Source organism: Delphinus delphis, chromosome 9 (genome assembly GCF_949987515.2).
Source record: "Delphinus delphis chromosome 9, mDelDel1.2, whole genome shotgun sequence".
Lineage (NCBI taxonomy): Eukaryota > Metazoa > Chordata > Mammalia > Artiodactyla > Delphinidae > Delphinus > Delphinus delphis.
Genome location: NC_082691.1, coordinates 100,168,466 through 100,297,261, shown reverse-complemented (window position 1 = coordinate 100,297,261; position 128,796 = coordinate 100,168,466). Strand labels below are relative to the sequence as shown.

The 128,796-nt window shown below is 48.5% G+C and overlaps 3 protein-coding genes, 1 long non-coding RNA gene and 3 other non-coding genes across 11 annotated transcripts; 3 read left to right on the top strand and 4 right to left on the bottom strand.

Moving 5' to 3' along the window:
* The first annotated feature begins 7,249 nt into the window (after nt 1-7,249).
* Nucleotides 7,250-16,125, top strand: LOC132430808 (uncharacterized). The gene is made up of 3 exons (XR_009520570.1): nt 7,250-7,519; nt 12,119-12,575; nt 15,655-16,125. It is a non-coding gene; the product is annotated as an uncharacterized lncRNA (long non-coding RNA).
* Nucleotides 12,605-12,676, top strand: TRNAC-GCA (transfer RNA cysteine (anticodon GCA)). The gene has a single exon. It is a non-coding gene; the product is annotated as a tRNA-Cys (tRNA).
* An 11,748-nt stretch (nt 16,126-27,873) lies between the features above and the next one.
* On the top strand, nt 27,874-27,945 carry TRNAC-GCA (transfer RNA cysteine (anticodon GCA)). Its single transcript has one exon. It is a non-coding gene; the product is annotated as a tRNA-Cys (tRNA).
* Nucleotides 27,946-40,228: 12,283 nt separating this feature from the next.
* Nucleotides 40,229-40,300, bottom strand: TRNAC-GCA (transfer RNA cysteine (anticodon GCA)). Its single transcript has one exon. It is a non-coding gene; the product is annotated as a tRNA-Cys (tRNA).
* Nucleotides 40,301-53,395: 13,095 nt separating this feature from the next.
* Nucleotides 53,396-68,632, bottom strand: ZNF783 (zinc finger protein 783). Its single transcript, XM_069541036.1, has 7 exons — nt 68,441-68,632; nt 65,383-65,784; nt 65,178-65,304; nt 64,886-65,014; nt 59,514-59,642; nt 58,324-58,434; nt 53,396-56,574 (listed from the first exon to the last, which is right to left on the bottom strand). Exons 1-7 carry the CDS (start codon nt 68,462-68,464, stop codon nt 55,736-55,738), a joined length of 1,761 nt encoding a protein of 586 aa, XP_069397137.1. The 5' UTR covers nt 68,465-68,632; the 3' UTR covers nt 53,396-55,735.
* Nucleotides 68,633-72,075: 3,443 nt separating this feature from the next.
* On the bottom strand, nt 72,076-90,574 carry ZNF212 (zinc finger protein 212). Of its 3 annotated transcripts, XR_009520697.1 has the most exons (7): nt 90,466-90,574; nt 78,779-79,168; nt 78,520-78,646; nt 77,220-77,309; nt 74,145-76,417; nt 72,881-73,119; nt 72,076-72,795 (listed from the first exon to the last, which is right to left on the bottom strand). XR_009520697.1 is itself a non-coding variant. In XM_060021068.1 (5 exons), the coding sequence occupies exons 1-5, from the start codon at nt 90,487-90,489 to the stop codon at nt 75,549-75,551; spliced, it is 1,500 nt and encodes a 499-aa protein (XP_059877051.1). In that variant the 5' UTR covers nt 90,490-90,574; the 3' UTR covers nt 72,076-75,548. The 3 variants fall into 3 exon arrangements, 1 of the variants encoding a protein (XP_059877051.1); XR_009520695.1 differs by having other exon boundaries at nt 72,881-76,417; XM_060021068.1 differs by having other exon boundaries at nt 72,076-76,417.
* Nucleotides 90,575-95,921: 5,347 nt separating this feature from the next.
* On the bottom strand, nt 95,922-121,186 carry ZNF282 (zinc finger protein 282). 3 transcript variants are annotated; one of them, XM_060021064.1, is made up of 8 exons: nt 120,615-121,186; nt 117,037-117,456; nt 110,416-110,542; nt 109,792-109,911; nt 107,844-107,963; nt 105,999-106,115; nt 104,757-104,870; nt 95,922-99,110 (listed from the first exon to the last, which is right to left on the bottom strand). In XM_060021064.1, the coding sequence occupies exons 1-8, from the start codon at nt 121,131-121,133 to the stop codon at nt 98,317-98,319; spliced, it is 2,331 nt and encodes a 776-aa protein (XP_059877047.1). In that variant the 5' UTR covers nt 121,134-121,186; the 3' UTR covers nt 95,922-98,316. The 3 variants fall into 3 exon arrangements, with proteins under 3 accessions (XP_059877047.1, XP_059877048.1, XP_059877049.1); XM_060021065.1 differs by having other exon boundaries at nt 105,999-106,112; XM_060021066.1 differs by having other exon boundaries at nt 107,844-107,957.
* Nucleotides 121,187-128,796: the final 7,610 nt, after the last annotated feature.

Genomic DNA, 128,796 nt, shown 5'->3' with positions numbered 1-128,796 from the left:
GGCTGTTGAGGTAGGTCATCAACGCCCTCCTTTATAAAGATGCATGAAGTCAGGCACAGAGGGGAAGCGATAGCCCAAGATCTCCTATTGGAAAGGATGTGATTTGTTGGTTTACACTGAAATTTTCTAAAAGGAAAATTTTCTAAAAGGTTTACACTGAAATTTTCTAAAAGGCCTCAGGGCCGGCAGCCAGAGGGAGGGTTAGAGGGCCGGGCTGATGTGAAGGGCTGGAGAGGAGGCCATTCTGGGTCCTGACCTGCGGAACCGGCTGGAGAGTAGATTCGGATCTAGGAGCAAGTCGGTAGGTTTGCCTATAGGAAACACCTAAGTGCCAAGCGCGTGATAAATGCACTGCCGACCGCGGGAGGACACGGCATAGACACAGCGTAGCTTCTGTGCAGAGGTGGGATCCGAGCTGGAGGATTTCACAGATGAGAGGAATGGGGAAGGCCTTCCAGCTGCGGGTATTCTCGAAGGCGGAAGTGTGGAAAGTGGGCCCAACTGAATCAGGGATCGGTGACTGATGAAACCCACTGAGCTGGAGAAAGGGCTTGTGGAGAGAAAACAAGCTGGCTGGGAGTAGACGTGGGTGCAGGGGAGTCTCGGATCTGAGACTGGAGAGTGTGGAGTTTGAATCTGATCATGTAGGAGATGCCATTGCCGATCGCTGAGCAGGAGAGAGACGGGTGCAAGTGGGTATCAGGAGGCTGCAGCCAATGGGGATGGGGACAGTCTATAGTCAGACGTATGGGGGGAACTAGCCGTGGTCGGTGGACAGGTCCGAGGACGATGCATCTGGTGCTGGAGGTTGGACGCGTGACAGAGGAAATGGCTCTTTTGAACGCCAGGATGTGTGAAGCCTCGAAGAGATGTGAGCAGAGGTATTTTGGAGATACTTGGTGGAAGGCCACAGCTGCTCAAACTCTTTACTAGTCCTGGAATTTGAGAACCAGAGAGTGCTGGGGGCGATCAGACCTGAGTGGGAGACTGTGGCAGTTTCTGGTGAAATCCAAGGCGGAAACTCAGAGAGTAACTTCCTTTGGTACCAGGGCGTCCTCAGAGAACTGTGGAGTCTGTGGGAACCGTGCCCGTGAGCCTTTCTTTTCCTAGGAAATCTGGTTTATAAAGGATTCAATATAGTCAAAGACTGGTACGTCTTATGGGCTGTCAGGGGTCCTCTGTGCCCCGACCTCCCTTGGCTTGAACCCCCTTCATGCCCTTTCCTTTCGCGGCCCAGCTCCCTGGGCTCCAAGTCATCTCTCCCTTTTCCCGACTCCCGAACACCATCGTGATTCTCGCTCTCCATCTGCCGTAATCTCTGCCAGTGGTCACGGACCAACATCAAACGGGGGCTCACTACAGTATAGACGGACCCTGGAGTCGAACAGATGTGGATTTAAACATGATGGTCGTGTGGCCTCGAACAAGCTAATTAACAGACCGTGTCCTCATTCGTTAACTGGGGACAATAAGCCATTGTTCTGAGGCTTAATAACAATGCAGTAAATATGTAGCAAAGACTTGGGCACATCCTAAGGTCTGAGTAAAAGTTTGCTAGTTTCAGGTTAGCTTATGGCTAATGACAGCTTAATTTGGTAAAAGCAGAAGTTCGGGCAGGTCGTGGGGCCAGTGTTGTGTCCCCAAAGAATGATGCTCTGAGAAGGCAACTTCCCCACCAGCCAGAGGCAGATTACTTTGGTGTGAGGACATTCAAGTCAAATCACGCAGACAACTACCCCTTGGTCTTGAAGTCGGAGCAGACAGGGGTTAAAACTCACATCTCAGCCACATGCCAGCATCTGCAGTGGGTAGTACCCGCCTTCCTGGTCATCCCGTACCCTCACGGCGCTTTCCCCGGGGGCCCTTAATTAGAAAGCCAGACTTTCAAACTCCTGAACTGTCAGTTGCCATTGGCCCCACGGAGTCGTGCGCCAAAGAGAGTCACTGCCACTCATTGAAGGCTTCTTACTTTTGAAGGCTTTACGGACCTTCGCAGGCTTCACAGCTCAGATGTGTGCACCGCACGCTCATTTCATAGGTGAAGAACTTGAGGCCCAGAGGGGGTAAGTTGGCCCAGAGTCACACAGCAACCACACTGTGGAGCCAAGATCTGAAGTCGTCTTGACTCCAAAGCCCATGTGTTTGGCCACATAACCAAATAACCCAAATGGTTACTGACAAAAGAGAAGTCAGAGCCTCTTTCAAATTATTCCATTTTACCCTCCGATTTTAAAAATTAAGACACAATTAGGGGAACCAATATACCGAGCAGAACATGCTCTGTGCCATACATTTGCCAAAATCGTGAACATAGTAAAACAGAATTTTAGAGGCCTTGGCCGTAGCGTCGTGGAGCCCGTGTTTGCAGCTGGAGAAAAGAAGACGGGGAGGAGCGCGTGGTCGGTGCCGGGCTCGCTCACCCGGGCAGGGGCAGCGAAGGGAGTGAGCCGTGGGGCTGGCATCTCAGCCAGCCGTGGGGCTGGCCTACAGACGCCCGTATCTATTAGGCATCCCTCGTGGGCAAAGCGTTGTACTGGGCTCCATGGAGAAACACAAAAGGATTAGGAAACCCTCCACTGCCTTGACAGCACTTAAAATTTGGTGGAGACTGCGGCCTAATTCTCCAGACTGAACCTTTGGGGTCTGGAAAGCGACGGAGACCTTCAGGCCACTGTCTGGGCAGGAAGAGCCATCACGCCACCATCTCTTCTCTGACCCTCCTTTCAGACAGGGTAGCTTTAGCCAGGTGTCTGTGGGGACCTTTCCTGAGGCCATGTTGTGGCAGCTTCTCAGATTAAGGGATCAGGGACGGAGGCCTCCAGGCCCTACTGTTGCCAGGGCAACAGTGAGTCAGGCCAAGGCCTCTCCTCCAGCTTTCTGGAAAGCACTGCAGCTGCTGAAGCCTCTTACTGCTTCCCAGGCATAGTGGGGACTTCTAGATTTAAATTTTTGATAAATCGGTTCTGCACTGACCACTTCTAGTTGGGTTCTTTGAAACGGATATTTTTAGTTAAAGCATACTAGAATCTAACCCTTCTATTTCTATTTTCTACCAAAGGTAATTCCAGGCTAAAATAAGTTTTCTAAGCAAGAAAAGAAAGGAAGGGAGAGAGGGAGGGAAGAAGGAAAGAAGGAAGGAAGGGAGGAAGGAAGGGAAAAAGAAAGAAAAAACTAAGTTAAACCGAGTACTACTGATAGTGAGTGGCCTTACGTGAAAACTTCCGGTCAGAAATCAGACCTAGCCCTGAGTTTATTAGGGATAATAATAATTACCGCTATAATTCATTGGGTCTTACCATGTTCCAGGCACTGTGCTAAGGAAATGCTTTCATTTCATTTTCTCTTTTGACAACCTGTGAAATCGGTATTATATACCCTTTTACAATGAAGTTTGGAGAGGTTAAGCGATTAGCCCAAGGTCACACGGCCAGAATTTAAACGTCACGTGTGTGCTGTTAACTGCTGTTGGAGACTGCCTCCCAATTTCTTCTACGTGGATCCTTAATAAAGAAGGCAAAACAGTACTTTTTCTCAAATTGCAGCTCTGACTCTCCCATGGACACAGCGTGTAAGTTCTGGACCTGGCAGACAGACCAGCTCAGCCCGGCAACCCTGGGACAGCATCCGGCTCTCCTAACCGGGGAGAATAGATGCTGCGCGCCCCGGTGGCTGGGCATCAAGCCAGCCCCCATTTTAGACCGAGCCCCTCTCTTCCGTGGGGACTTTGGGAAGAGGCTTATGTGTTAAGGCGAGGGGCTCCCTTTCTGTGTTTGTTTCTATGTTGGGACCTAAGAAGCCATTTGTTTAACAGTCAGAGAAGGAACGGGGTGAAGATTTTCATACGGACGATGCACCTGCTCTCCAATAAAACAGTGCTCACGCCGTGACTCAAATCCTTTAGGCTTGTGCTACCTCTTGGGTTCTCACCATTCCTTCCACCGCAACCAATGAATGAAACTCACTGCTCCTCTTTATGAAATAACAAACAAGTTCTCAAAATAACTCGAGTATGTTAGGATAGGAGCATCACTACTGACCATTAACTAGGGTAATGAAAAGTTGAATTTTAGTGACAAAATGTACCAATGAAAATTTCTATCCTCACTAGCAATTTTATTTAAATACTGAATATCGGGACAACAAATTGTTTCCTTTTAGAATCAGTATAGTCTAATAAGCATAAAAGCTTTTTAAGAACTACATTCAATCAGTTCTTTGTTTACAGATACACAAATACTAAAGATACGCCCTCAAAGGATTGAAATTGATTGGATTTAAGTTTGATTCAATTAAGAAAATTAAACAGGTTATGAAGCATGACATTTGCCATTCTTCCACTGAAGGTATGATCCAAGAACCATAGTTCCATGACCAAATTTTCTGCAGGTCAATTATACAGATTCTAAAATCTAAGATAAAAATTTTAGGTGTGTATAATCTTATGTGGGTTGATCGTCATCACTGAAACTGGCCCCATTAATTTTGTCCAAAAGTAAAGGCAGTAAGTTGGTTTGCAAAGCTACCCCCTAAACAATTTAATAATAACAAATGTCCAACTAAAATTATTATTCATTTCCCACTTTAGCTTATCCTGAATTAACCAATGCCTTACCAAGCCAAAGGTTTGTGATACATCTCGAAATAAGTTTGGAAAAAAAAACCCTCAAATGTTTCAGAGTACTACTGAAAGAGCAAGTCAGTATCCAAATAACGCCAGCCCCTAGTATATTTATTCAAATGGTAGACATACTGAGAAGAAATAGACACATTTTTCTTGCCCAAATCTGTGCCAGCTCTGCAGAGTCTTGGAACAAGCATAAACTAAACTGCGTACAAACATGCTTGGGTGTTCATTTTACCAAAAGGATTAACTCGCATTAGTATGTTATTGTCATATAACTGAATTTCAGAATTTAATTTAAAACCCTTTTCCCCCAAATGAAAGTAGCACTGTTGTTTTTTTCTTACTGTAAAGGGAACTTCTGAGTTCCAAAGAATAAGAACTTATCTCAGAATTGAATGAGCCTGTTATTTCTCCAAGAGGAAGTATTAAGTCTCATCTGTAAATGTACCAGAAGAAATTCATCTGCCACCCAGTATGAGGACTTTTAACCATCTCCATACCTGTGAGATTAACTGGGTTGTCTGGAAGAGTTCATCACCTCTCTGTAGAAACTAAATCTATAGTCCTATATTTTAGAATCTCTTTCAGAGTCAGGACACAAAATCTTCATCAAATTTATAATGATCCGCCAAACTTTCTGCCCTTCATCTGTCAGGGTTTTCAAGATTTTGTTTTTAACCCCAGAATCCCTTGTTTAAATAAAACCATTTTCAGAATCTAAATATGTAAAATAATCAGAGGCAGAGGGGCTGGGGTTGGGGTGGGAGGGGAAGCGGCTAAACCCACCTGCTCAGCCCTCCCGGCCCCGGGGGCTGCCCAGAGGGGTTTCTGAAGAGGAAGCTGCTTCAAACCCCACCCCCTGCCCTGGGCAAGTCCTGCCCACCCTTCTCCCTTGCGTCAATGTTTCCCAGTCTCAATCCAAACTCTGTGGGTTTAATTTATCCATTGACACATTCCATGCTTACACCTTTGACAGGGCACAGGGTTTAAGTTTATTTCTTCCTTTTAGGGTGTACGTGCATCTCTATTCTCTATAACCTCTACATTACCAGGCAGATGTTCATAGCAGGTTATATGGCGAGTCCCAGTGAAGTCTAGAGAAATGACACCCACCAAGAATCCCTGGAAGGCAGAAGGAAGTAGCAGCACAGATGTCCAGAAAGGCCCTGGCAGAAGCTGCCAGGATTACAGAAGTTATTTTTACAGCAAACACTTACACTGTGGAGACGAGGGATCATCACGCCAAGTTACAGCCCCCAGGACCCTTGGCCACACATCATGGCTGTGAGATGCTTTGAGGGTCTCCCTCCTCCAGGCTGTCCTGGGCTCCGTGCGTGCCTGGCGTGGGCCCTTGACGGCATGTGTGCTTGACATTCTCAAGGGCAGGCTTCAGGTCATCTCTGTGCTTGCTCCAGCATCTGGTACCCGGGTCTGGCCCAGGTGAGGCACTCACCTTAAATGAACAGGGAAATCAGACACAGATGAAAATGTGCAGGAAAGAGAAACAAGCAAAACCCCAAATCTCTGTCCATTTGGGCTGCAGATGATTTTCCTCATTAAAGCTAATCCAAACCTTTAAAAGATGGCATAGAAAACATACTTTATCATTCCCTCCGATATCTCAGCCCAAATAATAGGTAGAGTCCCCAGGTCACTGCCAGATCCTCTTAACCACATTTGCTGGGTGGCTGGGGTGATGACAGAAATCCTTCTGGGCTGCCCTGCCCTTTGAAGGACGGCCACCCAGCTCCCAGCTATGGAGTCCAAGGGTAGGCAGGCAGCAGAGCTAGACTGCAAGGGAATGGAGCAGTTGGCATCTCCCCTGCATCCAGCGAGCCCTCCCACCCTTGCTGGCTGTCAGAGCTGTCAGATCGTCACTCCTCTGTTTGCACAGGACAGCAGCGACTCTTGGCTTCCTCTCATTTTAGATGGCCTTGGCCCCCTGTGCCCTCCTGCCCTCTACAGCGGCGGTGGCACATGGACCCCCTGGGTAGAGTCCTCTCCCAACCCCAGGCCCCCAAACCCTTGAAGACTTCCTTGGGGATCCTTAGAGTCCTTCCCGGCTCCCAGGGAACTGCCATGCCCGTCCTCAGCCTCCCTCGCTGAACCCCAGCTCCGTCTCTTCTTGAGACTTCATGACTCCCTCAAAGATCGGGGCCCCAAGTCAGCACCTGTGAAATGGGGACGGACAGCGTCTGTCTCCCAGGCGCTCTGTAAGCGGTGCTGCAGGATGATGGAGCTAGGCCTTAATAAAAAATCTTTTTTTAAATTAAAACTTGGATTTCTATAGATTTATATATTTACGTTTTAAATAAATGTATGTCATCTTGTAAATTTAATTTATAGCGAGCTGAATTTTTTCAATTTCCTCAGCCGAGCCTCCCCTCACCTACCGGCCGAACCAGCTGAGGCGCGCGCTGGCCGGACGCCGGGTCCTGGGCCTCGCTCGAGCGCCCGCGCCACGTGGGGCCGCGGCCGTGCCGTGCTGCCCCCTGGCGGCCGGAGCCGGGAGGCCCGGAGGCCGCCGCGCCGCACCTGGCCGCCCGCGGCCGCTCTAGGAACGCGGGGCCTCTCGGTGGTGGCGGGGGCCCGTCGTCGCGCGCCCAGGAAGGGCCTGTGCCCGAAGCCGGGGTTCTGCGGCGCGGGCGCTTCTGCAAGGCGCGCCAGGCCTCTCTGCCGAGCGGGCGGCCCGGCGCCGTCCTTGCACGCCCCGAGACCATCCCTCTGGGGCCGAAGCCGCTCTGGTTTTCTTGTTTTATCGCACGCCTGGCCGGCCCCGTCCCCCGACCCGTCGCGGGCGCGTTCTTTGTGCGGATCCTGTTGCTGGGAACCCGTGGGTGCAGAGCGGACCTCGGGGCTCTGCGGAGAGCGGGAGCGCCGAGACGTGCCCCACCCGTAAGGCCCAAAGCCGCTCCGAGGAGAAGACTTAAAGGGAAATCCCAACGAGCCGCGGGGACCGAGAAGGAAGGGGTGGCCCCTGGAATTGACCCGAGCTTTAGGGATGCAAACCCTTTCCCGCGTGGCACTGCTCGAGTCGGTTAAGCTCTACACCACGCGGAGGCGGACCTTGAGAAGCGTCCTGACGATGGGCTCGACCTGTTGTTTCTTGATACATTTTCAAATATGTCTATAGTTATTTCAAGAGTTGGAATTGCCCTGTCAAAGGGTATAGGCCTTTTTTTTTTTTTTTAAGGCCTTTTGATGCCTGTTGCCAAACCGTTTTCCAGAAGGGCCACGGGCTTACCTTGTTCTCTGTGGGACGTAGGTAGGGTACCCGCAGGCAGAGCTGCCAACTGGGAAGGTGGTCTCTTGTGGGGAGGGGGAGGGGTTGAGAATCGCCTGGCATTTAAGGGGCAACATGGGGTTCCGTGTGAGTGATGACCAGGCAGGCAGTGGCTTTGCGACAGTGCCCTGGGTCATACTATGGGACTGACTCTCAGTGGATGTCAACGCTTCCGGAACATTAGGCAGCCAGAGGGATCCTTTGAAAATGCGGGTCCTCTTTTGCTCTTCGGGTAAAATCCAAAATCGCATCAGGGCCCACCGGGGCCCTGCCTGCCTCTCCAGCCCTATCTTGGGCAGTGTATTGGTTTCCTAGGGCTGCGTCACGAAATACCAGAAACTGGGTGGCTTCACATAACAGAAGTTTATTGGCTAAAAAAGTCCACAATCAAGGCGGCGTTAGGGTTGGCTCTTACTGGAGACCCTGTTGCACGCCTCGCTCTGTTGCCGGCAACCCTCTGTGTCCCTTCACTTGTGGACGCATCACTCCAGTGTCTGCCTCCATCCTCACGTGGTGTTTCCCTTGTGTCTCTATCTCTATGTCTCTTCTCTTCCTCTAAGGACAATAGTCATATTAGATGAAGGACGCACCCTAATTCTGAACCACCTCATCCTAACTTAACTATCTGCAATGACCCTACTTCCAGATCATGCCACATCGGAGGTTCCTGAAAGGACGTGGATTTGAGCGGACGCTGTCCAACCCACAAGAGGCTGTCTCCCTTGACTCGGGGGCCCTGGCCTTCTCTCCACTCTCCTGGCTCAGACTCTGCCCCCCACCCTGTCCTCCTGGGCCACCCATCTCCACCTCCCGTCCCCTCCTCCTGCAAGGTGTTGTGGAAATGTCACTGCCTCCGAGAAGCCCTCCCAAACCCCGCAGATGAGGGTCACCCTGCCTTGTTTAACGGGCTCATGACACCCATCCCAATGGTATCTGAGGAAGTGCCTGAGTCACAGTGTGTCAGTCTCACGTGTGCCTCCCCTGGAAGGTCACCCCCGTGAGGGCCGGAACCAGGCCGCCTGGGTGAGCAATAACAAACCTAAACACGTGGGCACAGAGACTGACTGCGGAAGCCTGTCTCAGTAGGACAGGCCAGAGGGGACAGGCTCTGTACCAAGCCCACTGCAGGGCCCTCCAGGAAGGCCTCCGAAGTGGTGGCCCCGGACACGGGGGAGACAGACCTGCGGTCAGGGCAGGCTCCACCCCTCCCCCGACCAAGACTTTCAAGGCCCTCTCTAAGCTGCCCCTGCCCCACCTCACTGACCTCTGCGCACATCTCTGTCTTGTTCTGTCCCTTTGCACTGTTCACGCTCCTGCATCCATCCTGCCAAGCCAGCTCCCTTTTAGGGCCTTGGCGGTCTCTACCCACAGCCCGGAATGCTCTGCATCCAGGTTTTTACACACTGGCTTCTTACCATTCAGACTTCAGCTCCTATTGTCACTTCCCTGACGACCCCATCTCACCCGCGTCGTCCTCCATCACATCAACCTGCTTTATTTTCAGTGTCTGTGATGATCTTGTTCATTTGTTTGTTTTCCTGTCTGTCCCCCTAACCTCTCAGAATATAAGCTCCGTGAAAGCAAGGACCTCGTTTGCCTGTTCACTGCTGAGCCCTCAGTGCCAGGCTAGAACCTGGAACACAGTGGGTGCTTCCTGTTTGTTGAATGACTGAATGAAAGTTAACCCTTCCAAGCTCTGTTTCTTCATCTACAAAATGGGGATAATCTGAGCTACTTCATAAGAGATAATAATTGTACCTACCTCAAAGGGAAGATTAAATGAGAGGAGGTACATGAAATGCCTCCAGAGTAGTAAACACTCAGCATATTGGAACCATTATCAGTATCTTAGATTGACACCCAGCCTAACATGGAGGGGATGTGGCAGATGTGGTGGTAACTCTTACAGATCCCCAGAGGGATTACAGAGGGTGATTCAACCTTCACATTCTTTCGGTTACCCAACCTTTACCACAAAAGAATGGAAGAGGTGTGGTATTGTAACAGCCCTGAACTTGGACCAAGTGGTCTTGAAACTGAGTGTCTTAGAAACTTTCTGAAGCTGCATCCTCACCTGCAAAATGGAAATAATTATTCCTTATAAAAGCTTAAGTGGCTTATATGTAAATTATAATGCATATTTCCCAAATGACTCTTCCACTGGTTCTTTTTGTCTTAAAGCAATTATTTATTAATTATATCATAGTAAATGGTATTGCTTGCAATTACTAGAAGGGAATATGCTTAAATTTGTAATATTGTTTTTTCTGATTTTGAAAGTAATATATTACAGAAAATTTGGAGGATATAGAAAGTTTGAAGAAGAAAGTTTTAAAATCATCCCTAATCCCCCCATTTTTAGTCCTCCTCTTTATGCCATGGAGCAAACAATACAAATTTAAATGCATTGGCGAGAGGAACAGTGATGTCAGCAGGTCCAGCGACTTGGGCTTCCTAGCAGGTAGGTCTGCTTCCTGAAAGGCCAGGGCAAGTGGAGTCCTGGCTTGATGGAGTCTTGGGAGTGGCTCGGAGGGGAAGGAGGCCCACGAGAAGGGACTGGTCTTTTGAGGGTGTGGCCCGAGGAGAGCGTCTGACTATAAGTTAAGAGGTCCCGATTTGGATTCAGAGGTGCTTTTACCAGGTCCTTAATTTTTTTTTTTTTTTACATTTCTAAGTAGTTTATGAAAATAATACATTACTGGAACTTTTTACATTTGAAATAATGCTCTCTGTCATTTAACACAGAATCACCTGGTTTTAAAAGACACCAGTGTCCTTGTCTCTCAACTAGCTGCCCCCCTCCTCCCTGCATTAGGGTTTTTTAAACCTTTTTAAACCTCCCTAGAAGGTTCTAATAAGATCAGGATTAAGAACCATGACTTAGCATGTAATTCACATTTTCTTGTGAATTATACGAAACATTTAAATAGCTTGCAGGACCTTATTTCCCCCACCAGGGATCGAACCCACACCCCCTGCAGTGGAAGCCAAGGAGTCCTAATCACTACCCTGCCAGGGAAGTCCCAGTAGTTTTTGATCACTGGAGATCTAGCATACTTCCCTTAACTACCTCTCTAGTATTAGGCATGTTTAAATATTTTAAATAACACTTAAGAGGGCTTACATATCTTTGAGCCAACATTTGTTCATATTTCAGACATTTTCTAAGGATGGATTCCAAGAAATGGAATTACTACCAAGTCAAAGGGAATTAATTATTTAAAATAATCTCTGGTTTTACACTGCCCTTCCCCTCAAGAAAGATTGTACCAATTTACAGTCCCAATTTACAGTACTAATATGATAATTACTGTTTTAATTGTTTTCCTAATTTGATAGGTGAAAAATGTTATGTTTTAATTTGCATTTCTTTGGTCTTCCTAAAATTTACCCTGATTTACTGAGATTGAGCACATCCTTGATGGCCTAAGTGGAGCCTTTACATATTAAGGATATTTATTTGCAGCATTTTGTCTGTCGTAAATGATGGAAATTTGCTATAATCCCAACTTGCTATTAACCTTTCAATTTTGTTCATATTCCTAAACTCTTAATGTTTAAATAACTACTGACATTTTCTGTTCGGATTTCTTCCATGCCTTCCCTGCTGTTCAGAAATTAGTTAGATATTCATTTATATTCTCTCATACTTTATGTTCGGTTTTGTTATACACAGTGCTTTAATCCACTTGGACTGTATTTTGATATACAAAAAGAAGTTTAGTTGCTACTTTAATTATTTTTCCCAAATGGCCAATTAAACTCTCCTAGCTTGATTTATGTAAATAACCTTTCCTTTCCCGTCTGAATTCGTGACTGCTCTACGTCGGGGCAGTAAAACGCCGTGGTTAAGTGTGTGGTTAAGTAAGCCCCGACAGCTTATTTCGCATCCTGCCCCCCTCGGGTTCCTCCGCTGTGCCCCTGGGGTAGCAATCACAGCCCGCTCCCAGAGGGCTGTGGACGTCCTCAGCGCTCGGGAGGCACTCGCGATGATCTTTTATTACGTGGGTACATATACTGTGGTGTTCTCCCAGGTCTGGCTGCCTTGCGCTGTTTTAGTAGATGTTCTAATATTTACAGTGGAAAAGTCCTCCAGTGTCGCTTCTGTTATTACTTTCGCAGTTTTCTTAGCTACCGTCACCTATTTCATTTTTGGAAATAAACGGTTCCCCTTTTATTTACTAGGCCTGGCCTTCCGTTTACCTCTCAAGGAAGGAGTTCGAAAAGGACACTGCTTGGTGCAGCTGGCAGACTAGCTAAGGTCTGCGCGGTTAGGGGAGCAGAGCCGCGAGGGGCATCAGAGCGGTGGGAAGAGGAGAGAGAGGCGGCGAAGACGAGGAGGAGGACGACGAGACCAAAAGCCGGAAAAGGGCAGATGGAGCAGAAGCAACGAGGCGGCCCGGGCTCAGGCGGGAGCTTGGCGCGCTGAGAAGTCTCCCTCCGGGCGGCCTGGGTCTTCTCCAGGCAACAAGAGGGGCCCTGAACCTCTACCACCTCCGGCTGTGGGCAGAGGACTGTGACCAAATCAATCGTCCCACCGAACCTGGGGAGGAAAACCGGTTGGAGTTCTGAGCAGGAAGGCCCGCCTGGAGCGACCATAGGCAGCAAAACCCAAGGCAGAGGCTACGACGGTCGGCAGGGCCTGGGTGTGGCTGCACGGCTATAAAGGTGTGAGTTGAGACGATTTAGCTGTGTCAGGGGGTATAGCTCAGGGGTAGAGCATTTGACTGCAGATCAAGAGGTCTCCGGTTCGAATCCGGGTGCCCCCTGCCCACGTAGCATTTTGGAATTTCCAGGCTTCAGCAAGCCTGAGGCCCATGGCCTTCCTTCCTTGGGTCCCTGTAGTTCCAGCACCCCTCCACACTGAGAACAACACCCGCTGACTCTTTCCCATCTGGAGATGTTCCACCCGGAACAGCCACCTATGGATTGTGGAGAGGTCCACAGTGTGGGAAGCCTCATTGGCTTCTTGCACTTTTCAAGGAAATGGGGGGAGCAGGATGCTGTCAGGGCCCCAGGAGGGTCCTGCTGCTCGCCAGAGTGTGGTAGATGGAAGGAGCCCCAGGGAGGAGTAAGAAGTTGGGGTTCTGGTCCCAGCACCACCATCACCCCACCTTTTCTCATCAGCACAAGGGGTGTCAGCCAGAAGCAATGAGGGCTGCTCGGCACAGGACAGAAGCAAGACTGGGGTCTGCGGACGGCTCTGGGGAGGCGTAGGAGACCCACAGATTTCCAGGTCCCTGGACAGCCACTTTCAAGTGACTTTTTTCTGTAGACCAAAATATGTTTAATGAAAATACCTCTGATCCAGGTGCTAAAGTAACTGGTAAGCTTAAAGTATGCTAATTGAAAGGCACCCTGTGGGACCTCCCTGGTGGCCTAGTGGTTGGGATACTGTAGTTTCCCTGTAAGGGGCATGGGTTTGATCCCTGATGAAGGGACTGAGATCCTGCATGTTGTGTGGTGTGGCCATGAAACAAAAGAAAAAGTTTTAAACAACCAAAAAGCATTTTTAAAAAGTATTCTCAGTTGTAATTTTTTTGTATTGCAATATGTAAACATTTTAGCCACAAAATTTTCACATTCTCTTTTTGCTTCCATTCAAAGTACGTTTCTTCCACAAAAATATTTATAAGACAAAGCTCTTGAAATGAGTATGATTCTTTGGAATATTTCACCAAATTTAGATGCTGCAAAATCATAAGCTTTGAAAATTTCATTCCCTTCAGGTACAGAATGTAAATTACCCAATTTAAATGAGGAGCTTCAGCCAAAGACTCCTTAGAGATATCGCAAATGCAATTTTAGAAATTCAGAATTAAATCCTGTACAGCACGTGAAATTTTATTGTTTAACTTGTTCAGTTTCTCTCTTGCTTTTGCAAGAATACATTTCAATATCTTCCTGTTTGCAAATTTTGTTTTCATTTATTGCAACTCTCTAAAGTTTTCAAAAGCTGAAGTTTTGGGGCACACCGTTTGTTGAAAACTTTGATTAAAGATTTCCAACAGGTTTGTGCAAAACACAACAACAATTTTTGGTGCACATTTTTACAAAAAGAAAAGTTTAATACCAATGCCATTGCAGGACACTTAGGTTAATTCACAAAGTAGTTCTTCAAAGGTTTAAACATTTCTAAAATCTTAGTGGTATTGGGGACAGATGTGTTTTAAGAGACTGATTATATTGGTGGACCTACAAAATAATTCTATTCAGTAGCTATTTGTACTTTCTTATACATACTGCCATCATGAAATATTTTCTTGTATTAAATCAGCTGTGTCACAAAAGTAATTTAGTTTTTTAAAAACTTAAACAATGGCTTCCCTGGTGGCGCAATGGTTGAGAGTCCGCCTGCCGATGCAGGGGACACGGGTTCGTGCCCCGGTTTGGGAGGATCCCACATGCCATAGAGCGGCTGGGCCCGTGAGCCATGGCCCCTGAGCCTGCGCGTCTGGAGCCTGTGCTCCGCAACGGGAGAAGCCACAACAGTGAGAGGCCCGCGTAATGCAAAAAAAAAAAAAAAAAAACTTAAACAAAAAACCAATTCAGCTTTTTTTTTTTTTTTTTTTCGGTACACGGGCCTCTCACTGTTGTGGCCCCTCCCGTTGCGGAGCACAGGCTCCGGACGCGCAGGCTCAGCGGCCATGGCTCACGGGCCTACCCACTCCGCGGCATGTGGGATCTTCCCGGACCGGGGCACGAACCCGTGTCCCCTGCATCGGCAGGCGGACTCTCAACCACTGCGCCACCAGGGAAGCCCCCAATTCAGCTTTTATATGAGTTGGTAGAAAACCACAGCTTGTTCGGATGCACTTGTGAATTATGTGTGTGCCACAGTGCCAGCGACATTTCTGCTTAATTTGCTTAGAACTTACTGATGGCTTCCTTGCTAAGAACATGGTTTATATTACAATGCTGTGCTCCGAAAATTTCATTCTTGTATTATTACTGCAAAAACAAAGAGTTCTATCTTCTATTGAAGTCTTAAATGGAGTTTATAACAGCCTTTGCAATAAGTCAGGTGTTTCACCTTGGACAAAATGAACTTCCAAAGCTTCACTTTGATTCCATGAACTGGATGCTGGGACTACAGACCTGAAAGCAGAACCATCCCCAGGGACAGACTTATGTGACCCTACCTAACAAGACTTTGTAGCTACTCAGCTTACCAACAACATGTGTTCCCCGGGATGGGGGTGCTCCTCAGAAAGGAGCTGGTGGAGAGGTTGGACAGAGGGGAGGAGAAAATGAAGGGAGGGCGGCTGTGCTCCTGGGGAGGCCTGAGGTTTAGATTCTGATTTAGAAATCAAAACCTTTGAGGCCTGGTCCCGACCCTTGTGGGCAGCCCAAATGTGCCCAGGCATGAAAGGGACAGCGGTCAGTGCTTCTCAGTGGTTCTTGAGTTTGCCTAGGAATCTATTCATACTTTAATCACAATCTTAACCGTTTAACTGTGGCCGGTTTGCAGGGCCATCTTTTAATCTAGAGCCCAGTGCTGGCGTGTGCCCGGGTTTATGACCACATTGTCACCACACCGTGCTGTAACACTGTGATGACAGAAGAACAGAGGCAGACTTTGAAAGCAGCTCTTTTGCCCCTTAACTGTTTGTCCATTTCTGTGCCCCTCCAACCTTAAAGAACCTAATTATAGGAACGAGATGACTAGGCAATTTAACCTAACTCCCGACTTGAGCTCTCCTGAGTGCACACCATGCCTTGTGTAACCTGTTGAGTCTTTTCCTAGATTAAAAGAAGGAAGAAGGAAGAATTAAGTAGTTAAGGAATGACCAGCTCTCTACCCGCAACAGCCCCCTTCGCAATCCTGCAGGCAGATCACACAAGCAAGATAACGTCTGCAGAGAGAGGCAGCCAGCCAGCAAGCAATGGAGAAGGATGCAGAGCCTGACCTCCTGCCTCGATGGTTCACTGAAATTCTTCCCCATTTTTCCCTTTAAAAACTGTCATGGCTGAGCAGAATCTTTGCAGTTGGTCTTGGGACATGAGTTCACCTTCTCCCCAGATAGCGGGCTTTTCTGATTAAAGCGTTTTTCGTTTCTACTGACACTTGCCTCTTGATTATTGGCTTTTGAGCAGCGAGCAGCCAACGCTGAGTTTGGTGACAACTTCAGCCTATGAGAGATGGATCTGGGCCGAGAGAGGCTGTCACTGGGTGTGTTAGCAGAGACAGCAGAGGAGTTGGGGGACAGCTGGGTCTCCAGGCACGAGCAGCTTCACGAGCACATTGCAAAGAGCCTCTTCCAGCAAAATGATTTCATCTGAATTGCTATGAAGTTGAATGTTATTGGGTATGTGATTTTGTTTGTATTGATTTCTAAAATTGTTTTGTCTTAATAGTGTATACAACTGTGAGTAGGAAGCATTTACATCCAGTTTTGTGTACACATTTGTATACAGATACAAGCAGTACAATAAACTAAAATTAAGTTAGCCCTGGGGCACTAAGAAAAAAATGTTCCCTTTCAAAGGTGTACACACAACAAGAAACCAGTAAACTCGTTGTGTAGTGGCTGAGAGACAGAGATGGGATGGAGTCGGTTTTTCTCTGGTTGCTGTTTCGTACATTTTCAATTCTGTGCCATATGAAAGCGCTACTCGTAAAAAACCTAATTCATTCATAAATTTAGGAAACTTCAGTTCAAGCCATCTGACTCCCAGAAGCCTCTGGTGGGTCCTCTCAAGGCGCTGGGTTAGGTCCCCTCCCTAACACACCCATTAGAAAAGGGGGAGCGTTTGCAGGGAGGTGGGGGAGAGGGACTGCTGGGGTCACAGGGCGGGGTGAAGGCTTGGCCCTGAGGCAGCAAGGCCCTGAGACCCACCCTCAAGGGCAGCTGAGTCGAGGCGAGATACAGTGGTGGTCCTTTAACTCTTGTTCTGTCACTTTGGCTTTGTGATTTAGGGCAATTTGCTTCAATCCCCTGTGTCATTGTCACCCATGATGAGGGTGGCGGTGGACATAGCACTAACACAATAATTTTTAAAATCAGATACAGTATATGAAAGTCTTAGAACAGTTTATCTAGCACATTATAAGTGCTCGATAAACATCAGGTCTTAAAGTTATCACAGGTGTCTGTGGTGTGACTACCAAAGTGAGAAGTTCTGAGGAGAAATGATATTCCAGCAGGGGGTGTAGCTCAGGGCTAGAGCATTTGACTGCAGTTCAAGAGGTTGCTGGTTCAAATCTGGGTGCCCCCTTTAACTATCCCAAGCTTCCCTTTACTGGGAATTATCCCAAATTTCCCTTTGCTGGGCCTCCTGGTATTGCACCCCTTCTGTGTAACCAGCAAGAATGAGGATGTGGAAACTTTCCCTCGTTATTGCCAGGGAATTATCTAACCGCCTTACTTTTGGGGCTGCATTATAGGATTTAAACCAGCCCCCAGACCAGTTAGGAAGCTGGGTCTTAACACAGCTGGTAACCAAGGTTTCCTGCCCTCGAAAGATGCTCTCCCCCATCCCCCATCCAGCCGGGGAGGTTTTGTGCCTTTAACAACACAGAGAAGGGATGACCCTGTAGAATGCATGTTGTCAGTACTCAGCTTTCCGATTCCAACAGTGTGGGTGCTGGGGGATTCGGGGAATAAAGATCGGCACCCACTCTGTGCCAGCAGGGGGGCGTGGCATGGGCGTGGCCGGGAGAGCCAGGGAACCTGGGAGGAGACACAGCGGGGACCAGCGTGGGATCGGAAGGTCACAATGTGGTCAAGACGACATGGAGGACCAGATGCCCACCGCACCCCCCAGCACTGTGGTACTCGGAAAGTCCTTTCAGGACTTAGGTGTGACACAGGGTGCGGGGGCGTTGGGGGAGTCCTGAGGTTGACTCATTAAATTTCTGCCACTCAGTAGGATGGGACACAAAATAGAGATCCAGTTGTTTTGTAGAGTTATCTTCTATCCCTCAATCTGTGGATTAAGATCTATCCACACTGAGCAGATCGCAGGGCTGAGAGGCTAGATGGAGGAGAGGGACGGGCACGTTCCGGAAGCGGGATGACAGAGTGCAGTGATCTAGGAAGGATGCCTGAGGACACACTGCGCTTCCCAGTTCGGTGACTGTGAGTATTCTGGTCTCTAAAGAAGGAACGGGACTTTGGAACAGGAATAATGCATAATAATTTTCCGTGGCCTGAGAAACCCTCAAGAGCATTCAGTTCCCCTTTGCTCTGATTGCAGCCTCTGGAAGCAACTTTCTGATAGCTAATTTGGTTTCCCAGGTAACCTCGAGGGCATTCTGGCTTATTATGCATCCATCTCTCAGAGCCTGATTAGGGAGGTCCTGAAAGCCGGGCTGCATCACAAAGTCAGGGGTCTGGTGCTGCAGGGCTGGGAGCCAGGCTCCATACCTGATGGCCTCACTGAGGTGCTGCCAGGTAAGGACTCCAGTGAAGGGCAGGACCATGGGGGTTGGGAAGTGAAGGGCAGAGCGCAGGACCCCGGGGGGGCTGGTGACTGCTGATGGAGGCTGTGAGTCGCAGCACCCAGCCAGCCCCTCGGAGCCTTCCATCTTCACTCTTGGGAATCAGTCCTAGGGAAATCATCAGAGAAGTGGGCCAAGAAGTATGTTCGTGTTCATCCAGTGTTGTTTTATAATCCTGGAAAAAAATCATCCACTTGCCAACACTCTTAACTCTTTTTTTCCCAAGAAAGGCAGACTGTCGCGTTCAGCGCCTCACTGGATGTGTCTGGAGTCTTGGAAGCTTGATGGGCCTACGTTCTCCTACAAATGGAGAGCTTGTTTGGAGGCTCTAGCAGGGACACAGCTACTCCCATACCCTTGACCAAAGAACCACCCTCCTCTATCGGGGAAGGGCAATCTCACTTCAGAATAATCTGAATGAAATAGTAGAAATCGTATCCAATTGTATGGTACAACATAACCAAGAAAGACTCAGACAGAAATGCAACGATGGCTCAGTACTACAAAATGTAGGACTGTACAGCAGGGGCTGTTTGAGTTCCAGAAGAAGTAAGCCCAAGCCCCATGCCAGGCCCTGTGGCTATGCCAACTTCTGGGCTCACCCCTGCCCACTCTTCCCCTGGAAAGCTGGGGCTGTAGCTTTCTTGGCCAGGCGCCTCTCCTGGGGTAAAGCCAAGATGCTGACAGCCTCCCATAGGTCCCAGGCCTTGGTTCCCTGGAAAGGAAACCAAAACAGAGAGTGGGAGATGAAGAAAAAGAAAGAAGAAATGAAGCATCTTAGATATTAAGGGGCTGGGTAGAGTTCCTCCTGTATTCAGTAATAATAATAATAATGAGGGAAGGGGGCGAGACGTGCTCTGGGAAGAGGGGTGTTTGGGTGGGCATAGGTACGCAGGCTCTGAGGAAGGGGAGCAGTTCTGACAGGTGTGCAGGTGGGTGCCCAGAGAAGCAGCTCAGGAAGCTCCCCAGGGAGACACAGGATGGTGAGAGCACAGCTTAGGAAAGACTGCAACTATGGAAGTGTCTTGTGAAAAAGATATAGGCAGCTGGGGCTATAGCTCAGGGTTTAAGCATCTGACTGCAGATTAAGAGGTCCCTGGTTCAAATCCAGGTGCCCCCTCTGTCATGATTGTTTTTCACTCCAGTGGAAGTTATACCTCCTTCTTCTGTGGAGGCCCAGCCTCATGGAATCTAAATTTCCAACAAGGGGTAAAGACTTCAGTATTCCTCCTGTGACATTTCTCATGAGCTACATTTTCACCTCCTCAGCCATACTCATTTCCTGGAGGGGCAGAGGAAGTCTGCCCTAAGCTTTCTCTGTGTTTCCCTTGTGCCTAATTATTACCATCCTGATTTTATTTGTTTATACCAAGCTAGCTTCAAAAAAATAGGATCTGAGGCAGCTTGCAGTAAAAGATGCAATAAAAGTCCACCAATGGAGCAAGCATTAAAAGGTAAGGGCTGGGCTTCCCTTGTAGTACAGAGGTTCAGAATCTGCCTGCCAAAGCAGGGGACATGGGTTCAAGCCCCGGCCCGGGAATATCCCACATGTCGTGGAGCAACTAAGCCTGTGCGCCACAACTACTGAGCCTGCACTCTAGAGCCTGTGAGCCATAACTACTGAAGCCCACACACCTAGAGCCTGCTCGCTGCAACTGGAGAGAGCCTGCGTGCAGCAACAAAGACCCAACGCAGCCAAAAATAAATTTAAAAAAAATAAATTTATTTTTTTAAAAAAAGGCAAGGGCTGACTTACATGAGGTAGTCAAAGTCATAGAGACAGGGCTTCCCTGGTGGCATAGTGGTTGAGAGTCCGCCTGCCGATGGAGGGGACACGGGTTCTATGCCCCGGTCCGGGAAGATCCCACATGCCGCGGAGCGGCTGGGCCTGTGAGCCATGGCCGCTGAGCCTGCGCGTCTGGAGCCTGTGCTCCGCGGCGGGAGAGGCCACAACAGTGAGAGGCCCCAAAATACTTATCATCTTACCCATGTTTAAGTATATGGTTCAGTGGTATTAAGCACATTCATAATGTTGTACAACGATCCATCTCCAGAACTTTTTCATTTGCCAAACTGAAACTCTGTCCCCACTAATCAATAACTCCCCATTCCCCCCTCCGCCAGCCCCTGATACCCACCAGCCTTCTTTCTGTCTCTATGATTTTTTTTTTTTTTTTTTTTGCGGTACTCGGGCCTCTCACTGTTGTGGCCTCTCCCATTGCAGAGCACAGGCTGCAGACGCGCAGGTTCAGCGGCCATGGCTCATGGGCCCAGCCGCTCTGCGGCATGTGGGATCTTCCCGGACTGGGGCACGAACCCGCGTCCCCTGCATCGGCAGGCGGACTCTCAACCACTGCGCCACCAGGGAAGCCCAGATGATAAGTTTTATGCTATGTGTATTTCACCACAATTTTAAAAATTCAAGGGAAAAATAAGGCAAGAACTGAACATTTGAGAGAGAATGTAAATTTATTATTCCCGAGAGCCCAGGTTAGGAGAAGCTACTGCTGCTGAATACAAAACGTATCTCTGAGTTTCCTGGTAATCAAACAGAAGTGAAAACATACCAATTCATCAACTGAGCAAAATATTGTATTGGCTCTGAAAAACAGCAGGCATTCATATGATAGGTCTTTACAGATGGAAGGTTGGGAAGATGATGGTTATTGCCAGGGCAGCCAAGTACAGTCACAGAGGTTGTATATTACACAACTCCACCAATCACATTGTCCCTGGAGTTATGTAACATACAGACCCTAGATATTGTCCATATTTTATCCCCTTTACAAAAATAAGCATAAACTGTGCTCCACACACATATGTGTATAAATACATGTGTGTGTGTGTGTGTAGGGGGCACAGCTCACTAGTTAACTACCCAAAATACATTCTTCCCTCTTGCTTAGTAATAGAACCCTGATTTTATACTGAGCATTTATGTTCCCAACTAAAAGACCACATTTCCTGACTTCTCGTTGGCTAGGGGAGGTAAATGAGTGATAAGAAGCAGTCATCAGACAAAAGTTCTGGGAAAACTTAAAAGAAGGACAAACATGACATATCCCCTTTTTGACCTAATTCATGCTTCCTACTTGGAGCATAGATGTGATGGCTGGAGTGCCAGCTGCCAACTTGGACCATGAGTCAACCTTGAGAATGGGACCCACATTTAAGGGAAGGCTGATCAGAGAGATAAAAAGAGCCCGTGTCCCTAAAGACACCCTGGAGTGCCCATGCCAGCCCTGGTCTGCTCACCTCCACATACTCTTTTTCAAAAGAAATATAGACATTTCTAGCGTGTTTATACCTAGAGAAGACACAAATCCAGATGATTCTGAGACTCATGCCCTTTCCCCATCAACAACTTTTCAAGCACCTAGCTCAGTAGATCTTAGTTATTCATTTAAAAAAGGCTCCTCTAACAAGGCCATTTCCTACACCAGGAACCTCCCATTGTTACAGTCAATGGGAGGCCCTCTCAGCTCCCCTGTAACAAGGTAAAGCAGTGCAGGAGAAAAGTCTACGGATGCAAGTTCCATGGTGCGCCCAGCTCTGCCTGGTTCAAGCCCACCTCTCTTCAGGTTAAAGAGAGCCCAGGAGAGCCCATGTGCATTTGGATTCTTCCTTGCCTGAAGTTCCCCCAAGAACTTCCTTTCTTTCACATCAGAAATGCATGGTACAATACAACATATAGACTGGGAGAAAATATTTGCAAGTGATGCAACCAACAAGGGCTTAATTCCCAAAATATACAAACAGCTCATACAATTCAATTAAAAAAAAAACAGTCCAATCGAAAAATGAGCAGAAGATCTAAATAGACATTTCTCCAAAGAAAATATACAGATGGCCAATAGGCACACAGAAAGATGCTCACCCTTGCCAATTATTAGAGAAATGCAAATCAACACTGCAATGAGGTACCACCTCACACCATCATTAAAAAGTCTACAAATAATGAATGCTGAGAGGGTGTGGGGAAAAGGGAACCCTCTACACTGTTGGTGGGAATGTAAATTGGTGCAGCCACTATGGAAAACAGTATGGCCCTTTCTCAAAAAACTAAAAATAAAGTTGCCATTTGATCCAGCAATCCCACTCCTGGGCATATACCCAGACAAAACTATAATTCGAAAAGATACATGCACCCCTATGTTCATAGCAGCACTGTTCACAATAACCAAGACATGGAAACAACTTAAATGTCCATCGACAGGTGAATGGATAAAGAAGATGTGGTATATATATATATATATATATATATATATATATATATAGAATGGAATATTACTCAGCCATTAAAAAGAATGAAATAATGCCATTTGCAGCAACGTGGATGGACCTAGAGATTATCATACTAAGCAAAGTAAGTCAGAAAGAGAAAGACAAATACCGTATGATATCACTTATATGTGGAATCTAAAATACGACACAAATGAACATATCTATGAAACAGGACAGACTCACAGACATAGAGAACAGACTTGTGGTTGCCCGGGGGTGGGGGGAGGGAGGTAGGGAATGATTGAGAGTTTGGGATTAGCAGATGCAAACTATTACATACAGGATGGATAAACAACGAGATCTTACTGCATAGCACAAGGAACTATATTCAATATCCTCTGATAAACCATAATGGAAAAGAATATATATATGTATAACTGAGTCACTTTTCTGTACAGCAGAAATTAACACAACATTGCAAATCAACTATGCTTCAATAAAATTAAAAAAAAATTTAAAAAAAAGAAATGCATGGTACTATGGTGAATGAGTCTGTACTGAGGAGCACAATAGCCACTCTCATTTCTAATTGGTTACCAGCAGCTGAACGCAGTTCCTAACTGGTGGAGTATGATTCTTCTAGCAGCTGGAGAAGGCAGTTCTACAGAGGTCTTGCGTAACTAACTTAGCAGAGTGATAAAGTCATCCCTAGATTTCAGAGGAATTCGTGGTCTGCTCAAAGTGTGGTCCAGGAACCAGCCCAAGACCTGTTTGTTGATGGTTAGAAATTCTACAATCTGACACTGGCCAGATCTGGCTGTAGTGGGTCTCAAAGTCCGCAAGTCTGAGGTACTAGTATTGAGCTGTGACAGCTTTTTAAGAAACTAAAAATAAAGCTAGTCTTTGACCAAAGATAGTTGGAAACTCACTGCTTGAATTCATGCCCTTGGAGGTATGTTTCTCAGCATCCTTGGGCTGGAACAGTAAAGAACTTTAGGATTTAGTCTGCTGTGGCCATCAGGGCCCTTGGGTGCCTGCCACAGAAGGTAGACTAAGCTGTAAACATTTATTAAAAATATATATCTCAAAAATATATATATATATATATATCTCAAAAAAATATATATATATATCTCACTAGGTAGGAGTGGTGGAAAAAGAGTCTGCAGACCAGCCTTCCAGGAACAATGACCCAAGCTAAGCTGCAGAACTGGTCTGATGAAAAACCACCACCACTGCATTGGTGCCGCCCAGCTGGAGGTGCCAGTTTCCTTCCCAGAAACCAGCACGTGCACTACATCTGTACCAAACAAGCCCTGAACACTGGACAATGACACCATCCTTGCAAGCAAAACAGACTCTACACCTCCCTCTTCTCTCTTCAAACCTTACACGAGTACCTCTCATTATTGGAGCCTGGACCTATTCCAGAAACTCAAAGGAGCCTGGAGAACAGAGTTTTCTAGCTTCTCTTTTGAGGGTTTTTCAAGGAAAGAAATTCCCCATACACAACAAGGGCATTTGAAATGCTCTGCACAGTCAGAAAACATGAACGTATCTTTTGCAATCACAGCAGATTTTTGAATACTTAGTACCAAAAGTAAGAATGCAAGTAATTTCATTATTAATTTTGTGTGTTAATTACATGTTGCAGTGATAATATTTTAGATATTTTGGGTTAAATAAATAGATTTTTAAAATTAACTTTAATAATTACTTTTGCTTTTTAATGTGGCTACTAGAAAATATATAATTACATTTGGGGCTTACATTATATTTATATTGGACAGTGTTGCTCTGGATGAAGCATGGCCTCAGAATATAAGACCTAAATAATGTTACCAATGTGGAAAGGGTGGATATATAATAAATGGTGCTGGGATAATTGGCTCCTAAAAAAATCACATAAGATCCCTACTTCACTCCATTACAAACAAATTCCAGATGGATTAAAGACCTAAATATAAACTCAAACTTTTGGAAGAATATACAAAATAAAATTGTCTTAGTCCATTGGGGTGCTATAACCAAATACCATAGACCCAGAAATTAGCACCCAGGGCACTAATCCCATTCATGAGGGCTCCACCCTCATGACCTGACCACCCCCCAAAGGCCCCACCTCCAAATATCATGACATTAGGGATTAGGTTTCAATGTATGAATTTGGGTGGGGGCACAAACATTGTTTATAAAATATGTATAACTCAGGGAAGGCTTTCTTAAACACAACCCCAAAAATCACAAACTATAAAAGAAAATGGGCACAAAATATGAACAGACATTTCACAGAAAAGGATATACAGATGGTAATAAGCACTTGAAAAGGTGTCAACATCTTTAACCATTAGGGAAGTGCACATGAAAACCACAATGGAATATCACTACACACCTATCAGCACGACTGAAATGAAAAAGGTGATAACACCAGATGCTGGTGAGGATACAGGAAAAATGGATCACTTGTATATTGCAGCTAGGAATGTAAAATGGTACAACCACTCTGCAAAACAGTTTGGTAAGATCTTATAAAACTAATTATACGCATATATATATGTGGTGGTTAATTTTGTGTGTCAACTCGACTGGGCCATGGGGTGCCCAGATACTTGGTCAAACAATACTCTGGGTAGGTCTGTGAGGGTGCTTTGGAATGAGACTGACACTGGGGGAAGCCAGTTGCCATGTCATAAGGATACATCAAGCAGGGGATAGAGGCCTCCTGCCAACATCTGTGTGAGTGAGCCAGCTTGGAGTGGCTCCTCCCACCCCAGTGAAACCTTCAGATGATGCAGCCCCCGCTGACATCTTATCCACAACCTCATGAGAGATCCTGAACCAGAGCCACCCAGCTAAGCCACCCCCAGATTCCAGAATCTCTGGAACTGCACGATATGATAAAGACTTACTGTTCTAAGCTGCTGAGTTTGGGGGTATGTTGTATGCAGCAACATCTAACTAATGCCGAGTCCTTCTGCCATCAACCCGACACCTGCCCTAGAATCAACCAAGCCTCTGGAACACTTTGGGGAATGACACAAAAGACAGTGATTGCGCGATGAGAGAGAAATCCAAAGAAACAAAAAATTTAGAAAATTGATGTCGTCGCAGATGGCAGGGGATGGCTAAAGGAAAGACAGGAAGAAGTGAGCAGTGTGGGGAAGGATACACATGAGGCAGAAGGCTAAAGTAACAATGTGAAAGTTCAAGTGCCTTAAACAGATGGGGAATTTGGAGGTGAGCTGGGAGAGATGCTTATCTCCGTCCCACTTTATAGGTTATTTGAAAGTGGGCTCAACTGAAAAGCTGCCGATGAGTCTCTGATCTTCATCTTCTGCCTGTATATCAGGCCAGGTACAGACTTTGTTGTCCCAAACAGAACCTTCAGTTACCTTCCAAGCTGGTGCCAAGAAATGATGGTGTTTTTTGGAAAAGGAGGATAGTTATGGCATAAAGGGGTCCAGGTACAATTGAGTGGGACTAACAGCTCTCTGCTGAGTCAGAATGGCCAGGCTGTGTGTGAGTGGAAGTGTAAAGCTTGTTAATTACAGGATCCCTCCGCCAGCTAGGGGTATAGCTTAGTGGTAGAGCATCTGACTGTAGCTCAAGAGGTCCCTGGTTCAAGTCTGGATTCCCCCTTTAAAAGTTCCCTTTTCCTCCTTGAGCTGAATTGACAATATTGTGTCCCATAGAGACCACTCTCAAAACGAGAACCTGGCTGGAGCTTACAGTACCTTAGATGGCCACCCCTTATGATTCAGGGTCCTGTCAGACACTCGGCCCTGTCTTGAAGATGAAGAACTAGACCAAGTGCATCCCCAGTACCCTCTTTGAGGGTCTGTTTCATGGGATCCCAATGGTACCAATTTCTGTATTATTCAGGGTCCAGTCTGGAGACAAAAATTGCACTGGTCATTTTAACAGAAAGCACTTAATATAAAGAATTGTTAATCTGTGTGTCAGTTTCTCAGGGCTGCTGTGATAAAGTGCCACAAAATAGATGGCTTAAAGCAACAGACATTTATTGTCTCACAGTTCTGGAGGCTAGAAGTCTGTAATCCAGGTATGGGCAGGGCAGGCTCCCTCTGAAGGCTCTTGGGGAGGGTCCTTCCTGGCCCCTCCCTAGCTTCTGGGGGTTGCTGGCAATCCTCAGCCTCCCTTGGCTTGTAATGCATCACTCCAATCTCTGCCTCCAAGTTCACACGGCTGCGTTCTCCCTGTGTGTCTCTCCTCTTCTTATAAGGACTCCATCATATTGGATTAAGGGTCCACCTGACTCCATTGTGATCTCATCTTAACTAATTACATCTTTCATGCCCCTCTCCAAGGAAGGTCACATTCTGAGGTACTGGGGGCCAGGATTCAACACATCTTTTTTGGGGGGTGGGGACACAATTTAACCCACAACAATTGGAAATCACAGGACTGAAAGGGTGAAAGGGAAGATTAAGTATCATGGAGGGAGTACCTGCAAGAAACCACTCTGACTCCCGGTCTGTGGACACAACTGGAGGAGGATGAACTTACTCAATCTTACAAACCTGGGGAGGGTCTCTGTGGATCCGGGACCCCAACCCCTAAGGCGGGACCCCAACCCCTAAGGTGGTGCTAGTGTCCCTGAGGTGACATGACAAAGCTGGCCCTATGAGCACTAAACTGCAGGCGGCAATCCCCTGGGATGGACTGTCATGGCCGGGGACACGGACAGGAACCCAGTAGGCAGGAAGGACAGAGCCCTGCTGGCAGGACCAACCAGGAATCCACCTGGCAAAGGACAAGAGAGGTTTACAGAGTCCCAGACCCAGCAGCACAGAGCAGAGCACAGAAAGGCGAACTGGGAGCTTAGAGACAATCATTTCTTCAGACGTTTCATCTCACCCAACAGTGAAAGGGTTGACTACATGGAGATCTGGGGCAACGGGAGAGAGGCCAGCCTGCATCCTAGGGTGTGGCATTGTATGCTCTGACCCATATCCGGTCCATGTGTGTCCTGTCTTCGAGGTGTTGCATGCTTGGCCAGGCCAGTGGGGACTTTGAGTCTCAGATGCTCAGCACAAAAACCACCATGGAGATGTCACTATAGACCCTTCCAGCTTTCGGGGAATGCTCCCCAGGTTATACCTCCTCCAGCACTGACAGTAGAGGCTGTGAGCTGTGGGAGAAAAGAGCCCGTTGCTTCTACTAAGGCAGGGGGATGAGTTAGCAGTAAAGCAGGTCTGGCAACTCAGCCAACCCATTCTGAAGGGGCAACTGGGGCAGCACATGGAATGGTGTTAATTGGACCTTGCTGACATGGCAGGGGGTATAGCTCAGGGGTAGAGCATTTGACTGCAGATCAAGAGGTCCCCAGTTCAAATCTGGGTGCCCCCTACCCTTTTAGTCACTAAAGGTGGTAAGGGAGTTCCAATTTCCTCTCCGCTTGCTGAATCTGGCTTTGCAGCAGGTAAAGAGTCAGAGAAGACCCTTCGGACCCAAGCAAGGCAGCTCTGCTCAGACCATGTGTTTGTCCCACTCCTCTGATCTTCCCACTCTCCCCTCCCCTGGTCTACCATGCAATCCTGCTTGTACGTTGATCTCCTGGCTGAGGATGAGGACTTTGTCCTTCGAAGGCAGCCAGAGAGAAATCTGAGATCACCTACAGAGGAAGAATAGTTGAACTGCTGGCTGACTTCTCAACAGTTGCAAAGGAAGCCAGAAGCTAGCGCAGTAACACAAGCAATATGTTGAGAGGAGATATCAGCCAACTCAGAATTCTACTCCCAGCCAAACCATTCTTCGAGAACAGACACAAGCTGTCGGAGAGTTTATGGCCAACAGATGCTCACTAAAGAAAAATCTAAAATATATACTTTAGAGAAAAGTAAAATGATTCCATATAGGAGGTCTGAGATGCAAGAAGGAATGTTGAACAAAGAAATTGGTAGATATGCAAGTAGATCTAAGAGTCGTCCATATAACACAGTGTTAATGTCTAATTTATAAGGGTTTTTTTTTTTAAAGATAGAACTAAAATACTAGCTAACAATAATATTTTAGGAAAGGGCTCATAAGAATTAAAATGTCTTTATGTAGTTAGGAAAGAGGATGAAGATATCGATTAACTTTAGAGTTTTAAAATTTGCATGCAGAAATTTCTAGTGTATCATTTTAGAAGTTGTAGTTTTGCTGAGAAAAAGGAGGTACGGGAATGAAGGGTATATGCTGATAGTCTTGCTAAACACTCATTAATTCTAATAATTTATTTGTTGATTCTTTTAGATTTCCTACATAGATGACCATGTCATCTAAGAAATTTTTACTTCTTCTTTCCAATCCTTATTTTATCTCTTTTTCTTACCTTATCATAATGGCTAGAACCAGCAGGATCATGTTGAAAAAAGGTGTTGATGGTAGATATCTTGTTTTATTCTGATTTCAAATGAAAAGCTTTCAACATTTCACCATTAAGAACATGCTGTGTGGACTTCCCTGGTGGCGCAGTGGTTAGGAATCTGCCTGCCAATGCTAGGGGACATGGGTTCGAGCCCTGGTCCAGGAAGATCCCACATGCTGCGAAGAAACTAAGCCTGTGCATGACAACTGAGCCTGCGCTCCAGAGCTCGTGGGCCACAACTACTGAGCCTGCATGCTATAACTACTGAAGCGCACGTGCCTAGAACCTGTGCTCCACAAGAGAAGCCACCGCAGTGAGAAGCCCACACACTGCAACAAAGAATAGCCCCTGCTGGCTGCAACTAGAGAAAGCCCGCGCATGCAGTAAGGAAGACCCAACGCAGCCAAAAATAAATAAATAAAATAAATTTATTTAAAAAAAACTGTTGTGGGCTACACTTTTTGTAAATGGTCTTTATCAGATTAAGGAATTTTCCTTCTATTTCTAGTTTGCAAAAAATTTTTTTTATCATGGATCAATGTAGAATGTTCTCAAAACCACCCCTTTTTTGCATCTATTGAGATAATAATATAATTTTTCTCCTTTAGTCTATTAACATGGTGAATTACACTTAATTGCTTTTTGTAAAATTAAACACACTTTGCATTCCAGATATAAAACTAGCTTGGTCATGAAGCGCTCTCATTTTCATATATTTGTGGATTCAGTTATATAATAACTTATTTAATTTTTTGTACCTATATTTATGAGTGAGATTGGCCTATACATTTTTATATACTATCCTTGTTGGGTTTTGGTATCAAGGTTGTGCTAGCTTCACAAACGAAGTCGTACAATGTATACATCTTTTCTATTCTTAGAAAGGTTTTTATGCAAAAATAGAGTTATTTTGCATTAAGTAAGTGATAAAACTCACCAGTGAAACCACCTTATCTGAATTTTGGGGGGGGGAAACTTTCAAATAACTGTTTTAATAAAATTACTATTTAAAACTAGAGGACTATTCATCTTTTCTGTTTCTTCTTGTGTCAGCTTTGGTAAGTTGTAGTGTTTTTAAAGTTCTTGCTAAATTTCCACATAACATAGTCATAAAGTCCCTGGACTCTTAAAACATGATGCATGGATTCAGATTCATAACTGAGTGACCTTGGCAAAGTTGCTTAACTCTCTCAGCCTTAGTTTTGCCATATATAAAATGGGCATGATAATAGAAATGAGCGAAATAAGTACCTAGTTTGTGGAGTTGTTGTGAGGATAAATAAATTAGTATTTTAAAAGTATATAGAATAGAGCCTGCCACATGGTAAGTTCTTTGCACAGGTTTGTTAAATAGATTTAAATTTTTCTACATTATTTTTCGTAATGTTCTATGATTATTATTTTAAAGCCTAAAGACTGAAGCTTTTCATTTTCTTTTAATTTTTTAATTAAAAAAAAAAGTTTTCTGGCCACGCCACGCAGCATGTGGGACCTTAGTTCCCCGACCAGTGATTGAACCCGCACCCTTTGCATTGGAAGCGTGTAATCTTAACCACTGGACTACCAGGAAAGTCCCAATGCAGCATTTTTTTTTGAATTTTATTTTATTTTATTTTTTATACAGCAGGTTCTTATTAGTTTTCTATTTTATACATATTAGTGTATATATGTCAATCTCAATCTCCCAAGCAGCTTTTCTTCTTAATTCATGCTTTTGATTATTTTTGTCTGCTTTCTTATTTTTCTTATCATTTTCACCAAAAGTTAATCAAACTTATTTTGATTTTCAAAGGCCAACTTTTGGCTTTGTTAGTCACCTCTGTTGCATGTTTGTTTTCCATTTCATTGATTTCTGCTCTTCCTTGTATTTCCTTTCTCGTAGTGTTCTTTTTTTTTTTTAATAAATTTATTTATTTATTTATTTTTGTCTGCATTGGGTCTTTGATGCTGCATGTGGGTTTTCTCTAGTTGCAGTGAGCGGGGGCTACTCTTCGTTGCAGCGTGAGGGCTTCTCATTGTGGTGGCTTCTCTTGTTCTGGAGCACGGGCTCTAGGCACGCAGGCTTCAGTGGTTGTGGCGCCGGGGCTTAGTTGCTCTGCGGCATGTGGGATCTTCCTGGACCAGGGCTCAAACCCATGGCCCCTGCACTGGCAGGCGGATTCTTAACCACTGCGCCACCAGGGAAGCCCTCGTAGTGTTCTTTTATCCAGTTTTTTTCCCTAACTTTTGAGATGGATCCTTCATTTATTTATATTTATTCTTCTTTTCTAGTATATTGCTCAAAGCTATAAGTATTCCTTTAAATGCTGATTTAGTATCTGTCAATGGATGAGTGGATAAAGAAAATGTGGTATATATACATATACATATACATATACATATATATATATATATTAAATGGAATACTATTCAGCCAGAAAGAAGAAAATCCTGCCATCTGTGACAACATGGATGGAACTGGAAAAAAAAAAATCAAACTCATAGAAACAGAGAGAGTAGATTGGTGGTTGCCAGGGGCTGGAGGGAGGGGGAAACGGGGAGATATTGGTCAAAGGATGCAAACTTTCAGTTATAATGAAGAAGTTCTGAGAATCTGCTGCACAGCATTCTGACTACAGTTAATAATATTGTATTGTATACTTGAAAGCTGCTATGACAGTATATCTTAAGCACTCTCACCCGTCCCTGAAAAGAAAAGGTAACTATGTGAGGTGATTGCTGTGTTAATTAACTTGATCGCAGTAATCATTTCACAATGTATTTATATCATATCATCACACTGTACACTTCAAATACATTACAGTTTTATTTGTCAATTATGCTTCAAAAAAGCTGAGAGGAAAAAGAAACTAAACAAAAAATTCTAAATTATTCATGATGCTTTTGTCTGATTCTATTAGTTAGTGAGAAAAGTATGTAAAAATTTCCCACTCTAATTCTAGATTTGTTTTCTTTGCTATTCTGTCAAGTTTTTGCCTGACATATTTTTTTTTTTTTTTTTTTTTTGCATTACGTGGGCCTCTCACTGTTGTGGCTTCTCCCACTGCGGGGCACAGGCTCCGGACGCGCAGGCTCAGCGGCCATGGCCCACGGGCCCAGCCGCTCCGCGGCATGTGGGATCCTCCCGGACGGGGGAACGAACCTGCGTCCCCTGCATCGGCAGGCGGACTCTCAACCACTGCGCCACCAGGGAAGCCCTGCCTGACATATTTTGAAGCTATATTATTAGAAACATAAAAGTTAGGAATTCTTATATCTACCTGGTAAATTCAGCCTTTTAGCTTAAATTCGTGATCTTCTCATCTCTAATAATATCTCAGGTCTTCAAGTCTATTTTGTCTGATAATAATATACACCCACTTTCTTTTTGTTAATGTTCTACAAGTTATATATTTTTTCATTCCTTTACTTTCAATCTTTCTGTATGCCTAAGTTTTAGACGTGTCTTTTGTAAATAAAACATAGTTGGTTGTTTTAACTCAATGTGATAATCATTGTCTTTTAATCTGGGGCATTTAATTTCTTTACTTTTAATGTACTTGCTGATGTTTTTGTATTCAAATCTACCACCTTATTTTGTGCTTCAATATGTGTCACTTATGTTTTTCTCTCCTTCTTCCTTTTTTTGTTTGATTGATTGAGATTTTTGTAATGCCATTATTTCCCCGTTAGTTTGAAAAATATAAATGCTATTTGTTCTATTTTAGTGATTATGCTAGAAACTCAACATGCATAGTTATTTTTCAAAGTCTCAAAGTCTGTGGCTAACCAATAGCATATCCTCCTCTTAGGTAATACAAACATCTTAGAACACTTTAACTCCACTTATTTTCCTCCCATCTTACGTTATTCCACATGTTGTCTTAACCTCATTATTGTTACTGTTTTATACAGTCAATGTTCGCTTAGATTTATTCATATACTTATTATTTCTTTGCCTCTTTCTTCCTTCCTACATCTCTATCCTTCCATCCAGATCAGTTCCAAGCTGCTTAGAATATCCCCTTACGAATTTCCTTTAGTGCAGGCCTGGTGTTGATGAATTCTTTCAGTTTTGGTTTGTCTGAAATTGTCTTTATTTTACCTTCACTCATGAAGGATACTTTACCTGAGTATAGAATTTTATGTTAACAGTTACAGTGTTTCAGTACAGTCCCTCAGTATCCATAGGGGACTGGTTCCAGGATCTCCCACCCCAGATACTAAAGTCCACGGATGTTCAAGTCCCTTATATAAAATGTCATAGTATTTGCATGTAACATATGTACATCCTCCCATATATTTTAAATCATCTCTAGATTACTTATAACACCTAATACAATGTAAATGCTATATAAATAGTTGTCAGTGTGAGGCAAATTCAAGTTTTGCTGTGTGGAACTATTTGGAATTTTTTTCCAGATATTTTAATTCTGCACTTGGTTAAATCTGTAGATGCAGAACCCATGGATACTGAAGGCCAACTGTACACACAATTCCACTGCCTTCTGGCTTTCATCGTTGCTCTTGAGAACTCAGTTGTTAATTTAACTTGCACTCCACTGAAAGTAATGTCTTCTTTTTTATTATATTTTTAAGAGTTTCTTGTTATCTCCGATTTTCTGCAATTTTACTACAGTAACTCTAGGTATGGATTTCATCTTGCTTATTATGTTTGAGATTCATTAGGGTTCTTGAATGTAAGAACTGATGTCTTTCATTAGTTGTGAAATAATCTCAATGGCTGTCTCCTCAAATACTGCATCCACTTCATTCTCACCCATTTCTTCCAGGACTCCATTTAAGTGGACATTAGACCACCTCATTGTAGCCTCTGTATTTACTACTCTCTATTCTGTGTTTGTCATACTTTTGTTTCTCCATGCTTTATTATGGATAGTTTTTCCTCCCAATGTTCCAATTCATTGATTTTCTCTTTAGCTGAATCTATTCACTGGGTAGAACATAGACATATTCATTGAGTGTTTAATTTTAGTTATTGATTTTTAGATATAAAATTTCTAAAAACTCAAAAAAAATTTTCTAGGTTGTTCTCTTTTCAAATCTTCTTAGTCACTTTTTATGCTTTCCAGTTTCCTACTGAAATATTGAAGCTTGGCTTTTCTCTCCTTGAACACAGCAAGCACTGTCATTTTACAGTGCGTTTCTGACAGTTCTAATTAAAAAGTCCCCGTGTTTAGTTATGTGATCTGTTGTTTCTGTTGATTTTCACTGAAGGCATTTTGCTTCCCCGTGCACATAGTTATCCTTGACTGTGTGTTGAGCATTGTATTCAAAATTTTATTTGTAGAACTAACTCGAGGCTGGGGATAATAATATCTTCCTTCATTTGCTTTTTCCAGGGACCTGAGCAGCTCTAGCAGTCAAAGGACCTCAGCATAATGTCAAGGCTTGAGTTTTCTGGGCCTTTCGGATGTCACAAAGACCAGTCACAAATTCTTGCAGTGGCTGTTTTCTTTCAGTTCACCCTTACTCCTCAGGATTCAAGCCCAAAGCCAGAGATAGTTTTACCAGTGTCCCTGTTCAGGGGGCCCCAGAATTCTGATTTTTACCCCCCTAATCCTGGGAGGCTTCCAAAAGTTCCACTTAGCCTCTCGGCTGCCTCTTTTGGACTGAAAAACACACTCAGGGCCAAAACAGCCTGTAGTATGGAGCATTAACTTTCTGTTTCCCATCCTTTTCAAATCTCCACCTAGTATTTTCTGTCTAAGGTTAGTTCTTTGATTCTTTTAATGAGATGTTTTTAATAGTTTTCCAGCTTTTTAATTTGTCTTCATAGGAAAGAGTGTTTCAAATCACCTTATCCATTAAGGAATGTGGAGATTCTTTTGCAGGTTTCTTTTTGCCATTTATATCTCTTAACTATTTTATCTGGATTTTTAGATCTTATTATATAAAGTAGGGTCTACTTTTAGGCGTTCTCACTAAGGAAATACTGACTGAGGTTCAAAAAAGAAAAAGTGGTAGGAGAGAATGGAGAAGGGAGAATCAAGTGGTCCAAATCTGTGGTAGAGGCAACACCCTGAGAAATTCCCAGGGGGAGGAAAGAGGGTTTACTTTTGACGTGGTTTTCAAATCTTTACAGTCACTTATGGAAATTAGGAAGGAAGATGCATATACACCCTCTATACTTCTCAAGTGGTAGCAGCAAGAGCAAAGAGATAGCCTTCTTTCTGGAGATTACTGTAAGGTTGAGGAAATGAGAAACTGGTCTCCACACCAGCCATGAAGGACGAGTCCCCAGGGGGAGTGGGGCGGAAACTGGGTTAACTTCAGCAGCCTCTTCAGAGAAATGTGACCTCAGTACCTCTTGTCTGTGTGATAGTCAAGGGAGGATACTTGGAGCTGGTCCTAGTCCGGACCCTAAATTTGTATAACAAGACATAGCACATTAATTTAAATTTCAAATGTGGAAGGAAGGGCCTGAAATCACAGTCTCTGTTTCAGTAACTGAAAATGTGAGCAAAGCAGGGGGCATGTGGATTTGAACCAGGCACCTCTTGATATGCAGTCAAATGCTCTACCCCTAAGCCATACCCCCCACTTATGTTGAGCTTTTCATTAGCACCTTTTCACCCACGGTGCTGCTTTCTCCCTGCCTATTCTTCCTTGCTCTTTCCACATGTCCCAGGAGGTGGCAGGTCTTCTCCACTGTAGTCCGCTCTCCTGTCTTCCCCTCTCCAGCCCTCCTCTTCCTCAGGTCGTGGTAATGGCACCATCCCTTACACCTGGTCATTTGAGTCTATACTACTGGTTCTACTTCAGCCGGCACATAGTTAACAGGAAAAGGCCGTTGGTTCCGGGTCTTTAGTGAACCTCAGACTCAGCGCAGGGAGAGCCTCCTCCACACTCTGAGGCCTCAAGGAGGGTGCTCACTGTTTCACTCATTCATTCATTCACTCAACAAACACTCATGGAACATGTTAGGTGCCAGGCCCTATCATCCATGTTGAGGACACAGAGACAAACAAAACATTGTCCCTGTTCTTCAGAGTCTTAGTCCAAATAGGAGACGAGCCCATGAACTAAAGGATTTCCAAAGGGTGGCAGAAGCCCAAGCAGAGAGCTCTGGGAGCAGGGAGTCGGAGCTACCCGGCCTGCGAAGTCAGGAGGGGCTTCTGGAGGTGATGGGCAAGGGGTTTGCTGGAAGAAGCAGCTGGAGGGGTTTTCCAGCCAAGGCAGGAATAAAATCACAGATAAATAAGTGGGTCAGGTGTATCTGGAACTCAGTGAGGCTTGAGACTGATGTCACATATAAAGTGTGCTCATCAACCCAGGAGACACTTTGGAAGTCTGGTGATGAGTAGGACTCACCCACCACGACTGTCATTGGAGGAAGGCTTGTGACGCACGGCACAACTAGCCATAACTTCAATTAATTAAAACCCCAGCTGTCTAAGTGTAGACACGAGGAGGTACACAGGTTTGCCCAGGTACCATCAAGAACACCGCGTATACTAGAACATGGTAATGGAGTGCCCCAGGGCTGTGGGTGACAACTGCCTCTTTCCTATTTGATTTCCTATTTATTTATATTTACTTCTTATCACAGTTAAAAGTGACCTTAGCAAGGGGGCACCCAGATTTGAACCAGGGACCTCTTGATCTGCAGTCAAATGCTCTACCCCTGAGCTACAGCCACAAGCCTGCCTCTGCTGTGAACTGCACCTCTTGATCTGGGCACCTGACTGCCGTTTCTGGCCTCTTACAGCCCAGCTCCGGGAGCAGGCAGCCTGCCCCGCGACAGCCTGCTCTCACTACCATCACTCACTCACTCGCCCACCTCCAAACACCTACTGAACAGTTTCTATGTGCCAGACACATCCTTCCTTCTCCTTCCATTTTCTCTGGCTCCGCCTACCTCTGCCACCCCAGTTCCGTCTGCCCTGCAGTGGGCCATCATTGGCTTTCCCCACCTCACAGGACCGTGGTCCCCGCCTCCCCTCCTGCACTAAGGCGCTGGGGAGCAGAGAGGGCCCTGCACAGGTTGGGGAGCGGGGACGAGGGCCTGGCCAGGACACCACCCCCTGAGACACAGATGACCCCCCCTTCTCCCCTCCCCACGCCCTTCCTTCACTCAACCCCCTTCATCCACTCAACCTGCAAATATTGTGGAGAAATAAGTTGAACCAGCTCCGAATTTCATCTCAAGGAGAAAACTGATTTGGGGAGGGGGTGGAACACCATGATGACTTGCTTGTGAGCCCCGGGGAATGGAAGGCGACGGGCGGCAAGCTCCACAGCCGTAGCCGAGGGTGGGCAGCCCTGCTTGGGCAGCGGGAAGGGCGAGGCAGGCAGGGAGGAGGCTGTCCTCTCACGAGAAAGGCTGGGCGCTGGTGTGGAACGGAGCCGGGGCGCCCCCTCCCGGCCACTGAGGGAGACGCTAAAGCAGGCTTCGACTCCCCCATCAACCCTTCCTCTCCCCACGGAAGCGGTCTCCAGCAACGTCTACGAGGCTCATGGGCTTTGGGAAGTAGCTATTTCGTCCACAAATACTGAGGGGAGACCTAGTCCCCATGGGCTGGCTGGTGGCCAGTTTTCCTGGCACCTGAAGTGACCGCACACTTACTGTGCCCTCCTCTGCTCTCGAGGCCGCTGTGACCTGCCTCCCTTCATTGACCCAAGGGGGTGACATTTTCAGTTTCAGCTACCGCGGGGGAAGAGGGTGGCAACCAGCGCCCCAGCACAGTTGATGGAGCTGGAACTGGTCCCCGACCAGGCAGGTGTCCTGGGGCACAACACCTGCCTATATGGACCCTCTCCCTCACCAGGCGAGCCCAGGTCGGCCCAGCCTGGTGGGCACCTTCCCTGGCAGAGACCCGGCAGGATTCCACCGGCGGGCTCCTGCTTCATATAGGACCCCCGGCCCGCAGTCTCCACCCCAATGACACCGGCTGCCACTCCAGGACCTCCTGGGAAGAGGACTTGTTTGAGCAGCTGTGCTAGGAAACAGGCCTGAGGGGCTGAAGTAGCCAAGGGCGTGCGCTCCGGGCTCGCAGGGACAGGCCCTTGGGCGGTGGGGCAGAAAGGAAGACCCCGAGAGAAGACACGCTGAGGACCGTCTGTGGGGGAGATCAACCCACGGAGACACTGGGGATGGGGAAGGCACAGCTCTTCCACGTTGTTTTAGTTAATTGTCGTTACCAAGAAAGAAGCCATAACTAAGCATAGTCAAATTTTTCAGTTACTCACGAAAGCAAGAGACTAAGGCTTTTCAGCCGGGTGAGGCGTGTTCTCGCTGAGCAGCGATCACAGGAACTGCTCCAGTGGTGGGAGAGGTAGGAGAGAGGACCAGCTGGAGCCTCCTCTACCCATTTGTTGCACAAAATGTTCAAAGGATGCTGTCAGTGCTGCTTTATGTTGAGGAAAAACTGGCAATTTTTACATCGTCATACCATAAAACAAATATTTGGACTTTTACGGCTTCCCTGGTGGCGCAGTGGTTGGGAGTCTGCCTGCCAATGCAGGGGACACGGGTTCGGGCCCCGGTCCGGGAAGATCCCACATGCCGCGGAGCAACTGGGCCCGTGTGCCACGTCTACTGAGCCTGCGCGTCTGGAGCCTGTGCTCTGCAACGAGAGAGGCCGTGACAGTGAGAGGCCCGCTCACCGCAACTAGAGAAAGCCCTTGCACAGAAACGAAGACCCAACACAGCCAAAAATAAATAAATAAATTTTTTTAAAAAAAAAAGAGCATAGAAGAGGTGAAGTAGCCGTCTCAGAAAGTGAGACAGCAAAGGTATACAAGACTGCCCAGCTACGTTCAATGCTGACTTGAGATTTTGGTCACAGGTGAACTTCGTCAGCACGGTTGTATGATTTTCCCCAGCAGTGTTAGGCTGCTCGGATGTGGGCATGGAATAAGCGAATACCTGCACTGTGATTTTGCCAGGTGGGTACAATACAGGGAGAGAGGGCCAAACAGGTAAGAGATTTGCAAGACAGTGGTTGATGCGCTGGGTCATGGAATCCAAGCTGTGTGGGCAGGAGGAGAGAACACGAGGGGGAGGTGGGTGATGAAAAGCCAAACAGGAACAGGAAAGAGGACCTGACAAGGTCAGAAGATACAGGTAATGGTCAGATACTGTGCTTGAAATCAAGACCTCAAAGGTGGAAGCATCACTGATGATCACAGGATGTGCATCTCAAATGCCTACTTTCTATACTACAGCGCTGAGCTTAGGGCCACCTACCACCCACTGGTCTATGTGTCCCTTGAGAACAGGGATCCTGCCTCACTTTTCTTAATGATGCTCAGCCCTGAGCCTGAATCTAGTACATAGTAAGTGTTTAATAGATATTTGTTGAATGAAAGAAAGGGAAATAAATCCTATATGAACGGCTGTGCTAAGTGTCCCTACCTCCTCAAAGAGGGAAATGAGTTCCTCTGAGTTTAGGGCAGAACAAAGGACAGAACTCAGGCCAAGTGGCTGAACCACAAGTAAAAAATTCCAGGTAGCTCCTTACAAGTTAAATGTTCTTCTACAAGCTTTTGTTCCTTAGAGCCTAGTGCTGACACTAGGACTGTCTCCATGTGCCCACCCTCTCCCTGAGCTGCTTCAATAAGGGCTTCCTTCTCACATCTGCACCTGGGGAAGGTTGGGGCAGGGGGCTGTAGAGAGAAGAGACAGGATGTGTAAGGGCCTGTAGAGGTCAGACACACAGGAGGGGAGAGTGGGGGAGGAGCCCAGGGCTAGTTCATGCCTTCAACAGACATTTCCTGAGCCCCTACCATGTTCCCACCAGTGCCAGGTGCTGGGGACCCCTAGCTGATTAAGACCTCAATCTTGGGACTTCCCTGGCGATATATCTGCCAAAGGACAACGTGGTCATCGTCCTGGTTTCAGGCCGCCAGGGTTAGTCTCTGCACCCAAGGCCAAGGGGCCTCTGTGGCTTGAGCTGCATGTGCAGACCAACAAAGAGAAATGATTGTCTTGTAAATGCCCTTGTGCACAGCAAGAGGGAGGGAAGGAGAAGGCAGCGAGGGCTGAGGGTCTAAGAGAGGGAGCGATGCTCAGCCCAGCTCATCACGCCATCAGGCAACAGTCTAGTGTCTCTCCTCCCCGTCTTGTCCTCCTCCAACCCAAAGAGTGCAGGGCCAGACAAGGTTTTGTTGTTTCAAGTTTCAATCTGATCACTGCCTCTAGCGATATCTGTTGAGTCTGTTTACCCAGCATCCATCTCTCCAGCTCTTTATTAATCCCCCATTTCTCACCTTTTCCCCCAAATACTCTCACCTGAGAGATGAGCTCTAAGGTTGGTCATGTGAGTGAAGAAAACAAGGGGGCACCCGGACTTGAACCAGGGACCTCTTGATCTGCAGTCAAATGCTCTACCCCTGAGCTATACCCCCAGTTACAACTGTCCTGCTAATATCATTTCATGTGCAGAATCATGTTGCGTTAACACTGACAGTCAGTGGCAGAGATTAAATTTCAACTGATAAAAAAAATTTTTAAGCAATTTAGATCAGAGAAGAAACTGACTTCCAGAAAATCAAAAGTTATCAGGACTCTCCCTTTTCTTTGCTTCCTTCTCAAATTAGCTTTAATCTCTCAAACCAATCTCTCCACGCAGCTGATACCCCACCTCCAGCACCTCTAGGCTCACATCTCCACACCGTGGTTGCCAGAGAGAAAAGGGCTTAACTCTGAAAAATCCTAGAGAAGGCCTGGCCTGGCTGGGTTGTAGTGCAACCAGGGGACAGGGTACTTAAGTGGTATAACCATTTCAGGAGTGATGTCACGTAAGAATGTATCTGCTCCCACTCAGAATACACATCTATAGTACAGGGAGGGAGGGTGAGCCCCCAAAAGAAGTCAGGGGCAGCCAAGACATGGCCCCAGGGGGCCACCTCTGCAGCTCTGGGCCTCGCCGGTGGAGTCTACCATACGAAGCAGGAGAGCAGTCTATTGCTTCTGCGGCCTGGAGTCCTCAGAAGCCCTCCACAGCCACAGATTCCTTGACGGTTTTCACTCGTTTATCCAACAAGTACTTCGTAGGTGTCTACTGTGTGCCTGACCCTAACATCTGCACAGTTCTGGCCTCAGGAGCGGACAGCCTAGAGGAGATGTCTGACACGGCAACAAGTGATACTGACATGGTGAGAACCGGACGCTATGGGAACACAGAGAGAGAGAGCATTCATTAGAAGCCTGACCAGAGGCGGGGGTCATGACATGCTCCCCATTTGAAATGGGCTGTGCACTCTGAGGGGCTCATTTAATAAACAGGGGAGGTAGGGAAGGAATTCTGGGTGAAAATGGCACTAAGGACTAAGGAATCAGGTGAAGCTCTTGACAAGGTTCAAGAACGGCTGGTGCACACGGCTGGTGTTGGGTGAGGTAGGAGGGGGTCCTGGAGAGGAGATGGCACAGTCTGTAGGCAGCAGGACCCCCACAGGAACTGATGAGCCACGTGGGCCCTGGGTGTAACTCCAGGGAGAGAGAAGGGATAGTCAGATCCACCAATGTGTTGAGGCTGGAGCACTGACGGCAGGTCAAGAAGTTGGGGTTCAAGTCCTGATGTCGTCTCCATGTTCTGAATGTCCTCTCTTATTCACATCATAGCCCATTTGGCAGACAAGATCTTTGACCTTTCTATGCCTCTGTTTCCTCATCTGTTAAGTGGGGATTATAAAAGGCCCTACAATTGTGCGGATTAAATGAGATCCTTTAGAGCAGGAGTCAGCAAACTATAGCCCACAGCCAGGGTACAGCCCCAGGAGCAAAGAATGGTTTTGATATTTTCAAATGGCTGGAGGGTGGAAATGGTACAGAGTACGTGCTTAATAAACATTAGCTGTTATTTCTAATAATAATAATATATTGTGACATGTGAAAATTATAAGAAATGCAAATTTCAGAGTCCATCAAGTTTTATCAGAGCACAGCTGCTCTCACCCATCTGCAGCTGCCTTCCTCTACTAGGGCAGAGTTGAGTGGTTGCAACAGGGACCAAATGCCCATAAAACTAAAAATATGTACTCTCTGGCCCTTTTCAGAATAAAATGTGCTGACTCCTGACTTCGAGTCTTTATAGAGTTCTGCCGGATACATAACAAATACTTAATAAAAAGTAGCTATTGCCGGTATTATTATAGCCATGGGCAAACACCGTTCACTGGGGAGTCCGGAGTCTCTGATTCTCTCACTTTGGGGCATCATCAGCTCCAGCTCCCTCCTCTTCCCAGCTCTTCTACTTAGAGCTGACCAACTGCTCCTCGCTGGGGCGGCATGAACGACGCGCAGGAACAGGGGTGGGCACGCGTCCTCGAGGAGCACGCACTGATTACACTGGTGGCAGGTATCTGGCCATGACTCTCGAAATGACGAAAGCACATAACTCTGACCCAGAAATGAGACTTCTAGAAACTTAAAGACATATGCACATATTTGTGGAATGATGTTTGTGCAAGGCTATTCCACTGCACCATTATTTGTAATTCCAAAACGCTGGAAACAACTCAATTGTCCCTCATCTGAGGACTGGTTAAATAAGTCATGGAACATCCTGGAGTCGAATACTAATAAACAGCCATAAAAACGGTGATGCTCTTCTCTTTATGCACCGATATGGAAAGACGGACAAAGAAGAAACAAAACAGCAAGCTGCAGAACAATGTATGTACACACCATATAGCGCCACCGTCAGTGAGGAACAAAGGAGGGGAGAAAATATATTTGCTTCCATATGCATAAAAATTCTCTAGAAAGATATATGGCCAACATTAGATGCCTGCAGGGAGGGGAAGTGGGGGGGGCAGAGGTTAGATGGAATATTCCTGCACACCCTTTCCTACTGTTTGAATGTTGAACCATGCAAATGCATTCTTTATTTCAGTATTTCATTACCCATCTAAAAAAGAAAGTGTAACAAGAACAGAAACACAATGTAGCCCAAGTGTCACCATTTCTGTGACGCTCTCCCTCACGTCCACCCCCTCCCACTGGGCATCTATCCTCCACATAAACATGTACATTTTTTCGTACAAAAAATAAAAGTTATTAAAACATTCACAATAAAGATACTATGAGTGATACAGTTCCCAAATCCAGCTGTTTTGTGTAAATTATAATAAAATGCAAATAAAAAAGGATGCATACTTGCAATTTCTAGCACCTTAACTTTACAGACCACTGGCTCTAGCACTAGTGTGATAATTTGTTTATTTACAGGTATCCCCAGTAGACTGAGCTGCTTGAGAACAACCACTGTTATATTTGCCTCTGAAGCCCCATCGTTGAACGCAGTACCTGGTACATAACTCAGGTTGAGAGAATCTTTCTGCGCTGACAAAGGCCAATCCTGACAGAGCGCCTTCTCCAGCTCAGCAGCAGGGGGAGGTGAGGCACCTCCGGCACTTGCAGCATATGCAGATCCTGGTGCCGCATCCACAGAGAGAGGAGGTCCGGGGCCCACGTCTGCAGCCTCAGCCTGCCAGCCTCAGCTCATTCCTCCATCCACTAAGCCGTCCACCCTCTGCACAGCCACCAGCAATTTACCAGCTGCCTTAGTCTGCTTGGGCTGCCATCACGAAGTACAACAGACTGGGGGCTTTAAACAACAGAAGTTGATTTTCACACAGTTCTGAAGGCTGCCAGTCCAAGATCTAGGTGTCAGCAGGGTTGGTTTCTTCTGAGACCCCTCTCCTCGGCTTACGGGTGACCACCTTCTCACTATGTCCGCACAGGTCGTTTCCTCTGTGCATGTGCCGCACTAGTGTCTCTTCCTCTTATAAGGACACCAGTCCTATTGGATCAGGACCCACCTTAATGGGCTCATTTAACCTAATCACCTCTTTAAAGGCTTTATCTCCAAACATGACTACATTCTGAGGTACTGGGGGTTGGGACTTGAACCTATGAATTTTGGTGGGGGACACAATTCAGCCCATAACATCTACAAAATTAACCTGGTCACATCATTGCCTTTCAAAAACGTCTCTTGATCGATAACTTTTGTTGTTGTTGTTGTTTTGTTTGCTAGCTTGTTATCTAGCACTGACATTCTAAGACAGCAAGGCTGGTGGAATGGGTGACCTTACCAATTGGCGCCAATTTCTAAAACCCATCTTAAGAATAAGGAATAATTACTGCTCCTTTTCCCTGCCTGGGTTTGACACAGGGTAGGCACTTTTTTTTTTTTTAACGTCTTTATTGGAGTATAATTGCTTTACAATGGTGTGTTAGTTTCTGCTTTATATCAAAGTGAATCAGCTATACATATACATACATCCCCATATCTCCTCCCTCTTGCGTCTCCCTCCCACCCTCCCTATCCCACCCCTCTAGGTGGTCACAAAGCACCGAGCCAATCTCCCTGAAGCACACTTTTTGTTAAATGAATGAATGTAGGACATTCCAGATCACCAATACCTAATGGCCGCCCACATCTCGCAACACCATGCCAGATTTTGTCCCCAGGACTACAGGGTACAGCTCTTCTGTTTCTGTGGTGCACGCAGGCAACTTTGACACCATCATGCTCGGGGACAGCCAGCCTAGCCACTTGCTCCTGGATGCCACAGTCTCTTTAAAATTGGAGTATAGTTGATTTACAATGTTGTGTTAGTTTCAGGTGTACAGCAAAGTGATTCAGTTATACACACACACACACACACACACACACACACACACACACACGTATATTCTTTTTCAGATTCTTTTCCGTTATAGGTTATTACATAATATTGAGTATAGTTCCCTGTGCTATACAGTAGATCCTTACTGGTTATCTATTTTATATATAGTAGTGTGTATATCCCAAACTCCTAATTTATCCCTCCCCACCCCTTCCCCACTTGGTAACCGTAAGTTTGTTTACTATGTCTGTGGGTCTATTTCTATTTTGTAAATAAGTTCATTTGCATCTTTTTAGAGTCCATATGTAAGTGATATCATATGATATTTGTCTTTGTCTGGCTTACTTCACTTAGTATGATAATCTCTAGGTCCATCCGTGTTGCTGCAAATGACATTATTTCATTCTTTTCTATGGCTAAGTAATATTCCATGGTGTGTGTATATAATATATACATGTATATATGTATGTGTGTGTGTGTGTGTGTATGTACCATTCATCTGTCAATGGACATTTAGGCTGCTTCCATGTCTTGCCTATTGTAAATAGTGCTGCAATGAACACTGGGTGCATGTATCTTTTTGAATTAGAGTTTTCTCAGGATAGATGCTCAGGAGTGGGATTGCAGGATCATATGGTAACTCTATTTTTAGTTTTTTAAGGAACCTCCATACCATTTTCTATAGTGGCTGCACCAATTTACATTCCCACCAGCAGTGTAGGAGGGCTCCTTTTTCTCCATTCCCTCTCCAGCATTGATTATTTGTAGACTTTTTGATGATGGCCATTCTGACCAGTGTGAGGTGATACCTCATTGTAGTTTTGATTTGCATTTCTCTAATAATTAGCAATGTTGAGCATCTTTTCATGTGCCAGTTGGCGATCTGTATGTCTTCTTTGGAGAAATGTCTATTTAGATCTTCTGCCTATTTTTTGATTGGGTTGTTTGTTTGTTTTTTGATATTGAGCTGTATGAGTTGTTTGTGTATTTTGGGAATTAATCCCTTGTTGGTTGCATCATTTGCAAATATTTTCTCCCATTCTGTAGGTTGTCTTTTTTGTTTTGTTTATGGTTTCCTTTGCTGTGAAAAAGCTTTTAAGTTTAATTAGGTTCCATTTATTCACTTTTGTTTTTATTTCCATTACTTCAGGAGACAGATCCAAAAAGATATTGCTGCGATTTATGTCAAGGAGTGTTCTATGTTTTCCTCTAGAAGTTTTATAGTATCCAGTCTTACATTTAGGTCTTTAATCCATTTTGAGTTTATTTTTGAATATGGTGTTAAAGAATGTTCTAATTTCATTCTTTTAGATATAGCTGTTGAGTTTTCCCAACACCACTTACTGAAGAGACTGTCTTTTCTCCATTGTATATTCTTGCATCCTTTGTCATAGATTAATTGACCATAGGTGCGTGGGTTTATTTCTGGGCTTTCTATCCTGTTCCATTGAGCTATATGTCTGTTTTTGTGCCAGTACCATACTGTTTTGATGACTGTTGCTTTGTAGTGTAGTCTCAAGTGAGGGAGCCTGATTCCTCCAGCTCCATTTTTCTTTCTCAAGATTGCTTTGGCTATTCAGGTTCTTTTGTTTCCATAAATTTTAAAATATTTTGTTCTAGTTCTGTGAAAAATGCCATTGGCAATATGACAGGGATTGCACTGAATCTGTAGATTGCCTTGGGTAGTACAGTCATTTTAACAATATTGATTCTTCCAATCCAAGAACATGGTATATCTCTCCATCTGTTCGTGTCGTCTTCAAATTCTTTCATCACTGTCTTATAGTTTCCAGAATACAGGTCTTTTGCCTTCTTAGGTAGGTATATTCCTAGGTATTTTATTCTTTTCAACGCGATGGTAAATGGGATTGTTTCCTTAATTTCTCTTTCTGATCTTTCATTGTTAAGTATATAGAAATCATCAGATTTCTGTGTATTAATTTTGTATCCTGCAACTTTACTGAATTCATTGATGAGCTCTAGTAGTTTTCTGTTACTGGCTGCCACACTTAATCAGGGCTCTGGAAACGAAGTTCCTATCATGCAGCCGAGTCCAGGCTCTCAGAGTGCAGCTGATCAAAATGTGCCAAGGGGAAAAGGTCCCTAAGACATATTCCTAAGTGAAAACAGCAAGTTGCAGAATGATACACACAGTATGGTATGCGTGGTTTTTAACCCCTTTTAAACCTTTTTCCGCACTACCTACATGTATGAAAATGCATAAGGAAGGAGGCTGAAAGGCTACACACCAGAATGACAATAGTGGAGACCCTGGAGAGAGGGCTGGGGATGGAGGGTGGCCAGCACAGAGAGCCCTTCAGCTTCACGTGCATACATTTTCTTGGTGAGAATGTATTCTTGTAAGAATACGTTTGCAGAGTCAAAAAGCAAACACTTCCAAAGGTTAGAGGCTGGTTAGTCTGTTCAGAGGGATCTCCAACCTTGGTCCTCCAATGTGGACCTGCCTCCGAATCCCCTGAGGAACATGTTGGAACTTCAACGCCCAGACCTCCTGACGGAGAACACAGGATACACCTGTCCTAGAATTCCAGTAAGAGAAGCCTGCCCCTGGAAACACAAGTAAATAAAGCAATCTGCACACATTCTGTCAGCCCGCAGGTTTGAGCCAGAGTGTGTGGAAACAGCTCCCAGGAGCAGGGCCTGTCCTGGGGGTTAGGCAGGAAGCACAGCTCTCTCCTAATGAATCTGGAAAAGCTTACAGAGAGGGTGGAATGCAAGGAAGTAACTTCTGAAACATCAGGAACCTCCCAGACCACAGGATGGTAGCCGAGTCCCCCGAAGACCTCATTCCTCTGCCTCCCAATGCTCACTCGAGCCCCACACAAGAGCAAAGCCCCGCTCCACGGCAGAGCTGAGCCAGGGCTGGGGGCTTCTGCAGCCGGGGCACCTCGACTAGGCCCTGCATGCTCTGCATCTCCCTAGGAGCTTGTGAACAGCCCAGTCCTGACACGTCTGCTGTAGGGGCCCAGCCCCGGTGGCTACAGGCTGACTGCGGGGCTGGCCCAGCTCACTCCCTGCACCACAGAGGAGGAAGCAACTCCCAGGTTCCTGCAGTAATGGCATTCACAGAGACAGGTCAGAAACCACAAGAGCAACCCTGCCTGCCAGCCTCTCACTCGTTGTTTCTTTTGTCCTGCTGTCGTGCCCCGTCCCGGCGGGAGTCTGAAAATGCCACTTTTAGCACCAGTCTTACATGCCAGCCACTCAATACCCTGGTCAATACCTACCTTCTTCCCAGCTCTGAGCTCATGGTAACTTAATTTACCTACTCGAAGGACCTGCTTCAAAGGCAAGGCTTTCTCCCCAAATAAAATGTCAGAGTCTAGAAAGCAAGGAACAGGTGTCTTGGCATGATCCCTTATGTCCTGAGAGAACAGGGCTCCTGGGTTCCTGTCCCCTGCTTCAACCAGGGTAGTCCCACTTTGCCCTGTGTTGTTTCTAGCTGTCATTTAAATAAAGGGTTCCTCGCCTTTAAAAAGCCTTGAAAACTGCATTTCAGATCCAGTGCTATTATTTGAAAGATAAAGAAAACTGAGCTCCTATTTGGTTCATCATTCATTTAATAATCACTCATTATTTGATATTTACACACGTGCCAGGCACTGTGTTAGGTGCTGGGGACATTCCAGAAAGACTCAGTGCCTTCCCACAAGGAGACTGAAGCCAAGGAGAAGACAGAAGGAAGAAGGAGCTGGAGTGCAGAGTGAGGGGCACCTGAGAGCAGGTGCTGAGAGACGCGGGGGCAGATATTGGTCAGAGAAGGTCTCAGAAGGAGGCCACCTTCCCGCCCATGTCTGCCCTCAGGACTCTGCCTGCTCTACGACAACCTTCTCAGTCTCAGGACTGGGTGTCTGGTCTGCCCTCTGCCACTCCTCCAAGCTCCCAGGGCCATCTCAGGCCACACTGATATGTGTGCAGCAAGTGGCACAGGCGCTCCCTGGGCACCAGAACACCTGGGCCTGCCCTAACTGTCAGCTGTGTGACATCGAGCAGCTTATCCCACTCTCCTCTCCCTCTGTTTCTCCAGAAACACGGACCCCTGACACCAGGCTGCCCTCAGCAGGCAAAGGTGGGAGGCCAGGCTCCGAGGGCCTCCCCTCCCACCTCCACAGCTCAGGCTCGGTGGCGGCACAGTCTATGAGGGAGGAAAACGGGCCCGTATGCCATAAGCGAGGTGACGGGGCTCAGCTCTGCAAGCCTGGAAGGGAGAGCGTGCCGCAGCCAGGGGTCTGGCGCAGGATCTGCCCCTCTTCCTGATGTGCGGGGGGAAAAGCGCCGTGTCTCAGGCGGAGCACAAGTGCTCCCAGGCTCCCCGGCCGGCAGTGCAGGTGACCAAAGCTGGGAGGCACATCCCGCTGCCCTCACAAGGGAAGAAGTGGAATCCAAGAGAGACAGGAGGAGCCCGAAGTCACAGCCCAGCCACCTCATTCGACAGACGGGGAAACAGGTCCGGGAGGGGGAGTCAGGCATGCCTGGAAGTCAGCTCTCAGCTGGGCGCACCGTCCACTCTGCAGGCCTCCCGCCGTCCTCCCTTCCACATAGTCCCCGCCTCCCCTGAGGCCACATCCTCCCTCTCCCCATGGCCTCACAGCATGCTGGACGCCCTTCCCGAAGAGGAACCTTGGCGGCCAGGTGAAGGCAAGTAAGTCATTTGTTCTGGGCCTCAGCCCCCTTAGGAGGGGAGAGTGGACACAAGCCAGCTGCTTACCTGCTCAAAGCAGTGGGAGAATCCGGGGGTGCAAGCTGGGACGGAATGGGGGCGGGGTAGCTTGAAAAACTTAGATCTAATTGTGTCTTACACAAGCACGCATGCTCATGCACACCTATTCTTAATCCACAGCCTGAAGAACTTAATATTCCAGGACTGAACCTCCTTTTTTGGGCCTGGGGCCCACAAAGAATCCTTCATTCAGTAGTTGTTCTGGAGTACTCACAGTGTGCAGAGTACAGCTCGGTGAGCCCGAGGTCTGCAAATACAGATAACGAGAGGCCCTAGCTCGCCACCAAGTGAGAAGATGCGTGTGTAAGAGCTGCCTCTGGTGCTACATGAAGCGCAGACAGTGCGGAGCAGAGGCCAGTTCATATTTAGTCTCCGTGAGACCTCGGGCAAGACAGCTAACCTCCATGCATTTCATTTCATAAAAACTAAAAACGAGAATCAAGGATACCTTCTACCTGCCTGAAGACAGAGGGCCAGTCAAATTATCTCAAAGTGCTTCCAGCTCTCAGATCCTAGAGGCTCATTTGATTCAATAAAGGATTTTATTCCAAGGACTTCAGGCTTGGAAGTCGCCCGGCTGGCCCCTTACCCGGGCTCACCTTCACGACATGCTCGCGGAGCTCCTCTGCCTGTCTCCCAGGCTGCCCCACCCCGACTCTAAGAAGCGCGTGGCCCCATCTTCTGCAGTCGCCCACACCTAGAAGTACAGGTCACCTGCGCCAACGTGAGTCACCAGCCATTTCAGAGAACAGATAAAACCAGCTCCAGTCTCCTCTTTTCTCGCCCCAAACCACAAGGCATCACTGGCCAAACCACTGGGCAACTGCAAAAGCATCTCCATCATGTTTACTTCAGATAAAGGGCAGAGGCCAGTGTCTAAAAGGACTCAAGACCAGGGCTCCTAGGTTCTCATCCCCTCTCCTAAGTGCACACACACGTCCTGTGAGTTCCCCTACTTGAGTTCATGCTCAGAGGTCTTCCTGGAGTAGCAGGCACACCACTGCTGCACAGCCACACCCTCCCCAACCAACTCCACGCCATCCGCCACAGCAGACATCTCTGCCGTGTCACACCTTCCTCCCGACGTTTTTCAAGCCCTTTAAAGTAAACTGGTGACTAGCATTAGGCACCTAGAGGTCAGGCCTTGGCAGCCACCGGGCTTCCCTCCACTATGAGTCTGAGGACCCCACTGAGTCCAAGCAGGCCCTCTCCACCCACACCCAATTCCTGTACCTTGCAGGGCTCCCCTTGCTGCCTGTTCCATGTTCTCCAGCCACCTCTGCAGCAGCCCGTGCTCCTGCAGCAGGATCCCAACTTGCCCTCCAGCGGACTCTTTATCTCCACAGCCATCTTCTCCTTGGCTGTCTCTGTTCACCTCTCCAGGCTCTGAAGTCGGATGGGCCACCGTTCCACCTTCCCCACAGCCTGAATGGCAGCCAAGATGGCCAGAAGGGAAATCTCTGCAGACTGGATCTGGGCCTCTCGTTGGAGGTCAGTCCCCATGTGCCATGCCTGCAACTAGACACGAGGAGGTGCGTCAGCCACCAGGAAAGGGGCCCAGAGCCATTCCCAGCTACGGAAAGGTCAGGATCCCCTGGAATAGGGGGAAACTTCTTCCAGGTGCTAGAAGGCCTCACTGGTCAGACTTCCAAACAGACCCCACCCGGCAGACTGTCAAAGACAGCAGACACTGACCCCATAGAGCTCCTGTGGGAAGAATCTTGAACCAAGACCCAGGGGTAATGGTAAATGGTATGACAAAGCATTACCATCATAAATGGACAGTCAGTATAAGGAATTTGAATCCCAGCCCTACCACATAATAGTGGTATAAACTTAGTCAATTATTTAACCAACCACTTCACCCAAGAACACAGCCCAGCAGGAGAAAGGAAGTGAGTGAGATCCAGAAGATTTCTCAGGGGACCAATGTACACACAGATTGCTATTTCAGTTCCTGGGTGTTCTAGAGCAAACCTACTGCCCGCATTCCTGGGCACAGAGGTGAGCGAGGCCCTGTTGTTCTGGCCTTGGTGATGTGATTTCTACGGCACTTCCACCCTGACATTTACTAGTACGTGACCTCCTAACCTGCCTGAGATATCAGGTCCCCGTGACCCAGGTGCCTTGTCAACCAGCTTCAGGGTTGTCTCCACACTAGGAGGCCAGGTCCTAGCTGCCAGGTGATGGAGCCAGAGAAAGTCAAAAGCCAGCATTTAAGAGTGGTCAGAAGAAAGAAATATTTCAAAGAATATCCTGCCACAGGAGGTGGAAAATGTACCGTGTATTACTAGGAGTAATAAGAAATTCATGAATGCCTCAGTGGGGACAACTGATATTTAATGGAAACGTTCCTGGAAATGGAATTCTGCTAGAACTTGACTCAACACCTATCCTGCCATTTGAAACCTGTGCATTTTGCGAGGCTGAAATGCACTGCAGGTACAGAAAAGCACTCAGGGAGCATTATATTGGCACGTATTACATCACTAAAACAAATATAAAGGCTGTGGACCAATGATCATAATGTTTATAAACCAAAGACTGTGATTAATCCAATTCTGTGCACCTGAGGTCCCCCCAACACCTTCTCCATAAAAGCACTTAGCCAAGTGTCCCACACGTGCTAGGGACTGGTCACCACACACTTGTCCCTTCCTTCCTTCACAGCATAACTGTTCCACCTCTGAGTCTGGTCTCTGACCGGTATAAGGTGTAGCCTAGAGGGGGCAGACCCCACTTCCACAGATTAGGGACAAAACAGCTTATCTCCCCACAGTGCACAGTCACAAATCTGGCATCCAGGAATGTACCTAAAACCATCTCAAAGTTATGTCCACCAGGAGATGACTCCTCCGCCTTCAGAGACATAGAAAAACCTCATCTTGATAGCTCTTGTCACACAGGCCAGGGATGGCCTCAAACTTGAGCCTGAGCCACTAACCAGAAGTCCTCTATGACGCAGACCCCTCCTAGCAGCAACAGGAGGGACACCCTGGGCAATTTCAGAAAAGAGTGAGCAGACACCCAAATACATCCTGATAGGAATCAGAGTTCATACGTAGAAGAGCTTTACACGACCCTCACAGCCAGAGGCAAGACTGCTGACGGGAGGAAGCCAAAGGCCTAGACTGGAGTGGAAATAAGGTCACCAGACAATAGCACTGATCTTAGCTTGGGAAAGGGATGAGAATGGGGTCACGGTCTCCCTGAGACGATTTTAGGGGATGGGGGCTGAAAGACAGGTCCAGGAGGGGGGCCCTGGAGTGTCTCTGGAATGAGGATGGTCACAGCCCATCCGCCTCACACACCCACCCTGAGCCCCTGAACCGGGTCACAGAACGTCAGGGCTGGCGGAAACCTCGGAAACATTGTGGTTAAGTCTATAGGCGAGCAAACCGGGGCCAAGAAAGGAGAAGGGATTTTATCGTGAGACCTCAGACAGCTCCCCTCAGGCCCTTCGGCCTCAAGCGTCTTTTTCCTAGACCCTCTACCCAGGCTGAGCCTCCCCAATTCCAGGAGGGGCGGGGTGGGGGTAGGACATCCTCTGTGAGTGCCGCCCTCACCGGAGCCGGGCCGCCTCGGCCATGGCCCTGCACTGTCCGGCCGGGCGGGGGAGTCGCCGCCGCCGCCGCCGCCGCCGCCGCCGCCGCCGGGCGGCCCACACAGGCCAGCGCCCGGCCTCCCTGCAAGCGCTCTCGTGTTCTCACGGCCGTCGGGCCGGGCTGCCCCGGACGCGCGGGAAAGAAAGGACCCGGACGAGCAGTAGCGCTGCCCCGGGCTACGAGCTGGGCCCCACCCCGCCGCCCGGAGGCGGCTCCCCATTGGCCAGACCGGGAAGCTCCGCCCCCGCCCCTTGCGCGGGCGACCCCTGCAGCCCGGAGCCTGCCCCACATTGGCCGGCCCAGAGGCCCCGCCCCCGCGGCGTGCGCCAAGGCTCTGTGGGCGCGGGGCAGGGTTGGGCGCCAGCTCCGTGGGAGAGCCCGGCGCGAGGGCCGCTCTCAAGCGTGAATGCGGACCCGAGCTCGGCCGAGCAGCCCACCCGCGTGGCGGGCGGGGACTTTCCGCACCGCCGCAGACTCCCAGAGAGCAGGAACCAGGTCACGTGCACGTACAGAGTCCAACATATTTATTGAGCACTGATGGGGCCAAGGTTTCACCACCGTCACAGTTCTTAACGGGCCTTTTAACACCAGAACCCCAACTTTGCTTTACAAATGAGGAACCCGAGACCCAGAGCTGGGAGTGAGACTGGGGTCAGACCAGGCTCCAGCCTCCCAGGTCACGCAGCCTCCGCTGACTCATTTCAGTGCAAAGAATGTCCTTTGAACACCTAGTGAGTGCCAGGCAAACTCACAGGGCCTAGCTGGGAGCCCGGCACATTGAATGCTTTGGAAGAAGAGGAGCACCACTGCACAGTGATTACTGCTTCTGTTAAGAGTTTGCGTATTTACACAGGGCATTAAGCATTAGAAAAGCCTGGAAACTCTGAGCCCTGAGGCCTTCCAAGGAAACACCTGAGACTAGCTCTTGCAGCTGAGGGCTAAGCTCTCAGCAGCTTCACTAGCACCACATCCTGTCTGAGCACTTGCTGACAGCCCAGCCCTGACTGCGGGGCCCTGGCAAGAGCTGGGGGATACCAGAGCAGACAAGCAGGATCTATGGCAGGGGAGGGGGGCGCCTCTCCCAAGCCCAGAGGAGCTTGGCTGAGCAGTCACTGACGCGTATACTCTCGCCCCAGAGATGACAGCAATGTTTCCATCTGCCCCCAACCCTGTTCAGGACTTTAGGAGAGGTATGAGGGTCAGAGGGGGGCAAGAGGAAGTGGCACAGCCAGGGACCCAGGCACCTGGAAGCAGGCCTGAACACTGGACACTTCACATAGTGCCAGATAAATAAGACAACAATCAGAAGAGCTGAGGACCCATCACTCCAGCTTCAAAGTCACCCAGACCAAGGGCTGGTTTATAGGGAGCGCCCAAAGTGGTGTGACTGAAGAGGCACAAGAAGCTAGGTGCCACCGAGACTTCTCCATAAGGCGCGACACTAGAGCCCGAACCTCCACAGTTTGAACCTCACTGCTTTGGTGAGAATTTGTTCCACTGAGGTACAAAAGGCTCCAGGCGGATATAGCCCAAAGGGAAAGTCTTACCTCACTTTGCACCCGTGGGACCTTCCACTCACTCCAGAAAATAAAGGTCCTTCTTGAGTGATTCTGACTGGGAAGAGGGCTGGAAGATCAACATGAAAGAGAAAGGGGGCCCTGAACCTGAAAGGAAGGTCGAAATCAGGCTTCCTATTTGTCCCGCTGCCTCTAAATCTATTATGACCCTGACAACTCTAAGGTGAGGTAGGATGCACTGGGGTCATTACCACCTTCGACAGACAAGTAACACGAGGATGGAGGTGGTTAAAAGATTCACCTAGATCTCCTGGCCTAACTCTGCCATGAGCCCCAAGTTCTAGAAGACAACCCCCTCCTTTAACGTGACACATCAGGCCTGGCAACCCCACAGTCCACGTGGGCTGACCAGCCTCCCTCAGACCAGGATCTTCCTCTTGGGAGGAACTTCCTGGGCCCGCTCTGCACCTGACCTCCCCCACCCCCCAGGTGTCAGGTGGGGTCCAGTCCATGGAGCGTGCACACCCGTGAACACTGAGACCTTGGGGGAAATGTCATCCACTCCAGGCTGCAGTTCCCCGCTCTCAGCTGATTACCAAAGTCAATCATGAATGTGAACACCCACTGGGGAAAGGACCAGGAATACTGGGAATCAGTCTAGACCAACGAACACACACCTGGGAAGACACCTGGTTTCCAGGGCAGCAGCCAAGGCACCCCCATCAACAGGCATTCCCAGGCTGGTCTGGACAGTCCCTCTGCCATCCCCACACACAAGGAGGTGGCAGAATCATCCCTGCCCCTCAGGAGTTCTCGGTCCCCTTTACAACCACACACAATACTTACAGAAGCACTTAGAAAATCTCCATAAAAAAAAGTTTCAAAATAACAGTAGAAAACTCAAATTTCCAGTGCCTATTCTTTAGGCTGTCTGTCCACTCTGCTGTTTCTCGTGTTGACAGAAGGCCAAGACCTCTGTGTATAAAATCAAACCCCAGGCTCTCCGTGTCTCGAACACCCCTACTAGAAAGGCCATGGCCTCTGGTCCTGTTGCCTGTCCACAGTACCGGTCAAAGGCCCCCACCAAAGCTTGGCATCCCCTAAGCCTTAGTGGCCCCTGTGTAAGTCAGGAATGTAGAAAAGGCAGCAGAGTGACAAACTTAGGAAACTGAGGCATCTGGCACGCATACACTCTGTCATCAAAAAGGCCACCGCTTCCCATGTAAAAAGATCTCTCCAAAGCCATCGCAGAAGGAGGAACCAGCATCAGGCACAAGTGGAAGGGCTCCGCCGGTGTTGAGGTGGTCCTGGAGCAGGGGGTGCCCCGCAGGCTCCTGCCCGGTCAGCCCTCCTCGGAGGGGCTGGGCCGTGCCAGCGGCGGGCTGCCCAGGCGGGCGGGGGGAGCCGGAACGTGCGGGCCGCCCTGGCCGCGCGCGTGCGTCTGCATGTGGACCGCCAGGTGGTGGTTGCGGTTGAAGGCACGGCCGCACTCGGGGCACGGGTAGGGCCGCTCGCCCGTGTGGATGCGCTGGTGCCGGAAGAGGTCCGAGGGCCGGCGGAAGGCCTTGCCGCAGTAGGGGCAGGCGGGCCAGCCCTGGCTGTCGCCGGTGTGCAGGCGCTGGTGGAGCAGCAGGCTCTTCCGCTGCTGGAAGAAGCGCAGGCACTCGCTGCAGTGGTACACCTTGGCGGCCGCCGGCCTCCGCCCCACGAAGCAGCGGCGGCCCTCGGGCCCCTCTGGGAGCCAGCGGATGACGGGGCCGGCCACCACCACCTCCCCCGGCTCCAGCGCGGGCTGGGCACGTCCCCCGGCCCCGGAGGCCGAGCCGCCCCGGGCCTCCGCGCGCTGCTCCTCCTCCGCGTGGGTCCGTTGGTGAATGGTCAGGTTGATCTTCAAGCGGAAGCTCTGTCCGCAGTCAGGGCAGGGGAAGGCCCGCTCTCGCCGGCGGGGGAGGACGCGAGGCGGCTCGCCCCCCTTCCCCGGTGCCCCCGGTGGCAGAGGGTCCCCTGCCCGCACCCTGGGCGCTGCCCCCGAGTGAAGCCGGCCAGAACCCCCGGTCCTGCTCCTGGGCCCTTTGGGGAGTCTACACTCTGGCTGGTTCTGGGACTCCCCCAGGTAGAGCTGCTCAGGCATCATCTCGTCCTCAGATTGTGCTTCCGTCTTGATGACCATACCGCCACCACCTGGCAAATGGAGTCTGCGTTGATTTCAAGCGGACCACACCGCCGGCCCCCACCCGGGCCACAGACCCAGTCCTGGCCTCCCGGCGTGCTCCAGCCACACCAGCCCCGCCCCCACCCCCCAGCCTTCCCCGGGCCCCTCTTCCTCCCAGCGCTCCCGGCCACAGCAGGGAAACACTGCTGCAAACCCAGGAGCTGGGGTCAGGAGTCAGACCGGGGAGGCAGATGGGCGGGAAAATGAAAGGCAGACAAAGGGAGGCCTACGTCCTGTGCCCTGCGGCATGCTGACCATGCGGGACCCCCAAAGTTCTGACGACTTTAGTTCTGATCTGTGAATGACGATGAGCCCTGCGGGCCACCACTGCCCCCAGACTAGGTAAGAGGCTTCGGGCCTGGAGGTGGTGGGTGACTTAGCCCCCCTCAGAGCTACACAGCCAAGTAACAAGTCCACACCGAGCGTCCACCACCTGCCCTGACAGAAAGCAGGCACGAGTCCTGGGCTTCCCGGCTGGGCCTCAGTGTGGGTCACACTTGACTCTGAGGTGGGACTCAGGCAGCGACAGGTGGTCTCAGCAGCAGCTCCAGGGGTCCCTGTCGCTGAGGAGGCCGGTCCTGGCCGCAGAGCCCTGCCTGGAACCCGGCATTCTCCCACCTCCTCCAGCTGCTGGTCACCTCTGGTTTCCTCTGGAGCCAGCCAACCATCCCCCAGGATCCGGCAGCCTCAGCTGCTAGACCGCACAGTCTGCTCAACGGTGACAAGAGAACCCTGCCCGCTGCCTATTAGAATGAAAACTTACAGCCCTCATTAGGCAACTTCCAAGGTCCAAGACAAGAGTGATTTCTATTCTTGCTGAAGCCTGAGCTTAAACCGCAAGCCGGGAGGCCACTGAGGAAGAGACCCCTTAACTGGTGAACCTCCAGGGCAGCACCCGACAGCAAGACCTTGGGTTCTCTGCTCACCGCTCACCCAGTAATCCTCACAAATTAACTCAGGGCAGAACTTTATTTCTATGTCAGAAATGACCCACTGTTTTTAATTTAGTCCTCCAGCTACAGAATCGTTAAGCGTCTAAGAATCCTGTAAACTTTGAGGTAAAACCTTGTTGCATTGAAGAGGCCCCCATGGTGGTCTTGGGCTTAGAAATTAGTGAGGGTCTCAGGCCCTCTTCTCTGTGAAGGCCAAGGCTCCCAGATCTCTTCATCTGCAGCCCATCTGCAGCCACACCACAACCCCAAGGCAGGCCCAGATCTCATGCTTGCCTCCCACCGAAGGAGGTACCAGAATGGAATGGGAGGACAGCTGGATCCCTTTCTATTGGACCAAAATTGGCAATAATCGCTTTCTTTTTTCCTGCTTATCAGGAGGTAAGCCCGGTTTATAGAAAACACACAGACTCTAAGCAAGAAGAGCTAAATTTAAATCACAGGCCTCCAGACTCCAGCTGCAAGACGCGAGAGGCTGTGGGCTGGGCCACTTCACAGGGTGGCTGTGAGGAGGCCACACCTGGTGGCACACAGCTTGTTTTAAGCAGCACCTTTCCAGCCAGACCAGACCACGATGGGGGAGGAACAGGACCATAGGTGACCTGGGTCCCCAGAGCCCCAGGGAAGTAATACTTGGGGGGTGAGGGAGGGAGCCCTCAAGAGGAAACCCCTTACCAGGTCCATCATGCAACCCCTACCCACTCCCAAAGGGCCCCCGAGTTCCTCCGAGGCTCTGCTGTGGCCACGGGGCCTCTTCCCTTCACTCACCTGGCCCCATGCCGGGCAGGATGTCCCTGGGAGGGGAGGTGGGTGACTCCCCATCTGAAGATTCTTCCTCCCGTTTAACCGAGGACAAAACGCTAGTGCTGGCTAGTGGTCCTGTGAGAGAGAGTCCCATGAGGGCCTTTCCCAACAGCAGGCTCCCACAGGGAGACCCAGCCATTCCCTAGCAGGTCCAGGACATGCTCAAGTGCCTGAGGCCCAGGAAGAGGGAGCGCTGGGTTCTGTCCCAAGGGTGGCAGGTGCCCCACCCCACAGCCTCTGCTCAGAGGTGGGCGGAGACCGGGGAAGGCCACACCCCCAATTCCCATGCAGGTGGTGCTAACAACTGGCCCCTCTGCATCTGGGGGTCACCCTGATGGGCCTCAAAAGGACCGAGGGTTTGGGGAGGCCCCAGGGCACAGCACCAGGTTTGCAACAGAGCAAAAGGACAATGAGAAGGTCCCAGTCCTCTTACATACTGGCTGGGAAGGATGGACACAGGGAAGCGGGGATGGGGTGTCACCTCCAACTGCAGGGGCCCATATTCAGTGGGGAAGATGCACAGAAGTAACTGGATAGAAAGCAACCCAGAGACTGAACGGTCGGGCCGGCAGGAGGGGGACGCCAAGCCAGCACAGAGCAGTCTGGAGACAGAAAACGAGGCTCTGGGTTACCTGCCAAGTGCTATGCTAAATGCCCCCTGAATATACTCTATTTTTGTGACAGGACGGGCAAGAATTTCCTTTAAACAAAAGCAGAGAACACTGGAAGTGGTGACTGGAGCTTCACCGGTCTTCAGAAGAGGACACTCACTGAGGAGCGCACGTGCTGGCACTCTGCTAGGCATACGGCACGTACTGCCCCATTAACGGGATTGTCTTAAGAACCCTGAAGAGACCCAATGTCCCCCTCCTGTGCCCTTCCCCTCACTCCAGCCCGATCAGTGTACCTGGCCCCCAACATACCTAAGTAACCCATACCTTTGCTTAGACTGTTTCCTCCCGCTGAAAATACCCTGTGTTCCCAGCAAAATCTACCTCTAAGGCCCGTCTCAGGGGCCCCTTTTCCAGGAAACCTGTCCAGCCTTGCCCGGCCTGGCCCAGCCCCCAGCCACCTCTCCCCGCCTCGAGCTGCAGCACTTATGCTCAGTACCGCTTGTCTGGTCCTGTTCACACGGCTGCCCAGCGCTCACTCACCGGTGTTCGTTTCGGGTGGGGTTACTCTTGTTTCTGAGTCTTGCTGGTGCTTGGAGGCCTGACCTTCTTTTGGCTCCTTCCGGACAGGGCTGACTGGGCTGGAGGTGTGCTCTGGGTATGGAGGAAGGCCTGGGGAATGCAAATCAGTGACACTACGGGCAACGCAGAGGTCTCCCAGGAGCCTCTGGGGAGTGGCTAAATGCAGTCACCTGGAGCATCAGGTCAAACACAGGGTATGATAATTCAGTGAACTTTACTGATCGTCTAGTAACTAGATTCTAGACTAAAACCTCCATATCTGAGAAAAGGAAATGGTATATATAGCATGTTAAGTTATCCGATAGTACCACACAGGTCATGACACAGCAGGACCAAAGGTCTGGCTTTTTAAGGACTCCTGGCTCAGAACATTTCAACGGTAGTTCCCAATCCCAGGTCCTCCACCAGGCTGGTGTATAAAGATCCCCTGGGGAGCACCCCCAAGATTCTTATCAGTTAGTTCTGGGTGGGCCTAGGAAGTATGCATTTTTAAAAAGCTTCCTAGGGGAGGGGGCTTCCCTGGTGGTGCAGTGGTTGAGAGTCCGCCTACCAATGCAGGGGACACGGATTCGAGGATTCGAGCCCTGGTCCGGGAGGATCCCACATGCCGCGGAGCAACTGGGCCTGTGCGCCACAACTACTGAACCTGCATTCCAGAGCCCACATGCCAACAGCCCGTGCTTGGCAACGAGAGAAGCCACTTCAGTGAGAGGCCCGCACACCACAACGAAGAGTAGCCCCACTCGCCACAACTGGAGAAGGCCCGCGTGCAGCAAAGAAGACCCAATGCAGCCAAAAATAAATAAATAAAATAAATTTATTTTTAAAAAAAGCTTCCTACGGGAAAAGACATGAATATTTCACAGAATAAAAAATTAAAATGGCCATAAACAAACAAAGCTACACTGTTACCAAGGCCAGACAGACACTACAAGAAAACTGCAGACCAATATCCCAATATGAACAAAATGCTAGCAAACCGAATTCAGCAGCATATTAAAAGGATCAAATATCATAACCAAGTGGAGTTTATTCCTGGAATGCAAGGATGGTTCTACATATGAAACTGGATCAATGGAATACACCACATTAAGAGAATGAAGGGGGAAAAAACCCACATGATCATCTCGGCTGATGCAGAAAAAACATTTGACAAAATTCAACACCCTTTTATAAAAAAACTACTCAAAAAACTAAGAATACAAGGAAACTACCTCAGTATAATAAAAGCCTTAATAAAGGAAATTCTGACATGTGCTACAACATAGATGAACCTTGATGATACTGTGCTAAGTGAAATAAGCCAGCCACAAAAAGACAAACAGTGTACGATTCCACTTATATGAAGTACTTAGAGTACCCAAATTCAGGGAGACAGAAAGTAGAACTGTGGCTGCCAGGGGCTGAGAACAGGGGGGGAGTGTTATTGTTTGATGGGTACAGAATTTCAGTAAAAGAATAAAAGGGATGAATGGTGGTGATGGTGGCACAGCATGGTAAATGTTAATATCACTGAACTGTATACTTAAAAAGTTAATATGCTACATTTTATGTTATATGTATTTGACTAAAATAAGAAAAAAAAATAAAGTGCTAATACACAGCTCAATATAGATGAACCTTGAATACATTATGCTAAGTGAAAGAAGACAGACACCAAAGACCACATACTACGTGATTCCATTTACATGACATGTCCAGAATAGGCAAATCTACGGAGTCAGAAAGCAGATCTGTTGTTGCTTATGGCTGGGGGGCTGGGAAGGGGGTCAGGGTGATAGCTGAAAGACACAGAGCTTGTTTTTGAGGTGACAAAAATGCTATAAAATTGACTGTGGTGTTGGCTGCACTTATCTATGAATATGATAGAGAGCACTGAATTGTATACTTTAAACGAGTGAATTATTTCTAATAAATCTATTTTTTTAACTACACTGAAGTACTTACCTATTATGCAGACAGAAATCCGACAAGTCTGACCACATTCTCTAGTGGCAAGGCTGTGGGGAAAGAGGCCCTCTTTCACAATGCTGACGGGAATGTAAATGGTACAACCCCTACGGAGGGGGATTTGGTGATAAATTCTTTAAAAATTGCATATTCATTTACCTTTGACCCAGCAGTCCAGCTTCTGGACTGTATCCCAAAGATACACTGACAAAAATATGAACTGATTTATGCACAAGATATTTCCTACAGCATTAATTATATCAGCAATATACTGGCTATTCCCCAAATAATCCATCAGTGAAGACTGGTTAAATAAACTATGGTATATCACACCATGGAACATTCCATATTCACACAAAAAATTAGGAAGATCTCTACATACCGCTATGAGGTATTTCAAAGACAAATAGTATGGGGGAATACAAAGGTATCTATGTATTAGTGATATTTTCAAAAGGAAACACTGGAGTATAAACGAGAAGTTAATAAAAATGGTTATCTATAGGGAGAGGGAGGGGATAAGGGTGGAAATGAGACCTCGCTGAGTGTATCCTGTTAAATCATTTTGATTTTGCAACCATATCTTACATGTTCAAAAAGTTAAATTAAATCATAATTAAAAAGAGCCATCGCTAAAAACCTAAAATTAAGCAGGGGCTTCCCTGGTGGCACAGTGGTTACGAATCTGCCTGCAGGGGACACGGGTTCGAGCCCTGATCCGGAAAGATCCCACATGCTGCGGAGCAACTAAACCTGTGTGTCACAACTACTGAAGCCCGCGTGCCGAGAGCCCGTGCTCCGCAACAAGAGAAGCTACCGTAATGAGAAACCCCCACAATGAGAAGCCTGTGCACCGCGATGAAGAGTAGTCCCTGCTCGTTGCAACTAGAGAAAGCCCGCACACAGCAACGAAGACCCAACGCAGCCAAAAATAAGTAAATTAAATAAATAAGTAAAATCAAGCAGAAACAAAAAAACTTAACTGTATATCAAGTTGGTGGCATAACCACATAGAGAAAATAATTATTTCAAGCGACTTTAAAAGGCATTATTTTGTCTATTAAGTCCTGAATGAAATATGCATTCAGATGACAAAAAGAGCTGCAAAGAAATTTCAAATTTCAATTAGAAGTGTAATTGTTAGTAGTAATACAGACTCAATTATTTGAAATTATTTCCAAATTATTATTATTCCAAATAAGATATTATAGGATAATGAAATATTAAGATTTGGATACAAAATAATGCAAATAAGTAATTATGCTAATATAGTGAGGAATTTAAGATGTCCATGTAAAAGTGACATACAAGTATAAAATCAAAGGACATTAAATTTGAATTCTAAATATCATTACGAACTCATGATTTTTTTCTTCTCAAAAATACATATTTTCTGAGAAGGTCTAGAAGTAATGCCAAAAATTAGCAACTACTAGAACTCATACTGCAGTTTCAGAATACCATTCCTTATTGAAAGAAATAAAACTTCTTGGAGAAACTCTTATTCCAGGTCTGGGGAAGGAAATATACAAGATGAAACTAGAACATCTTACGGTGTCTGAACGCCATCAAAGTTACATCAAAATGACCTATAGGTCAACTTGAAGGGGCTCCCAAGAGCTAAAAATGGGACAACTTAAGCATGAAAATAATGGCTGCAAAGGACTGCATGTATAAAATACTCAACAATCTATGAAGTCATAATAATAATAAAAAAAAAAAAGAAAGAAAAGCCCAAGTATTGGTCACTTTTGGAGGCGTCTAAGGAAGCAACTCTTCATTCTAAAAACTGATGAAGGGAAAGAATTAAGCACCTATCCTGCCTTTTCTGTACAGACTATATTTCAAGGTAACTAAAAGAGTTAGTTAGGGAAATTATTCTTTATAAAAGAATTTCAGGGCTTCCCTGGTGGCGCGGTGGTTGAGAGTCCACCTGCCGATGCAGGGGACACGGGTTCGTGCCCCAGTCCGGGAAGATCCCACATGCTGCGGAGCGGCTGGGTCCGTAAGCCATGGCTGCTGAGCCTGCGCGTCCGGAGCTTGTGCTCCGCAACGGGAGAGGCCACAACAGTGAGAGGCCCGCGTACCAAAAAAAAAAAAAAAAGGATTTCAGCTATTAGGTACAAAAGTAATGACCAAATTTCACCATTTTACAACCCCTAATAAAATAATGAATCCAGGCAACAATCTTCAATGGCTAATAAAATCATTAGGTGAAAAGTTGATGGGGAACTTTATAACAGAAGGATAAGGCTCACAATCAGAAAAACAAAGGCAATTGGGTAAGACCTGAAGCCATAGGCTCCTAGTAGAAAACACAGGCGGTAAGCTCTTTGACATCAGTCTTGGCAACGACTTTTTGGATTTGACACCAAAAGCAAATATAAACAAGAAAGAATACATCAAACTAAAAAGCTTCTGCACAGCAAAGGAAACCATCAACAAAGTGAAAATGCAACCTACTGAATGCGAGAAAATATTTGCAGGTCATACATCTGTTAAGGGGTTAACTTCCAAAATATATAAAGAACACAAACAACTCAACAGCAACAAAAATCCAATTACAAAATGGACAGAAGATCTGAATGGACATTCTTCCAAAGAAGACATACAGATGGGCAACCGGCACATGAAAAGATGCTCAACATCACTAACCATCAGGGAAATGCAAATCAAAACCACAATGAGATACCACCTCACATCTGTTAGAATGGCTATTATCAAAAAGACAAGAAATGACAAGGATGTGGAGAAAAGGGAACTCTTGTACCCTGTTGGTGGGAATGTAAATTGGTGCAGCCACTATGGAAAACACTATAGGGGTTCCTCAAAAAACTAAAAATAGAACTACCATATGATCCAGCAATCCCACTTCCAGGTATTCTTTCAAAGAAAACAGAAACACTAACTCAAAAAGATATCTGCACCCTGATGCTCACGGCAGCACTATTTATATACAATAGCCAAGATATGGAAACAACTGAAGTGTCCACCGATCAATGAATGCATAAAGAAAATGTCACATATACATACAATGGAATATTATTCAGCCACAAAAAAGAATGAAATCTTGTCATTGGCGACAACCTTGACATTATGCTACGTGAAATAAGTCAGAGAAAGACAAGCATTGTATGATCCCACTCATATGTGGAATCTATTAAAAACAAAGACACAAAAATGAGGTCATAGATACAGAGAACAGATTGGTGGTTGTCAGAGGTGAGGGGTGGAGGTAGGTGAAACGGGTGAAGGGGGCTAGGGCGCGGCCCACCCTGGGTTAAGGGCCTGCGCTCCGTCCTGGCCTCACGGCTTGGAAGCGCGGGAGGCTGGGGACATGAATGGACTGTCCCCAGCCACGTCCCCGTCTTGCCCCCACTCACCAGCGCCCAGCCTCCTTGGGCGTGCTTCCTCTCTGTCACTCCCCTCCTCCCGGCCCCTCGGGCCTTGGGGGCAAGGCTCCTCTCCCCTCTCCATCCGGGTGAGGATATCCGGTTTGGAGATAGCATAATCTGCACACAGAACAGAGGCAGCTGGGTCAGGACTGCACACCCACCATGCAGCTGCCCACAGAGATGCAGAGACCCCCAGAGGAACAGAAGCCAAAGCCAAGACCCAGCCCACAGGAGGCCCATCTGTGCACCGAGGCCCAGGGTGCCACCTACACAGCCTTACCCAGGGAGACCAGCGTCTCGTAGTTGCCCCGCATCACGTGCTTGTACAGCTCCTTCTGCCACTCATCCAGTTTGCCCCACTCTGGCTCAGAGAAATACACGGCCACATCATCAAAGGTCACGGGCACCTGGAACCACAGTGTCACGCACACTCACCCGCACGCTGACGGGCACGGGCTGTCCCACCCCCGGCGCCCAGGGCTTACCTTGGGGGCCTCGCCCTTGCTGCCCGGGGGCAGCCGCAGGATCCAGAAGTTCCTGTTCCTCAGCAGGTTCTCCACGTTCTCCAGCCGCCTCTGCAGCAGCCCGTACTCCTGCAGCAGGGTCCCCAGCACCGCCCACTTGCCCTCCAGCTGGTTCCCCAACTCCACGGTCGTCTTCTCGCAGTCGGCCAGCTTCTTCTCAGCCTTCCCTGTTCGCCCCTCCAGAGTCAGCAGGCGGGCCAGGCAGGAATCCACCTTCTTCTCCAACGCCTGGATGGCGGCCACCACCGTCCACAGCGTGATCTCCGTGGAGTAGAGGTATGAGCTCTTCTCAGCAGCCAGCTGGGGTGATGGAGAAGGCGTCAAAGGCCTTTCATCCCCTATTTGCCTGTCCCTCTCTGGAGCCTGTCCACAAGAGAAAAGAGAGGTGTTATCAGAATTATCCAGTCAAAATGTCCATCTCTAAAAGAAACCTCAGAATGGCACCTGCCCAGGTGAAGCCCCATCTGGGATCCTGAGGACCAGTCAGGCAGCCGGGGATGGGGAGGGGGGACATCCAGCCTCTAGGACAGGAAACACTGGCTGGACCAGGGTGTTAGCAAGTGGGAACAGGAGGAAAGGCATAGCCAAAGCAGGAAAGCATCTGTGGCCTCACACAGGTGACTTCCTTTCCGGGTCTCAGTCTCCTCCTCCGAAACTCAGAAGCTCTGCAGTCAAACAACCAGAGTGCAGCTGGCAGCTCCACTGCTCACGAGCTGGCTGACTTTGGCAAGGTTTGTTAAGCATTTCAACTTCAATCCCACATCTATAAAATGGGGATTACATGATAGGATTGTGAGAATTGATGGTACAATCTTTGTAAATAGCACATGGCAAACACTCAATAAATGTGAGCCCTGTGTTGTTGATCATGAGGGGGATGATGACGATGGTGGCTCTGGCTCAGGGATGCAGCAGTTCATATGGCCTTTGTCCTCCACCTCTTTCATTACAATGTCCTTCAGCATCTCGGAAAAGAGCTCCTGCAGTGCCTCAGCTTACCTTGGTGCCTGATGACAAAGTCTCAGTCCCAGTTCATCTCGCTGAAAGCTTTGTTGGAAAGGTGAATTGACACTTCATCCCTTCACTGCACTCATCCTCATGGTCAAATCACCATCAAGTCCTATCCGTGTAACTTCTGAAACTATCTCAAATCCATCCTCTTTTCTCCTTCTCTGCCGTGACTAGTCAAAATCCCAATCATCTTTCCCCCAAACCACTGCAATCCTGCCCAGCTGGTTTCCCCAGTTCGCCCTTCTTCCCCCACAATACACTTTCCACAGGGTGATCAGTAATCTTTTAAATACACAGACTAGATCATTTTAGTCCCCGATCAACAGCTTCCCGTGTACCCAGAATAAAACCTAAACTTCGTATCGTATCCCAGCCTACCTCCCTGAGCTTATATCCTCCTGGCTATCAACTACACTCCAGCTACCCTGGTCTCCTTGGATTCCTATGATGCACCCAGCTCTCTCTTCCACCTTTCTGTTAGCTCTTCCCACACCTCTCTGTACGCCTGGCTCCCTCTCGTATAAGGCTCCAGCTTAAACACTGCCTCAAAGAGACCTTCGCCGATGGACACATCTAACATAGGCCCCCTGCTAGTCCCTTCCTTCACAGCACTAATAATCTATGATCGTGCCATGTGTATGCCTGTGTTATGGTTTGCTTCGCCCATGAGAACATAAGCTCCATGACGACGTAAGTTTCTAAAAGACTGCCTCATTCATAGAAGACGCTCAATAAATACCTACTGAATGAGCGACTGACTAAACAATTAAACAACACATTCATCCAATAACAATTACTGAACATCTGTCATAGTAAACGAGCAATGGGGATGCAGAAAAAAATATGTGGTTCTTCCTTCTCCTGGAGAACAGTTTTGTACAAAAATAGTCATAATAAATTAAATAACAGTGTGATACCATGGGCTATCGAAAGTTGAGGGCAAATCTGTCCTGTTTGAGGAGTTTCTTGGGATCTCATGTGCTACACAAGACAGCAGAGGAAAAGGGGCGGGTGGATAAGAATGGTCAGAAAGAGTACTGAGAAAGTGGCCCTGGGCTAAGTGGGAGCTGAAAAGGTCACTTGTCCCCCTACAGAAGGGCCTTCCTGGGGGCCATAAACGCCAAGAACTCCCATCCTCTTCTGCCTCGCACTCAGAGGACCCTTAAAAAAGCACACACCAAACTCACTAGTTAAAGAGGAGAGAAAAGTTCCTCCTTAAAAATCATCCACAATAATCAGCATCCAGAAAGATCACGGCTTCAAACATTTTATTAAGATGTATTAATAATAGTAGATACCGTTTATTGAGCTCTTTACAAATGTTTTTCGAGTATGTCAAAAAAGGACAGATTATTTTCTCCGAATTGGACACACTGCACATTATCAGCCAACATTGTAACATCTGCTAAACTAATCTTAAAAACAAAAACACGAAAAACAACAACAAAAGCACCACACCTACAATCCCGTCAGTAAACAGCACTCAACACCTCTTAGGTGTCAGAAGAACACTTGGGCACCTTAATGGGGGTGTAACTCCGGAGCCCCTGGTGGGCGTCAGGCTCTGGCCTCTACTAGGTGGGCGACTTCAGACCGCTCCCCGCCCCGAGCCCCAGACTTCGGTCGTCAGAACCGAATGGGGCCGGCGCCCCTGCCCCCCTGCCTGCCTCCGGGGCCGCCGGACCTCCAGTGAGACAATGGACGGGGCGGGGAAACAGCCATTCGGTTCAAAGACGAGGGCTTGTCATCTTAAGTGTAACTAGAAAGCCCGGCCTGTCCCCCGACGTCGGGGCCGTCCGCCCGCCGCGCCCGGCCTCGCGTTTGGGCCGCCCGGCCGCTCGGACGAGGCGGACGAGGGCGGCCAGGCGGCACGAGAGGGCCCGAAGCGCGGGCCTGGACGGAGGCGGCGCGCGGGCCTCTCGGGCCGCCCGACCGAGACCCGCGCGGGCCCACGCGGCGGTGGAGTCGGCGGCCTGGCCGGGCTGGGCGTCCGCGCGGGGGCGCTTACCGGGGCAGGCGCCTCTTCGGCCATGGCTGCCCGCGTCCTTCTCTGGGCGGCTCTCCTCAGGCCCGGTTTGTCGGGCCCGGCGCGGCGCTGTGCGGCGCGGAGGCGGAGGCGGAGCTGAGCCGAGCCGCCCAGCCTCGGAGCTCTTGCCGGGCGGCCGCGAGCTGCGTCCGAGCCACGTGCCCCGCCGGCCCTTTAAACAAGAGCTGCGCTCGCGGCCCTGCCCGAGGGCGCGCACAGCGCCCCCTGCAGCCCGAAGGACCGCACGCCCGCGGCCCGCGGCCTTCTGCGCCCACCCGCCCCGGCGGCCGCGGGGGTCTCCCGGGGGGAGCGGGGTGCCCGCCCCCTCCTGGGCCGCGGTAGTCGACGCCGGGCCTCACGCGCCGCGGAGCCCTCCAGACGGGCTCCCTTCGGGCGGAGGCGACCCTCGGGCCTGGGCCGAGCGGCGCGGGCCACGCGCAGGGCCGGCACGGTGGGACCCTAACCCCGCTCCGGGGTGCTGGGGCAATCCAGTCAGGGAGCTAATAAAGGAAACGCGCAGGAAACTTCGAAGCTTTGGGGGAAGGTCCGTCATTGCCGGGTAATCTCAAGTGTATGCACTTGATTTGCCGTTTGAACACCTCTAATGGACCCAAAGTGACTATACATTTTGCCCGGGAAAAGCCAGGGGGGTGGGAGGGATCAATAAGGGTTTTTAAACTTTATTAGTTTTCCAGAACAAATAGAAAGACCTCAGGAAAATTTTATTTCCTTAAAAAAAAAAAAAAAGCCCCACCTCCCTCCCCAAACCTCCCTTTGGGGACCCTGGGTCTCCTCGTCCTTCCCTGGGGCCCACCTTCCCAGCAGACACGCGACTCGAGCATCCTCCGCAGAGTGCCCTGAAGCCCTCTTTGCCACGCCCAGTCTTCACTTGAGCATCAGCCACCAGCTGGGGATCCTCTGCAGCAAGAGTAAATCCATCACTAGTTCAGGCCCTGAGGCATCTTGAATAAACGACTCAATCTAGGACCTATTTTCCTCATCTGCAACCCACCGAGCCTTGCTCTGGAAAACCTGTTAATCTCTGAATATAAAGTAAAATATGCTGCATGCCATTTAACTTTTATTTTCTATCTTTTCTGCATTTCCCAATCACCTCACTCTTTGTCCAACAAGCCCGGAAATTCTTCCCACTAGAAATTACTCTGCAGTTTTGTTTCTTTGTGTGTATGCTTTGTTTTTGTTTCTTTTCTTAGTATTTTTCTCTTGGGAGGGAGGGAGAAAATGATTTGCCCATGTATTTGATCCAAGCAAAAGTGTGGTCAATCAATATAATAAGAACATAAGTAAATTGATACCTTCTCCAAGTAAGGTGCACCGGTAGAATTTGGGGCAAGGTTAGGAAGTGTTACTTTAAGGTAACAAGAAGTCAAATCAATATATGGCATTGTTTATTGTGGAAATCCTTGTTGAAGTAACCTGACCTTAAGACAGTTTGCAAACTTGTGCTGAAGACAGGAAGAGCATCCCTCGGTTCTCAGCAGGGGTAAGACCAATATATTAAGGATTATACATTTCTTATAAATTGATAAGTTGTGATCTCATAAAGTAAGAGTTAATGTCCAAGGCAAACAGAAAGAGTCCGGAAAATGGATTGGAGAGGAAGATGCTAGTATTAAACAAGCTTTGTTCAGGGAAGAGTGCTCTAATTTTTGACAGCTGGTCTGCGTTTTTTAGAAGAGTTTCTGTAAGTCAGTATTCAAACTTCAGTGTGCATCATGCTCTCCTGGAGTGCTTGTTAAAATGCAGACTGTTGGGCACCGGTCTCAGAGTTTCTAGGCCTGCGGCTGGAGTGGGTAGGAGTCCAGAATTTCATTTCTAACTAGTTGCCATGAAATGCTGCTTCTACTGGTTGAATGATCACGCTGCCCTGTGCATTAGCTCCCAGAGCTGCCTCTCATTCCCACGCTCTGACTTTATAAATATACTGAACAAAAAATACAGAAACTTGACACCATAATGTGGTTTCCACAGCAGACCAGCCTGGGTGTCAGGCCAGGTGTAGCTGTAATATAAATTAAAATTCCTTGCATCCTTCGTTATTAATCTGTCTCCTGTGGATTTGCTCTTTTTTAGATCAGGTCTCCAGGGCCTGAACACCTCTGGGTGAGTTGACAACACTGGATTTCCAAAGTAGAGGCACAGACCCTGCAGGGACAGGGGTGACTCCACCCAGGTGCAGCCCACTCTGAGACAGTTGGCCATCGGCCTGTGCTGCAGAGGGTGGGCTGGTCAGGTGAGGGCCACTAAAACAACACCTTAGGGTCACGTAGGGTTGGGGGGTGGTCAAGATACTCATGTGCTAGTGCCCTCAGCCAGGAGATGGGGCAGCTCAGAGAGAATTCCCGTGGCCCCCTCACCCTACCTTTAGATTAGAAAGTGGACCCACCCAGAATTGTAAAGTGGTAGGAGGGGAAGTATTAGAAGAGGGAGACCAGAAGTATAACCAAATCCCCCTTCCTCCACGAAGCCCTCCCTAGTTCAGACAGCACTGAGCTCCCTATCCTGTGAATTCCTGTTATACCTGTTCATTCAGTAAACGTGCTGTGACCATCTATGTGGGAAGCCCCCATGCTCAGAGCTGTGGAATCTGGATACGATTAAGACCTGGTCCCTGCCTTCAAAGAGCATCGCCTCCTGTTGACTCCACCTCAGTGATCTTGTCCATCACTCTCTTCGCGCTGAAGCGGCACCCAGTCAGATGCTCACTGGCTCTCGCTGTTCTCACTCAAAAACCTTCTAACATATCCCCCACCCCGGCAACAACAAAAGCATGCTGTACCTCTTCTTAGGTTAATAGTCCCAAATCGCAGTTAGATTCAGGTCACCCTTTTACTCAAAACTCTCAGCTCCCCATTACTAACTCAATACAATCCAAACTCCTTAGTCTGACCCCAACCTCTCTTTCCAACCACGTCCCCCTACTCCCCTCCTCCCACCCCACCCTCCAGACAAGTCGAATGAATTGGTGTTTATTGGTACATGCCCCATAAGGTCTAGTTTGGTCATGTCTCTCCTTTTTAGAATGTCCGTCATCTCATCCTTAAAGGTCCAGCTCAAATGTCATCTCTCATAAAGCCTTTCCCAATGTCCTGCAACTTGAATGTAATTGTTCTCTTACAGAATTTTAGCTTCATTTTCTATCTTCTATTAAAGTCCCTTGACAGCCTGTGAGCCCAAGAACAAAATCTGATTTAACCTTTTATCCCTCCCTCTGTAGACTCTGCACATGGAGGCTACTCAGATATTCACGGGTGAACAACATCTAAGGTATGCAAAGGTACAGTACAGGAAGGGAACAGATTTCCACCCCACTGTTCACAGCAGTATTATTTACAATTGTCAAGATATGGAAGCAACCTAAGCGTCCATCAACAGATGAATGGATAAAGATGTGGTACATATATACAATGGAATACTACTCGGTCATAAAAAAGAATGGAATTTTGCCATTTGCAACAACATGGATGGACGTGGAGAGTATTATGCAAGTGAAATAAGTCAGACAGAGAAAGACAAATACTGTATGATATCACTTATATGTGGAATCTAAAAATACAACAAACCAGTGAATATAACAAAAAAGAAATAGACTCACAGATATAGAGAACAAATTAGTGGTTACCAATGGGGACAGGGAAGGGGGCAGGGACAGCACAGGGGTAGGGGATTGAGAGGTACAAACTATTAGGCATAAAATAAGCTACAAGGATATACTGTACAGCACAGGGAATATAGCCAGTATTTTATAACTATAAATGGAGTATAACCTTTAAAAACTGTGAATCACTATACTGGACACCTGTAACTTACATGTTGTACATCAACTATACTTCAATTAAAAATAATTTTTTTTAAAGGAAATGTATTTTGATCGAATGTAAACTCAGCTAGGGCAAAGACTGTTTTTCTGTACACTGACATACCCCAAGTATTTAAAACAGTACCTAAATAATAGGTGCTCAACATATATTTGTTGAATAAAAGAAATGAACAAGGGAAGCTTCCACAAAAGGGGGCCTACGAACTGAGTAGTGAAAAATAAATAGTACTTGGTTCACAGAGAAGGGCATTCCCCGGAGAGGGAAAGCCTGAGCTGAATTCAGTCGTGGGAAAGTACAGCTTATTGACTAAGTGACGGGAATCCCACTGTGGCAGCAGGAGAGAGAATTTAGTGTGAGAAGCGAACAAACCCAGAGCAGGTTAGGTTGTCCAAGTCTTGAATCTACACTTAAAAGCTTGCTCTTCATCAGTAGCGTCAGTGCACTGCAAGGCTTTGAGGAAAGCCCATGTCCAATCTGTGTTCCAGGACAATAACCCTGGTAGCAAAAAGGACGTGATTAAGGGTAGGAGACCAGTTAGGTTACTGAGTGAGAAGTAGGTGGGCGATGATTAGGCCCTTACCTGGTGGAATAGGAAGGAGAAGATTGGACAGATGAGTCTCTGATGTTTGGCATTTCACTCTTCACTATATGCTGATTTAATCTAACTTGATCATCCCTGTCCTTCAGGCAGTTGCACAGTCTGTTTCCTTCTCATCACCCAGCAGAGCAGACTTTCAATGAAGGACAGTTGAAGCAGGCCAAGATTTTTTGTATCACTTAAAACAGTGTATTCTGTGTGCAGAGCATGACCTGGAGATCCTGTTAAAATGCAGATTCTGATTCAGTGAGTCTCAGAGCCTGCCCTTCTACCAAGCTCCCAGGGGGTGCCAATGCTTCTGGTGCAGAGACCACACTTTGGGTAACAAGGACTTAGAATCCAACCCAGACACGAAGTCCTTAATCGTGGTCAGCCAGAAGCAACAGAGCCTGTGGTGGAGTGTGTGAGCACTGAAGCAAGATGGCCTGGTTCACAGCCACCTCTGCTTCTGCATCACCTTTTAGGTCTCTTCCCGCATCTCACGTGGGAAATGGGGTAATAATCGTACCCACCACATAGGGTCTTGTGAGGATTAAGTTCACTTTTATGTGAAGAACTTAGAACAGTGACTAGCACATGAGTGCTCAGTAAACATTAGCCATTATCACACTAGTCTGACGGATTAAGACAATCATTTCCCTGCCTCAAGAACCACCTAACTTTGCTGGAGAAATAGGAGCCTATCTTGTACTTTTTCTCCCCATGATGCGAGGCAAAGGCTGGTCACATTAAAGCACTCACTGGGAGGTAAGAATAGTCAAGGATGGGATAGGGGGTATCTCTAATGCAAAAACCCGCAGGCAGGAGACTGGAGAAGGGATTTAGGAGAGACGCTCCAGACGTTTTCCTCCATACAATGAAGCTGAGCACCTCTCACGGCGCTGCCCTACGACAGCTTCCCTCCACATTCCGTTTCTACACCAAGATAATCCCTTACCTTACAGCGACCAAACTCATTTTTATCTATTTATTTAGTTTCTTCTCAACCCCATATCCCACTCATTCCTCCCATGGGCAACCATAATGCCTGTACGTAACTTTTCGCTTCTATGTGTTCTTACAAAGTGATTTGTTTTGTGTACATGTTTTTAATTTACAGAAATGGTATTGTGTTATAGATCTCATTCAACTTGTTACATTCGCCACTCAGCACCATGTTTAAGATGGACCCACACGGCCACATGTGTAGCTAAGCCAATACCCCTAAGTGCTCCCCAGGACTCCTGGTGCACCCACCGTGTCTCACCTGCCCTCTCTACCTCCCAACGTTCAGATGCTCAGACTGCCTGCAGCCCTCGACCACCACAGGTGTTGGTGAGTATTCCCATACACGCCTCTTCTCATCTCCCTAGGTTTAAGGAAGGATGCAGGTCAGGCTATGCCATCAGGCCTCTGGCACTGCTCCAGGTCAGGCACCGCCTCCATCTTGGCCCCAGGAGGGTATTCTTGACAAATGGAGAAAAACATCAAACAGGAGTTTTGTGGGTTTTTTTTTTTTTTTGGCTAGTAGTTAAGTTTTATTCTAGGCAACTGCAAACATCAAACGGGACATTCACATAGGACCCAGGAGCCCACTCTCATCTCCCCAAACAACAGTGGGGCAGGCATTCAACACTCCTGAGAGATGGGCATCTGTGTGCTTTTTTTCCACCATTTCAGGAATAGTCAATCCCAGAGCTACTGTGGAAAGTGTGTGATCTGAACAACCTCAAGAAACAACTGGTATAATAAAAACCAACTCAAGTAACCACTGGTATAAGCTGAACAACCTTAAGTAAAAAGTAGTCTTCTATGCTGGGAGGCTGCAGAACCGCAGCAAGGATGGGATGGAAGAGCAGAGAGAAACCCAAACTCAGAGAAGCAGGACCGTATCTCAGCTCCTTTACAGGACCCTTCATTCCCAGCAGGGGTTCTGGGGTCTAACCCTACTACTCTCCTCCTCTCGGTCAGGTAGCCCTATTCCGGAGTGCCAAGCACCCGCACAAGAGGGAGCCCAGCACTACGGCCCTGACTAAATGTGGGTGGGCTAAAAGAGCCCCATAAGTGATCCCCTCCCAGAGGGCAGGCCCAGTCCCCATGTTAGGAACAACTTCTACAACTCTGGAAATCTAAAAATTGTCAGACTTTTTTTTTAACCAACTAAAATCTAACTCCAAAAAAAAAAGGGTCTTCAGAGCACGGTAAGCAGTTCATTTAAATTATTTCTTCTACTTGTTATTAACAAGGAGATGACAAAAGAAGAGCAGCTAGAGGGCTTCCACGTGTCTGCTCGCTCCTTTGGCCCGACTCAACCCTCGGGAAGACCTGAATGCCGGGACGGGCCCTGGAACAGGCCACCAGCCCTGCAGGCTCAGAGAGCCAACCCCAGCCCACGACTATCAACTCGGATGGGAAAAGCAGAGACTTGACGGTGCCACAGAGATGGCAAACTCGGCAGCAGGGTGAAGACAGCAGGAGAGGCCTGGCCCCGACTCCTCCTCTTCCGTGGTTTTCAGGGCAGCCTTTGGGCTCGGCCTGGCGCCTGGTCAAGGGAAAGCAAATCAAAGTGACTCCCCTCAGAAAGAAGTCAGTCCCTGACGCTACACTGTCTCTTCAGGGGGACAGTGCCAGCCCCCTCCGCCTCCCCCAGTCGGGCGAGGGGCCGGCACCCCTAAAGCAGGCCGTTGGGCCTTCCGGGCTCCAGGGCTGGCCCACCCCGCTCCCGCTGGTGGATCTTCTGGTGCTGCAGGAGGTGCTGCTTCTGGACAAAGCTCTTCTCACACTCAGGGCAGCTGTAGGGCCGCTCGCCCGTGTGGATGCGCTGGTGCCGCACCAGGTCGGACGGGTGGCTGAAGCTCTTGCCGCAGTAACCACAGATGAGGGCGCTCCGGCTTTTCCTCCAAGGGATGTGGCCGGGCAGGGCGACCAGGCTGTTGGGTGAGAACCGCTCCTGGACCCGGCGGCCGGCACCGGGCCCCTCCTGCAGGTGGCAGCGCTGGTGGGTCAGCAGGCTCACCCTGCAGCTGAAGCTCCTTGTGCACACATCACACTGGTGCAGCTTTGCCTTCCGGGGCTGGGGCTTAAGCTGGGGCCGGGGCCGGGGCCGAAGGCTCTCCTCTGGCTCCGAGGCCGTGTAAGGCTCCCATCCTGAGTGGGTCCGCAGATGTGCGGCCAGCTGCTGCTTACAGCGGAAGATGGCCTCGCACTCGGAACATTCGTAGGGGCCAGCAGTGTCCCTTTTCAGCTTCAGGCCCTGCCCACGCTGCTGACCCAGCTGCAGCTGCCTGTTAGACTTCTGCTTCGGGGGGCAGCCCAGAGTTCTGCCACTGCCAGGGTCTCTACTGCCCTCAATGGGCTCCTCTGGATTAGTGTCCCCGGGACCTGATTCCAAGAGGACAGAACGTCCTTGACCATCCCAGAGCTCAGGCTGCTCCGGGCTCAGGAAAGCGTGCTCTTCGGCAATGCCCGAGAACTCTCCAGGAAGTTCCGCAGAGCCGTCCTGCCTGTACTGTATCTCCTGCTTGATCATAACCCCTTCCGCTGCCAAGACAAAGAAGAGCCACAAAAAAGATCACATTCTAGCACCTTTGGTTTTTTCAGAGCTGAACAAACATCTGTGAATTTCAGAAGGGCTCAAATCAAAGTACCCCAGGATCAAGGGAATCAGGATAATTTGGAAGAGGATGAGACAGACTGGGCTGCAAGACCTGAAAAAGTAACCTATACTCAGGTAGAGACATACTGATCAGAAATCCGAATATGTTATTCTTACAGAACAGTGTTATAAATCCTCTAAGCTTGTCCACAAATTTGTATTCAACTCTGTGGAAAATGGTAAAGTATACATAGGTAACACCTAAGCTAATTTAAGTGTTACAGAGTGTTAAAATAATACATGTGAATAATTGAAAAAAAACCAAACAACCGAACCTATAGCTTAAAAATTCACGTATCCAGCTCTGTTCTTCCTGCATATTCTCCCCAAATTACCTGGTTTACAACGGTTTCTCCTGCCCCTTACCCAGTTAGCTTCACTCCTGAAGATCTGACCAACCCTATTCTCAATCTCCAGTGGGTTTTGACTAAGGCCTGTTAGACACTCTACACTGTCTGCAGGGCATAGAGAAGTGTGACACGGCCGTGAACCTTAGGGACTCCACACAGCAGTTAAGGAGGTAAGATACACATATAATAGGTGAGCTGATGATAATCATGAAGGACTTTAGAACAACTAAATGCCGGGTGAGGTTACTAACAATCAGTGTCCGGCCGTTTAGCAGTGCGGCAGCTCGCTACAGGCTGCAGGGAGCGGGCCTGGGTGGAGTGTTCTGGAGCCACTCACCTGGGTGGACACCACGAGCGTCTTCCTCCTCCAAGTCACCCAGCATCTCTGTACCCAACTCCGCTTCTCCTTCTGGCTGGCCGAGCACCTCTGGGTTGGAAACGGCACAGTGTGAGCCCAGGAGACAGTACTGGTCATTTGCCGATGAACAAGGTGACCAATGTCAAGGAGCTGATATTAAAACTTCAAAAGATTCAAAGTCACTTTCCCTTAGCAGTTTGGGACAATTAGAAAATTATGGCCAATTCGAGTGATCCATTCAGCTAACTGCTGCCTTCAATGCCCCTTCTCAGCCGTTTGAGGCACAGGTGGTCAGGCTTCAGAGCCCACTGCTTTCCTTCCAACACCACCATTGCCACCCACGGACATGGGCTCCTCTCCGGGTATCTAACTTCATCTGGGCTACAGCACTGCAAGGTAAGGTCAGCACCGCTATCCCCCACTATGACAGACAAGGAAACAGCCACTAGCAGAACACGTGAGCCAGTCGAGGTCACACAGTCCCATCTCTGACCTATTTGCTACTCCCCTCCCCCTCCGCTTCGCTCCAGGCACGCTGGCCTTCTTGACAAGGCTCCACGGACCTAGGTGCTAAAAGATTTTGTCAACCAAACAAAATGCATTTATTACGTAATAGCCTACATTTTACATATAAAGATGTACATCTATCAATCGGCACTTCTCATCAACACAAAATGAACACTGGGACCACAAGGACCATCTGTAATTCCAGGTAAACGCCAAGAAGCAGTGTTTGGTGAGCCCATGCTGTCTGCCCATCCCAGGCAACAAAGGATTTCCTGTCAAGCAGTCCTAAGTATTAAATGCAGCATGAGGAACCCTAAGGCACATGATGACATCTTATCTATTAGTAAATATTATCAAGAACTGACTGGGGGCTTCCCTGGTGGCGCAGTGGTTGAGAGTCCGCCTGCCGCTGCAGGGGACACGGGTTCGTGCCCCGGTCCGGGAAGATCCCACGTGCCGCGGAGCGGCTGGGCCCGTGAGCCATGGCCACTGAGCCTGTGCGTCCGGAGCCTGTGCTCCGCAACGGGACAGGCCACAGCGGTGAACCGACTACATGAGCACAGGGAAGAAATACAAAACGCACAACACCAAGACCTTTCCGAAAGTCTTCATAAATTGAGGGCCTGGAGACTCCCATTTCTCAACCTGGCTGAGGCCAAGAGAGGATCCACAGCCCACTAGAATCACAGATGCAGCCTGGGTCACAAGCTACTTGGCCAAGAATTGTAGGATGCCTGAGAGCAAATTCTAGGGAGAAAACTCTGCTACTTACTTAGAGAGACCAGAGTCTCATAGCTGCTTTTCATCGCATTTGTGTACAGTTCCTTCTGCCAGCCCTCCAGGTTCTCCCACTCCTGCTCTGAAAAACAGACTCCATCATTTTCAAGTGACCTGGACACCTGAAATCACAAATGTCACATAGTGAGTGTCTCCTACCAAAGCCACAAAGGAAAAGCCAGCCACTGAGAATCTTCACTAACAAAGGGCTGGGCCCACCCCCTCTGGTCTGACTCTCAACCCTCAAGGCTTACCTTGGGGGCCTCGCCCTTGCTGCCCGGGGGCAGCCGCAGGACCCAGAAGTTCCTGTTCCTCAGCAGGTTCTCCACGTTCTCCAGCCGCCTCTGCAGCAGCCCGTACTCCTGCAGCAGGGTCCCCAGCACCGCCCACTTGCCCTCCAGCTGGTTCCCCAACTCCACGGCCGTCTTCTCGCAGTCGGCCAGCTTCTTCTCAGCCGTCCCCGTCCGGCCCTCCAGGCTCTGCAGCCGGGCAGCCTGGGACTCCATCTTCTTCTCCACAGCTTGAATAGCGGCCACCACTGTCCAGAGTGAGATATCTGTGGTCTGCAAATAGGAGCTTTCCTCTGGTGCTTGTGGGGGCAGCGTGGAGGAAGTCAAAGGGGTGGAGCGGCGCTTCCTCCTGTGCTGAAGAACCAGATACGGCGTCAGGCAGTCAGTGTCACTTCCAAACAACAGGTGAAAAAACACAATGGGTCCAGTGGGTCCAGGAGCGCTTACAGCACCTAGTTTCTACTTCTTTTCTTTCTTTTCAATTTAAAAAGCATGTGCGGGGCTTCCCTGGTGGTGCAGTGGTTAAGAATCCGCCTGCCAATGCAGGGGACACAGGTTCGAGCCCTGGCCCGGGGAAGATCTCACATGCCACGGAGCAACTAAGCCCATGTGCCACAACTACTGAGCCTGCGCTCTAGAGCCCGCAAGCTACAACTACTGAGCCCGTGTGCCACAGCTACTGAAGCCTGCGCGCCTAGAGCCCGTGCTCCACAACAAGAGAAGCCACGACGATAAGAAGCCCACGCACCGCAACAAAGAGTAGTCCCGATCACTGCAACTAGAGAAAGGCCGCGCACAGCAACGAAGACCCAACACAGCCAAAAATAAATAAATAAATTTATTTAAAAAAAAAAGATTAAGAGGCATATACCACGCAGTAAACTAATAAAAGCATGAAAAACATATAAAAATAAAAAGCAGGTGCTTTTACATTCTGATACTGCAAACTATACATCTATCCTGTAACAAGAAAACGCTGAAAAGAAGAAAGGAAGAAAAATGTATGTAAAATACCACCGTCCAGAAATAAGCTTGGAATTTTGGTGTATTTCCTATAAGTTTTTTTCATCTTTTAACTTATTTCTTTTTCAACAAAACTGCAATCATATTGTACATGTTTTGTTACCTGTGTTTCACTGTCAGCATATTCCGTAAGACTTCCCTGCATCAGTATTCAGTTTTTAAGCCCATTTCTTTCTACTTGATATTTTGGACTATTTCTAACACTTTGCTATGATAAATGATGTAACTTACATCCACACTCAACTTCACATTCCTTCTTGATTTGTAGCTGATCACGTCAGCCCTGCTAAAAACCTTTCAGTGGCTCCCCACAATCAAGACAAAATTCCTTAGCAGGACCTACAAGACTCACCTCATTCATCTTTGCACCCTAGCAACTAGTATAGTGAAAACACCTACTAAATCCTTCATAAACATTTACTTAAATGACTTGACTAAGTCCTCGGACATTGTCCTTAGACTTCACATTTTTATGGTCTGTCCCAGATAGTAGAAAAATCACTGTGGCTGAACCTCAAAATTACTAAAACCAACACCTGGGAAGTCTTCCTGAACTGCCTCTTGCCCTCACTGTCTCACTGCATGTTCATTTCAGTCCTAAACCCCTGAAACTTCATATTCTCAAGTGTAACAGCATACACTTGATTCAAGGCTGCTTCTCTAACCATAATGAGGACACTGAGAACAAGGCACTGAAAGGAAATATCTTTGAAAGAACTGCTAGGGCCAGAGCTTATGGTCTGGAGAAAGAGGGGACAAGATGAAACCAACCGGCACAGAACTGAACTCTTAAGTTTGGCCATGACCTACTCCAGTTAACCAACTCAGTTCATTATTGAGCATACAGTCAAAAGCTTAAATATCCCCCTTAAAAAAGATTTAAAGAAAAGTTTAATGTAAAAGAAAAATACAAATGAAACAAAAAACTTAGATTACTGGGTAAATTCATTTCATCACATGTTCTGCTTTTAACTTTAAGTCTCTAAGTCTCTAGTTTTTTGGAATCTCCTCTTTCCTTTCTGTGGCCAGCACTGTGTTGCTTTCTAGCACTTTTTCCAAACAGGAAGGTGGGTTGGGATCTGAGCAGAGAAATAACATCTCTCCTCTTCCACACAGTCAAAGGCTAAAAAGAGCAGGCAAGCCAAGGTTCCTCTTTTCTTTTGTTTTAAATTATCTATCATGACAGAAACAATTTGAATGTCCATCAACTGGTGAATGGATAAACAAACAAACTGTGTCCATTCGTATGTTATGGGTTCAATTGTGTCTCCCCAAAAAGGTATGTGGACGTCCTAACCCCTAGTACCTCACAATGTGATTTTACTTGGAGATAGTCTTTACCGAGTAATCAGGTTAAAATGAGGTCATGACAGTGGGCTCTAATCCAATGTGACTGGTGTCCTAGTAAAGAAGGAGGAATACGGACAGAGACAAACACACAGAGAGAGAAGAGACAATGTGAAGGCACATACAAGGAGAAGACAACCACGTGAAAGTGGAGGCAGAGGTTGGAGTTATGCGGCAACAAGCCAAGGAAACACCTGGCACCACCAGAAGCTGGGGGAGAGGCATGGAACAGACTCTCCCTCACAGTCCTCATAAGGAACCAACCCGGTGGACACCCTGATTGCAGACTTCTAGCCTCTGCAACTGTGAGACAATAAATTTTGTGGTTAAGCCACCTAGTTGGTGGGATTTTTTTACAGCAGCCCTAGGAAAGACATATCGTATATCAGAATACTCCTCAGCAATGAAAAGGAACAAATTATTGAGACTTGTAACAACATGGGTAAATACCAAAATCACTAGGCTACGTGAAAGAAGCCAGACACAAAATGCTACATACTGTATTCCATTTACGTGACACTGAGGAAAAGGGAAAACTATAGACACAAAACAGAGATCAGTGGTTGCCAGAGGCGGGGATTGGGGGAAATTAATTACTTAGGGGTAATTTCTGGGATGATGACAATATTCTATAACTTGGTAATATGATGGCTACACGTTTTTCAAAACTCACTTAACTACAGTTATGCCGAAGGAGTAAATTTTACTGTATGTAAATTATATCTCAGTAAGCAACACTCAGAACGTTAAGGAGAAAATATTAGCTATTATAAAAGATACCATAAACAAAGTCTAAAAACAAACTGGGAGAGAATATCTGTAAACAGGATATGAAGCGCAAAGGAAAGATAAACAACCCAAAGATAAAACTGCAACTATAAATAATTTGCGAAAGTGGAAATGCAGGTGGTCAATAAGCCAATGAAAAGACAGCCACATTAGCAGTCAGGAATGCACATACAACCAAGTGAAACCACTTTTCACCCACGAGGTTGAGAAATGTGAAAGAAAGGGGCAGGAACAACATTCAGAGCTGACTATGACGTGGTAAAACTGGCACTTCCATAACACTCCTGGAAGGAATGAAAAATACTACAAACTTTGAGGAAAGAAAATATCCAGGAAGTCATTAAAAACCCTTTCACCTAGTAGTACCGCTATGGGAATCTTCAAAAATAAATGGCATTACTGTTTAGTGACATACATACAAAGATGATTACTGGCAACATTCTCTGGAATAGCCAAAACTTGGAAATAATCTAGATGTCTAATATTTTTTTTGGCCACACCGCGTGGCTTGCGGTACCTTAGCTCCCCAACCAGGGATTAAACTCGGGCCATGGCAGTGAAAGCACCAAGTCCTAACCACTGGACCACAAGGGAACTCCCTCTAGATGTCTATTAATAAGAGGATGGTTAAATAAATCATGGCACGACCAAAGATGATGTTATACAACTGTTAAAAAGAATGAGTTAGATCTATATGTATGGTTTGGAAGACTGTTCATCATACATTGATAGGCTGTCAACTTTTAGGGAAACATATTTATTCTGACTTCATTTTCCTAAAGAAGAGAAAAGATACGTGTATATGTTTCCACACACAGAAAGGTTTGGGAAGGTATTCACCAAACTATACTAACATGAGTCAGTCTCAGGATATGAGAGAGAGGAATTTTAATCTTTGATTATAAACTATTGCTTGTTTGACTTTTTCAATAAACACGTATTCCTCCATAATTTTTTTCTTAAGTTCCATATATAAGAAAATTCCTGAAGGTAGTGAGAAATTTTTTAAAAGTATACTTACACTAACTGTATTTCTAGATTTTCTGGGACAGTCCTGCTTGCATATTGTATCATAGTGTCAGATCATGTATCATACATTGGGCCTGCAGCCATGGTCTGAAACCCATTAAGTACAAGACACAGCCCCTGTTGTTTAGACACCTACCATCTGCTTGAGTAAAACACTGAACAATTAAATAACGCTCTAAAGTGATACTTGCTTAAGTTGGACTAGATGATATTTAAGGTCACTTCTGAGATACCATGACTTACTGAATAGTTTAAAAAAGAATATTTACATAATACATAAAATATATAAAGTAGTGACAACAAATCTCCATGTAACCACCACTCAGTTTAAAAAATTAATTAATTAAAATTAAATATATATGTATATACACACACATATACACATGCACACAGCATACCTCGGAGAATACTGTGGGTTCTTAAAGCAAGTATCACAATTAAGCAAGTCACATGAATTTTTTGGTTTTCTAGTACATAGAAAAAGTTATGTTTACACTGTTCTGTAGTCTAATGCAATGGCATTACATCTAAAAAAAGTATATACCTTAATTAAAAAATTAAATTTTTTCAGGTAAATAATGCTGACCATCATCTGAGCCTTCTTTCTGTAATATTAACATCAAAGTTCACAGATCACCATAACAAATATAAAAACAATGAAAAAGTTCAAAATATTTTGAGAATTACCGAAATGTGACACAGAGACACAAAGTGAGCAAACACGTTGGAAAAATGGTCGATGACAGACTTGCTCAACACAGAGTTGCCACAAACCTTCAGTTTGTAAGAAACACAGTATCTACCAAGTGCAATAAAGCAAAGCACAATACAATGAGGTATGCGTGTGTGTGTGCGTGTGTGTGTGTGTGCGTGTGTGTGTGCGTGTGTGTGCGTGTGCGTGTGTGTGCGTGTGTGTGTGCGTGTGCGTGTGTGTGCGTGTGTGTGTGTGTGTTTTATATATATCACCTTTACAGTCCTTTGTGCAACTCTCTGAAGTAACTACTATCCCAAATTTGGTTTTTACTATTAACTGCCCTTTTTCATGTTTGTTTTTTTTTACGTTTGTTTCCAAAAAATATATATTCTTTAAATTTTGCATGTTTTAGGATTTTATATGAACAAGTCACTCTTCTACAACTCCTGGGAATAGCTTGTTGTTGCAGGTGGCTTTAATTCATTCATTTTCATTGCTGTATAATATTCCATCGTGTGACTATACCACAGTTTATTTTTCTATTCCACTATTGATGTTTCCCCATCTCTGTCATTACAAGCAGTGCTATGATAAATAGAATTGTGTCTGGCTTCTAGTGGACATGGGCAAGTTTCCCAAGGGTATAGTCCTAGGAGGGGAATTGTTGGCTCATAGGGTATATACACATCCTGAACTTAAGCAGATAATGTCAAATGTTTTCCAAAGCAGTCATACCAATTTCATTCTTGTCAGAAGTCTGTAAGTATTCTGGCTGTTCCACAGCTTCATCAACATTTGTTACTGTCAAACTAAAATTTGCATCCCTCTAGTAGATCTGAAATGATACCTCATCATGGTTTTAACCTGCATTTTCCTTGATTTTTAACAAGGGATAAGCATCTTTTTTATGTTTATTGGCCATTCAAACTTCCTCTGACTGAAATGTTTAATCCATTTATCTTTTGGGTTATCTGACTTCTCATAGGATCTATGAGGTTGTCTCATACAATTTCTCTGTAAATTCTGTATACTAATCTTTATCAGTCATATGTGTTACACATAACTTCCCTTATTTGTGCCTCATTTTAAAATTCTCTTTATTATCATTTGATTAAAAGTCCTTAGTTTTAACGTAGTTGAGTTTTATCAGCATTAATTCTTTTGTGGTTTGAACTTTTGTGTCAGGTGTAAAAAAAAAAATCTATATCCCACAATACTGTCTTCTAAACACTTGATAGTTTTGACTTTCACATTTAAGCATTTATCTCAACTAGAACTGAGACAGTATTTGTGTACAGTGCAAGCTTTGATTTTCATATGGAAGTCAATAAATAGATCTAATACTATATAATGAAAAATCCATCATTTACCCACTAATTTTTTTTTTTTTTTTTTTTTTTTTTTTTTTGCCGTATGCAGGCCTCTCACTGTTGTGGCCTCTCCCACTGCGGAGCACAGGTTCAGGACGCACAGGCTCAGCAGCCATGGTTCACGGGCCCAGCTGCTCCGCGGCATGTGGGATCTTCCCGGACCGGGGCACGAACCCGTGTCCCCTGCATTGGCAGGCGGACTCTCAACCACTGCGCCACCAGGGAAGCCCTACCCACTAATTTTTAATGCTATCTCTGTCATAAATCAAGTTTTCATACATGCAGTCAGTCTGTTTCTGGCATCTCTGTTCTGTTCTATGGGTCAATTTTTCTACTGCTTTACCAAAATTACCATCTTAATGACCACAGCTTTTTGATAATTATTGATACAAGTCCCACCTCCTTATTTTACAGGAGTATCTTGACTAATTTTGGCCTGTTGATAGTTTACAAGCTCGAAAGGTTTCATAAAAATATCTTTAGAGATTTTGTTTGGCACTGCATCAAGTCCATAGATAAATTTGAGAAGTGACATCTTTAGGATAAAATGTCTCAATTCACACACACAGTATATACTCCTTTTGTAAGGTATTTTTTAACACCTTTTGGTATTTAAATATATTCCATAGGTATCTGTTCCAATCATCAATTGCTATATCATAAATAATCCCAAATTTTGTGGCTTAAGACAACAACATCTATTTTGTTCACGAATCTGCAATTGAGGGTTTGTCAGGGACAGTTTGTGTCTGCCCCACTCCATGTCAAGCAGAGCAAATCATAGGCATGTAGGTGCTGGAATCGCCTGAAGAATCCCAAGCCACATGGAGAGGGATGTTGGTGGTGGTGATGGTGATGTTCTGTTCAACAACCCTACCTAAGGTCCTGGTCTACAGTCAGCATCAGCCACCAGAACACACTTTCATTTCTAATGGGGTATTTTTGCCTTCTCTCTTTTTTCACTAATCTCTCTGAACGTTGAAATTATATATTGATATGTGGATAAAAAAATTAGTATTATCCTCTATATCTGTGCTGTCCAATATAACAGCCACTAGAAACATGTGGATGCTTAAATTTAAATTAATTAAAATTAAATTAAAAATTCAGTTCCTCAGCTATTGAGCCACATTGCAAGTGCTCAAATAGCCACATGTACTTTGTAGCTACTACACTGAACAGGACAGAGAGAATATTTCCATCATCTCAGAAAGTTCTGCTGAATGCACTACACCCTTACTAGTTTTTCTCTGCTTGATAAAATACTAAGGTTGTGTTAAAATTTCTACTATGATAATGGATTTTCCTTGTAGTTCTATCAATTTTTGTTTTATATATTTTGAGACAGTATAATTAGGTGCACATAAGATTAGAAATGTCCTATCAGCCTGGTAAATTGAGTCTTTTGCTATTATAAAAGTAGTAGTAGCCGTCTATCTCTAGCAATATTAATACAGTTAAGCCATTTTTCTTTTGATTAGTATTAGCCTGATACATGTTTTCACATCCTGTTATATTCAACCATTTCTATAGCTTTATCTTTCAGTTGTATCTCTTATAAGCCATTTGCTGAACTTTAACCAATCCTATCAATCTTTGCCTTTTAACTAGAACATTTAGTCCATTTACATTTACTGTAATTGTTGACCTATTTTTATTTATTTTTACCTTTTTTGTGCTATTTATCCCATCTTCTTTCTTGCCTTCTTTTAGATAATTTTTTCTTATTCTATTATCCCCCCTTTTAAATTGTAAGTTATACAGCCAATTTCTAGTCTTTTAGCAACCATCCTAGAAATTACTTACAAAGACCTTTAAATATCTGAATTCTGATCATCTCTTCCTAACGTTTACATCAATGCTGCCATGTATTTTAATTCTGCCTTTGGTTTTAACCCACAAGAGATTATTACTGTTTTATTCAGTCAATAGTTGTTTAGATTTACCCATTTTAATGGATCATCATACTTTCTTACACTTTCACTTTCCACTTAAGATAATTTTCCTTGTACCTGAAGTATATCCTTTAGAACTTCCTTTAATAAGAGTATATTGGTGAGGGAGACGCAAGCGGGAAGAGATATGGGAACATATGTATATATATAACTGATTCATTTTGTTGTGAAGCTGAAACTAACATACCATTGTAAAGCAATTATACTCCAATAAAGATGTTAAAATGAAAAAAAAGAGTATATTGGTAACAAATTGTCAGTTTTAATTTGTCTGAAAATATTTTATTTTACCTTTTTTTTTTGAAAGGTACTTTTGCACAGTTTTAAAATATGGGATTACATAGTTATTTTCTTTTAGCCCTTTGATGAAACCATTCTACTGTTGGCTGGCTTCCACTGTTGCTGAGAAGCTGAACCTCATCAGCCTTACAATGGTTCATTTGAAGTTAATCTTTTTTGTTTGGCTGCTTTTAAGAATTCTCTCTGCCTTGTATTCTGTACTTTCACTATTACGTGTCTAGGTAGAGATTTCTTTATGTTTATCCTGATTGGGATCTACGGGACTTCTAAGTATTAGTATTTGCATCAGTCCTACAATATCCTCAGCCACTAGATATTCATCAAATATGTCCTCCAGTGCAGATTGTGTGTGTGCATGTGTGTGTGTGTGCGCGCGCGCGTGTGTGTGTTTCCTACTGGAATTCCAATATGTTTTTCTTCTGGAATTGCAATATCTGAAATCTCTGAAGGTCTAATTTTGTTGCCCATTAATTTTACTGGCTTTTTCTCATAGCTTTTCATCGCTTTTTGGATAACTTTTTATTGTGAATTCATTTTTCTTGGCATTTTATCTGAGAATTATCTGAAGTCTGAGTTAAGTGTAGACTCCTCTGGAGAAGATCTGTGTTTATTTCTTATAGACGGCTGGAGGCTCTACTTTAAACTAAATTCTTGGCTTAAGGTTTCCCAGACACCAAGGTCGTGTGAATTCAGGCAATAAACCCACTTGAGAGTCAACATGAATTTTCAAGGGGCACCTTGCACCCATCTCCCAGCACCAAGGTTTGACATGATTTTCTTTGCAATCACTCCTTGGGGGTAAGAGCTTACTTCCAGTTCACACTGAACGTTGCCCTTTGAAGTCTCAGTTTTATGAGACTGGAGTAGGAGGCGTCTTAGACTCCCCACCGTAGGCTCTGAGTTTTGTCTTCTATTTTCCAGGCCCCTTGAGGTCATAAACACTACAGATGAATGTTCAGCCAATGCCCTCAAAGTTGGCTTCAGAACTCTGCTTACCTCTTAAGCACTCCATTTTCCACTTAGTCTTTGGGCTCCACGTATTCTTTATTTTTTTTAATTTATTTTATTTATTTATTTTTGGCTGTGTTGGTCTTCGTTGCTGCGTGTAGGCTTTCTCTAGTTGCAGTGAGCGGGGGCTACTCTGCATTGCGGTGCACGGGCTTCTCATTGCAGTGGCTTCTCCTGTTGCAGACACAGGCTCCAGGTACATGGGCCTCAGTAGTTGCGTCACTTGGGCTCAGTAGCTGTGGCATGCAGGCTCTAGAACGCAGGCTCAGTAGTTGTGGTGCACAGGCTTAGTTGCTCCCTGGCATGTGGGATCTTCCCAGACCAGGTATTGAACCCGGGTCCCCCGCATTGGCAGGCGGATTCTTAACCACTGCGCCACCAGGGAAACCCCTCCACGTATTCTTTACTAGCTACATTTCAAATATATTTGTTTTTCCCCCTCAGCATTTTTAGTTGTTTTCATCAGGGCACCCACTTGGCCATACTGTCAAATAAAAGGTACAGAATCTTCATCTCAAGATGATAAAAGAAATATGCTCAAGGACAATTTAAATACGTTCTGTAATGACAGATCCATAAATTACTTAAAGGATAGTTGGGGATTTTGGAGGATCTTTAAGACTTCTTCTTTTTTTTTTTTTTTTTTTTGCGGTACGCAGGCTTCTCACTGTTGTGGCCTCTCCCGTTGCGGAGCACAGGCTCCGGATGCACAGGCTCATTGGCCATGGCTCACGGGCCCAGCCGCTCCGCGGCATATGGGATCTTCCCAGACCGGGGCACGAACCCACGTCTGCTGCATCGGCAGGCGAACCCTCAACCACTGCGGCACCTGGGAAACCCAAGACTTCTTTTTAACCAGGTCTGTTGTAGACATGTAGGTAACGGCGCTGACCAGTCAAGAAGTACTCTGGAAATTAGTAACTTGTCCTCCTGCCCGACTTTAGTACTACAATTTGATCTTGGGGAAAAGGCAAGTCTTTGACTGGATCACCTTAACTTAAAGGAATCAAAACGAGGTAAATATTGTGATTATCATGAACATCTGTGTCTTGTTTCCATAATTTGTTGAAAGCAAACACTGTGTTCTTTAAGTCTTCCAATCCTTCCCCTCTTAGTTCTTACCCACTTCCTACAAGAACCAAATACAATGCACCCAGCTCATGGTCAAGTTTTCACTACAGGATCTCCTTAGCCCTCTATCCTCACAAAGGTCTCACACGATTTTGAAAGTGTTTCTAGATCGAGAAATGCTGCACTAAAAACCAACTAAACTCCATCTACCCTTCCTATAACAAATCATCCTGTATCATTAAAATAACCACCACTTTGTAATAATATGAGAGTGTCAGAGCTGCCAGAAACCTTAGAGATCGTCTAGTAACTAGTCCAACACTCTCAACTTACAGCTAAGGAAAAGGAGGCTTCAAGTGAACAAAGTTGCCTAAAATCACTAAAGTGGATAGCTGAGAGCTGAGTTACGGCTGATACCTAGTTTCCCGACACCGTGCCCAAGCTCCACGTCTTGCCATTCCCTGAATGGGGACATCTGGGGAAGGGGGAGAGGGAAAGAGATCGACAGCTTCACAGACAAAAGCCAACAACTACACAGTGAGATAACACCTGTCCCAAGGAGAGGAAGCCCAGCCTGACTTCAACCTGCGGCTGCAACCCAGGGCAGAGTCTGTAGCAGGAGAGCACGGCAGAAGAAACGAGGGAAACCCATCAGCCCGAGAACGAGCTGGTCGCAGAGAGGCAGAGTCCTGGGGTCCCCGAAGCACCGGGCAAGTTCACTGGCAGTGACGGGGACCCAAGGTTTCCAATCCGCGCCCCCTCGCCAGCCTGGAAACGGGCTCTCTTAGGGCGGGACGAAAACGTGTAGGGACGGTAGCAAATCCAAGAACATGAAACAAACCTCCGAGAAGTTTCTCGGCGAAGGCGCGTGGCACTGGGGCTGTGGCCCGACGCGGAGGAAACCGACAGGGGGAGGGCAGAACTCTGGGGTTGCGCGGAGAGGTCGGCGTTGACCCACGCCAGCTGCGGACCACGGCCGCCCAGCCCCGCACCTCGAAGCCCCGCCCCGGCCGGGGCTCAGCCGTCCCGAACGCGCCCTCGGGTCCGCGCCAGGAGGACTCTTACCCGAGCAGGCGCCGACTCCGCCATGGCTGCCAGTCGCCCCCCAACACCCGGGCCCCGCCTGATACGCCTCGGGGTGCGTGCGGGTCCGCTGGGCGCCCCCGGCACCTCCTCGAAGCTGCCCCCAACGCCGTGTTGATACAAGGTGCATTATGGGAGTTCGGCCCTCCCGGGCCAATACCGGCTCCAGCCGCTCCTCCTCACCGCGCGGCATTCCCTTTGCGCCTCCATGCGGCAGGAGGGTGAACAGCACCTCGGCACTCCGAGCCCGAGAGGGACAAAAGGACTCGGTGCTTCCCAGTCAAGTGCATGTTCGGAATTTAAGGCAAACCCATGGACCTTTTTGTGTCTTCTACGTACCCAGCACTCTGGTAGGTGCTTTGAGGGATTCAAAAAAGTATAAAAATCAGACTTTGCTCTGAGGGAAGAACGTGTAATCTGGTTGGGGAAAAGAGATACGGTCCCAAATGGCAAGCAGTTTTATTCCAAAAGTACACCTGTTATTTCACTTTTTAGAAACTAGAAATACACTTCTCATATCAGCAGTGGGTTAGGTGCCCAGGCCAACCCCCTGAAGCTTATCAATGATAGTAATCATGCCTTGGAAAATCCAAGATAGCCCTGATTTCATACCCAGCCCACACGCTACACGTTAAACCATGCATTCTGCGTTTTGGATTGAAAAGCATGGTTATCTTACCATTTGAGTACGCAACACACAACACTAATGCAACGTAATTATGTAATTTGTGCCACATTTTCTCTATAGAGACAGGCGATGAATTTCCACTTCGAATGATAGGCATGAAGCAATTCCCCTGAGAGCTAAACTCTTAAGATCAACAGGAAAGTATGTTCACGTGACTGGCTCCTTAGTGTGCAGGGCTCAGTTCAGACCTTACCTCCTCCGACAGACATTCCCTGTCCACCCTGTCTACAGCGCAACACCCTCCTCCGTCCCAACACTCAATCCTGTTATCCTGCCCGAAATTTTTCATAGCATTTATCACTATCTGAAATAGCCTCATTTTTTTCATTAGTTTGCATCGTAATTATGTTTCACTAAAATATCTCCACTGTTATCCTCCATTTCTTGCACACAGAAATGCTCATGAATATTTTTGGATGATTGAATGGTGAATCAGAAGATAAGGATAGGAAAAGTCAGCCCCAAGAGAAGGCATGATGTCCAGGGCAACCAGACTGACAGGGGATTGGTTGAATCATTAATACACCTAAAGAAAAAATGGGACAGGCTGAGAAAATTAGTCAGCCTTGGAGATATGTCTCAGGCCAACAAAAACTTACTGTCAGATACAGAAAAGAAAAATATCATGATTGTGGAGGCAGACATATCAGGACAAAGGATTAAACGGTTCAGTTATAGAACTCACACTCTCTATTCTGTTTCTATGTCCACCAGGCAAACTTCTGATGATGCAGGTTCCCGTGTAGCTTCTGGGAGACAACATGCAGGTCAGACGGATGCAAATGTCCAGACCACCCCTGGAAATTATTAAACTGATTCTCTGCCTTATCTGTCAGTCTCTGAGAGTCAGCATGATTTAGCATCCCTGCCTGGAACTCTGGGGAAATATTTAGATCAAATTCCCAATGTGCAAGGGAGGTAGCACCAGGTGCTGGTTTGCAGCCTCACGGGCTTGCAGAGATGGTGCAGTGATTAGAAAGTGGGATGAGGAGTGAGAGCGTCTGAGTCCCTAGCCCAGCGCTGCCACTTACTAGATGTGGACCTTGGGCAAGTCATGAACTTACCAGCACCTCCATGACCTCATTATTAGTGAGGGATAATAGTAGCACGTATCTCATAGAGTTATTGTGCAGATTACATGAGTTAGTTCAAATCAAGTGCTTAGAACAGTGCCTGTCACAGGTTAGGAGCTCAAGAAGCACTTCCGATCCCTATTACTCATTGCAAGATAACAGATGGAAGTAAGGTGCTTGTGCAGCTGAATGCCTAACACAGAGCAAGGGCTCGGTAACAAGCAATTTCTCATTTGGGTTTGGTTTAGCTTTGGCAAGGTCCAAGCCTTGAACTGCAATGAATTCACCAAGATAAATGTCACCTTGTTGCATCTCTTAGATGCCACCCACTTGTCCTTTGCCAATGACACTCAGATCTTGACACATGCCTTTAAATAAACTTAAATGCAGTTCACAGTTATTCCCATTGGTGGCAGTGGTATTAGAGGAATGAAGGAAATATACTCTTAGTACTTGTATCCTGTCATCTCCACATCTGTACACTATGAACGTAACATGCAGAGCTGAGAGCAAGCTTAGACATCATCTTACCCGAACTCTCATTTTCAGTGACAGAAAAAAGTATTCTTTGAATCACAAATAATATAAAGTTTAATAATGCTGTAAAATATTTATCTCGTCCCTTTAATTTTCTATCATATGATTTATAGCATACATATTAACACATTTATGTACATTTATGTATGCCCAAACATTTTTTTTAACTCAGGAACGTTTATAGACCACAGCTTTGAGACCCTTTCTAGTCTGTTCCCCTTACTACCCTGCAAGTCTCTAGATGTCTGGGACCATGTCTTTTGTGCTCCTCTCCCATCAATAACCCCCTGGGGAGCATATTCCACTCAGCTTCTGGGTCAGTGAGAACCCCAGAATGAACACTCCTTGGCTCAAGCTGACCCCCGAACCCCACTGTATATACGGATGTAGTAGGTACCTGTTAACCTTGTCAGCCTAGCACTTCTCCCTTCCTCTGGGCATATATATACCTCCTTCCCTTTGGGGATGGCTCTTTCTGGGCTCTAGCCGTGTAACTCAAACAGATGCTGCCATCTTGTGCTGTGACAATTCCAGCCTGGCCACAATGACTGAAAAGCAGCCATCTGACTCAAGCCAGCCCGATCATAGCACCCCAGCCTCCTGGCCACAGTAGTTGAGCCAGTGGTGGGCATATGACTTAAGCTCTTCCCTTGGATTCTTCTACTGGAGCTGAGGGAACAGGTTAATTTTCTGTCTGGTGAAGCTGTAGATGTGTCAGGAATAGTCTTGTTCCCCGTTTTTTTGGGAGTAAGTTAATTTGAAAGAATGATCCCAACACACAGAAAGGAGCAGAGATGACACATTTTTGTCTCTGTCCAGGATTGGTTATTCAAATGTTCCTTTGAGTCTGTGAATGATTCCAGGTTCCTTCCAGAAACTTCCCCTTTCTTCATGGTTGGCCAGTCAGCCTCAGGTAGGGGAACTGGGTGTCTGGGTGACAAGGAGATTTTTTTACTGCACATCCTTTTACCCATTTTGAATGTACCAGACTTGTGCAGATGGGAATTTCCTGGTGGTCCAGTGGTTAAGACTCGGCGCTTCCACTGCAGGGGGCGTGGGTTCGATCCCTGGTCTGCGAGCTAGGATCCCACACGCCACACAGCGCGGCCAAAAAAACCCAAACAAACAAACAAGAAACAGGATTTAAAAAGAAAGAAAGAAAGAAAAAAAACTAGTGCAGAGTTTCTTTTAGGGAGAGAAAAGTGTTTTGTTTAGCAAAAGAGTTTTATTGGCCATTTTAATCGTGGGAAAATAGGCTCCTGGGCAGGGCTTGGAAGGCAGAAGGTGGGCAAAGATAAAACTAAATTGCTCTCCAGAGTAAATTGGGATTGGGGGGTTTCCCTGGGGAGTGAGGGACCGGAGAAGGGGAAGGGGAGCTACTCATCAGAGGTCGGCAAGGTCCTGCGCTAGGCTGAGATGAGACCCTCTCTATGAACTTCAAACTATAAAAGTCTACTACGCGTTAAGTGTCTTACCTGGGAAAGGCAAAGGAAGGGCACAGAGCTCCACCGTCTGGGTTAACGCAGAGCTGACAGGCAAGACCGGCAGTGTGAAGGAAGATATATGTGAATTGGGGAATCCAGAAAGCGCGCAGTAACTAAGGGAAACAAACCTCTCCTCACGCCCAGATCCTTGAGATGGGGGGCAGGGCTGCTGGTTTTGACACTATGTGCTGGGACTCAAGCCCCTTTACCATTAAAGGATAGCGATCCCATTGGGACGGAAGGTGTGGGGAATCCGGGTAAACAACGCTGGCTTCCGCTTCTAAGACTGGATATAGGCTCTCTCCCGACTATTTAAAAAAAATTTTTTTTTAAATAAATTTATTTATTTTGGCTGTGTTTGGTCTTTGATGCTGCGCGTGGGCTTTCTCTAGTTGCGGCGAGCGGGGTCTACTCTTCGTTGAGGTGCGCGGGCTTCTCATTGTAGTGGTTTCTCTTGTTGTGGAGCACGGGCTCTAGGAGCACGCAGGCTCAGTAGTTGTGGCTCGCGGGCTCTAGAGCCGAGGCTCAGTAGTTGTGGCGCACGGGCTTAGTTGCTCCGCGGCAGGTGGGATTTTTCCGGACCAAGGCTCGACCCCCTGTCCCCTGCATTGGCAGGTGGATTCTTAACCACTGCGCCACCAGGGAAGTCCCTCCCCGTACTCTTAAATGGGAGTCTTCTTTTATAATAGGAGATAGTAAGCCTATAGCGATTAGAATGCTGACGAATGATATGGGTTTAAAATATGTCTAAGGAGGTTTGAGCAGAGGTTCTCAGCCTTTAGCACACACTGCCAGCATCTCACTAGATTTATAGACCTACGGGAACCTCGCTGGACGGGGTAGGGGGATGTAAGATTCTTATATCCAGGGCCCCTCTTCTCAAGAATAACCATTTTAGAGATGTCCCTCCATGACGGCTCCCTAGCGAGTCAGTGTTGGATGGAATGACGGCCATGGCCTCCCCCAAACTATTAGGGTCCCAGGATGATAAAATGCTGTTACATGTTTTTCTAACAGTAACAAACCGATGGGCCAACACTGTAAAACACGGACACAGGCTGGTTCATCTTGCGCCTGGTGTGTTTACTCATTTTTCCTTTACCCTCTGCCATCACCCAATATTCCGGGACCAGAGATCAGAGAGCCAGTTATAGCGCCCAAAGCCTTGATGGTGAGATAACTTTGTCCACCTGTGGCTCTTCATTTTCAGTGGCATCTAGCTTGAACCTGCCGTCTCAAGACTTCCTCTCTGAGGAAGCTATGCACTGTTTCTAAGGAGTTCTAAGCGGGGGGATGAGGGTGTCTGTGGCACAGCGGATCGCAGGCTAACTGGCAGCCCGTCTGTGGAAGAGTCTTGGCACTGAAGGCCCTCCGTGGCCCGGTCACGACTCACCTTACATCTACATCACCTACAACTTCATACACCCCGGCTCTAGCCAGGCCAGTCTCCGGCCTTACTGCCCCAGTTCCTGCCTCCCCGACATGTTCCATCCTCATCCCACTTTGCCTCTCCCTCCTTCCCCTGCTGCATTCAATGCATCCTTTAAGCCCCGGCTCCTCCAGGTCTAAAGGACATATAAGCTCTCAGCAGCGGATGCCTCTCAACAGGAATCTGGTAGGAAAGAGTTTTACTCTTCATTATTTTTTAAACCGATTTTTACTGCATGCATTAATCTTTTAATTAAAATACTTTTAATTAACACATTATCGGGAGGAAAATAAAAATCCACCCCCAAAGTAGGACCGCCGTCCTGCTTCGGTAAGTGGACTGCAGGGTCCACGCTGAGGATCCTCGCTGCCTGGGGGAGGTCCACACTGAGTGTCACCACCTTTGCTCAGCTCCGGGGGGGGGGGCGTTAGAGCTCACTCTAGGACTCCCCCAGGGGCTGGTGCTGGAGGCTGGGTTGACTTGCGGCATAACCGAGGGGCACTTGGTGCGTGGGGTCCACCAGACTAGGACGCGAGAAACCAGAAACTTGGCCTTGGCTCTCTCACTCATCCGTCACTAAACCTCTTTGGGAATCAGCTCCTCAAAGGTAAAATAAAGGGACAGACTCGAGCTATGGGCTCAAATGTTCCAAACCCATGTCTCAGTAGGGATTTCTCCCCCTCCTTCATACTCTTAACAGCCCAAAGAAGCAACAAACAAACAAAAAAACCTGTTGGCCTTACTTCCCATGATTTAGGTTATGAAAATGTTGATTTTCTCCACGTGCTTTTGAAAAGCAGACTACTGCTGCCTCCCAACCAGTACAATGGACTAGAGGGTCCCCTTCTGCTCCAACAGAACTCCATTGACCTTGTCTATATTTAACTTCTCATTTTCTTAAGACTTGCATCCTTCAAAAAGCAGAATAAAGGGGGGAAAAAATCTCAGTTAGCTGGATTCCAGTTCATTGAGGGTTTACTGTACGAAGCCACGCTGGAGAGCCCTCCGGCCTTGTGAACATGCAGTCTGCAATCTGGACACCTTTTATTTAATTTCAAGAATTCCCTTTGCACGGCAAAAAGGGGTCTGAGGAAAGCAGAGCGGCACAGATGAGGGGAAGGGCAGAAGCAGAGCGCTCACACACGTGCTCCCCAGCTGGGAGAGAAGTGGGATCGATGGCAGGAGCGGAAGTCATTCTTGACACAAACAAGGGTCCTGGGGCGTGCCACCCCACCCCAGTGCCTGGCCATGCAAGACGCAGATAGGGAGGCTGTGGCCCATCAGGACCACAGAGCAGATGTACTGACACGGGGAGTCCTCTGGGCGCCTCCCGAGGCGCCTGCAGGGTCTGGAGCAGAGGAGGGTCTGTGTCCATGTCCACGAGCATGGTCGGTTAACAGACAGCACCAGTTGGGAGGCTCAGGGCAGGAGAGAGACTGAGGCTCTCAGACACTAGCACCTACTGGCCCTGGCCCTCCTGGGAAGAGACTCACTTCCTTGATAGCTGCTCTTGCAGCAAGAGCCTCTCCCTCACCCCTGTGCCCTGGGAAACGAATAAATCATCAGGATGAGGTCTGAGCCAGGGTGCTAGCTGCCTCTGGAGGGCCAGGTCACTGCTGTGCAGTGGAAAGATGCTGCTGCACCAGGTAGAGGGACTGGAGGTGGGAGGGACAGGCTGGGGGCCGGCAGCCCTCCCTCCCGCCCAGCAGTGCCCACACAGGAAGAACCTTCTGGAAGCACAACCCCGGGCATTTTCTAGTCAATCTATTCCCCATTCCCAGTAACCCCATGAGTTGGCCCCTGTTGCTTCTGATTATTTTTGGTGGGTCAGGGGAAAGAGAGAGGAGAGAGACCAGGCCAGAGAGGTCTCTCACATGCCAGAGGTAGGCAGTGTGTGTGGTGGGGACACTGCGCTGGGGGCAGGGCTCTGGTCCCAGCCCTGCCACTCTCTTCTGTGTGATCTCGGGCAAACCATCTCACCTGTGTCTCACTTTCCTCAGCTATCAAGTCAGGAAAATCCTACCCCACGTACCTCAGAGGGATAGGCTAAGGGTGAAAATAGATAACGGATAGAAAACGTGTTTAAAAAAGTATAAAGCGCTATTCAAACGCGAGGCAGTGTTGTCATCACGGAGATCCATCCCTTAGCACGTCCCTCCTCTCACCAGGACACCTTCGCTTCCTTTTTAGGGTCTCTTAACTTTAGGACCTATTTCTTTATCTCAGAAGGGTTCCGAGACTCCCTGGTGGTTTCCCCTGATCACAATCTGTGACCCCAGAGGCCCAATGGGCACGCTAGGTGTCTGAGGGGGGGTGCCGGAAGAGGGACCTACCCGCTGTCCTTCCGGCACCTTCCCTGCGCCGGCCCCCTTGGTCCACCCTATGAGAAGAGCTGGGCTGTCCATTCAGGCCGGACAGGTCTAGGGTACCCCTGCCCCACACTCAGGGGACCCCATCTGGAGTGCAATTCCTGTTCCCGACTTCCAGCAGGTGGCGGGGTAGAGGGAGGGAAGGCGCCCCGAGAACCAAGGGCAGGATCGGATGGTGGGGCCTCAGGACGCCCCCAGGCTCGCCCCCGCCCCCTGCTCCTGCCGCCGGGCCCTTCCCTCCCCCGGCCCAGCCCTAGTCTCGCTCTGGCGGCGCCTGGAGGGGCCGCTGGGCCCCGAGGCCCGGTCCGCCGCCGCTGTGCACGCGCAGGTGGTCCTTGAGCGACTCCTTGTAGCGGAAGCTCTTGCCGCACTCGCCGCACGTGTAGGGCCGCTCGCCGGTGTGGATGCGCTGGTGCTTGAGCAGGTTCTGCTTGCGGATGAAGCTCTTGCCGCACAGCGCGCACTGGAAGGGCCGCTCGCCCGTGTGCAGCCGCTGGTGGTTCTGCAGGTGCTCCTTGCGGCTGTAGGTCTTCTCGCACTCGGAGCACTTGTAGGGCCGCTCGCCACGGTGCGTCATCTGGTGGCGGATGAGGCCCGAGTGGCAGTTGAAGCTCTTCTCGCACTCGGCGCACTCGTACGGCCGCTCCTTGGTGTGGCTGCGGTGGTGGATGATGAGGCTTTTGCGCACACCGAAGCTCTTGCCGCACTCCGGGCACGAGTAGGGCTTGCTGCGCGCGCCGTGCAGGAGGAGGCTCCGGCGGAGGCCGCCCGGGCAGCAGCTGCCGCAGCCCCCGCCGCCCCCGCCTGGGCCCCCGCCCGCGCCCCCGGCTGCCCCGCCGCCGCCCGCCTGGCCGTCCGCCTGCGCCCCGCCCGCGCCCCGCTCCCCAGGCAGCGCGGGGAAGCCGTCGTCCAGCAGCGCGCCCCCGCCGCGGCTCGGGGGGCCGCCCGCGTCCTCGGGGGGCGCCGGCAGCGGGGGCAGGCTCTGCGGGGCGGGCGGGGGCTGCGGCGGGGCCGGGGGCGGGTTCTTCACCATCAGCAGGCTGTCACCTGGGGGGGAGACACGAAGAAGCGACATGCTGACACTGCTCGGTCCAGGACTCACGCCGTCCCTGCAAGGGTGCCCCGGGCCTTAACTAGTTCCTCTGCGGCTTCCTGCGAGTCACAGGCTAGCCGGGCCTCAGCTTCTCTAAAGGATGAGGGGATTGAACAAGGCAAATGATCAAGTTCCCTGTGCTCGAGGGTTCCCCAACCCTCGGAGCTGCACAGAGCCACCAGCTGGAGAGCACCTGAAGCGGGTCAGGCAGGAGGCACGCAGTTACGATAGGAAACACCCCCAGATGCCGGGAGCCGGTGGGCAGAGGAGCGGTGCTCTGCGGAAGTCCCCTTGGAAGGCGGAATCGCCTGGAAATAATAAGACTTAATTGTATTCTGGTGTTCAGTGCTAATTTACCTACGGAGAATCTCTCGACTGGAGGGAGAGAGTCTGCCAGAACCTATCCCAGGTGAAAAGCCCGTCTGAAGGCCTACAGGAGGGGAATGCAGGGGGCCGGGCGCATAACCACCCTGCGATTTGCAGTTATGTCTCCACTAAGCAGGCAGCCTTCGGCCTTGTACTGCGGCGGGGTCAGCTGGGTTGATATGAGTCCCACCCTGGCGCCTGACCCCACCTGGCCGCGGACCACACGTGACTGGCGCTCTCCTCATCCTCGTGTGGAAGTGGCTGCCCAGCCAGCCTCCCCAGGAAGCGCCTGTCTCGCTCCTGCAATGGTGCCCTTTCCTGCACCCCTGAGTCTCCAGGGTTCATGGTTCCACACGACCTTGGGGGCAGTGGGGCACAAAGCCCAGGCTCTGGGCATCGGAGCAGCGATCTGAGGCCCAGGACTCCGACTTCCAAGGCACTACTGGGTTTGCTGACTGTATTTAGGAGTCTTCTCTTTCCTTCACCCTCCATCACCTCCCCGATCCCCAGTTCACAGTCCTTTCTTCCTGCAGGAGCCCCCTCCCCATGACATGTGTTCCTTATGTGACACTCCTAGACAGACTGGGCCCAGCCTGCCCCCCTCTATCCCAACCAACACTGACCAGGCAAAGAACCATTTCCATAGGACACTGGCCAGGGGCAGGGGCCACTGTAACTCTCCTAACCTCAATCCAGGATGTCATGCCGTCAATCCTGCAGGTTTGGCTGTGGCCTCTGTCACAGCTGCACTGTGGGCCTTGCTTCTCCCTCTACCCGATTGGCTACTCTCCCTCCTTCGTGGGTGTTATTCCCAAGAGGACCCCCAAGGAAACCACGTGTACGTAAACCTCCATCTCAGGGACTGTTTCCCAGGAAACCCAACCCCAAACAATCCTAATCCTACTCTGATCATTCTTCAAACTCGGAGTGAGCACCAGACCACTTCTGTCAACTGCCTCCCTGCTCCGCCCCGCCCCCCGCCTCTGTTCTCCCTTCCTGACCCAGCTTAGCTCCTGTGGTCCCTCTGCCCCTCTCTCCTCTGTTGGGCTTGCCTGGGGGACCCCAATGCAGTGACAGCACTCAAGTAGCTGAAGGCTGCTGGAGAAGATCACACACCTCAAACCCTGGCATCCTACCCCATGACTCAGCATGCCCCAGTTTTCCACTCTCCATGGGGATTACGTCACACCATCTCCTCCCACCTCTAACATGAGGACTTTCACTCTAGAACTCACTGGCCAGTAACTGATTCAGATACAAGCACGGGACCTTGTTCTGGCTGATGAGATGTGTTTGCTGGGAGGCTTCTGGGAAAGCATCCTCACTCCTTGGAGACAGCGCAGGCAAAAAGACGGCCTCTCCTTTCCCTCTGGGCCTGGAGGTGATACTTGGAACAGCTGTGGCCAACTTGCTCCATCCACACCAAGGATGAGCGAACAAGCAGTTGGAAAGAACCTGGGTCCTTGATAATATAGCTGCGTCCTTGAGCCAACCAAGGCTAGAACTGGACTACCTCTTAGTTACGTAAGAGGATAAATGTCTTCATTCTTTAAAGCAGTTTGAATATTCAATCAATTGTACGTATGTAAAGAAATCCCAGTAAACACTCTGGACACAGAGGCTCCAGTGCGGTTCTCTGGTAGGCAGTACTGTCACTCATCGCTGTGTGGGGAGCAGGACACTCCCGACTCCACAGGGAGTAGACAACAGAAGCTTCATGCTTAGGACCCTCCCAGACCTGGTCCTGCGGATCTCCCCTTTCAGCTGGTTCTGATTTGAATCCATCCTCTTGCTCTAATAAAACTAATTGTAAGTATAGCACTTTCCTGAGTTCTGTGAGTTGTTCTAGGGAATTACTGCACCTGAGGCGTTAATGGAGACCCCTGAATTTGCAGCCAGCTGGTCAGAAGTGCGGGTGGTCTGGGGACCCTCGAACCTGCAGCTGCTGTGTAAGATGAGAGCAGTCACGTGGAGAACAAGATGCCTCACCTGTGAAGTCTGGCCTAATCCCAGGTGGTTGGTGTCAGAAGTCCTTGCAACCTGTAACTCCCCAATCAATCTAGCCCCAGGCTCTCCAACTTCAGACTCCTATGTTCATCTGTCTACTTGACATTGCTACCTGGATGTCATCTCAAGTTGAACGGGTCCAGAGGAGAACACCTAATTTACACAGCTAACCTGCTGCTTTTCCAGGACTCACCATTTCAGCAAACAGCACCCATTCGCCCAGTGTTTCCGGATCAAAACCTAGGAGTCACTCTTGTCTCCTCATCCACCACAGACAATCTATCAGTTATATTTCCAACCATCACCTCTTGACCTGGTCTCTACCCACTACATTAGCTCCTACATGGTTTCCCTGCTTCTGGCCCTTTCTCCCCACCTGACTCCAGTCAATTCCCAAACGTACGTTTTAAAAATGTAAACCAGATCACGTCACCACTGTGTTTCAAACCCTCTGTTAGTCTCCTTTCATATTAGAATAAAATCCAGACGCTAACCTGGCCCATAGGTCATACGTGGTCAGACTCCTCCTTGTCTATTGCTCCAACCTCCTTCCCCAGATGGCCTTCCTTATGGCCTTCCCTTCCCCAGCAGCCCCGTGGTCAGCTCCTTCTCGTGATCTGGACACACTCGAGTGCTTCTTCCTTTCCTGCCCCGACTCCCGGCCCCCTGTTTTCCCCGAGTCATCACCCTCAGAGCGTTTACCACCCCGAGTTTATCTTGTTTGCGTGATTACTGTTCATCACCGTCCCACAAAAGGAAAGGCCCCTGGCCCTTCTTCACCACTGATTCCAAGTGCCTGTAGTACTGCGTAGCATAGAGCAGGCACGAGGTAAATACTTGTTAAGTAACAGAGACTAAAAAAGGCTGGAATCACTGTTTTAACCAGTTTTAACCCAAGGCAGTACGTGGGAATTTCAGGAGGCTGCTTTCAAATCGTATCCTGTGACTTGCGAGTGTGTTTTGAGTGCTGGCGTCCGGGTAGGGTGGTCTGGCCTGAGGCTCCCCACTCTCTCCAGAAGCACCCAGTAGCCACTGAACTCCAAACCCCTATTCACACTTCCTGCTTCAGTGGAGCCCCATGCACGTTACTTCTGAGTGAACCAGACTTTTTTCCTGTCTTACACTAACTGTCAGAGAGCAGAGAGTAATATCCACTCATTAATATATAAAGCCAGGAATCCTTTTTACTAAAAGGTAACGTCCGGTTAGGCTGACGTCTGACTTTGAGTTAAGCAGGACACCGGGTCTTTCTCTCTTGTTTACGGCAGGGCCAGGGAAGGGGGTTGGCGTGAACATGCATGTATTTCTGTGTTTTACTCTCTAGCCCTGCCCCCTCCCCCCTTCCGAGCCCCCTCCAGAAGACTACCACATGATGCCATGTCTTACCAAAAGTCCACCTGGTGGTCCTTGGCAACCACAGCACTAGGTGGGTTTTAAACCTCAAAGAAATCACAGGTGAGATACTAATTTCACATCCCAACATTAATGAGCGGAAGGCAGGTTCATTTTGGGAGAAAGACAAGAGGCTCCGATACGAGGCTCTAGTGACTGGGCGGGCAGGAGAAGCGTTTCCAGATACCCCTCTCTCCCAGCTCTGGGCCTTTCTTCCCAAATGCAAACTTTCTAAGGCCTCCCAGAGACAAAACAGCACGAGGCAAACTGTTCTATGCGCCGCTCGGCACATTCGAACTGGAGAAGGAAAGCGCTTTGGTAATTTGCAAAGCCTGGCGATTTCTGCGCGAGTTTCTCACGCTGTTTTCACAACCACGCAGGTCCCAGGAAAAGGCTCCTTGAAGCCCACACGCTCTTAGCCAAGTGGGAGAAGTCGGAAGGCAGCGCCGAGGGACAAAGATTTGGGCGGAGTTTCCTGGCACAATGTTTGCTGATCTGGTACCCCTGCCTTCAGGGCCAGGGCTAGAAATGGTGGCCTGAGTGCTGCAGAGGATGGGGTGGCATCAACCGCTATCGCTTCTTCCTGCCCTCACAGGCGGTCCCCCGGATGTCCCTGTCACATCCCACCCCACCAGCAGGTTAGAAAGAGGACAACTGAAATTCTGTTTTAGACAAGGATGTGCACCGTTCCTCTGCCATCCCCTGCCCATTCCTCCGGCCCCACTCTGCTCTTCCAGACTGAACTAAGTCTGTCTCACGGAGAGTGAGATCCGCTCACCTGGGTTTTAAATGTCCCTTCAGATTCAGAAATAACCCATGTCCTCAGCTCTGACATGGATTTCGAGCTCTCAGAGGGTGTCAGGAATGTGAGCAAGGAACATATGATTAACTGTCCCTTCACCACCCCAATCACCCAGAGGACATTAAGCCAGCTGTTTCAGTGGTACTGGCCCTGGCAAGGAATGTGAGCCTGATGCGACGCGTTACCTAACCCACCAACACATGCCAGAGGTCCTCAGCCAGTCAGGGGGCTTCCAGAAAGACCCAAGAGAGCCAAGTCAGGGGAGGTATTTGGCCTCACACTTGCCGGCAGAAGAAACCCCCCTCTTCCTATCTGAGCTTCAGGAGCTTCCCAGTTACTCTGGGAGGTCAGCTGCCAGGGCGCTCTGGTGAGTGTTTCCTAGTGTGTGAGCCGCCTGCTGCCATCACCTGCTGTGACACCACTGCCTCAGCTCGCTCCCAGCCTGCTCGCCTTTCCCTGTTGTGATGGGTTGAATTATATCCCCCCAAAAGATAACATCAAAATCTGGACCCCCCAAGTACTTCAGAATGTGACCTTATTTGGAAATAGGATCTCTCCAGGTGTAGTTAAGATGAGGTCATACTGGAGGAGGGCAGGCCCCTGATCCAACGTGACTCGTGACCTTATAAGACACAGAACGTGTGAAGACAGAAGATTGGGGTGACACCTCCACAGACCAAGGAACACCAAAGATCACCAACAAACACAGAAGCTAGGCAGAGGCAAGGCAGGGCTCCCCTACAGCTTTCAGAGGGAGCATGGCCGTGCCGACCCTTTGATTTCAGACTCCAGGCCTCCAGAACTATGAGAGAATAAATTTCTGCTGTTTTAGGCCACCCAGTTGGGTACTTTTGTCAAGACAGCCCTAGGAAGCTAACATACCTGCCATCCTCCAGAAGGAAAGGGGACAGTGCTTTGATACAGGCCTTCAAAAGGCTGCCATGACAGAACATCACCCTGTAAGGGGCTAGGCTGGTGAGCAACCGTCCCAGTGGACAAAACACCCAGGGGCCCCGCTGGGTGCGCCACTCACCGGGGCCAGAATCTAACCCGAGCTCTCCTTCCATGGCGTCGCGAGGGCCCCACGGGTACGGCTGCTCCTCCTGCTTTATCCAGGACAAGATGTCGTGTGCGGAGATCAGAGGCTCTGTTCGGGGAAAGAAGGCAGTCTTAGAGCCTGTTGCTTTCCGCCGAGCATCCCACCGGAAGTTCGAACACCGCCACGTGCAGAGGCCGCTGCTCTGCTCAGAGGGCGTGTGGCAGTTGGGGTATCCCTGTCCCCATCCTGTCAACAGCCTCCCCAGATGGGACCTCACTGGTCCTGCTGCCGGGGAGGAGGCTGTGTGGAGGCAGAGCCAGGGCCGGAACCCAGCTCTTCTGGCTCTGTCCTCGGAGCCCCAGGGCCATCTGCGGGGCCAGGCCGGAGGGGAGCCTGGCCTCTGATGGCCCACAGGACCAAGGGAGGAGAGGTCGGCCTTCCAGATCGGCAACGGCAGAAGCAGTGGGCACAGGTCATTAATAGGAACTGCCGTGGACACTGCCGCCTCTCTGTCGGGAGGGCACTGCTTCCTCTCCTGCCCTGGATCCCTTCAACTTCCCCCCTTGTGGAGCTGTAGAGTTGACAAATGACACGGAATCCTAGATCTTACAGCTGCTTCTTTTCCTGGTGTGCGGGGCTGCATGAGACTTTGGGGTCACAACCAGCAAACAAGATGACACTGGCCTCCTCCAGCTCTGCAAACATATGTGAACACACGCGCACACACAGTGCTAACGCACACAAATGCACACGCACACCCGCATGCACACACACGCCCGCGTGCACACGTACATGGGGCCTGGGCGGGCAGAGCTTCCCTATTGTTCTTTTATGCTTCCCTTTACGCCTGGACTTTCCCCAGAAGTTTCCTGGGAGACACCTAACTACTATTCACTCAAGGAAGACTCCGGAAAAAGTAAAATTACTTTCTTTCCTTCTGTCACAGAAATATATACCACTTTTAAAAGGCTTTTTAATTATATTTCAGAAATCAGTGAAGTCATATTAGTATCAGTTCACTGACAGTACAAATTATCAGTGTGATGATTCCTTTAGAGAAGTCCTCCCCACTTTGCTAATAGTTATATGCCGAAATGTGTACAAAGTCACCACCTGAGGAACACACTGTAGTTTATCCCCTGCGTCTTTCACTGGCCTTTGACCAAAGTGACTCGATCGGATAGATTTTCTGGCGGTTACAGAAGTCATCTCCACGTGCCCCGACGGCGCGCTCACCTGAGTTGGGGTCCGTTGGAATGTCCCTCTCCGCCAACTCCTGCTGAGCCCACACGCACGGGGGGTCTTCCTGTTTGATCCGGGACAGGAGGTCTTGGGCAGAAGCTGGTGAGTCTGCTTGTGGGAACAGAGCAGCAAAGGTGTCAGGGGACACGGAAACGCCCGCAAGGTGGTGCTTTAAGTCTCTCGTGTCATGCAATGAGTTCTTTTCCCTAAACATCAGCAGTAATTATTCTAGTTAATTAAAGCTTTAGGTCAGCTTGGCCTCAGCTGCTGGAGCTTTTGCCGCAAATAAGTGGATACTACAGGGGGTGACATAACAGTGATGTCATCGAGAGAGCTTTCCTGTCCTTCAGGAGCTTAACTCCTTCAACCGAGGTTCACGCCTGAGGCCTGAGCAACACCGTGGAAGGAGGTCTTCCTCCTGCAGGGACCGTCCAGGAAAATGACACCTTCCAGGAAGGCTTTTTTTTTTTTTTTTTTTTGCGGTACGCGGGCCTCTCACTGTTGTGGCCTCTCCTGTCGTGGAGCACAGGCTCCAGACGCGCAGGCCCAGCGGCCATGGCTCACGGGCCCAGCCGCTCCGCGGCATGTGGGATCTTCCCGGACCGGGGCACGAACCCGTGTCCCCCGCATCAGCAGGCGGACTCTCAACCACTGTGCCACCGGGGAAGCCCCAGGAAGCCTTTTATCTTAACCATCTTAATGGGGTTTTTCTAAGATGTATCCTACACCCTCTTTCCTCTGCAGAGTCTATTAAACCTCATTTACCCTTTATTGCCTTCTTATCTCTTAAAGATCCCTCTGAAGCACTGTGATGCTCTCTGAGGAACTGGCCGGATGAATTGGGAAGCGGAAAGGGCTGCTATCACTCACCTATGAGTGTGAGGCTTTGACTAAGGGGGATGAGGTTTGTGGAGCTCTAACCTGTGGATAAGTAAAGAGCTACAGTGTGTTAATATATCTTGTGACGGTTAATTTTATGTGTCAACTTGCCTAGACCACAGTACCCAGATACTGGGCCAAACATTCTTCTCGATGCTTCTGTGTTGTTTTTTTTTGTTTTGAGGAGTTCAACAAGACTTTGAGTAAGGTGGACTGCCTTCCATAATGTGGGTGGGCCCCGTCCCACCACCTGACGGCCTTAATGACAAGAGACTGACATCCCGAGGAAAAGGGAATCCTGCCGGCAGATTGCCCCGGTGCTCCAGTTGGCAGAAGCCAGCTCCTTAAATTCAATCACTCAATCAATATCTCTACACACATGCGCACACACACGCACGCACACACCCTGTTGACTGTTTGGAGAACTCTGACTAATAAATACATATCTTCTCTAACAGAGATCTCACATACAAAGTCCAGCCAGAATGCCGTCGAAGAGGAGCTATCCAGACCCCCTGACAGGACTGTGGCCGTGCGGGGCCTGACACAGAGGCAGCAGCCGTAAGTGCTTGGTTAAAACAACGAAAGCTCTTCCCACCAGTCGGGAGCAGGTCTCACGGACCCCCAGATTCCCCCACCCACGGGACCTGTAAAACGCCTCACACTCAGTACTTCTGCAGATACTGCTTTCCAAGGGAAGAAAGGAACAGTTACAAACTGATATTACAAAGAAGAGAAAACAGAACGGCTAAGCCCAGACGTGCTGGCAACTCGTCCACGTCGTGTGCCGAGTCTGCGGCTCGTGGGAAACCCTGTCTCTCCATCCATCCTGGACCCACAATCTCCCGTTTTCAGCTCAGGCCTCTGGCCTGGCACACACGTCAGACAATGCTGGGCGCCTGCAGACCACGTTGGACTTTCCTCTGCCACCCGGCTTGGGCGGCCAGTCAGCTCACTCACCGGTGATGGACTCTGTGGGGATGGCTCTTTCCTCCAGGCCCCGCTGACCCCGGGCACACAGGGCCTCCTCCCGCTTCACCTGAGAGGACGTGTCCTGTGCAGTCACCAGGGGCTCTGCTCCTGGGGACAGAGAATCACATCGTTTGGTGCCGTTTTCATGAATGATCGTCAGCTGGACGTTCTCGGGGTCAGGAGCACGGCTGACAGCACTGGCCAGGGAAGAGCACAGGGGTCTTGGGTTTCTCTGGGCAACTATGGGGAATCCCCAGGAGCAGAAGGTCCTGGGAGCAGAGAAGCGATCGACATTCAGGACAAGGGGGTAGGCCAAGCCACAAAATGAGGTGTGGTAAGGCTGGGACAGGGTTCCAGAAACAGCCCACGCTGGGTGGGTGCTAATCAGGACAGGCCATAGGTCTCCCTCCATGTGGGAGACATTCGTCCTTGTTCTGCAGCCCAGTCAGGAAGAGTGGGCCAGACAGACAGACACACACACACACACACACACACACACACACACACACGAAGTTAGACTGGGCAAAGGGAAGCAGCCCCATCCCTTCCTGGAATGGATAAGGCACAGCATCCTTTTGCATAAAAGACAATAACATGTCTTCCATGCAGACCCCGTGACGTGACCACAGGGGCATGTTCCTCTTGTGAGGGTCTATGGTGTGATGTATAACACTAGCCCCCGAAGGAGACAGCAGGAAAGAGACTACATGAGGAAGTGGAAGACATGGATCCTGGTTTCACCTCTGCCCCCAGCCCAGAGGATGAGTCACTTGCCCTCTCTGGCTCTCAGTCTGCTTGGTCCATCCATAAAAAGGCCACAGTGGTCCCTGTTCTATCTGGCACAGGGATGGATGATAACTCAGTGAAACGGCTGAGGTTACATTGCTTTACTGTGAAAGGTTACCACAGCTGCTGACCTCACACATTTGTGGTACCTAAGACAGGGAAGGAGCCATTTAGACGAAACGTCCACAAGAGGCACATGCACAGCAACCAGGGGCTGGGCGGGGGAGGCCCAGAGAACAGAGAGCAGAACCAGGGGCTGGGCGGGGGAGGCCCAGAGAACAGGAGTGACTGCTCATGGGGGTGGGGTGCCCTATGATGAAAACGTCCTGGAATTAGATAGCGATGATGGCTGCACAACTTGGTGAACTGAATGATACACTTCACGAGTGAATTTACAGCATGCGAATTATATCTCAATAAAGAGAGCAGAATGGGGGGAGGGGGCCGCCTTGAGCCACCTTCTAGGGAAGTTTCGGTGAATACACCCTCCACTGAAAAGGGAGGAAGGGCAGAGGGCCCCAACGGGTGAAGGCTCCTGGGAGAAGGCAGAGAATACAGTTCAAGGACCAGATTTCACCTGGCCCAACAGTGCTCAGGAGAGCTGAGGTCCCGAGAAGCCTCGCACCTCCCATCACCAGGTGTGACGTTCTCGGGGAACTGGATCCTCAGAACGTAAGATCTCCCTTGAATGAGAAGAAAGCTTTGGAGGGTAAGTCTGCCTGTGATGGGGTGTCTGTGAGAACGGGGCGAGGATGCTGAAGGAGACAGCCAGGCCCGAAGCAGTCGGCCACGCACCCCACGTGCGCCACGCAGAGCCTCCTCTGCCCACCTCCCTAGGCTGGAGCTGCACTCGGGTCTAGGGCGCCCATCAGGGCTGGGAGGCTGCAAGGCGCCCCCATGCCCCCGCTGCTTCCTCTTCTCTCCAGCTTACCTGGGCATCTCGAGCTACACGGTTCTGACCCAAAAGACAAACATCTGTGGTGCGCTTTCTGGACCTGAAACTCTTCCTGTAGGTGACCGCCAAATTTCAAGGGCAGCAGAACTGGCCCCACGAACAACTCGGGAGAAGCCCGCCTGGAATTCATGCAGGGATGGCGGTGCTTCTCTCCCACCCTGCCCTGGACCTAGGGCTGTCTTCGGCTGCCATCACCTGTGTCTGGATCCATCAGGATTTCTCTCTCTTCGGGGTCACGCTGCTCCCACACGCAAGGCTCTTCCCGGGGCTCGGCCTGGGGTGGAGCATCTGGCTTGGACACTGGACCTTCCGAGTCTGGAATGAGGGGGAAGGGAAGACAGGGCTGAGTGAAGCTGATCAGTGGGCCCCGATCAAGGGCGATGTGGAGCTCTCCCCTCCCCCACCCCACCCCAGCAGTCCTCTAGGTGGTGGCCGTTATGTGAGTACGTCAGGTAATCTCTCATGAGGAACTATGAAAACAAGTCAATAGATTCCCCAGTTTCTGGTCTCTGAAAGCCAGCAGCAGAGCGACCGTGGCTTATCCAAGGCTGCTGGGAGGCAGCGCGTAGTGATGCTGTTTGGCTGTGACTCCAAAATGGTGGCAGCGCAGTGTTCAGCCCTGCAGTGATAGGCCCTGTTTTTACTTTCCATTCTGTTACAAGTCATTCTAACTTCCTAGCAGGCAAGCAAATCGTTTCTTGAGTTTCCGTGACGTATAAACATGAAACACCTTGCCCGGGGGTGGTGCACCATGGGTCGAGAAGCATCTCACTCCCCACTCCCAAGGTGCTCGCCACAGGGGAGGGAAGGCGCCCTTACCCAGGGACATCAGGGTTTTGTAGTTCTCCTTAACCAGGTTGTTGTAAAGCTCCTTCTGCCATTCATCCAGGTTCTTCCACTCGTCCTCAGAGAAGTAAACAGCAATGTCTACAAAAGTCACCGGAACCTGGGCCAACAAGAGTTTTAGTCTGGAACCCCCTGCTCGCTCCTCCCCCCACCAACTCCCCATCAGGGGCACGGGGCCCGCTGCACCCACGGCCCCCATCCTGCCCGGCCCGTTTCAGTGGAGTCAGTCCACTCTGTTCCTGATCATCCTGTGCCTCCAGTAACCTTTTAAAAATTAAGCATTTAGGGCTTCCCTGGTGGCGCAGTGGTTGAGAGTCCGCCAGCCGATGCAGGGGACACGGGTTCGTGCCCCAGTCCGGGAGGATCCCACGTGCCACGGAGCCGCTGGGCCCGTGAGCCATGGCCGCTGAGCCTGCGCGTCCGGAGCCTGTGCTCCGCAACGGGAGAGGCCACAGCAGTGAGAGGCCCGCGTACAGCAAAATAAATAAATAAATAAGTAAAAATTAAGCATTTAACCACATCCTTTGTAATTTCACTTTTAGGTAAACTGGGTACCTGAAGGTAAAGCTTTTGGCATTCAGGGTGACAGAGATGCAGTAGGTTCCTGGAGTGCGTATCAGCGAGCCAAGTCCAATAAAACCCTGTTATAGAACCTGTACTTCAGTCAGGTCACCCCTAGGTACACAGTCGCGTTTTTGTCACTAAAACTTGCCCGTTGCCCGTGCTAAGGCTCCGGAATCTTGATCTGTTTCGTGCACCGCTACATCCCAAGCATCTAAAAGCATGTAGTTTGGAGTCAATAAATATTTGTTGAATGTGTTGAATAGCTGTTGCCAACACTAGGAAGGTCCCACTGTGGCCTGAGTCATCCAGCATCCAGTGTCAGTCACCTGGTGTTCAAGGTCATCTAATCTGCTCCATAAAGCTGTTATTTCAGTTCGACAAGGATTCTTGTCTGTACTCATTTCAGTCACTCACCATCATGGCCTCATCTCGGACAGAATTGTTCAAGATGGTTTCACTTCCAAGACTTCAATATCTGAGCTTCACTTCTCTGACCACATAGCCTTACCTCCTACCACTTTCCCATCCCTGCTGGACCAGCCTTTCCCTCTCACTCTGAAATCCAAGCCCTCAGCTCTCCCCAAGGCCCTGACCCTAGTCCATCGGTCTCTGTACCTGACACATGGCACCTTTGTGTGAATGAAAAAAGCAGCACTCTCGGTGTCAGGTCTGCTGGCGCACTGCCTGGCGCCCTTCATTTCTCCTCCTCCTGCCTGTGAAACTCAACCCAAACCACCTTTTCCCTTTGGCATTTTCCGTCTCTCCGTCTCCCCCTTCAGGACCCCCAACCCGAGAGGAGCCCCACTCAACCCTGCCACCACAAATGAGTCTACTCTTCCCCTTCACTTGACACATCCCGAGACACACGTTCTGTGCTTTCTTCCCCATCCAGGCATCCTTAACCCCCGAAATCTGTCTATGAGCATCCTCTACTCTCTGAAACCTCATCCTGAGAGGTCATCAGCCTCCTGCTGTTAGCTTTCACCCCTTCAGACCTCTCTGAAAGGTCAGACCACCTTCCTGGAATTTCCTCCTGCTTGGTTTCCACGACCACGCTGCCTCCTGCCCACCTGGTTCACGTCTCCTGTACTGCTCCCTCTTCCTCGCCCCGGGACCATGGTTCTGCTCTCACCCTGCCCTGTTTCCTCACTTTCCCCTTGGCAGCTTCATTCTTCTCACGGGTTCAGTGGTTACTTCTTTGCAGATGACACCCTTCAGCTTTCCTTCCTCCCTTCAAAGTTCACATTTCAATAGCCTTCTGAGTGGCTTCATTTATTCATCTTTTTTTTTAAGATTTTTTTTTTGGATATGGACCATTTTTTTGAAGTCTTCATTAAATTTGTTACAATATTGCTTCTGTTTTATGTTTTGTTCTCTTGGCCACGAGGCATGTGGGAGCTTAACTCCCTGACCAGGGATCAAACCCGCACCCCCTGCAATGGAAGGTGAAGTCTTAACCACTGGACCGCCAGGGAAGTCCCTATTCATCTTTTAAGTACCTCAAACTAAATGTATCCAAAACCAAGTTTGTTATCTTTTCCGACACACCAACTCCTCTGTCCCCGCTTCACCGGTCAAAATTCTAGAATCATGGTCCCACAACTGGAAATAGACATCACTCTGCAAAAACCTCACTCTGCTAGGATGCAGCAGAACTCTGAGACATGGGCCAAGATTGCAGGGAACCCACAGCCTAGCCAGACAGGAAAGAATATCCATGAATTATCCATGAACAATTAACCAATTTAATAGAACCCACGAGGCACAGAGAAGCTGAGAGACAGCAGCCTGAAATTTGAATCTGACAAAGAGAATGCATCTAGCAAGACCAAGAGTCTACAATGAACTGAAACTACTGCCAGCAACATTAATTAACATTCTCATGGTGCTGTATGGTTATGGAGGTTTTAAAATATGTCTGCAAATTCTTTGACAATCCCTTCAAAAAATAAAGCCGAATTCTCCTCCTCTTGAGCGCAGGATTGAGTGACTTGCTCCTAACAAATGAATAAAGAAGTGACGGTATACAATTTCTAAGGCTGCATCATAAAAGACATTGTAGCTTCCATCCTGGTCTCTCTTTCTGGATCACTCACTCTAGGGGAAGCCAGCGGCCATGTTGTGAGAATGCTCAAGCAGCCTTGTGGGGCAGGTCCAAGTGGTGAGGAACTAGCTAAGGCTTCCTGCCAAAACAGGCGAGTGAGCGTACTGGAAGCCGATCCTCCCGCCTCAGTCAAGCCTTCAGATGACTGCAGCCCATCAGTCATCTGCAGGTCATCAGCTTGACTGTAACTTCATGAGACTCTGAGCCAGAACCACTCAGCTAAGTGGCTCCTGAATTCTTAACCCACGAAAATTGTAAAATGATAAATGATAATTTTTTTTAGGCTGCTAAGGGTTGGGGTCATTTGTTACATGGCAATAGAGAACTACTACAATGAGCTACATAGTGTTGTCCCATCAGCGATATCAGTTAACCCTCACAACTCCACGAAGTAGGCATAGTATCATCTTCGTGTTACAGGTGAGAACACTGAAGCTCAGAGAGACCGCCTGGGAATTTACTTACTAAATTACTTATTTACACTTCACTTCTTTCCAAAGAGGAACTGAGGAGGCTCAGAGACAACACAAAACATAGCTGACCTGTGGTAGGAAAACCGGCACGTGGCAAAGCCAAGATTCAAACCCAAGCCTTCTAATTCCGGACCCCACAACCATTCCATTGTTCCGTGAGGGTAGGTGTCAACTCAAGACCCCCAACGCCTGGCCCAACACACAGAACGCGCAGCAGGGCCGGGACGCAGCACCGAGTTAAAGCAGGGCGCAGACGAGGGCAAAGGGCAGCGTGGGAGGAGATGCCACCTATGCCGCACAGCAATATGTTATATAAGCCAAACTCGACAAAAACGAGCCCCTGGGGGCTGCAGTGGTGGGGGTGGCTTAGGGAGGAACCACAGCCACTGTTAGAACTCAGCTCTGCGTGGCCTCAATGGATCACCGTTCAGCACCTCCTCCGGCGAAGCCACTGGGTCGGCTACCAGATACAAAGCCCAAGAAGGCCCAGTGCCTTACGTGGAAGCGTGAGCCCTCCAGCTGGAGGGTCATTCGGCAAACATGTTTTGCTATAAGCCGGGTACTGCTGTAGACACGGAGACACTGCAGTGAACCAAGAAGAGGGAAACCAACCAAGAGACAAAAAAAAAAGTAAGTATTTAAGATGACTGATGGTGTAAGTGCTTTGGAGGAAATGAGAGCAGGGACCGAGGAAAGAGTGCGCCGGGATTGGGTGGCCAGGAAGGGACAGCGGTCCAGTGACAGCTTAGCAGAACCGCTGATGGGGGCGACGGGGCGGGGGCCCTTCAGTGGAGGAAAGTCCTTGCCATGGGACCGTGGGGAGCAACAAGTGGGCAAGAGGGGGTGAGAGGGAAAGGAGGTCGGATGGGTGGGCCAGAGGGAAGGGGCCAGTGACGAAATGGGGGCTTTTATGCTCAATAAGTTGGGGAGCCATTTGGGGGGTTTTAAGCAGAGGTGTAATATGACTGATTTGTATTTTTTCTTCCTCCTTATTGGGGGTACGGGGGCAGGGAAGAAAGCAACGAATATTTATTTTTTAGCCTCGCTGTGCAGCATGCGGAGTTTTAGTTCTCCGACCAGGGATTAAACCCATGGCCCCTGAAGTGGAAGTGCGGAGTCTTAACCACTGGACTGCACTGCCAGCGAAGTCATGACTGATTGATATTTTTAAAGGATCACTCTGGCTGCTCTGCTGAGAAGAGACTGTATGGGGTGGGGGCCGAGGATGGAGACAAGAGGACCAGGGCGGAGGCCATGGCAATAATCAGACGGGAGGCGATGACAGCTTCAACAGACGAAGGCGGGAGCGGTGGAGGCGGGGAGGAGTGGCTGGGCTGTGCATATGTTTTGAAGAAAAATCAGATGGTATTTACCAATATAGCGGAAGTTGGGTGCGAGAAAGAAAGGAGAGAAGGATGACCCTAAGGCCTGTGGCTTGAGCAGCTGGAAGGATGCTCTTGTCTTCGACGGAGAGGAGGACGACTTTGAGTAGAACAAGGTTCAGGGAGAAATCGGGGGTTCAGTTTGGTCGAGTTAAATCTAAGATACTTACTGACATCCTGATGGAGATGTTGAATTAACAGGTAGGAACGTGATTCTGCATTCAAGGAGGAAGTCTGGGCAGGATACAGAGACAGAGCGGGAGGGAAAGACTGCCTTTGAGAGCTGACAGCATCTAAAACGCTGAGCCTGGATGAAATCACGAGGGAGGGAGTGTAGAGAGTGAGCAGAAGGTCAGGACGGAGCCCTGGACCATGCCAAACACTAGAAGTCAGGAAAAGGAGGGGAAAGCAGCGAAGAAGACTGAGAAGAAGCAGGTAGTGATGCAGGAAAAGGACCAAGGGGGTGCGGGGAGCCTGGAAGGCACGCGAACAGGTGTTTCAAGGAGGGAGGGGTCTCCTGCGTGAAATGCTGCTGACAGGGCAGGGAGATGAAGACTGAGGCTTTAATACCACGGCTTTAACAACCCTTGGCTTTAATACCATGGATGTCATTAGAGCCTTGGCAAGACCACTGGGACGGAGAAGTGGCAGCAAAAGCCTCAACCACGTGGGTTCCCGGGAGAATCATCCAGTCACCAATTTACTGGAATACTGAGAACAGAGGAACACGTTAAATGTAGACCACAGAGGATGCAACAGCAGAATCCAGAGAGTGAGAAGTTCCACAGGACAGATGGCCTAGTTTCCTCCACAGATAAACTACAAGGAAAAATGAGAGAGATGAAGGAGGAACTTACAGATTGAAAAGGCTTAAGAGACACAGGAATCACAGCGTGTGGACTTATTTGAGTTCCGATTCAGGCAAACTAACAGAAAAAAATATATAATATTTTTGGAAGAACTGAAAATCTGAACACTGACTGGATATTGGCGTAGGTTGAGATCTTTGTTACGGTAGTGATAATCTTGAGATTATTACGTTAAAAAAAGAGTCCTTACCTTTTAGAGCTACCTATTGAAATATTTACAATTAAAACGCCTGCTGTCTGGGATGTGCTTCAGAATAAAACGGGAGGGGGATGTGGGTAGGGAGTTAGATGAAACAAGATTGTCCAAGAGCTGATAACTGCAGAGGCTGGACGATGGATTCATGAGGGTTCATCACACAATTCGATCTACTTTGGTCTAGGTTTGAATTTTCTATAATAAAAAAGGTTAAAAAAGGGAGAGAGAGACAATGAAGAAAGAATTGGAGACAGCAAGTAAAGACCGCTCAAAAGAGGAGCAGAGAAATGAGGCACCGCTGGAGGGAGTTTTTTTTTATTACAGAGATGGGCGACGCTGCAGGCGGGGATGAGCTAGTGGAGAGGGAGGAGGTGACGATGCAGGGGACACAGGGCAGATGCTGCGTGACTTCCTGGAGCAAGTGAAGGGGTGGGGTGCGAGCCCACGGTAACAGGAAGGCAGAGGACATGCGGCTGCACGTGGAGTCTCCGGAGGGTGACCCCATCTTCTCAGGGGCGTGCTGACCGAGCCCGCAGGCTTGATGAGCCGGGGACAGCAGGAGAGAAAACGGAACAGGAAGCATGAAGTCTGAACTGTGAGGAGGGCCCACCGGGGGGCGGTGGCCACGACTCAAGTGACCCTGGTTGGCGTGGTCTGGGTCAGTCCCCAACCATTCAGAGGAGCAGACACGAAGACAACCAATGACAAAGGGTCATTTGCAGGTGCCAAGGGGAAAACCCAAGCATGAGGCGCTGTCGGAATCTGCGGACGCCCAGACGCCTGGGGAGGGACACCTGCGGGCTCCATGGGGAATGGCTGGAGGCCAGCCTCGCGGCGGTGGAACATTCCAGACGAAGTGGTTAGAGTGGAGGCAGGCTTTGGGAAGAAGACACTTTAGTCAGGCAACAGGGAGCCAGAGACGCCTGTGAGAAGGCCTGACAAAAAGAGCGCTGTCCACGTGGGCTGGTCCTCTCCGCCATCCCTGCCCCTGGGGACCGCCACTTACCTTGGGGACCTCGCCCTTGCTGCCCGGGGGCAGCCGCAGGACCCAGAAGTTCCTGTTCCTCAGCAGGTTCTCCATGTTCTCCAGCCGCCTCTGCAGCAGCCCGTACTCCTGCAGCAGGGTCCCCAGCACCGCCCACTTGCCCTCCATGTGGTTCCCGAACTCCACGGCCGTCTTCTCGCAGTCGGCCAGCTTCTTCTCGGCCGTCCCCGTCCGGCCCTCCAGGTTTAGCAGCTGGCTGGCCTGGGCATCCACCTTCCTCTCCACGGCCTGGATGGCGGCCACCACGGTCCAGAGAGAGATCTCTGCTGTGGGCAGCTGGGGCTCTCTCATCATGCGGTCGGGGAAGACGGGTGCCCTATCTGGGAAGGGTGGGAACTGAAAAGGCATTGGTCGCCGGGCGTCCATGTCCCATTCCTGAGCCTGTGCGAGGAGGGAGAAAGTGACAGCGGGGATGAGACCCTGTGTGAGGAGGCAGGGTGGCCTGAGAGCAGGGGACAACTCATCAAATGCCGCAGAGTCTCGCCCTCCTGCCAAGCGCCTGCCTCTCAGGCTATGGTGTTAACATGCCAGCAAGAGCTCGGGCAGCCACCCACCCAATCTTCCCACTTCCCACCTGCAGGAGTCAAGCTGGCCACTAGTTTATGACCCCACCTTGACCCTTGAGAGGTCAAGGCTGTGGACCCCAGCCTAAAATGTCACGAACCACTTTCCTTGGCGAGCCCATCTGTTTTCTTCGTGGGCTAGACTTAATGATGAACTCTAGAGCTGCCCAGTGTTTGCTGTTTCAAAGTAAAAATTTTCATGTCAGTCATCTGCCCCTAATCTTCCCAGCGATCTCTAAGCAGGTTAGGGCAAGAATGATTATCTATCTCTGCTTTAAAGATGATGAAATAGAGCCACAGAGAAGTGGCCGGTCATTCCACAGCATCTCGCTGCACTGTCAACTGGAGTAGTTCTATGTGCTGCAGGTGACAAAAAACACAGTTCAGGTAACTGGGCTGCCTCCCTTCCCAGCAGGGCTGTGGCCAAGGGAGACACCAGGAGCCCGAGCAAGAGAGCAGACAAGCAGCTCTGTCTCCTTATGTAAGTACGTATTCATATTTTCCAAAATAAAAGTGGGTTTGCCAAAAAATGTCATTCACTGAGGAGAGGAGGAGGGGACATCTCTAAGAGGAAGAGAAGACCTCCCAGCCCCCTCTGCTTCCCAGGGGGGAGGGGTACCTGATGGTCCCGGCCCTCTGGTACTCCCCCAGTTCTGGGTCCTTACCCTGGAGGGCGAGGTCCCCTGGGTGCAAGTTAGGAGCTGAGCCCTGTGACCGAGAGTGGGGTGGTCACTGTGCACTGGTGACCTGGGAACTGGCCCCATACCATACCAGCTACCCAGGGCTTACTGGACAGCGGGGCTGAAATGGCATCTCCTTGCCACATGGGACAGGAGGAGGTGTCATTTTCTGTTCTCTCCGTCGCTGCTGAAGAGGCCCTCAGGCTGGGCGAAGTGGAGACCTATTACTTAGAGGTGCGCTGGGCAGGTAGGGACAGGCATGCTCACTGCCCTCTCTAACTCAGAGCAGCTGTGACAGCCACAGAGGAGCATCACCTAGCTTCCAGGGAATCACTCCTGACATGGGAGAAAGGGCAGCAGGGTCTGGGCCCCGGACCCTGCTCCATAAGAGGCAGTAATATCTCCAGCAAAGCCGCGTACTGGGGCTCATTCAGGCATCATTCCAGCCTGGCCTACAGAAGGGGGCAAGGGCTGATGGTGGAAGTTCAGAGAGTCACTGGGCCCAGTTTACTTTTTGCAGGTGTTGGGGAAGAAAAATTTTCCTTCTACCCTCCTAGGTTCTTCGGCTGCTCTAATAGGCGAATTGACATAAGACAGATTAACATGAGAAAAACGAAGTTTAAAAACATGTATTCCGGGGCTTCCCCGGTGGCGGTGGCGGCGCAGTGGATAAGAATCCGCCTGCCAATGCAGGGGACACGGGTTCGAGCCCTGGTCCAGGAAGATCCCACATGCAGCGGAGCAACTAAGCCCGTGTGCCACAACTACTGAGCCTGAGCTCTAGAGCCCTCGAGCCACAATTACTGTAGCCCTTGCCCCTAGAGCCCGTGCTCCGCAACAAGAAAAGCCACCACAATGAGAAGCCTGCACACCTCAATGAAGAGTAGTCCCCGCTTGCCACAACTAGAGAAAGTCCGTGCGCGGCAATGAAGACCCAACGCAGCCAAAATAACTAAATAAAATCAAACAAACAAACAAAAAACAGGTATACCTCCTGTATACCTGGGAGAGACCCAGAAAACTGAGTTACTCGCCAGAATGGCCCAGGCCACTACCTTAAATACCATCTTCAGCTAAAGACAGATGATGTTGGGGGGTGGAGGAGTCAGTCACAGGAGGTGACCAGGAAAAGACCAGGACACAAGGGTGTACAGGTTTATGCAGATGTACGTCCTTGCCTTCTCCGCTGGTGAGAGTTCTTAGAGACACTGAGTCACGCTCCTCTTCCTGGTAGAGCGACGGAGATTTCTCTTTTACAGAGGGAACTCCTACTTGGTTTTCAGAGCTTCTCCTGTGCCTGCAGCTCCTCTAAAATAACCATCTTAAAATAATCCTTATGCCAAAGAGGCATATTTTGGGGCGGCAAGTTCCGCTTCCCTACACAGGTTTGGAGACCTAAAGCTGAAAAATGATCAAACAGGACACGGCAACTCCTGGCGGACCTGTCAGAACCCGGCTGGCTGAGAACCAGGCCAGGGACAGAGGAGGCTCCGCGGGGTCCAGCCCAGGGTCAGCTCCCACACTCTCCTCCGGGCAAAGCTATCCAGGCCTCTCTCAGCATCACGTCCTTGTGTTTTACACACCGCTCTAGAGCTCTGACTCCGGAACCGAGATCCTTATGGACCTTTACGAAATGACTGGTGCCTATTCTCAACCCCAGAGGCGCTGATTTAACCGGTCTGGACGAGGCTTGGGCGTCAGGAGTCTTAAGCTGCTCAGGTGCTTCTAATGTGCGACCAAGTTTGCCCACCGCTGGATGGAGGGCAGAATCGCCTCTCAGCGGCCCCTTCCCTCCATCACAGCCGGTGCCGGGGAAAGGTGAATCGCTCGTTATGCTCGGTGAAAGATGGCCATACAACGTTTAAAACATCTTTTCGTCAGAGTGGCCGCAGTGTGACCTGACGAGGTACGCTGCGCGCCCACGTCGCCGGCCCGGCGCGAGTGCGGCCGGCAAGCCCCTCAGCAAGCCCGGGCCGGGGTGGGTGACGCGGTTACGGCCCCGCCAGGGCCCGGGGACCGCGCGTTCCGGGCCCCCCGCCCCGCGGGGCCTCCCCGGGCGCCGGCTCTGGGCCCTGCCGGCACGCGGCCTCGGGCGCCCTCCGCTCCGGGGCGCGGGCGGGGCCTGCGAGGGCGCCGGGCCGGGCCTGTCGCGCGAGCCCCCGGCGCCCCGGCCCACCCGGCCTCCGTCCCCGCCCCGCGCGGCCCGGGCCCCCAGCCGCCCGGCGCCCACTGCCCTGCGCCCCGCCCCGCCCCCACGGCAGGCGGGCGGCCATGGCGCCGGCGGGGGTGCACCCACCTGCATGGGCGGCATTCCCTCGGCCATTTCCCCGCGCAGCGCCGGCTCTTGGTGGCAGACCTCCTCCGGGGGCAGAGCCTGCGCCCAGCTCCAGCTCCCGCTGTCCAGCCCCAGGCCCTGGATGCCCAGCTGCTGAGGCTGCGGCCGTGTTGACACAAACTGCATCCTGGGAGCGCTGTTCCCCGCTCGGGCCGGCCAGGGAGAAGAAGAACGTTTTCCAGGCGCCTTCCCCCTCGCCGGGGCCGGACAGCTCCATCTACAGCCCGTAGGAGCAAACAGTCCCCTTCGGCGGCGCTCCCCGCCCCTCCGCCGCCCGCGCGCCAGCCAATGGCCTCCGAGCTCCTGCCCGCCTGCGGGGACCAACGGGGCCGCTCCGGGGCCAGGGGACCACCGCCGCCCCCAAAGTGACCCTGCGCGGGTATGCCTCTCATACCTGCCTGTCCTAGAGTCCCCAACAAGGCAGGCGGGCCCTGGGGCTGGATTTCTGTTAATTCGGCTAATATTTATTGGGGATCCCATCCCAAAGGACCTGACCCTTTTGAAAAATTGGCAATTGTCTCCAGACTCTTTGTTCTGGCCTTTCCTCTTGCCTCACTCCTTTGCAGCCGTCACCTCCCCACTCTCCCTCGTCTCAATCCAAATTTACCTGGATCAACTCCAGGCCTTTGCATTGGACTGGATGACAGAGAAGTGACCTGGTCTGTGTCAGAAGAGGGCCACACTCTTCCTCCCAGGTAAGGTGCACTCACAGCATTTTAACAGCAGCCTCTTCCAGAACCTTTAAATGTAAGTCAACGTCACTTTGAAACGTCAGGCCAAGTCAGAGGAGGAGCGGGGGAGAGGACAAGGTAGGCTGATGGAGAAGAAATGGGAAGGGGAAAACTCATTCACTCATTCCACAAATATTTACTGAGCACCTACTATGTGCCAGCTGCTGCTTGGGCAGCGGGTGGGCATTGCAGTTTGACATACCTGAGTTTAAATTCCAAAATCACCACTCATTAGCTGTAACTGTGAGCAATTTCACTTCTCTGAGCTTCACTTGGTCTCTTTATATATAAATGAAGAAAATAATGTCTGTTCCACAGTTACAAATCAAATGAGAACAGTGCTTATAGGCACCCAACAAAAGTAATTACCTCCAAAAGGTAAGTCCTTGTAATTATCCTCAAAATAGTGTCTGTCTTCCTAAATGACTAGTCCCTATCTTGTTAAGACAGAGATCTCCAAGGCTGATTATCGCCCTGGGTAGAGGCAGACCTTCCAGAGGGCCACCCCCGACTAGTACTCTTTTGTTCCACTGCATTTAGTATATGAAAGGGCATTATTGGTCCAAGTGAGACATGTACTTAGAGCACCGTACTCAGAAGGACAGTCATCAAGTACTTTCTCTGCTAGGCATACTTCCAGGATAAAGAATGAGTATCTCACAGACTTAATACTATTCTCAAGGAGCTTACAGGTTAGCAAAGGTTATGTTCCCAGAAGCCAGTGATTTTCTTCCCTCTGTTCCTTGGCCATAGGCTGCCCCCGATTGTAAATATCATGTCACTATTATTAGAGGAAACTGGCAAGTAAAAGCTCTGAAAAGCTCCAAGTAAACTCATTTCCACCAGTGAGACACATTTCAGAGCACACATTCTGACCTATACATCAACATCTTCCCTTGTTCCTAGAGATGGAAGAGAAGCTAGGTTAGTCCCAAGCGTTTAAGCTATCTTTTCAATATAAAGTAGTTAAAATTACTTCCCTTCCTAAGCATTAAACTACTTATAACTACTTCTCTTTTTACACAATAAGATACCACATAGTATATCCACTTTACGTTTCTCCTTCACAGAGGGTGAATTTTGCACACACAGAGCCATCGTACTTTCACCCCTGGCAGCCAGAGTTCAGTTCACTGTCATGAGATATGAGCAAAGCTACTCAGCTCAAACAGGATTTAAATGCACAGGCTTCGTGGTACTAGCATTATCTTATAACTGCCAACCCTAGCAACCACAGGTCACAAAAACCAGTAGTGGATACAGCAGATGCATGGTGACTGGGGGCATTGGGGGACACTTCCCAGAAGGAAAACAAGAAGGGCACGAGGAGGGGGCTGCTGTCCATGGACCATGGACTCCAGTGACCAACAGGCTGATGGGGCTGAGAGATGCGAGGGTGGGAGAGACCCTCACTGGGAGAGGTGTCCAGTCCTCAGACTTGTTTCTGTGAGTTACTGAGTAACTATGAGGCAGTTATCTAACTTTCTGAGGAGGAGAAAGCAACTGGATGAAGTGGATTATAGATGTCAAGTATCATTGTTAATAAACATTTCTCGTAGGGGAAGGACCCAGGGCTGGGCCCTCAGTCTCTCAGGTGGGAATGGGCTTCTTCTCATCTCCTCATCTAGGAATTAGATAGCTTCTGCTCAGGACAGGGTATTGGACTAAAGGAGAGGCCAAAGGAGAGGGCATTCAAAAATGCCAGAACATTTATGTGTTGTGATGGTTGATTTTATGCATGAACTTGACTGAGCCACGAGATGCCCAGAGAGCTGGTAAAATGTTACTTCTGGGTGTCTGTGAGGGCGTTTCCAGAAGAAATTAGCATTTAATCCAAGACTGATTAGAGAAGATGCCCTCACCAGCGTGGATGGGCATCATCCAATCCGCTGAGGGCGTGAGTGGAACAAAAAGGCAGAGGGAGAGCAAATTTGCTCCTCCTTTGAGCGGTCACAGCCTTCGCCTTCTGCCCTCGGACATCGCTGCTCCTGGTTTTGGGGCTTTGGACTCGGAATGAATTACGCCACTGCTTTCCTGGCTTTCCAGCCTGCAGCTGGCAGATCATAGGACTTCTTGGCCTCCATAATTGCATGAGTTAATTCCTCTGATAAATCTCTTCTTATATATCTCTATATATCCTTTTGGTTCTGTTTCTCTGGGGAGCGCTAACACACGTGTCTGCCACTCCCTAATTCCTGGTGTTCCCTGTGCACTCCGTGTCCTTTCAACAACTACAAGCTTTATTTGAGGAAGAAATCCTCTAGATTCACGCTTAGCTAAGTGAAGAGGGTAACCAGATCTGCACTTCTACCTCAGTGTCGCTCCTTGCTTAGTTTAAAAAGCAGGCTTAAGGACTGCAATGTAATCCTCAAGCTCTCCTCACCCACTGACATGTCCATGGTTACAACTTCCTTATCTTCACTTTAGGATGCTTTACGCCAACCTCCAAGGAAGGATAACACCTTAGGTTTCAGAGTCATTGACATCCTAAGTATAACTAAAAATCAGAGGCAAGACTATGTGAAGGGGAGGGTCGCTGGGGGTAAGGTGATAAAGCTCCAGGACTACTTAGAAGAGGCAGAAAGTGTTCATGTGGGGAACACAGTCAGATATTTTGTATTATACAGTTTTAAGGTCAATTTGCTCTTGCTAATGAGCTTTCAATATCCTTGCCTTTTTCAGATCCACCTTCTGCCAACATTTTAATTCAAACTTAAATGCCCAAACACACACACATGTATTTTTTTCCCTCTCTCCCTCTCCCTCTCTTTCTCAGTGACTTCTGAAAATTTCTGCTTTATACCTATGCAAAGTTTGGAGAAAATACTACTTTTTCCCTCTTGAGTTTATTCTCAGCCTACTTCAAATAGGCATTCTATCTTTGCAAGTCTTTGCAAGTCTCGACACAGTAGATGAGTGAAGTTCTCTTCAGTTCTTAATGACTCTCTGGCACTTTCCTTGACATGTGACGGCTTGGTGACTGAGTAAGCTACTCGACAGTCCTAAACACAGGCACCAGGGCTCAGAAACCCTTTATGCAGAAGACATGTTTTATGTTGGCGATAACTGCAGTACATCCTCTCCAATCTTCTCAGTGGGCAACCCTTCAACATTTAAGTGTGGGGTGACTATATATTTTTTGTTTTGTTTGTTTGGAGTTTTTTTTTCGTTTGTTTGATGTGGACCATTTTTAGAGTCTTTATTGAATTTGTTACAATACTGTTTCAGCTTTATGTTTTGGTTTTTGGCCGCGAGGAATGTGGGATCTTAGCTCCCCGACCAGGGATCGAACCCGCACCCCCTGCATTGGAAGGCGAAGTCTTAACCACTGGACCGCCAGGGAAGTCCCTGGGCTGATTATTAAAATAATCAGTGACGTCAGTGGCTGTGACGTCACCACAGTCCCTTTCGGTTCTTCAGCAAACTGCCCTTACACAGAGGTGCTGGCCTCACCACGATGGAGGTTAGGGAGGACGGCGGTGTAGGCACTGGTGCTGTTCCCACCTGTGCTCGTGCAGCGTCCGGTCCATACCAGGTCTCTGGACAGAGCCTGCAGTGGGCACAGCTGAAATGAATGCTGCCTCTGGAGCTCCTAACTTAACTACTGAGATCAGTCAGAACTTTTTCAACAACCATTCCCATAGCCTTATTTCCTTCCGAGTCCTGCCTCTAGAATCAAATTATGACTTCCCATTGTGGATTCAAAAATCCTTTTTTTCATCTTCAATCCACAGCTCCCTGTTCTGGGAAAGCAGGCTAACTGGTCATTTCCAGTCCAATAATTCACTTTCTCTTTCTATGATCTTCTAAACTTGCAGGCACTTTAGAATCACTTGGGGGAACTTTAAAAAATAAAACATCAAAAAAAACAAAAAAACAAAAAACATCTGGGCTTCCCTGGTGGCGCAGTGGTTGAGAGTCCGCCTGCCGATGCAGGGGACGTGGGTTTGTGCCCCGGTCCGGGAGGATCCCACATGCCGCAGAGCGGCTGGGCCCATGAGCCATGGCTGCTGGGCCTGCGTGTCCGGAGCCCGTGCTCCACAACGGAAGAGGCCACAACAGTGAGAGGCCCGCATACCGCAAAAAAAAAAAAAAACCCAACAAAACAAAACATCTAGGCCCCATCCCAGATGAATCAAATCATGCCAGGGTGAGCCCCGACATAAATATTTTTTTTAGCTCCTCAGCCCCACAAATCTCCCTGGGGGCATAAACATCCCAAATTATTACTTACTACTAATAAAAAATGATTGACTTAACTATTCTTGTTCATTGTTTTATTCTGCTGTTTACTCATTGAGGTTGGCTTGCAGATATTGTTTTTCTTGTATAATTTTTTTAAAACTATAACCTCAAAGCCAAGAACTGATTTGATGTACATAGCTTTACATACATCCTTAATTTTGAATTCTGTTTAAACCAACCTCTCCAGGAATGTGCCTGCCTTTCCAATTTGTTATAATTCCTCATATACATAAAACTGGTTATCTCACCTGAGTTGCTGATAGAAGTCAGCACATTATATAGGTCACATTATATATGTCACCCTGATATTTTCTGCATCAAACTTTTTTTCAGTCTCTGCCCACACGTACTTCTGTTCTCTCACTGCTTCCCAAATTGCAGTCTCAGGCTAGCTTCCCCCCAGCACAGGCAAGCAAACTGGAAGTGAAGAAACAGCCACTGCCCAGTCTTGACTGAAGAGAAGCATCATTTAAGTAACATCCAGGAAACTGTTTAACTGATCAACAAGAAATTCTCCTGCACCTACTACATCAACACTTTCTTAGGCTTGCAGTATGTTTCAAAGCACTTTTGAAGACCTTCCCTCATTTGAGCCTCACCACACCTTAGGTAAACTTGGTAAAGTGTATACTAGCCTCACACTGCGAGTGAGAAAACCAAAGCAAGAGGCTCCCTGACTTCCTTTCCAGGACCTCTTTCATTATGATAATCCTTATTCTTTTTTTTTTTTTTTTTTTTTTGCGGTACGCGGGCCTCACACTGTTGTGGCCTCTCCCGTTGCAGAGGACAGGCTCCGGACGCGCAGGCTCAGCGGCCATGGCTCACGGACCCAGCCGCTCCGTGGCACGTGGGATCCTCCCGAACCGGGGCACGAACCCGCGTCCCCTGCAACGGCAGGCAGACTCTCAACCACTGCGCCACCAGGGAAGCCCGATAATCCTTATTCTTATAAAAGCATTAGAAGTGCTATATACAAAACATTTTACATTACACAAAATATACGGGAAAAAGTAACCACTGAATGACCCCAGCACCCTAGAACAACTATTACTTTGGTGTGTCTTCCTATGCTTAAAAGTGCAAACACATGCTGTGTTTTAAAACGAAATTTTCTAGTTTTGCTAGAATTTTGTCAGTTTGTGTGGTTTTGGAGTAATCATAATATGGTTAGAATGAGACTCTTTAATCTGTAATAACGCATACCTCTCCAAGGTGTTGATTCTGCTGTGTCAAAGGAATCACTCAATAGGGCAGAATCTGGGGAGAAACCAGACAAGGAAAACAGGACCAGGAAGTAAAATCTTAAGTTCTATGATTTTAGAGTTGGAAGGGACCTTCTACTACCACCTTGTTCAATCTGCCCATTAGAATTAGGAAAATGAGATCTACACAGTCTAAGTGGCTTGCTCCGTACCAAGCAGGTAGAGAATGTTAAGCTACAACCAGAATCATTTGTAATCCCTTCGCAGGTGGTCTTCCCACTGCACGATCATTCATCGAGCATCCACGTCCCTGACAGCACGTGACACCAGAAGGAATACAAAAGAAGACATGGCCCCAGTTCTTGGGAAGCTTAATTTTTAGACCAGCTTCAAGATTTTACAGTAAATACTGGCTTTGCTAATAGCAGACACAAAGCCACGTAGCCCAATGAGGTTTTACTAAATATTTTATTTGAAATGTAACCTGGCAATTTTAAGAGCATTGCAGCGCAGTACTTCTGAGGCCTCTCTGATTGACTGTATCTCTCTGCATTCTTCAGTGGGCAGTTGGTCTTAAGGGGCAGAATTATGTTTTGTTTTGAAGAGGCAATTTGACCAAGCTGACAGAAGTCATTGTGTATGTGTGTATAAATAGAATTATGGCCAGAGTTACATATTTAAAAAGAAAGTGGAGCTGGGACAGAAAGGAGGAATAACACCCTAGAAAGTAACAAATTACTTCTTTTGCAAGATACAGAAACAGCACCTTCCAGGTCCTTTACGCAGGGGCCATGAGCTCTGGTCTAGGATGTGCTGATGAAGCAGAAGCCTTTCAAGCAAGCCTGATACAGGTGAAACAGAGTTTTCCTCTCCTCGCAGTACTAGGAATGCCCCACTGTGCCACCGTTTGCCCATTCCCATGTCAGTCTACCAGGCCCACAGATCCTGGGATCTGGGACCTTCCCGCCTGACTACAGCTGACTGAACCAAGATGAGCATGTAACCCAAGGGCAGCCAGTCCAAGGGTCGGCTGGAGACTTCTGTGGCCTGGTATTGAAAGAGGAGCTGGGCCAGATCCTACATGTTAGAACGTGAACTAAGAAAAGTCAAGAGAATCAGAACCACCTGGTGTCATGGCGCACACAAACTTTTGGGAGCCAGGAGATACAGAAAACACAGAGTAAACGAACAGGCTAAATGGAAGCAAAAGATGGAAGGCGTAAGCTATGTCATCAAGCAATCACGTGCTTTTGCAGAGCGACCTCAGTTCTCTGCACCTTCCCCTCTCCGGTTGGGCCTGCACCTTTCCTGATGGCTGCCCCCTGACACCTCCGTGTGCCAGGCTCTGTGCTAAGCACTTTCACAGGTTCCCCCCAAACCCTGACACCTCCAAGACATAGCACCATTCTATTTTACATTTAAGGAAACTAGGCTTAGGATGGCTAAATAATATGTTATGTTACTTCTTATGATGTCAGGACTTGAACCTAGGTCTGAATCTAGTCCCTGCTTTAAGCCATTAAGCTGTACTAACCCACATGGCATGTCCTTACAAGGCCCAAGCACTCCCTACTCCCATCTCCCACCAAGTTGCCCTAACTTGAGGATCTTTTGCTTGTAAGAGCCTGACACTTCCCAAGTCAAAGAATGTCCTCTGTGTAAAACCCTGTGAGAAGACTGCTTCCTTTGTCGAGTGAAGGGAACAGGGTCAAAGGTGTCCACCGAGCACACAGAAAGAACATATCTCTGATGATAACAGAGTCCCTGGTCTGTGAGAACCTCTCGGGGAGACTTGCTTTTCCTCATCGCTCCTCAGCAGCCCTCAGGCAGCTGAGGAGGATGCTTTTTGTTGTCTAAGAAGCTACAATGTGGGATGTGGCTGTGGGACAGCATGCCCGGCCCCTCCTCAAGAGGAAATCTGAGCAGAAATTTGGGTTCTCCATCCCATTCGGAATGAACAGATAA

Excerpts from the sequence above, each read along its gene's own strand:
- ZNF282 (XM_060021064.1), bottom strand. The coding sequence starts at position 121,133 with ATGGGATCCCCAATAAATATTAGCCGAATTAACAGAAATCCAGCCCCA. Across the intron at positions 107,964-109,791 it reads CCTGATGGATCCAGACACAG|GAGCAGAGCCCCTGGTGACT; the intron begins GTGATGGCAGCC and ends CTCTGTCCCCAG. Across the intron at positions 104,871-105,998 it reads TCCAACGGACCCCAACTCAG|AGCCTCTGATCTCCGCACAC; the intron begins GTGAGCGCGCCG and ends TTCCCCGAACAG.
- ZNF212 (XM_060021068.1), bottom strand. The coding sequence starts at position 90,489 with ATGGCGGAGTCGGCGCCTGCTCGG. Across the intron at positions 79,169-90,465 it reads CGGAGTCGGCGCCTGCTCGG|CACAGGAGGAAGCGCCGCTC; the intron begins GTAAGAGTCCTC and ends CTGGTTCTTCAG. Across the intron at positions 78,647-78,778 it reads GCAAGGGCGAGGCCCCCAAG|GTGTCCAGGTCACTTGAAAA; the intron begins GTAAGCCTTGAG and ends TTGTGATTTCAG.
- ZNF783 (XM_069541036.1), bottom strand. The coding sequence starts at position 68,464 with ATGGCCGAAGAGGCGCCTGCCCCG. Across the intron at positions 65,785-68,440 it reads CCGAAGAGGCGCCTGCCCCG|GCTCCAGAGAGGGACAGGCA; the intron begins GTAAGCGCCCCC and ends TCTTGTGGACAG. Across the intron at positions 65,305-65,382 it reads GCAAGGGCGAGGCCCCCAAG|GTGCCCGTGACCTTTGATGA; the intron begins GTAAGCCCTGGG and ends CTGTGGTTCCAG.